The sequence below is a fragment of the Motacilla alba genome, chromosome 6 (assembly GCF_015832195.1).
Source record: "Motacilla alba alba isolate MOTALB_02 chromosome 6, Motacilla_alba_V1.0_pri, whole genome shotgun sequence".
Taxonomy (NCBI): Eukaryota; Metazoa; Chordata; class Aves; order Passeriformes; family Motacillidae; genus Motacilla; species Motacilla alba.
Genome location: NC_052021.1, coordinates 6,439,925 through 6,561,820, shown reverse-complemented (window position 1 = coordinate 6,561,820; position 121,896 = coordinate 6,439,925). Strand labels below are relative to the sequence as shown.

Sequence of the window (121,896 nt, the reverse complement as noted above, 5' to 3'; positions counted from 1 at the left end):
TCATACTAACCCCTACCATTTTGATCTGGCTCCTGAAGCTGTTCAGAAAGGTTTGCAGCCTCTGGGAAGTTGCATTGACTGTGCTGCACACCTCAGCACTTCGGAGGAGTTGAGGTGTGATTTCTGTCTGCAAGCTAAGACATTCCACGCTCAGGTAGCATCTCTGCCCATCTCTTCCAACGGGCAGCTCTGCTGTCAGTTATCCTGCAACACATCACGCAGCAGAGCTTCTGTGATCCATCCTGGGCAAATGGGAGCTTTGCTGCCTACAAAGGTGATCGTGTAAAAGCTGTGCTTTGCAGGGACCTGGATTCTCCTGGCTTTTGCCATCCAGGTTAACTTGGTGTTTAACCCCTTGTGTTAAAGGGAGTTTGGCAATGAAGGGACTGCTTTATGGGGAGTGCAGGGATATTATTCACATCCAGTGTTTAGTATGGAGTCAATTCATTGCAAATGTCTCACAGCTGATCCAGGCACTTCTCTGTTGAGCTCTCTCCAGAGAAAAAGATCTGCTAAGGTCTTCCAGTGATGTCTAATTTCAGGCAGCTTGGAGGCACCCTCAGTGCAGTTTGGCTTGTGCTCACCCCCTGCAGGAGCATAGGAAGACCACCTGTTCCCAACCACAGTGAAAAACCTGATCATTTAATTGATTTTCCCTGAGAGCTGAAAGGAAATGGAAAAGATTTGCCAGGTCTGTATCACTATAGTCCTGAATATCACACTGCTGAATGTGAGCTGGTCAACCTTCCCTGGAAAACTTGGGTTTATCCAATTGCTGAGTTCCTGGAGCTGCAAAAAAACCAGATTTCTTTGTAGTACCCTGGTCCATGTCCCCACTCCCCACCTGTCCCTGCGCTGGGTGGTGCTGCCCTGCACGGTCCCTCCGAGCTGTGCTGCAGGCAGGACCCACCTCTCGCATCCAAAAGCGCTCCAGCTGGTCCCGAGTTACTCAGGCCTGGCTTCCTGGCTTTGTGTTTGCTCCGTACGTGTGTGAACAGGCCTCGCCTGGAGCCTGCGGGCATGGAGGCGATGTAAATGAGAGCGTAAACACGGCCATTCTCATTAAAAGATGTGCCGAGTGAGGTGTGCTGCGGCTTATGCAATCCTGCTTTGAACGGCTGTGAGGAATCCATAGAATTCTCATAAATCTCGATCGTTTCACTTTCATTGAGGGTTTTTATTATCCCTTTTTAAATTTTGTTTGCTTTTTTTTTTTCGTCCCTCCATTAATCATTCTCTTATTCTAAAGTTCCTCTCTCCAGCGAGGGAGAATTAAAAAGCTCTGCTTGGCAGAGCCAGTGAACCACACCAGCTGCATACTAACAAGGAAGAGAATGTCTCTCGAGCAAGATGTAGCCAAAGAAGGGACGCATCCACTTGATCCAGTGTGTAACCTTCCAAGAAAGCTTGGATGCTCTTTGTCAGCAGTGCAGCTATCTGGAGTAACCTGGTCCTAACCTGAGTCTCACTGGCTTGGGGGATATTATCGTGAGCTTTGTGGCATTTGGCCATCTGTGTCATCCTCAGCTGAGCAGTCCTGCAGTCAGCCATGGTTTTGTGTGGATGATCGATCCTCCAACTACCTTTATCACTTCTAAAAGGTCCAGTACCTTGAAACACTCTCTTAAGAAACCATTGTCCTTAGTTATTACAGCAGGAAAAGTGGAGGTGTGGAAGGGAGGCAGAGGGAATAGGAGGAACCTGCTGTGACACTGGGAGCCATCCAAGGGGAAGAAGAGTGTGGGAGTAACTGAAGTAACCCACAAAGGAGATGAACCTGAGGGATGCTGGAGCAATATCATGGGGTAAAGTTGCAACTGTGCCAACACTGAAGCACTGAGGGTTTTGCTTTAAACAGGCAACTTGCTGAGTTGTGTCTAAAATATCGATGGAGCTCAATTTCCATGACAAAATAGTCTTGGTGCAGAGAAGCCTCTGAAGTGTGACCTATTGGACTGATCAGCCAAAATGTCAATACAAATAATATTCTATTACTTTTTTTAAAGCCAGCTGCCTCAGTATTAGGATCTGGGCTTGGCAAAGATCAATTTTCTTAGCAATTTTATTTATGAACCTGCTTTACTAGCACATATATGGTAGCCTGTAGTCCTGGTCAAATGCTCAGCTTGTAAAAACCGTTGAGGAAGGAGCATGAAGCGGGCATCCTGCAGAAGCCCTTGTGGCAAGGGGGCACTCCAAATGGTGGGGCAAGGCTGGGAGGGGTCATGGGGACCACAGCCAGCCCTGGGGCAAGGATCCCTGCCCCACCCCAGGGGCGAGTGTCAGCCCCCTCTACTGCCTTTGGGTACGTGTGCCACAGGGATGTGAGGACTGGCAGTATGCAGGGAGCTTATCCTGGGATGCATCAGAGGAGATGCTGAACACTTAACTTATGAAAGCTTTGCCTCCAGTGCCCTCCAAAAAGTTAACAAAATCCCAGCAGGTTTGGGCTACAAGCAGCAGTGACCCCACAGCCTCTGACTATGCAGCACATCGCTGCTGCGGTGGCCTTCACAGGTCCATTGTCCCAGAATTATGTACCCTGATCATCTTTTAAATAGCAGTTAGGTGGTTGATTTCCTGAAGGTTGCAGGCTGAAGTCTTATTTTTCATAGGTGACTTAGTAATTAAATTACCGCTGTTGCTATTACATAATGTAAGTAACAGCTACTTGATTTTAAAAGAATAGTCAAATTTGGCAGACAGTTCAGAGTAATTTATTTTATATTGGAGTCTAATGCTAAGAGATTGCACAAAAAGCAGAAGGCAGCTGCCTGGAATAGTCTAAAATAAGCGTGTGGTAACCAACAACTATTATTATTGTATTACTGCTTGTAATTCCCAAATGGAGACTTAAATTTCGGTAATAGATACAGCTTTTAACGAAAACAAAAATAAAAGTATTTGCTTTTTCTGTCAAGGAAAACTCTTTTAGGAAATGATACCATTGAATGTACAGTTCCCAAGGGAGGATGGAAGGAAAAACCCCCAGCCTTGCAAGATTCTTTTGCACAGGGCTTCTTCTTTCCACAGATTCCACTGCAGGATTGTCTCAGATTTCTTCTAAAGGGCAGGCAGAAAGAAAGATTTATTATTTAGAGATAAAAATGAGCTAATTAGATTTTTTTAGCTATAATACATACTCTCTGTAACTGCATTTAGGTTGGAATTTAGCATTCACTTGCCAGAAAATGACATTCCCTCTTCCCCACAAGCCTGGGTTCTCCATTTCTGCCTCCAAATGTGTCTGACCAGAAACAGTATGGCAAATTACAGCGCTGGTCAACAGGAACACAGCATCACATTTGAGGCTCTGGGAGCTTAATATTGGCTAGTACATTTTTGACCTTAATTTTAACAGGCTTCTACTTCTGCACGTCAGAAGGCTGGCTCAAGCATGGAGACCTGGGCACTAACCTGGTCTCCTGGCCAGAACTAAAAGTAACTCAAACAATCAATGCATCTTTAATTTGAAATGCTTGATGACTAATCTCTTGTTTTCCTTAATTAATGATCTACAGTTAATCATTGTGAGTAGTAAATTGTCTATTTCAGCATTGATAGGAAGAGTTCCTATGGGAAAATGTTCCCCTATAGCTTTAATTTAAATATGCATTTTCACATCACACTTACCATATCCTTACCTTTATGCTATCGCATGATTACAGGTCCATTAACTAATCACATTTGACAACTTGTTTATTGAGGGGAGCAACTACTTTACATCTCTTGCCTGGGAAAGAAAATGCTCTAACAAACAATTATTCAGCAGCTGCAATCATGGAGTACTGAATTAATTGCTTTGAAGATCTCAGTCAAGAAGATCTTGATAAAAAATCAAAGAAAATGTTGTTTGACAGAATGCATGAATGAGAGTGCCAGGAGGGACTCAGGCTTGGTAAGCTGCAGCCCTGCTCCAGGGAGCACTCCATGAGGAACTTGAAACACTGCACTCAGAGGAGGAGGAGGCTGTAGAAAGCTCATTTTCTTGTTTGTTCTTTTATGTTTAGTTTATCAAAACCAGAACTTATACATATAATTTGATTATAGGATCAAGATGCTGCTAAAATGGGCCAAAAATTAGTTCTATGAAGGTCTATAAAGGCTGACATATGGATATCTCATATGTGTAACCTCTGTGGATGACTTCTCCTGCCATACAAATAATTAACCCAAAGGGTACTGTGAAGTTTAATGATTATAAAGCACTTTGTAACTTTCTCTCAATGGGAGCTGCTGTGATTGTACTGCAGTGGGATAAAAAGCAGAACAAGGCATGTGGGGATCTCAACTCTGGGCCTGGCTGGGTAAAATTGTCTTGGTGCACCTTGATGCTGGGACTGCCATTGGCTCCTGACAAATGCCCAAGAGGCATCAGGACAGTTTGCATCTTGAGTTACAAGATCGGTGCTTTGTTGGGACTAGAGCCCTGTAGAAAATAGTGGGATTGCTAATAAAGCATGATGAAGGCACTGAAGGCAGGAACTGGAAAGGGGTTTCTGACCTTCCAGCTCCTTTGTGACTGCTGCTCCTTTATCAGCATGAGCAGGACCAGAGTGTCTCACATGAGACAATCCCAAACTCTGCTCCATGGACAAGTCACAGCCTGCAATGCACTGGCCAATCTCAGGCCATGCTTCCTTCTCTCAACTGCCGTAACCTTGTGTGCTTTGCAAGTCAGCTGAGATGAAATATGTTTCTGCCAGATAAGATTAATTCCTACAGTGACACTGGAAAGGGAAGGAGAGCTTAAGGATACAAAATTCTCTGTAGTAAAGGGCTTCAAAAGTGAAGTACAAGGACTAAACAATATCTTATTTGAATATTATGTCACTGTAAAAAGCTGAGTAAGTTGTCAGGTGGCTTCTCAGGAAACATCCTGATTGGGCTTTTTGGTCATACCCCATTAGTAACACAGTCAGCTTTTCAAAACTGCCTTGTTCTTACATTAAAAGTTGCTAAGGGTTTGCTAGCATCTTCTCTCTAGAAATGGGGAGAAATAGAATTCTTTTCCTTTTCCTGCATGCCCCAGGTTCAGAGGATCTGCGAGGATGGTGGTACTGAAGTCAGTCATGAACATGGCACTATTTTGCCAAGCCCAACACCCCTAAGGACTGATGCCTCAAAAAGTGTGATGGAAACTTCTGTCACAATGGATCATGTTTAAAAGTGAGGGGCAGAGAAACTGTGGCCCCTCCCTTGACTCTTGTTTAAATTCAGAGAGAGCCCAAATTGAATATATACACTTGTATATACCCTGATTCAAATAATTGTTTCTGCGGCAGTCCCTTGGCTCTCTTTAATGCTTCAATATGAGACAGATAGAGCCTAACTAAATAATTGGCTCTATCTTTTCCTTTTCCCTTTTCTGTTTTTTCTCTTTTTTCTTTTTTTTTTAATTTTTTATTTTTCAGATATGTTGACAGAATTTGCCCTGCCAAAGGAAATGTGGAAAGAAGCAAGTAAACAAGTTGTTGCTGAAGCTTGTATTAATCATTCTAGTAAGCTGTAGAGTAGCTGAAGACTCGTGTGCTCTGGTTTATCCTTACAAAAAATGTAAATAGCAGGTTGCATATTAATGCTTAGAAATCACTAACTTTACTAATGAAGGAATTATACCATTATTCTAAATGAATGAACAGAAAAGTGTACATCAGGCTGTAGGCTCAAGTGGCTATTGCACGAGCTGGGTTAAACCTGAGGTGTTCCCAAGACAGCAGACCTTTATCCTTCTTTAGAATAATGATCAAGAAAATGTTTAAGAATCTTCCTAATGAGGTCATGAGTAAAATGTGATGTATTATTAGACATACAAATGAACTCTTACTAAAATAATAGAAGAATCCTAATATATAAAAGGCATGGTGTATTAAATCCAGTTTGACCTGAAGCCATGTGTTGAATACCATTATTAGGATGTGTCCTTAGTAAAAGGCTTTCCCTTTAGTTAGTAAAATTTGAGACTCTCCTAATTTTGAGCAAAGTTTTTCCATGCTTGAAGGGCTGGTCTGCCCCACGTCAGGCGGCCCATGCTGTGTGGTAAAGCTACAGCGAAGAGAAGAGCATTCTCATCCTCTGCATCCAGTCCCTAGGTCTGGATTCAGAAAATAGAGGCCACAGGCCCGCTGTTTTCTTACAAGCCAAATGTACAGGCTGAGCATCTGTCAACTCAGTGCTTCGGCAGCTGACGCTCCGGCTGATCCATCCACGTCATGGGAAGGTCAGGTAAATTGCTCTCGGTTTATTTCAAAAGCTCTCAACCTTTTTGTACAGGCGTTGGACTGAGGAGTAATGACCACTCAAAACCAAAGGAAGTAAAGCAGCTGCTGCCATCTGAAAAAAAGGATGCTGTGAGGACAAAGCAGCTCACTCGTGCCAGCCACACAGTTATAACAATTTTTCCTGCTATTGAGAAATTTGTGAGATGTTAAAATAAGCTCACTGTAACAGCACTGTCTTCCCTTGCCTGAGTTACATCTTCATTTAGGCACACACCATTCTGGCCACAGAGTGATGGAAATATTTTTATTTGCTCTTTGCTAATGCAGAATGAGTAGCTAAAATGGAGGCAATATTAATGAACATATTCTGTTCTTGTAAATCAAGAGTGCCCCTGAGCGAGTAGTGCGTGTTTAGCTCTGGGCACCCAGCTCAAGAAAGATATCATCAAAATACGTGTGGGATTTTGAAATAGACACTAATCAGAAAATGGAAAATATAATCCAAACAAAGATGGAAAAGACTGGGACCATTTTCCTTTAGGGTGATAAAACAATCAATGATATTTGTATTTGGAACCACTTTTCTAGTCAGTGACAGAAGAAGGAACGTGATGAACACTTGCTGACCCTTCTTAGCAAAAGAAAGTACACAAATTTTAAAGCTTGGAATGAAAACTCTTGTGGCATATCATCACACTGCAAGTGCTACAAGACAGCAGTGATGCCAAAATTTAAGTAAATTAAAGAATACAATTTTTTACTTTTAACTGCCACTCTGAATTCATGTCCAGACAGAGACATAAAGTGAAACTTTGACAGACTAAAAGGATTCCCACGTCTGCATATTAAAAAGCCTGTAATTACTAAGGGCTGGGAAGAGGCTGTGTATGAAACAACTTTCTTCTGCAAACGTTCCTGTATCACTACCAAACACTGGACAAGAGCTGGAAAAAACCCTTCAGGTAAATCGTCATCTATTATAAATAATGTCTTTTTGTAGCTATTTTGCAAGAAGTTTACAGAAATGTGAAGAAATAACACAACAGAATAAAAGACACTTCACTAGTTATTATAAATTTTCTCCCTTTGGGGAGGTACATAAAAAACATCTAGAAGGCTATCTTGATATAAAAATCTTGAAAGATTGTTCTTTCCTCATAAAAAGCAATTTATTTTGATGTCTCACAAACTGGGTTTTTTGTGAGTATATAATACATGTATGGAACAATTACAGTTTAACCATTTGCTAATGGTTATATGAAGAGATCATCATGTCTTATAGTCCCATCATTCCTTAAAGCAAACTGCAGCAGCTTTAGCTGCAGCACAGTTTTCATTAAATCACTCAGCTGCACTGTCTTGCCTTGCGATTGTCAATCCTGCTTTGTTTGTTTCACGGACTCTTACTCCAAAATTAAAATGTCTAGCAATTCCTTTTGCATTTATTACAGTAATTTTATAACGGGGTCAAAAGAACACTTTACTTGAGCAGCGCAGTTAGCTCTAAATTAGCAGTGTCACACGGAGCTCTAGCTGGTGAGGTGGATAAGAGTTCCCCTTCAGCACAATGGTGCCTGTGAAAGGAAAACTATTAATGGATGGATTAATTAATTAATCAATGGATGTCAGCGGCTTATTTATGAAGCCGCCTTACAAAGCAGCGAGTAAGATGTAAATCTGCTTCATGACATCTTTTCCTCCATGACTATGAGAGAAGTAAGATGAAACCTAAAACAGGGTGTTTTGTTTTGGCACACTGGTGGAAAAAGGTGCATCTCATAACGTTTCTGACTTTACCTACTCACTCAGGGGAGTGTCTGTTGGATTCAGGGAATGGCAAGGGAGCATTGATTTAATTGAAAGCCACTTTGGCTTTTCCTCCCTTCCTCCAGGTCATAAAACTGAGGCTGATACTGTTTGCTGTTGTCACCAAGGGAAAAGGAGCCACCCCTGAGCTCTCTCATTTTACAGCAGCCATCACCCATGAATAACACACCGGAGTAAAGCTTAATGCAGTTCCAGAATGAAAGAAATTACACCAAAAACCTTTTATTCTAGAAACATTTTTAATTTCACTTGCATATTTTAACAGAAATACAATATGCTAGCAGCAAAATAAGAAAAACTCTGTCCTAACATTTCACAATACATTAGTGTCCAAATCTCCATTTTTCTGTTAAGGCAGTTTGCATTAATTAGAAATCAACTCTGAATACTATGACAGTATTTCCAAATATGTACAAGCCACCTTAAAATAACTATTAGTATTATTACCACAGGAAAAAAAACCCCACAACACTAGTAAAAATGTAAGCATTTCAAAGTAATGCCTTTAAAACCACAGAAAGTACCGTCTACCATTCCAAAACCAAGTAAACAGCTGAAGACATTAGGTAAATATAAAAAGTTAATAATTTAAGGCTTTGTTCAGTCAGTATTTCAGAAATTCATGTTCTGTGAAATTTATATTCAAGTTTGAACTAGCAATTAATTTCAAGTTGCACTTCCTAAAAGAAGAGTTCAGGCTGACTTCTGTCTCCCTCACTTCAAGGCTGCATCCGATCACTTAATTCTGGTTTTAAGCAGCATTAATTAATCCCAGCAGAGAACAAGCAGGTACAGTTTTCAGATCAGGCCTGACAAGTTCCTCAGAGAAGTCTTCTAATCCCACGTGTAGTTCAGCAGGTGCCACCAACGTCCTCCCTGTGCTACACTGGATCATTGGAGCCATTCATCCTGGGAGAAGTGTTTCTCAATGGCTTCCCAGCCAGGCGACAGCATTCCAACCTGCCTGCACACATGTGAACACGGGGGAATGGGACACAAGGGCTGGGAGAAGCCACAGGCTCTCCAAGCCTCATCCCAGCAGGAAGCTGCCAAATGACTTTTGGGCTTTGGTCCCTGATATTTTGAGTCGTGCAATTAAAGCATCCTCATTGAACACAGCTCCTAAGATGGTGAAACATCACATTCTCCTCTGCTGCCTGGGAGCAGCAGTTCCTCCAGGGGCACTGACTATTCTATAGCTGAGCTCTGTGCTTCCTGGGAGCCTGCAGGTTTTATTGGTTAAACCAGCTTGCCTCACAGAAGATGCAAAGGCACAATGGCAATACAGAGCGGGGAGAGGGGGGAAGAAAGGCAAGGTAACAATAAATACAAAACCTGAATCAACTCTTCATCACAGGGATTATGTAGTTCTGAAGCAGAGGAACAGAATAATGAATGGCCTTGTTTGCTTAGTGGTGGTCACTCCAATGTCATGAACTGGCCCACGTGAGTCTAATTAAAGGATAGATACAAAATATCAACACAGGTTCATGGAGAAGAGGTCTTGAACAACAGGTTGCATTTTACTCTTAGATATGTTAAGCTTGGCTTGCAAAGACACCTGCACTGAGGTGTTACCCACAAGAACCCTGAGTAACTTTCTGAAAACAAGATGAACATGTAATTTTCTTTAAAATCTCATAATAATAATTTCAAGATATGGTATTAATAAGGATTCAGCAAGAAATATAGCTGTTTGCCATCTTACTGAAAGTTCTAAAGGCTCTGGGCTAAAAGGGACAGAAATTCAATGGCCTGCCTGTTTGTTTTTCCCCACCCCCTAACCATGTCACTGATGTAATAAAAACTTATCACCTCTCTCTACAAACCCTACCTTGCATTCAATTTTAAAAATCAATGATCTGGAATAAACTGTAAAAATCACTTGCAATAAATTTGCAAAGGACATGCAGACTGCTGGAGTAGTAAAGAATGAGGACAGGTCACTTAGAGCAATCTGGATCACTTCATGAGCAGTATTTTAATGCTGGTATAATACCATCTGTATTTCCAAGAAAATATAAGGTAAGATTATAAGAGGATGATGTACCACATTCCTGAGAAAGACTCTGAAGATGACTTGGGCCATAACAGTCAGCATCCAAGGCAATGCTTCCACAAAAGAAAAAAAAAAACAAACAATTTTTGAGGAAAGAGAGAGTGAGATAGATATTCATCAGTTCATCAGAGCAAGAGGATCACATTATGGCTCTATACAGTCCTGATGGATCACTATTGACATGAGGCATCTAATTCAGATGTCACCCTTACAAATATTTCTGTACACGAGAAATACAGAGAAGAACGTGAAGATTAATTAGTCTTGGATAACATTCACTGCCATAGGAAAGTTAAGGAATTCAGTACGTCTCATCAGAGAAAAGGTTAAAAGGGACATAATCATGATTTATAACTACACACAGGCAATTAGAAAAGCTGATACTACAGAGATCAATATAAGCAATCAAATGCATAAAAAGACCAAAATAACTTAAGGTGGAGCTAGAAATGCAAATAGAAAATCAAGTGGAAAATGTACCTGGGGTAATTAAGTATTGCAACAGGAGGTATGAGTGAATTCTCATCACTTGAAGACTTCAAATTAATATTAAATGCCTTGCTAAAATACCAATGTTCAGTTCAAAACAGAGCCACTGAATTTAACAGAGAAACTGCTTGTTGTAATTCAATGGTCTGTTGAATTTAAAAATAAATCCTCATTATGGTGCCTTCTTTCCTTATGTATTTATGAGATTTTTAAAAAAATATAACTACAAAATGAAAGGGGGTTACCAAGAAAAGGTGTTTCTTTTCTTTCTGAGCACAGAAACATTTAAGTCTAGATTTAAAGCTAAATAAACTGCAGCTGCCTTTTGGAAAATATTATTCCCCCTCCCCAGTTTTTCCCATTTCTTGTTCAGAGTTGTACAGTCCACTTAGTTGACTGATTTACATAATCATGCAGTTTTTCTTCAGTTTTTCTGTTTCTATTTATAAGCCATTCACAAACCCTCCACTTAAGTAACAGCATGATTTATTGTAAGAATGATTATGGTTGTTTCAGAGGGAAAATGGAACGTGATTAAATGAAGAATGAACAAGGACATTCTAGAACAAAGGGCTCTAATCCTGCAAAAGGATTTGTAAATGAAACCTTCCTCTCAACCCCATCCCAAATGAACTACTGAGGGAATTCAGCAGATACCTTTACAACTGTGGAGCCAAGAGCTTAGCTGAAGACAAAAAATTAAATAAAATAAAACAACCAACCAACCATGCCCACAGTATCTTATGGAGAAATGGTAAAGCTCCCAGAGCCATCCACATTTTGGGAAAAAAATAATATATAATGAACTGTATGTATACAGTTGCTGATATGACCCACAGGTCTGAGCACCAAGTCTCCAGAGGGAGAACTGCAAGCAGACCTTTGCCCTTGGATGAGTTTCAGCATCTGAGACAAATGCATCAACCAAGGAAATGGCTGGGTGTTTAAGCTGTGGATCCAAGAGAACGCAGCTTTTTCTTGCGCAGTAGATGTTTTGCAGGTGCCACAGGAACCCTAACAACCCATACTCCCTGCAGAACTGGGGAACAGTCTGAGGAAAGAATATCAAAGTTCAATGTCTTCACCTGAAGGGCTTATTCTCTGCCATTGCAAAAAGAACAAGTGATGAAAAAACCATTTGCTTACCAGTTACACTGCCTGTTCAACGCCTGTTTGCAAACCAGCTCCCTAGCAGGCGCAGCTGAGAGGCTCCACAAAGGAGGAGCTGTGTTACAGACCCGCATTTGTCAGGAAAAACAACCGTAAGATGAGCACGTGCACATATCCAGGAAACTGTTTTAAATGCTTGTCTTAGCCCAAAATAAAACAGCAGCGATGGATCATATCCTTGCTCAAAGACAGATAAACCTGGTCCATTGCAATTGCACATGAACCAGCAGGAACTTGGGAAATCCCATAGAATTGACAGAACTGTCTCAGAAATTCGTTTGGAGTTACAGAGCCATTCAGAACAGCACAAAAGCTTTTCATACTTGATTACCATATAAGCAGTGTTTCCTAAACAGCAAGGGAGAGAGAGGATGCAGCAAGCATGCAGCCCAAGAAAATCAGCTTTGCAGGATCTGTGCTGAGTATGTGTGGATTCCCACTTTAGTAGTCTGAGGAGCTGTGCATGAGCTAAGCTGAGGGACTGGTAGAAGGCACTGGTAACATCCCTGCTGTGGGGACAGCTGAGGTTACCCTGAACACGGTGGTTTTTTCGAGAGGAAAGTACCGAACTGTTGTTTTCAGAAATAGCACCGTAACTCCAGACAGAAACACCCCCCATTCCAGTGCAATGATTTAGATAGAGCACTAATGAATACAGCTGAGACTGCAGCTAGCAGTAATGCCCTGGCTCACAGGAAACACTTGAGCTAAATGCTGAAATCCACTTTTAATGAAGAGTATTAGCAGAAGGCTGAGAAACTTTAAATTCCAAAGACTCCTCCAAGCTAAATTTGATGCCTATGGATGCAACCAGGACCTAGGGTCTAGTATTTCTGTGATGCCTTTCTGTCTAAGGGTTGGGACTGGTGTGATTTCAGACTTGGTCTTGCTCACCAGAGAAATAGGATTCCCCGAGCCAGCTAAACCACTTTTTCCACAAAGACCAATTTTGCGAGGAGGAGCAATGGGGGTTTGCAGCTGCTGCATTTTCGTAGCTAACACTGACTCACAGGAAGAGCTGCTGGCAGGTGTGTGGTCAGGCTTCCTCCAGTTTTCCTTGCCCAGCTGCTCTGTGATCACCTGTGCTTCTGCACTGTACGGTAACTTGTCAGAGGGTGGAGGCGGAGCTCTTCTTTTCTTTCCTCTGCTGTCATTAGGACTTGTAGGATCTCTTTTTGGGTCCAGATGCATGTTTTTCTGAACAGTCATCTGATGAGATCCATCAAAGAGTGACGCCCATAGGGCAGATGCAGACTCTTTTTGCTGGCCAAGAAGGAACTCACCGTCGCTCTCTTCAATTTTCCTATGTATGATATCAGCTAAGCCCTCAGGTTTCACTGGAGAATCAATGCCTGTAATTTTAAGGGACAGCAATTAACCCAGATTAAAACACCACCAATGATTTTACTTCTATTGCCTTATTACTCAGAATACAAAGCTGTATTAACTGTCTCACCAAGTCTGAATCACTAAGAGTAATAATGGATGAAATGGAAAATATTACATATGCTATCCAAGAGAGAACTGAGGTGACAGGAGGGAATTATTTTTGTGACGGCTGGCATTGAGGCAGCAGGGTAGGCACTGATATTTCTTTCCAAGTTAAAGAAAAAATGAAGTACTACAGGGAAACCTGTATGTATTAGTTATTAAATACACTTTGTTGTATAGTGCTTTGAAAATTTTGTTTCACAGGAGGCCCATGAAAGTCTGACTAAATAGTCCTGTGCTGCGAGCCTGCAGAAAATGGGACATCTTTACATATATAATTCTTCTCTATGTGCCTTAGGACTGCCTTGCTCCATTTCTTATTCTTCTTACTGAGTTTTCCATGTATACTGCAGTAGTACCAGCCTCAAACAGCAGCAGTACCTGATTTTCAGTAGAATCACAGAACAGTTTAGGCTGGAAAAGGCCTTTAAAGGTCATCAAGTCCAACTGTTAACCCTGCCAAGTCCACCACCATTCGATGTCCCTAAGCACAACATCTGCACATCTGTCTTTCAAATACCTCCAAAATGGAGTCCCCACCACTGCAGCCTGTGCCTCTGCTTGATAACCTTTTCTGTGAAGAAATTCCTTCTAATATCCAATCTAAACCTCCCCTGAGGCACCTGGAGGTTGTTTCCTCTTGTTCTATCATTCATTACTTGAGAAAAGGGACTGAATCCCCCCTGGCTACAATCTCCTTCCAGGTACTTGTAGAGAGCCATAAGGTCCCCTCCAGCCTCCTATTCTTCAGGCTAAACACCCCCAGCTCCCTCAGTCACTCCTCATCACGTGTGTGCTCCAGACCCTTTCCCAGCTCCATTGTCCTTCTCTGGACACACTCCATCCAGCCCCTCAACGTCTTTCTAGTGAGGGGCCCAGCACTGAACACAGGGTTTGAGGTGCCTCACCAGTGCTGGCTGCAGGGTACTACAAATACTAGCTATAATCCAGGAAAAAAATGGTGCAGTAAGAGTGAAATGGAGTTTGTGTTCTGCTCCTCACCGAGGTACACGTGTATCAGTGGAATTATGCTACCACGTTACCTTGGTAAAGCTTCTGCGTGGTTCATTGACTGCATTTCTGCTCTGCATTCACAGCTCAGATAAAACCGGACTGTGCGGCGCTCTGATGCATGGTAACTCAGTGCCCACGTGGCATTCTGAGCATCGTCACAGCTCCGTCCCAAGCAGCAAGCAGTCAGGCATTTACACTCGTACAGTGTTTCTCAGTCAATACTGCATGGGATCCAGTAAAACAAAGTGACCTACTTTTTCTAGTCTGCAAATATTATTTCTGTAACAAAACTATTAAAAAAGTCCTGGTGCATACCATTTTTCTCTGCAAAAATACAAGTCCCAGATACACTCTAGCTAGACTTTCCAAGCGTATTTTTCAACATCATTACCAAAGACCAAAAAATTAGATAAGTTATACTAGGTAAGCCTTCAAATAGCTGTAAGAACAGCAGATTAATTTCATGCAACTGGTTTGCAATTTTACCTTTACATTTCCTGAGCTGTATACTACTCTTACCATGAGTGTTTATTTCTAGTGACAGCTGTTTTGAGTGCGTTCAGGGTAGACTGCAGATTTTTGAGCTCAAGGTATAAAAATGTATTCGTTATTTGCACTATTACAAATTCAGATTTAATACGAACTCCTTGGTATGCAGTTATGTTGCTCTTTCATTGTCTGAATTGTCCTTGAAAATCTCAGTGTTTCACCACCAACACCAGAAGCCATCTGAATTCAGACAATGTTGTTTCTGTTACTCTGCAACTTGAAAAGGCAAATCCCACTTACTCATATCATGGTAGACGGAGGTCGCTTCCTTTGTCAAGAACAAAGGTGGTTTCCGTGGTGACATAATCTCAATTTTCATAAGTTCCTCACAACAATGCTTCCACTGGCCTGAGAGAGAAAAGAGAACAATGACTGGAACTTAAACACATCAGCCTGGAAAAAAAAATGGAAGTTATTAGGTTGTGTCAGGAAACTATCTCCAAAGTAATACTAAACAGTGAGAATTTACTTTTGTTTAGCAGCGATGCTCAGGATGCATTTGTATTTTCACCTCTGTATTCGTTCTCTTTGCACAAAGGTCATAAGATCCTAGCTGGAATTTAAGCATTCCAGCATTACTGTTACACTATGATGGCTAAAGATCACAATTTGCCTTCAAATCCCCAAACAGTATAAATCCAAGGAGGAAAAAATAGAAGAAAAAAATTTAAAGTTTGGGGAGCCTCATCAAGTTATCAGGAACAACCTCCAAAATCCTGCAAGCTGGATGTTATACAGCAATGTTACAATGTTATGGCAAAGGAACGTTCTGTTTTTAACGGAGGATAACTTGCCTTTTATCCCTTAGCAGACAAGGAAACCTCTTTTTCTATTAATAGATTTTGACCTTAAGGAAAACAAGACAGTAAAATTACTTTGTTCATACCAATCATTCCAAGTTTTCTGAGCAACATTCATTTTAAGAGAATTTTAGAACCAGGGAAGAAAAAAGGCATTTAAATGCCAAGTGACCCATTTTTTCTGAATCCAAGGAAAATGTCTCAAAAAAATCTGTGGGTAGTATTCTATCTATAATGAATAAGAAGTAGATCTTTTACCCTACTCTACAGATAATTTAAAGAGGATGCCCTAGTTTTTGCTTGGTGTGTTTCTTTAATTGATAGTGCTTTTTCTCATTGTAAATCAAAGTTAGAAATGACTGGAAATACAACTACAACTCTGAGTTTCTACAACCTCAATTCAATTACTTGATTGGTGTTGTCTCTGACTAAGGACTGATATTTCATTAACTGACCTGGTTTTGTTTTCTGACCTGATCAAATGCCTATCAGGAAGCAACTCTACTTTGTCAATGGCAGCATAAAAGCTGACAGTCTCTACTCTCAGTAAATCTGTGAGTCAAGCAGAAAGCAGAGAAAAAAGACACAGGCCAATTAATCTGTGTAGTTTTTATAATAAGGATTTGGTGATAAACAAGGAGCACAGTATACTACTTCAGCAATATTTCACACCAATAAATGAGTTCCCTCTGCCGTGTAAGATCAGGGTTGTGCCAGAGGTTTGCCAAAGGACCAGGGTAACCCTTTGCCACCTGTTACAAAGGCTGAGGCACAGCTTTCACCAGGTCCAGGTAAGCAGCGTGTGTTTGCCCAGCTGGATGGAGTGTGGCTGGGCGAGCATATTCCCATGTGGTGAGGGCTACCAAAACCTTCAAACTACAACAGAATCAAGCAATCCCCGTTATAACAAATTGTAATTTAATTCATCCCTAACACTGCTGAGCAAGGAAACCCCAAGTTTACTTGGACTGCCTCCAAGAGCTGGCTGAATTCCCATCCTAGCCAGGGCCCCACACGATTCCAGCACCCTCACCACTCGTCACTAAGGCTTCCATACAAGGTTTTATACTTGCAGGATCCCACCAAACCAAACACTGCTGGTTGGATGCCCAGGCAGAGGTGGACTCCTCCCACTACAGTGGGAAGGAGGAAGAGACCATGAGAATTTATCAGTCTTTAAAAACATTATCAAGAACACTGCTAAGAGAACAAGTCTTTTGGAGATTGATGGACATACTCTGCCTCTGATTTCCTGCAAGAACACATGGACTTTGGTTTAGTCAAATATTTGCCTTCCAACGACTTAGACCACCACCCAGTATTATCCCAGAGAACATATTTCTTTTCGTTCCTGCAAACAAAGGCTTATGAGGCAATTCCAATTCAAATTGCTCAAAGATCCCTTTGATGTTACATAATGCCCCATTCGGAGGGCACACTGCCAGCGCTGCCTGCTTACTTACTCAGATCATAGAAGTGCTGCCAGAAAGCCTCCATCCACTGATGAAGTTCATCCCTACTGTCAGTGGCAAAACGTTGTGCCACACCCTCTCCAGACACGGGGTTGATAACAGAGAAGTTATTAGCTCTTCTCTTGCAGTCCTTATCCACAGCTCGAATCCTGGTTTCCTAGGAACAACAAACCGTGCTAATGACTTACTGCTTCACACTGGCATCAACTTACGGCCAGTGACAGTGTAAGGAAGGTAGAATTTGGCTTTTTGTCTACTTCAGATTAATACCCAATTGAAAAAAAAAGAACCAATGTCAGGAACTGATTATAAAATTGTTTTCTCATAAAACTATTAAAATTGCATAAAACATGAAAAGTAAGGGAATGAAGCACAATTATCACAGTTCAGTCTGGATTACAGAATGCAGTGCAGTTCTGTGTTCCCCCTCTCTCTACCTTCACCAGCTCATCTCACACTGCTCACTCCTCTCCACAGCAGTTTAGTGGATAATCTACAATAACAGCACGCAGCTCCTTTTCTCCAACGATTCAGATGGACAACCACGTTATTACAGCTACCATTTACACCTCCCCCTGCACTCCTGTGGGCCACTGTTTACCTACTGCATTGTGAACTTGTATCCATTTCATGTTCATCTTCCTGCATCAGGACATTCAGGGTAATACAACAGTGACAGGAAAATTAAAAAGAAACTTACCTAGGCCATCTTTAAAGGGGCATTTGTAGCAATATGCCATGCAGTTCTACTAGAACAAGATTTTGCCCTAATAGAAAAAAAAACCTATTTCCCATTTAAAAATAGACATTTTCGTTTTAACTTAATTAGGAAAAGCTACATAGAAATAATTAAATGTGTATATATATATATATCCAAAAAGTATAACACAAGTCTAAAAAATCTCTTCAGCTGGAGTTAGAAAAGCTCTCAGATTACACAGCAGCACTGTTAAGGTTTTTCCTTCTGTTCAGGGACATATTTTAATTGCTCTAGACTAGATCCAGTGGTATTTTCAGAGTATTTACTTTCTTTCTTATGGCATTACTACAATAAAAAAATTATCCCTAACTCAGTGATTTTTGTGTGCATGTAAAATGCTAAAAGCTTTGAGTTTAGCTAAAACACAGCTAAAAGAATTCCAGAACCCAACTGGTCAACATTGCTGCTCATCACAACACGATGAGCAAATTAAAACAACTAACATCACTTCATTTGTAGAAGTAAAGTAGAAGCCCTGGGAGTATCTTTGCACATGCAGCTTGACCTGACTGAACAGGCAGCAGCCCATCCCGACACCGCTCCTCAGAGGACTTCTGGCACACCCAGGAGAGCGGAGCAGCGAGTTTAGGTGCCAGGGCAGCAGGCAGCCCCTGCAGCTGGCCAGCCCCGGCAGGACGTGGGGACATCTGACACACGGCAAGAGCGTGCGCTGCCCCCCTGCCGCACGGGGCACTCCTGGCATGGGCAGCGCCCAGCATTTGAAGGAAGCCAACAATCACAGCCGGGGCTGAGTTCAAACACCTCCTGTCTGGATGGACAGTGAATCTGACCACAGAGGTGGCTCCTCAAAATACAGTGGGGACAGAACAACCAGTTCCCCTCTACACGACTCAACCAAATGTCAAACGTCTGCTAAAGACATTAAACGTACACCTACAGAAATGAAGTTTACGCATGGGATCCCATGGGGATGAGCCTAGTTCCGATACTCAGAAAAACAAAAGTTACTCTACAGACCATTCCCCAGATTTAAAATGCATTACTGAAGTAACCGTTTGAAATACCAACAACTGCTTGTAGCATATCTGATGGATATGTTCATTTAAATTCTTCTGTCTAAAAATAGGAGATGAAGTAATTCATCCATCAGTGCTCTATATCCCATTAACTCAGGTAACCATAGATACCAGCAAAAAATGAAATCAAATAGATTAACATTTGACAGGTAAGAACTTCGAGCATACCATACACACAAGTTTATTTAATGATGTTTGCTGCAGGTTTTATCCCACAACTGAGGCATTATTCAAAGGAGATAAATCCTCAAGCAACAATCTATATCTGATGCTTGAATATTTCAGCAGTCTTACAAGACGCCATTACAGCAATGGGCTGATGAATTTGTCAGGCTTGGGTGAATTACATGACATGCCCAGTTCCGCTTCATAAAAGCAAAACCCAAACCAACAAAAAGCTATTAAAAGCAAAACAAAAACAAAACAAGCAGAAAAAACACCCCAAAAATGTTTTAATTCACCATGTTGTAATAATATCTTTTCCAGTCTTATAAAAAAAAACTGAACCAACTCTGCTGTAGCAATTGTAAAGACCAAAACAATCAGTGGATGGCAACAGGAAAACAATTGAATCTTGAACTCAAGTGACTCTTCTGGGGAAGCTGAAGCCAGTTTTATATTCTTTATGCAAAAGATGGTTTCTTTGAAGATGGGGAAAGACTAAAAGGGGAAAAATACATGGTATTTGTAAACACCAACCTTACTCTGTATTTCTCCCCACAAATAAAATCTCTTTGTTTGATAATACCTCACTGGAAAGCTTATATTTTAAGCTAGCAAGAAGACACAGAGAAAACTTGTTTTTACTGCTGAAGTACAACATATTCCTGATAAGCCATTCCTGACACACTAAGAAGCACTGGTTATAAAGACCATTTTAAGACATCAGAACAAATTACAGTTCTTAAAAATATTGAATAACCTAGAGACTGAGTTCACTGTATCTATTTTAAGGTTAAACAAATCAAATCACATATAACAAACTCTCTTCATGTTTTTAGTACAAAAAATAAACCAAACTGAAAATCAGCACAACACTGGAAACAAGTATAAGCTGTACACGCATTGGTTTCTGTTGTAATATTAATAATTTCCATGATTTTTTTTTTTGGGCAAGCAGGGAAAAATGGTTAAATTTCAAATTATGGCTTTCAAACACATTAATGCAGAAGACAAAATTCAGTCTATCAGCTAATATTTTGTCCCTTCCTGGTTTTGTGAGCTTGTGCTTATGTGCCATCCTCAAGGCCACTGGCTGGCCAGTACAATGTGTGAGTATGACACGGATGGGCAGCATTAGGAGATCCGTGCCATTGTTCTTGGGAGCAATGCAGCAGCTGAAAACATGCAAAAGGAGATAGCAATGTATGACCAAGCAGCATTTTGTGAAGCAACAGCGAGCCAATAAAGCAGCTTTCACACTGCTCAATTGGAGCATGTGTGGTACCAGGATCTGGGTGTTCTACCTGCTGCCCCTGCCTGCACCCACAGCCTCTCAAGCAACTGCAAAACTGAACTGAGCAATGGGATGTGAGATACCAGACATGTGGAGGTACTTTACTAGTCTGTGCTTTTCCAATACATTTTCACAGCTATGAAGGCTTTTCCTAAGCCAATCAGTGGGACAAAGTCTTTACCACAGAGAATACAGACATTTTCAGGGCTTATCTCATTTCCCTGTGCTGGAGTTGCCCAACACACACAGTGAATATTGCTCATGTTGCTGGCTCCCTAAAAGCTCACATGGTCCAGAACTGATATCCATATTCCTCTGCTCCAGCCCAAGGATGAACTCCCTGCTTCCCTAGCAATCCGGATGGCTCCCTTGAAGTCACGCTGCTGCAACCATCACCACATTTTCCAACAAAGCCCTGTACCTGACCTAGCCAGAACAGCTGTAGCACCAAGGACTGTCATTCCAGGTAACTGATTCTGTCCCTGTGCTGCTGCTGCACGGATCAGCAGGGTTCCCATGAGCCTGTGGCTGCAGACCCTTGCTCCTCACCCTGCTCCCTCAGCGATCAGCACGGGCACAGAGAGCCCCGGGACAAAGCCTGCACGGACAAAACACGCCAGGAAGGAAATCGTGGGACTGCAGCAGTTTGAAGCAAGATCCCAGAATGCCTCAAGCTTCAGGCACCCATGGCACAAATAAAGTTTTATAATCTGTGAACCAAACACAGTAGATTATGTATTCCAAACACTGAGCAACTAACGTGAACTGCTGGAACATGCACCAATTTACTAAGCTATCACGTGTAGGCAAGGCCTTTATTTTTCATTTCAAAATAAAGAAAACTTGAAAAAATAATCAGGAACTGGCCCATAAAGGATATTTCTTCAAATTGGATTCCAGTAAATTTTCTTTGCTACAGAAAATATCATTTCTCTTTTCCTACTTAGTTGTGCAATATAATATGTTATAATCACATTTAGCTGGAACAATAACAGTAGCACTTGCATAATAGGAACTGCAGAACCATTCTTGCTCAACAGCAGTAGCAGTGAAGTCATCTAAAGTTGAAGTAATGACTTTGCTGGTCTTAATGGCTTCTTCAAGTCTCAATTCAAAGGGAATTGGAAATACAGCGATCGGTGTGAACATTTCCCAGAGAATTTCTCATAAATCCAGATGATTTCATTACTTCTCAAAAAGTATCTTTAAATTACATGTAAAGGATCAACTTCACATTACAAATGAAAATGCCACATATGCAACCCAAAGAGATTTTAGTTAGAATGTCTAGAGCTAATGTTCAATCTCAACTTTCCCTCTGAAATTACTGCTTCTTTAACAACATGTAGCAGACAAGCCCATATGATTAGTCGGCTTTCATTTAATCCCTACCAGAAATTTCAGAACAAAGGAATCAAAAAACATCTGCAGGCATTAAGTTATTTTCAAGAGAAACTGTTTAAGTAGTAAAGGATCCAAATATGTTTTCAATAGCATTTTCTTTTTTGTTTTTATTTCCATTGAAGGAGGATTCCCAGTCATTCTCCAGCAGCATGATATTTTTGTAAAATGGTGCAAGATACATAAATCATGCGCCTTTTACATGTTAGCTTTAAGGATACCCTGCAAACATAAGGACGATCTCTCAGCAAAGGCTTATCAAGCTGGATTTTAGGTTCTAAGTGCATTGGTTACTCGAAGGAGCAAAATATCTTAGGACAATATGGTTATTTTAAAAGGAAAAGCAAAATCAGGATTTAGACTAAAACAGAGAATCCCAAGGAAAGATATGAGGCAGCCGGATAGATAATTTTAAAAAATATTCCTGTCATGTTTTAGAATTATTTAGTCATTCTATAATTTACTGAAGTTTACCATTTACTGATACTGTGAACAGCTGGAAAACAGAATTATGGCAGAGGCTGACTAGTGAAATTGAAAGTGACTGAAGAAGTAAACCTACTTAAATATATATCACAGTATAAATATTTATTTAATGTAAATGTATGAACAGCTGGAAGAAAAAACAGCACTAGAAAAACAGGTAACTTTATTTAGGGAATCAATTTAAATCTTAGCAATTAAAATAACATCCCAACACAAACAGGAGTTTGTTATGACCCATAAACAAACACAGGCCATTGTTATGACCCATTCAAATGTTTGGGTTCCACAGCAGTCTGACTGAACAAGAACGCAGTCACCTCTCCCAGGGACACTCCAGCCAGCCACAGCTGATCCTGCTGCAGTAAGAAGCATTCTGTCACGCCGTGCCCCCCGTGTTCCCAGCCCCGTGCTGGCAGCACACAGGCACGTGTGCAGCCATGGAAGCAGCGGGGTAAGAGAAGCGGCTGAAGGCAAACACGGGGGCAGCCAAGGCTGCTGCTGCCCCAGCTGCACGGAGGCCTGTGCTTAACACAGCTCCAAAAGGCTCTGTTCACCTATGGAAGATGAACCCAGCCACAAACACTGCAAACATTGCATTTTTTGCAAACAACATTTACCTCCTCTGCCCATCCTTATGGGATGTTAACCCTTGATGCCTGCACCAAAACCAGTTTCTGAAAGCGTCTGTTCTCTCTAATGCGTGCCATTCTAGGAGGTCCTTCCCGTAACATTACTAATTTAAATATTACTTCAGATTAATTACTGTTGCTTTGGCCAAATAGTAAGCAATGTTTTAAAATTACATTTTAAACTCAGGGTTTTCAATCAGGGCACGAACAACAGCAATAATATCACCCTAGAGAACAGAGCTTCCAAAGTTATTATGCTCTGGACAAAACCAGCATTAAGAAAAGCAGCTTATTTTAAGGCACTAAAATATTTTGAAAAATTTTCCATTTCTCCTTCTAATTAAGACTGTGGCCAAATAACATGTAACAACAAAAAAGCTTTTGTTGGAATTTCACCTTGCTGAGGACAAAAGTCTCCCAAAGCTTTGCTAGGGGACTGTAAGCAACACGTTTCTAAGGGCTGTCTTATAGAAGTGTGATATAAAAGGTTATTACTTTTCCTAGAGGAAAAAACCCCTCCTTTTTGCCTCTATGCTAACCAGCCTAATGCAATAGAAGGAATTTACATCCACAGCTAAGGAATGTTATACTCCTGCTGGGGGACATCCCACCCTCGTTCTGCCTATAAAGCACTCTGCATACCAAAGAGCCCAAGTGACTGCACATATTTCTTAAACTAAAAAGAACACCCCCCAAAATAATAAAATAAATTTTAACCCCCCGCCTCCAAAAAGAAAAAAAAACCAACAAAACAAACAAAAAAATCCCATACAACCAGTTTTACCTTGTTGATGGAAACTGTCAATGCTGGCTCCACTTTAGCCTCAATTTCTTCTGGTGAGTAATAACAAAGGAGTTTGCCACCTCTCAGTACGCAATACAGCCTCCTCCAGCTTGTCAGACCTCCTACCATTTGCTAAGGGGAAGAAGTAGTCAGAAATTGCCAAACATAACCTAAAACAACACCATTGCAAGGTGTACACATATCAGCCTTGAGTGATCAAACCTTAGCCACACCAAATTCATTCCTACAACAAAGACTTTCTGTTACAGAACATTTCAATCGCTGGTTTCTGAAATGTTAGCAGTACTTCAAATGTCTTCTGGTGTTTTACAGTTTTCGCAGACTTGCCACGTGACACTAACTGCTGGTTCACACAGAATGAAATCTAGATCTGGTGTCTAGTGTAAAAAGAAAGCACCTTTATTAGCTACAGCAATTGCATAATAATAGAAGTAAAAAGAGTATTTCACTTTGGAATTACACAGTACATTCAACAAATGTCAAGCAAAGACATTTGTCTAGAATTTCCACTTTCTCAAATGAATTTTCTGAACAGCTTTCATAAAACCAGAACAGTTTCACAACCAGTTTAAAGCCAGTAATTCAGCACTCCTGACAAATGACCCAGACCCTCTGGCCCTCCACTATCACCTTCTCGTTTCCCAATTTTGCAACAAACCAAAACAGAGAAGTAAAGTGAGTTGACATGAATCATTTGTGAAGGGATGAGTTTAACCATGGCTCTGTTCACCAGCCTGATTCACCATGCTGGGACAGAACTCTTGTGGCAGCACAACAAGTGGTTTGTACAAGGATGAGAGCCATGGGATTATTAGGACTGATGCTGTCAAAGCACCACTGCAAACCAACACTGAAATGAGAGTTTTACTTGATCTTTACTAACAGCCTACATCATTCATGCCAAGGAAACATTGATTTCTCCATGCTCAGCCACTGAAGGCACCTTTTGTGAATGTAGCTGTGAGAGAGTTTCCCCCTTGCTCTAGGCAGAACAGGTAAAAACCAAGAGTTCTCCATTCACCACTTCAGGTAAAAGCAAATGTTTCAACAATTCACTCTTAGGGACAGCTATTAGCAGCCCAGGAGGCAAACACAAGCAAGGTCTTCTTACCTGCTGATTTAGAAATCCTGCCATCATATCCCTGACCATGCAGGAGGGCTGGACAACTAAACGGCAACACATGTTTCCATACAGGGGTAGCCAGAAAGAGGATTCCTCTGGGGGAAAGAAAAAGGCAAAAGACAGACAAACACTTAGGTCTGAAAAACTGCCCTAAACATATAGCTTAGCTTTCTACATCTGATTTTACATGAAGATCCTGAGTGTAAATAAGCATATTTTCATATTTTAAGCAATGAGATTTAATCCTGTGGGATTAGATTAAAACTGATTTTTAGTCTTCAGGAAGTGTTTTTTAATTGAAAAAATTAGTAAATTCCAAAATAATTTAAAGTAAAAATAGCAATATCGCTCTGGAAAAAAGAGTTGTTCTTACGTAAAATGTAGCTCATTTCAGAGCCAGAAACTCCTTGAAAGGTAAGTACACTGGCCCTCTCATCTCGTATGATCCCTGAGCCCATCCCATTGTGGCACACAGCTACATTCATACATGAGCACTTTGCTTCAGACTGTTTTAATAAGGCTTGGAATTTGTATCTACTTTTGCCTTCAGCACTAGAGGAGCATTTAGGGTTCCAAGGAGTTCCTAATGAATCGGAATCACTCAGCTCCACTGTGCAATAGGCTCTCTCTTCTGTAATTAGAAGTAGGCAATGCAGTGTTCCACTAACGTGACTCTGTCTTTAGTCAAGGTTTAGAAATGCTTGCAATGAACTAAAATGTCCAGGTATGTCCTTCTTCACCAGACAAAATTATGTAAATTAATGTCAGAAAAAGGAATTTTAAGAAGAAAGATATAAATTACTAATAAAGAAAGGCTTACAAATATCAAAGGTACTCAGAATTATTCATCCAACACTTCAAGAAATAAATGCCCCATAAATCTTCAAGTCTGTACTTATTCAGAATGACTGAAATGTAAAGAAGGAAATTCCCTTTGAGGTCAAGTTTACCCCAGTAAATGATTTAAGTTCCCAGAAGCAACAGTGAGAGTCCCATGCCTTAAGTTAACAATTGGAGGATGGCGTATGGGAGGGACTATCCTTGCAGAAAATAATGGACAAAGTACCAGAAAGTGAAAATAGAACCATCATCTGCAGCATAATCAGTCCCCCACAGTGTCAGCATCCAGGCTGACTGCTCCCAGCTTGTGCTGCCCCCGAGCTGAAGGACAGCAGCCAGCACAGACTGCAAGCACACACACTTACATCCCGTGTTAAATCTGGGCCTCAAACAATTGTGCCAAGCTGAGGCGATTTTTCTTCTTTCCTTCTGACTACAGAGGAACAAGCTGCTCATCATTCTGATACCTTTCCTTGGTTGTGAGGAAGGGGAAATAATTTGTATATACCTACAACTCACATAAGATGGAGATGCAAATGACAGAAGAAACTCCCAAAAGAATTAAATTTTCATCTGGACTTGAAATTTTACTCAACTTATAGTTTATTCAGCTGTGTACAGATGCCTGGTTTAGAGCCGTTAAATATTTTATTAAAGTTGTTCTATATTGAGTATCAAGAAAAATAATCTCTTTAAGCTCTTTAGTTTACAAGACTTTAATGCAAAATGTTCCTGGTTTTTTATTTCCTTAAATTGATACCATATGTACTTACCATTTCCTGTAATGGTAAGGCTGTGGGTCCTGAAATTGTCCTCAGCACTTTCCAGTCCCAGAGTGGTGTATGCTAGCAAACTGTACTTCACTCCACTAAATGTGAAAGAAAAGGCACGCTTAGGACATTTCTGCTTCATGTTGCTCAGGCAGCAATTAAAGGGAGTCTAGACATGCCTGAGAGACCACATTTGGGTACAAGGAAACACCGAGGTGCAGGGCAGGACCTGTCAGTGACCACAGATGGACACCTCCAACCTCTTCCCACACAACTCCCATGTCTCTGGTTCTTCTTGTAAACACTGTTTCACAGTCTGTTCCTGTCCTTCCTAGATCCTTATCTCCTGCCCCCACGTGCGTACCTCCAGTTCCTCCCACACCACAACTTCCAGGCCAATGCCTGGATCATTCATTACAATCATTCATTACAACTCTTTCTGTTGCCTCCTCTCTGGGACCTGCTGGCCAGGAGACTTCTCCTGTGGGCAGTGCCTGTGAGCTGGGCTGTGCTCCCTGGAGAGCCAGCAGCAGGCAAACACAGGCACACAGGCCGTGCTACCCAAACCCTCCGCACCCTCTGGATGCCCAGCGCACCTCTCTCCTCTAGTCACACACCAAGTAACTTACAATCGTTTTAAAGCTCTTATTCCTAAACCTAAAGCAATTAGATTTGGTAATAGGTTCAAAAATTCCTAAAGTTAATAGAACAACTGATGACAAACTTTATCTGAAAATACAGGTTAAAAATTAAAAGGCATTATAATGCCTCTCCATGTTGCTCTGCTCTTTGCTTTGCCTATGCAGACTACACTTTATAAACCAGTTGTTTATATATGTATTTTTAATAGGACCCAATAGATTATTTACAGGCAGAAATCTGTACAGAAATCCTTTGGTCAGTTTTGTAGCAGAAAGGATTTCTTTTCACTTATTGGACTTAGAGTTTTCAGAACCTTTTCTTTTAGTTTTGTATTTTGCCTAGGGGAAAAAAGTATCACTCTTACAATTCAGCACAGTGCAATTGTGGAATGCAGTTCTTGGAATAAACTGGTATAAATTTAGTACGTTTAACCTTTTCTCTAAAATACTCATCGGACCAAGTAACAGATTTATAGTCCAGCAATGCACTAGGAATTCCACCTGGCTAATGGCAGTTAGAACAAAGTTCACAAGAAAACAAATCACTAACTACTCTCCCCAACAGGATCTAGCACAAGATCCTTAAAATATCTTCGCTAGAATGTAAGAAAGCTTAGTGGTGTAAAAGCTGAGAAGACACCACTGAACTAAGATAATCGAGAAGAGTTTTCCATCTTAGTATTTTTCAAATTTTATTTTTCTTACTAGCACAGTGGGAACATAGAGTTTTCAGACCTTTGGCTCTGCAGGTAAATAAGGAGAGTGTCTACCTCCCCCTGACCCTAACAAAAGAGAGGAAAAGTGGGAAGTTTGTTAGAGGGGAGGTCTGTTGCATATCTGCCTCCAGGGAACAAAGAGAAAATTAACTACAATATAACATCCTGGGTGAAAAACCACTGCTATGAAGCATTTCAAGAGGGCAATCTGAACAAATCCCCATCAGCATTTGTATATATTCCCTGCTAAACTGTTCCTTAACAAAAGATTCTCTGCTGATGATGTTTGACCAAGCAGTTGAGCAATGCATTACCATTCTATTTAAACTGTACCAAAAAGTTCAGTTCCTTCTCACAGATAAAACTGCTGCGCTGATTCTAAAGTTACTTTTTTTTTTCTAAAGCATGACTAATTACCACAACAACGTTGCCAAAAAAAATAGCTACTTCACTTTTAAAGTATGCTCCACAGTAACATTTTCATTCTAAAATACAAGTCATTCCTTTCAGGCAGCTGCAATATAATTTAGGAAAGTTTTATCTACAGATATTTTTTCAGACTTAACTGGCTAATCAGGATTGTTGACTGTGTTTTTCCTTAGCATTTCAGAGAATTAGCTAACTGCCTTAAATGGAAGTTTCTTTGTATAACAAAAAAATAATCTGCCTGCTGCATCTCATTCAGTACTTAGCATATCTGTAGTATTTTTCCATGTAACAACTTCATTAAAAAAAAAACCCCAAGCAGCTCATCTCCACAACATGCCTGTGGCAAAGGCGCATTGTTAAATCTGTTTACTGATCAAGAGACAGAGGCACACAGACCCGGGTGTGGGAAGGTGTAACTAGAACACTATCAATGGATGTTAATTAAGACATCTTCAATTCCAGAATCTATTCCCGAATATTAAGCCCAGTGTTAGAAATCCCAATCTTAGTTCATTCATTCAATGCGAGTGAAGGAGTGAGTGAAAGACTTACGAGGTAAAAGAAATTCAATATGCTCAATATTCAATCAGATCTTAAATAATAGAGGGTAAAACCAAATACAACCTTCGGGTGCTAACAAGAACCCAACCATAAAAGTGAGGCCACCAGATTAGACTGTGTACTTCCAGCAAAATATCACTGGGGATTTGCCAAATCAAACACAGGACACGGAAGCTGCTGCACCTTCAGCCCAGTGGAGGACAAAACATCCAACAACAACCAGTGCATGCCCAGGCCAGCGCTGCAAATGAGTAAACAGGCACTTGAGGGAGACTCTCCAGTGATTTATCCAAAGAGCAACCTGGTTACACTGGAATTGAACAGCAAAACTGCACTAAAATTTCTTTCTTCTCTGAAAAATGTAAAAAGAAAAAAAAAGCTAGAATTGAAAAACTAAGCAGGCAAAAGACTGTATAGAAACTAAATGAGGGATAATTAAGAGAGAATTTCAGTATATTTCAAATTAACTATCTTAAGCAACCAATCAAGCCCTTGAGCTTTTTCAATAAGTTCCAAGTCTGACAGTTTCCTCACCAACCAGAGAGATTTCTAAGCCAAGAAGTTTGAAACAGAGGGATCACATAGTTTTTGGGAAATGGAGAATTTCACTCATGTGTGCATTGGAAAGAAAAAGGCTTGTACAAATGAAATCTACAGAGAAAAGGTGTTCGCATAATATAGAAAGTTCACTTTTTTGTTGCAGTTTAATTTCCCCTGCTGGACTGGTAAAACTCTCTGGGAATACTTGAAAGATCTCCTGTAATCTTGCAGTCTCTTCCCTTTTATAAGGGCTACATTCCAAGGTCTAACTAATAGAAATCCTTGGGGGAACCTATAAAAAAATTGACAACTTATTTTCTGCCTATAATAACCCATTTCTTTCCAAACAACAATTTTAATCACCCAGCAATGCCATCATTTAACAGTTCATTGTTCATTTAATTGTGTTAAGAAAGTAATAGCCACTGTGAGATGATTATCTACAGTAGAAATAAACTTCCAAAATGGAGGGAAGGAAAATTCAATTGAGAAACCAAAAGCAAAACCCAGGGGAGGAGGTAGCTGTTTAAATTGCCTACTGGTGCTTCTTCCTTAAAAGACAGGCAATCCATACTGAAGCAGAGAAGCCAGTGGTTATATCTGGCTCAAACTGTGTCTAATGATAGTGTCTCATGGCTCAGCTGAAGCTGGTGGAAAGCACAGCCACCTGACATGATGCAGATTGAAAAATGCATTGCCATTAGGTGGAATCCACTGGAAAGTTAGTGATATAATTTGTTTTGCTCTGTGGATAAGACGTCTTGGATGTCTATTTTTGAGTCAAACAGAACAATCAGTTTACAGTTATATGAGTTCAACAAAGATACAATATGCTTGAATGTGTCCTTTTAAAATCCCAGCAAATAGATACATGAAACTAGACTGAGACCAAACACTCAGCAAGAATTAAGCATTGATTCTTTACTGTCAGCTAAAAAAAAATGAATTCCTTTAAAAAAAGTCTTTCTAAAAAATAAAAATAAATTAAGTAAACCAAATGCTATTAATATCTGCAAATTCAGTATTTGGCGTGCTTAAGTCCCAATGAAATTGAAGTAGCTGGAAAATATTAGTAGGCAGTTAATTTTTAAAAGGAAACAGGTAAATTATTGGGAAAAGCACTTATGCCTATGAACACTGAAAACCAGTAAGTCATTTTAAAATGTCCTGTGCTAAAGTCAATTCAGAAATCTCCTGCTAAGTAGCCTGTAACCATAAAGTGCCTTTGGCAGCGCAGAGTTTTACTGAAAAGCTGGCAAGTGGAATTCGGGAAGAGGGTACAGGAGAGGTTTCTCCTGCCTACATCCACACATTTTCCTATTTCCCACAACTTGTAACTTTTACACATATCTACCTGTCAAGTATGAGCAACGCTGGCTAGGTGCAAAAATAGTATGGGGGAGGAAGTAAACAGGGAAGGGGGTAGGCGAAGAGGTAGATGGACAGAGAGACAGACAGATTGTACAAACTCAACTTCCTCTAGAGATCAAACTAAAAATATTACGGAGTTTGCAAAGAACAGTGGATTTACCAGCTGGCTGGCTGGGGAGCACAAAGATAAAGGCTGCTTGTGTGTTTCAAGATCAGAACCAGGCCCCAAGGCTCAGCGACATGGTTGGAATTCACACCTACTTTCTCATTTCCTATTTAAAATGTAAATTTTTTTTTCACTTGGGCAAGTAGAGAAAAAAACAGTTTCTTGGCAGTTTGCCAAAAATTTACAATTCTGTTTGGCCTATTTCTATTTTAAAAGCTATAAAACCAGAACATCAATACATGTGGCTTACGGGATGACTGGGTCAGCAGGCAGAAGGGGTTCAGTGCTGTCTTCCTCCAGCGCAGCTTTGAGTTTCTTCCCTGTAGCTTTGCTGAGGGATGTTTTAAGTTTCTTTGCCAGTTTCTTGGGAGTGTTTGTTATATATAAAGACTCCTCTGTACAGCAGCTATACACTTCAACCTTCACCTGGAAATCTGGGCTTGCTTCATCACTGAAGTGGGGGAGGAGAAAATTTCAGAGCATTTGTTAACAAACTGTGTATGGAGCCAAGGAATGCTTCTGCTGCTTTATAGATTGATGAAGATCTTTCTAATCAAGGGAAGCAATGCCACAACATTCAGGCTCAGATATACATTGATATGGAATTAAGGACTAGAGCACTCAGTAGTAACTTGGTATTGGGGTCATGAGATGGATAATTGCAGCATCAACAATTACAAACAGGAAATTCAACATTTAGGTTAAAAATGGAAAAAAAACACCCACGTTATGGAAACACACAGGCAGGACATTCAAACACACTTAAATCTGGCCTCTACTGTTACACAAAAATCACATGATTGAAAACCTATCCCTGCCTACGGTTCTAAATCAGATTGTACTGTTTGAAAGGTATCTTAGCTGCACCCATCCCCTTCAAATTACTGAAAAAAATTGCTATCTAATAAAATCTGTCATTTACAGCTTAACTATCTACTGCTGCATCCTCTGGCCCACAACCTTTCTCAGTTTTCAGTTCTACTGATTCTCTTGTTCTCAAGCTTAGTCATCAAGCCAGAAGCCTAACCTCATCTTTCAGATACAAATCATGTCATTACACAGATGCCATAATGAAATAATTCCAAAAGCTTTTATTTTAAGTCTTTTTATGCCTTGTGGGATACAACGCAAGTTAAGGGTGCCTTTTCTGCTTTTGTTGCAGTGCTTCACAGAAAATTATAATGGTTAAGTCTCATAACTTTGAAGAAGCAGATTTAAGTCTTTATCCCCACTCTTAACTTGAATGGGTGTTTAAGAGAGTTTAAAATTTGGTTTAAACTCAGTTTTCAGGATCTTAATTTAAAGTTTTTGGTAGTTCTAGTTTTCCAGTCAGTCCTCCTCAGAAAACAGACTCTAAATTGTCGATACTAAAGTAAGGGCGGGAAGTGGAGTCAAGCACACGCTCAGGTAGGTGTAACAGACATGAGGTGTTACATGAGGAAAGAGGCTGTAACCTGCTGGACAGATAACATCTACACCTATAATGTCATCATGCTTTCAGGTTTTACCATTAATTTAATGTTGTCCTTGAGATGTAACTTTATCTCTTTTATATAAAGAAAAATGCTTCAGCAGGGCAAAAATGACAAGTACAGATCAACTGGCACATCTACAACCAGCATCATTTTGTACACAAAAACCAGCCTTCCAGAGATGGGGATCCTCCACCCGCTAAAATGAACAGAGCCTCTACTGATTCCTTTGCCCATAGCAAAACCTAGTGGACCTCAGCCAATCTTATTCATAATCACATCCACCTGCAAAAGAAAACAGCAATATTTGTACTTCATTCAACAGAAGTAAATTATACTCACAATATGGTTACATTTTCAAAACAGATATCTGTTATTGCTTCATCCACAATAGTCACCTCAGTATCAAAAACCTCCGCTCCCAGGCTGAACAAACAAAACACTGCGTAGCGCTGGGATTCTGGAGAGAGTCACAGAGAACTTCTATCAGCCACAGTGCTAAACAATGCCACTGAACAAAACTATTCAAAATGGTAATTCAGACCTCTAAGGAATGGCCCTCAAATTCTTCCCTCCAGAAATTTTCATCACAGATTTTATGATATTTGACCTATCAAAGCTGCTGTATAGGTAGAACAACATACACAAAGGGGAAAAAATGCCTACCTCTATTAGGAGAAAAAAAAAAAAGTAGAGTAATCAGGTATAGTGTCTGCTAGCAACTTCAAAAACTTAAGTAAAAATATAATTCTGTTTAGTAAAATTGACTTTACACACAAAAAAATAACATTTGATCCAAATTCTGTATCATTTTATAAATATGCTACATAGGATTAGGTTATTTTGCCATGCTTTGCATCTCTGACCCTACTGAAAATCAAAGTGAAATCAATGCCAGGTGACAGCTGGAACAGGTTTAGGATTAATCTCCATGACACAGCAAAATGCATGTACTTGAAGGCTATCCAATAATACCCTCAACACCAACAGTCAACTTTCATTTAAATTTCTCATTGGAAACAGCCTCCAATATACTCTCTCAAGTGCAGACAAGACGTAGAACAGTGTGTTTAATCAGAAGTTTCTCAGTTAACCATTTAATACAACGTTCTTCTGTTGCTTCCTCTGGAATTCTTCCTCAGGTGGACTCTTTAGAGAGTAGGTTTTCAACACAGAACCACAGGGTTTTGAACTAACTCAACTAGCTACAACCAGAAACTTCAAATTACAAGCATTTACACAACAAAGAGTAAAATATAGACATAATGAAAGGTCAGAAAAGGGGTTGAAATGAGTATGAACTTCCTCATTCAGTTTAAATTCACAGGCACAAGCAATTGCTGATCAGAGTAATTAATTACATCTTACATACTTTCTTTTTTGCTGAAGTGGTCAGAGCCTTTCCACATTAATGGTATTCGAATATCTAAAGGGGGGAAAAATGAAGGAAGGGAGATGAAGTTATAGTCAATATTGCAGATCTGTGATCAAAACAAATTACAAAAAGGGTGTTATTTCTTTTTCTGATGTTCTGGTGGTAACATGGCCTTCCACCCAAAGAACAGCATAACTATTCCAAGTTTATTATCCACATCAAAAGCAAATGCAATAATTAGTTCAACTTGAACCATCATTTCTGTTTAGAAATTATGCTAGAATAAAGAATGTTTTAAATCTCATTTGGAAGTACCTGAAATAACATTTCAGAGAAGCTGTGTAACGTGGTTCTGAGAGGTATTCTCTGAGCCCATTATTATGCACAGTTGTAAACCAAAATCCTGCTTGCCTTGTGCTGAAAACCACTCATCCCACTGCAAGAGGAAAACCTTCCTGTTTTAATGAAAAGTCTGGGACACTTATACTGCAAACACTTCAGTCTTGTTTTGCTAACCACAGAGAAAATACCACTTGTAATCACATTCCCAGTGAGAATTGTCTTAGTCAGCATAAAAAGAGTTTAGAAATCTTTTTTCTTTTAACACAAAAATATCCTTCTACTTCAGAACCACAGTAGAGAGGCAATTACAAAGCCATTATTTTAAATCATGCCTGTCATTTTAATATTAGGAAAGTATTTTCTTCACTAAATTTTCCAATTTTTCTCCTAAACTCAACATAGTACTAAGTGACATTTTCCTCCAGCTTAGAGGACTCCGGTGAAGACATAATGGTTTTTATTAGTCCCCTGTTAAAAGACAAATGCTGTGAGGGCTTTATAAATCCAAACCTGATTTCTGAAGTACAAGGGTGCTGTTTAAAAGTAAATGCAATATATTAAGTGACACATGATGGCAGCAGTGAACAGCATGAACTCAGTTGTCTTGTGACAAAAATCTTCAATATTGTTATAAAGAAGCATTGCTGACTCCAGTGTTGTCTTCATATGAGGCTGATGGAAAAATTCACATTCATTCTGCTGATGCAAAATGGTGCCAATATTTTGGCATCAGATTGTCATGTATTCCTACAGGGGTTTACCCACAAAACTTGTTAAGTGACATCACATATAGTCACTCTGTCTCAGAAGTTAACTGAAAAATTCAAATTTCACTTAATTTTTATTATGAGACATCTTATTGTAAAAGCTATTTCAATACTGAAACTTTCAAATTCATCTATTTTAAGTGTTCATGAAAACAAATGAACTTTCAAGAGAACTACCAGCGTACAGCTTTAGACTTCTAACTTCCTAAAAATCAATACATCACCATGTTCTGAAACTGCCTTTCACTTCTAAAGATGCATTTGCATAGCAAGCATTTCTAAAAATAGGGGGCTTTACATAAAGAGAAATAGTTTCATTAAAATCATTACAGAAGTCTCTTTTAAACTTTTAAAAGATACATATATCCATCTTTGTCAGAGACAAAGCACGGAACGTTCTTTTCCTAAAATACAAAGGTCTCAAATCTACATTCATATGTGCAAACAGTTACAAATAAAAGCTTTGTCTATCTTTAACCATAGCAAACTCTGAATGACAATTTTAATGCGCTCGATAGACCTTGTTAGCAATTAGAGCACTAGATTAGAGATTACTTCTGTACGCCACTTTCAATATCTTGCTAGCTGAAAAATTTACACCTTGGTCAGAAAATCATCAGGGTATAGACAATCAATCCTGGAACAAGTTTAGCATGATACTTGTAAATCAGCTTTCAATTCATTCTTGGACTGAAAGAGCTGTCATTTATCAAAAACAAAGATCAATTTTCACACACCTTAATTTCAGTTACCATTAGCTGTAAATCTGTGTGGATGCAAACTGGATACATTCAAATACTACAATTAATCAAATTTAAACCCAATGATTCCTTTGTAAAATTACTTTAAATTATGATCATGCTTTTTCATCAACATTTGATATATTGTTTTCTGACCAAAAAAAAATCGATTGGTACAATAACATAAATTAAATAATTTATTCAAAAATATGGGGGATAAGTAAAAATGATAGAAGTGTGAAAAACTGTGGATTGAGGAATGCACTTCCCACACAGTATCTGACACAGCTGCTTTCTGTAGGAGCATATTCCTCAGTAGTCCTGCACAGTTCTTCCCAAACTTTGCAGTTGGTCACGATTGCCCTACTTTTTTGGTAATCGTCATCTGGCATGCACTAGCTGTATGACTAGCTAATAAATTTATAGGTGGATGGATTGCTGAGGGTAGAAAATCAGGAGGTGACCTATAGAAAGAATAAATCAGCAGAGGCCAAGAACAACATTTAGGCTTTTCTGTTGTAAACCAGACCTGGCCAGGCTTCCTGACACAAGTATCTGAAGAAGGGCGAGGCATGGTGTATTTCACCCACTATGGTCTTATTCCAGCAAGAGAAATTAGCTAAAACCTTCCACATCATGAGCAAGATTTTCATACTAAAAACAGAGTTCTTAAAAAATTCTGATTTTCTAAAGACAGCAGAGGTGTATTACATGACCCTAAAGTCTTCATTGCAGATAGCTCTCCAAATTGGAAGAAAGGTGCAACCGCAGCACAGACAAACAGATGCTTTCATCCAACTACCATAAGGAGGAAAGACAGATACACATTCTGCAAGCAGCTGTGCTGGCAAAAAACATTATTGAACCATGTGCTCATCACTCTTCTTCTACTAGAGGCTACCTTGCTTAAAGATATATCAAAATATGCAGAATTAACTGAAACAGCTTCAGCAGTGAGCTGTTCTACGCTATTTTATTCCTAATGAAGTGGGTCAGGGAGCACAAACAGATCTGCTAGCAAAGCTGGCAGAACAGCCACAGGACTGCTGAATGTTGTAACATCCACTACTGTCACAGGCAGACAAAACAATAAATCCACAGTGCTGAAGTTTGGGAACAGGCTGGAAAACAGCCCACTAGGAATGGTTGTTAAATGTCCTTGTTACTAGCTTGCACTGAAGCCATATCACTACACCTTTGCTGTAGTAATCTGCATTGCCTAAATAACATTTGCATACCAGTTATAATTCTGCTCTCAATTTGTTAGACATGCCCTGTACTATCACTTCAAAGTCTGCTGCTGTGGGGAGAAAAAAAAAATTCAGCTCACTCACACTTATTTAGCTTTGAAATGCATTCAGTGTTTAGTGGCAAACAGAAAAGAAGTATTTCCCTCTGTGGAACGCCCTGTGAGTAAAATGGAAATAGAGGGTGGGATCTTCAAAAGCCCATGTGTAACTTAAGCACAAGTCCCCTTGCAGCATTAGAGGACTGATGACTCTGAACCACATACACACTTTAAAAATACAATCTTTTCTGTATAGTTTGCATTTAAAGACACTGTCCAGCTAATTAGCTTCCATAATTAAGTGACTATGCAGCCTCTTACCTGATATAGCAACCTTTGCTCTGCATGCCATCCGGTCTTTTGTCCCATTTTCCGAAGACCTCCAAAAAAGAAAAGAAAAAAGATATTTGAGATGTGTGCATTTAGGTATCTAAAACTCAACTCTTTAAACACTAAGAAGTGTCAGGACTTTCATATTATAGCTCATTTCAAATGCCTTTCTTTAAAGTTAATTTTGGTATCTCTGGTTTAAGATATGAGTCATTAATTTCTTAAGCACAATCTGGAAGGAAAGTACACCACCATTTTTTAAAATTCCCTAGAAGACTTTACTCCAAACTAAAGTCACGCACACATTTCCTTGTCTTTTCCAGCTGCAACAGCATCAAATACATTATCAATTTTTGCCTTCTGTACATGTCAATGAAGATGCAACTTAATTTATTGGTTCTATTATTGTTTAAAGAATTGCCTCCTCCTCTATTAATATAATGAAAATTTCTAGCTTCTACCAGTATCATGACTTCCAGAGGCAGTTAGAATATCTTCTGTTCTAAAAATGTCCTCTCTTTGCAATGATTAGCCTTAAACAAATTCTAGTTTGAAGCAAATACCAAAAGAAAAAGAATTTCAACTGGACTATCAACTACCAAAGATACAATTTAAATGATAGAGAAATAACTCTGTAGCGTGCATCTCTTCTAATGACCTCCACAGACATCTCAAGTACCCCTGAAGACAGAAATCCAAGCAATGCATGGCAGTCACAAATCAAGTACACAATACAACTGTTCAGATAGATCTCCAAACATCCCTGCCCTGTTCTGGACACGTGCCATCACCATTCTGTGCTCACTGACATCAAAGACAAAGAGTTGAGTAAATCAGCACATATACACACTTGATATTATTCCATCACTAAAAACATAAATAAAAGATGAATCACTGCAAAATTCCTTATTTTATTAGGGAAAAGCAATACAAATGCAATAATTACAGATACCACACGTATTATATGCCAGTTTTCAGAATAGGGGACAGAAAACGCTGCTCTTTCCTCCAATATATTCCTCCTATAAGGGAACATTTCTGAAACCAAAAAGTAGTGGAACTGCTCCTACTGATACAATTAACTGGAGCCAAGCATGTACTCACAGAGTTGCTGCACTAAACTGCAATATAATATCTCAACAAATTACTAACCTGAGAGCAATAGTGTCTCTGCACCACGATTCTCAGCATTGCACCCCAAATAATTTCCATTTAGACCAAAACTTTGTAGCATTACTCAAATAAAACACACATAGTTTAGCTCCTGCAAGAGTTATAATGTGAGAATATTTTCAGCTACTTTTCTTGCCATTGAGTGCTGCAGTGATCACTTCGCTGTAGTTAACACAAGCGGCCAGCAGAGGGTACCAATTAACCGTGCTGGGGCCATTATTAAAGGACCCCCGATAACAGTAGAAAGAATGAAAAACACAAATAGCTGTATTCTGACTAGCATAGCTTTGTTTTGTCCCATCAGACTTGGCTAGGCGCCTTTTTGTATGCTAAAGGTGATCAAGAAAATATGTCCATTGTATTACTTGATACTAAATTAATGTCAAAAATAAAATCTGCCCAGGAAAATACGACTTGTATTTAATTTTCTAAAGCAAAGAGAAGATAATGGAATTATTTTATAACGTAATGCTTTAAGGCAGAAGTAATTTATGTTCAGGAGATAAGGAAGGATTTAAATCCACATTCCCAGACAGACTGCTAAAAATTCATGTAAGTAAATGCCTGCTTCATCCTGCTCCCTGTGAATTTGAGCTGTTACTCACTGCTCTGCAGGGCTGCCCGGGCTGGGCTGCTCCTTTTGGCGCTGCAGCTGTGCCCCGTAGGCCCGGATGCGAGCATTGCAAACCAGCAGGCTCTTGACGGCGCGCAGGAGCTGCTCCTTCTGCGTGCTCACCGCCAGCAGCTTGCAGATGCCTTCTCGCATGCGGACCTCAAAGTTGAGCTTCTCTTGGGTGTCACATTCCTAGATATGCAAAAAAACCCGAAGAATTAAATGAGAAACTAAGAGTATTCTTAATTTTTTACATCCTCTGCAGTTGGGATACAGAACTCTAGGTTTTAATTATGCACAGCTATTGCAACGCAGAATGGTAGTTCTCTCTTCAGGAACAAATGAGTAAAACATGGGACAAAACAGACTTACTATATCCATTATACATGCAAATTCTAATCCAAGATTAACTCACTGTACCATCTGAAAGTTACTAAAATTTTATGTGCCTCCATGTGTCATTCATAGAATAATAACATATGGTTCTAGAGAGGGCTAACTGAACAAAGCTTAGAAATTAACAACCCGCTTTTAACAGTGACCCCCTATTAAAATAGACTTTAAACTGAAGAAAATGTCTGAAATATTTTAAATCAGAAACTCAATCTCATCACTTCTTCGACTGTCTTTAAAGAAGTGAAGAAAATCTGTTTTTTTCAGTTACTGTTGATAAGAAATTCAGGTAACAACAGAAGCAAAAAAAAGGAGACTGATCCCAATACTCAACTGCATTAGGCCATGAACTGAAAAGTCAAACAGCTGTGCTGGCTTCAAGACTATAGAGGCATTGTGTCAGATACACTTTTCATTGAAACGGTGAAGTAAACTAAACATGGCTGGCAAGTCACTGGAATTCACCATCACTGTATTTTGAAGGAATGGTGTTTTTTTAAGGTTTTACAAAAACTGCTGGGAAATCACCTTTTTCCTGCCTGCTTTCACAGAAAACATTTATAAATGTGCATTATTCCTCACTTGTGACATCAAGGAGGTCAACCCACAGCAGGCCAGGAAATAATTAGGGTGAAGGACCACAGACTGCTGTCTCCCAAAGGCCTGCTAGATGCCACTGATGGCTGATACACATTACCTCGTTTTGCAGTCGTCCCTGGCCAAACCAAATATTTCTGAAACGTGAAGAACAGTGAATAACAGAATGTTGTCATGGTATTGCAGGGTTGCATTGCAAGTACTTTGCAGGCCAGTAAAGAGTGACACTTTCTCATTACTAACAAGAGTGCCTCAGCTACCTCTGAAATTAACAAGTTCACGGTTGTCTGGTGTTAAATAGCTCCAAAAGCTCACAACAGAGATATTTTCCATAGAAGTTCTCCTGGTACTCTCTACAGCTGATATATGAAAGCCTAGAACCCTGTATGGCACCATGGACTATGCCATTTTTAACCCTCACATGTTTGCTTTTCAAAGTTTCAATCACAGCCAGAAGAGGATAAAGCAGGGCAACGATACCTCTGCATTCTCAGCACCCGTATCTTTATTCACACTTTTTCTTAGGACTCATCCCATAAAAGAACACAAACAAACAACAACAACAAAAAAAGCAGTAAATAGCTTTCATCCATCTTCTTTTCTTCTGAGTCAAATTTTGCATGGCTATGCAAAACCTAAGCAAGGCCCACACCTGTCCCTAAGAAATAATTACTTATTCTCTGAACCTAAACTAATAAATCAGCTGCTACAAAGCTCCAAAGAATGACGTCCTACTTCCCCCTAGTAATTCCCAAGACAGCAGGCCTCTGCACTGCTCTGGCTCCTCTCTACATCTATCACCTGTTACAGAACTACAGTGAGGAAATAAACACACCTATCTGGGGCATCTGCATGTATCCATACTGGCTTTCAAGAACTGCACAAAGCATTCAGTCCACACTACATCTCAGCCAGGCTCACACAAAATATTCTGGACTAGCAGTGAATGGCTGTTGGGCCATAGCTTAAATACCACACTATATAAATCTCACCACAAGGAAGGATTTAGCAGCCTGATTTGGGAATGTATAAAGTTCTTTGTGCCTACCAAAAGAGATTGGTCAGCTTTTTTCCCCCCACCATTCTTTCTAAAAATACAGGCACACCATCTGGACTCGGAGGAATGACACAGCACTGTATTGCCATATGCTGTCTACTAACACACCGTTTCCCTTGTGAGGGCCATCCTTCCCCCACCAATGGCAGCACAATCCAGACGAGATTATTAACGGCTGCTGGGATTTTCAGCCCCACACTCAGGAGCTAGGTAAACAACACTTCTAAGAAGTGTCTTTGTATTCCCCACCTAAGTAAACTCAGTATAAGAAATTTCTAGCATTGGAAAGGTAATGCAGTCACAAAGCAAACAAAAATAACAACAGCTGAAAAAAATTATAGGGATACTGCTGAAGGTAGGACAGGTAGAAATTTTACTCCATTTAATTGGTAACTTCAACACAGGCTTTCAGAATCTTTTTCCAAGGTACACTTCTGATTTACTGCCACAGTGATTTACATCCAAACCCTACAACTCTACACGCCGTAAGTATAGTATATCTTTTTAAAGTAAGCAGGTAGCCAGTAGTCAAGCTACAGCCTGGACTGAACGGCTGAAAGTTTTCTAAAACAGGGGCTATGAAGTCAAGACACCAGCTTGGGCATTTTACAGTTAGAAATAGAGCACTTGCTGCAATTGACAGCCACAGTTTCACAGACATGCCCGAGCTCAATTTATTTGGGTTTTTAAGCAACTCGAAGCTTAAAAAAACCCCTGATGAATCAGAAAACCAAGAAAGATTAAAGAGGTGCAAGGGAGCAGCTCCGAGAGCCTGCAGAGAGGAGGGTGAGCGGGGGGGGCCCAGCTCGGCCCGGCCCAGAGCAGCCGCTCCGCCCGGGTCCCTCAGGAGCGCGGCGGCACCGCCGCCACGGAGCGCGGCCAGCCCGCGGCCCCACAGAGCCGCCGAGCCGGACACAGCGCAGCTCCCGCCCCCCGGGCCGCCCGCAGCCGGGCACCGCCCGCCACACCGCCCCCGCGGCACCCGAGAGTGCGCACCGGCTCTGCCCTGCCCCGGCACTCACCGGCCCCGCGGCGCCCGGCCCGCCGGGCTGCTGCCGCCTCATCACCCTCACCCGCTTCGGCGCCGCCGCCGTTCAAACCTCCCGCCCCGACAACGGCCGCGGCCGCCCCGCCCCCGGCCCAGCAGCGCCCCGCGGGCCAGCGCCCGGCCCGGCACGGAAAGCCGCAGCTCCGCCTCGGGGGCTGCCCGCTGCTGCTGACGGCAGCGCTAACCCCCTCGTGTTTAGCCACAGCTGCGAGCGGCAGTAATAAAGGCCAGGACAGTACCTGCCTTGGCGTCTTTCTTCCCCGTTAATTTACTTTCCTGGAACAGGCCGCTGCCGCCTCCTTCTGAGGAGTGCCCTTACGGGGAGCGGCTCACGGCAGCAAGCACGGCTGCTCCAAAGCATGCCGTGAATTTTAACCGTGTTCTTGGGTTCCTGCAGTTCATTTAATTATGCATCTTTATTACGATGGTGCTTCAGTAGCTGCCCTAGTAGCACGTATAGTTAAAAGTACACTATTATATACTGAGTAAAAGTGCATTAATTATTCACTAGATTGCCTGGAGAGAAATAGGAGTCATATCTCTCTCTTCTGCTGCCAGTTTTGCAGCTCTGTTTGTCTTTGGCAGATGAAACAAATGAGCCAAATAGTGTCTCCCATCCATTCCTCATCCCTGATTTCTTGGCTTTCCTCTCCGAATTCCTCCTTGACAGGTGATGGTCAGAAGCACAGATCCTCATTGCTTTGCACAGGGTTGTCAACATTTGTGGGAAGTAAAATGTGCTGGAATGAGTGAGATATACAGTGTTGCTAACAGTTTTCTACAGGAGACAGAAGTCTCCAGGCTAACATATGCTTATTTAAAATATAAGAAAATGCAGTTAGAAGGGAAAATTTTTAAAGCATCATTGCTTCATCAGGATTTCACATAGGTGCTTGGCAGCTCAGCTGGACCCCTGACATTTACAATTGGGGCACAAACACAGCGGGCTAGCCTTGAAGGAAAATCATGAACGTCTGGTCCAAAAGTTTGCATTCATTGGTGCAAGGCAGAGGTCAGGGAGCTCTGCTTCCCTCCAGAATGCTCCTCTCACCTGGAGGCAGAGATGGCAGAGGCAGCTGTTCTGGAGTTCCTGTCTGCACCTTGGGCCATGGTTCTTAGGGCAAGGAGAGGCATTCAGATATTCATTAGATACCTTCATGCCATCCTGAAGCCCTCTGCATACCACCGGCAGGGCACCTGCCACAACTGGGAAGCTGTACCCTGTTGCATATAGGTAAAACCTTACAAAATAAGGGCCTTGTTACCCTCGTGAAATCGTGGCTCAGGCCTGTTACTTCAGCTGAATAGAAAAGGACTGTGGGAAAGGGACTCAGCTGAATTAGAGGTAGAAAAACAAATTATATAACCATTAGGTGTTCATATGGTGGTTTATGGTGGTTGGTTGAATTACATTTGTTGTGCTTTATTGGAATGTAACTGATAAAGGCCTAACTGCTTTAAAAGGCCTGGTTTTTGCAATAAAGGGCTCTCTTGCACCTGCCTGGGCAGTCTGCCTTGCTCTGCTTCGTAACACTACCCCCAAGGTTATTTATTTATGCTGCATTTTTTTCCTGTTATTTGGATACTTCCTCCTGTTCTTTAGGTACTGTGACTTTCCCAAAAAGTCTTTGTCCAGTGGAGAAATCCCATCAGGGAGCCAAAAGGCTTTTGCTTAATCAAGGTATGATACTTAGAGCTGGGTATGGACAGCCAATATATCTAAGAGTGAGCTTAAGGGAGGTTTAAAGGGAAGTCTCCACCTAATCCTGGTGCTTCATGCACCCAGGATAAGCCTTGGGCTCTTGTCTCTGCTGCAGAGTTCAGGATTTTGGATACAGCAAAAGCAATCCATCAAATGCAGGGAGAACCATGAGATGACAGATCAGAGTGCCCTTTTGCTTTACAGTATGGCATATCTCTTAAAGTGGGGTCTGGCCTCTCCTGAATCAGTCAGGGATGGGATTTGAGCCTCAAAAATCTACACGTCATTTTTTAGGCTACAGAAGAAAACTAGAAACAGTAACATGTCGTGGAGTGGAATTGAACCAAACAGGCCAAAGTCTCAGGTTGATTCACCCATATTATCATTGAATTGGTGCTTGACCCAAGTTGAGTGAGGCTACAGCCTTGACTAAATGGCTGAAACTCTTTGATGAGATTGATGTCAACTGTGGGAGCAGCTGGAAGTTATAACCTTACTGCAGGTAAGGAATAAAGGAATAAATAAGGGAATAAATTAAGGAACAAATAAGGAATTAATTACTGCAACTCTGCCTTGCTAACATCCCTTTAGCAACTCACCAGTGTCCTACCACAGAAAATTGATACAACCTGTGAAGACACACTGAAACACTTCCTATATGGCATCATCCCAAGCAGTTCAGGTTAGACTCTAGAACAAACCCACCGGTTCAGTCTTTGCAGAAGCCCTGCCTCCAAGACCCCCAAGAACAGCTCTCAGGGTACACACCAACAGAGTTTGTCAAAAGCCAGGATGACTACATGGATACAATAAAAATCACTGCAAAAGTTATGCCCCAAATTATTTCAGGCAATCAGCATCTCTAAAACCATTTTGCTGGTGGTGTAGACAGCTCCCAGGAATCTGTGGCAGTTGTCCAAGAATTTTAGATGCTAATTAGCATGGTTTTGCAGTACAGTCTGTTCAGCAAATCTGAGTCTTAATAAAGTCCCAAAATGTGACTGCTAGCAGCATAAAGAGCCTGTGCCTGCAGCCCTTACACGCTCCTACAGACACTGACTTGAACTGGAGCCCTTAAGAAATCAGTGGCAGTTAAACGTGTAGGACTAAACCCTAAGCAACATGAATAGTATCTTCTCAAGCTCAGTGCACACCTGCTCTTCAGCTGGTTCAAATGTCCAATTTTCCAGTACATTAGGAACATGTTTCTGCAAAGTCTGGCTTCTCACATTCTTGCACCTGCTTCTGCTTTGGTCCTCCGTTACATTCACTTTCTAGAGATGTTGGGTTTTTTCATTATCAAATCAGGCTTCATAATTCAGTAGATCTGTCAAATGCTTAATAAAAAAAACTAAACATTTCACCACACTTCTAGTATTAGCTTTTAAAGGAACATGAGACTGAGGCTTTAAAGAGTATTTCTACAGGCTTTGAGTGAGCTGAGATGTTCTTTCCACACTTATGTCTAGCTCCAACAAAGCTCTTCTGCTGCTGTTACAGCACACAAACTAACTTGAAATGGAGAAGGCTTTATGCCGTCTACATTATCCAGAGATTTGAGATTCAGCTAGTAACTAACTATTCTGCTTGCTCCCCAAGAGCAAGAAGAGTAAATGCAGCAGACAGCAACAAAAAAAGGAAGCATTGTAACCATGTTTTTTCTCCAGATAAACCTGCACTGAATGGCAGAGAAACCCAAAGGCACACCCTACAAAACAAGGAAAATCCTGCACAGTCACTACTGCTAGTGCAGATAAGTCAGAAGGGGGTAGGGTGAATTAAACAGGGGATCTATATCCTGCCTTCTGGGGTTTCTTAAGTGAAACATTTTTTTCAGATGAATCACACCATCCTTTTATTTGGCATTTGATTTGCATTGCAAAGCATTTGGCTTCCTTGTAGTATTAGGGAGACTGGATAGCAGAGAAAAGATCATTGTCTATCTAAATCACTGTTCTGCTCAAGTGTTAGATCAGCATATTATTTTAAATGTTAGGCCCATCATTTTGGTTTAGCAGGTACAAAATGTCTACACCTACTCTTGACAGCACTGCAGTATTTTTCTTAATTTCTTAGTTCCCACAGCTTGCTACACCTACTCCTTGAATATCAGAGTGTGCCAGCAGAAATGCATTCAATTCCTCTTCAGATTTATCCTAAATGGGAATCTATGAAGATTTGTACTGGACACGTGGGAAAGAATTTGCAAAGGCTTTTTATAACTGACTACTTATTTAATTTTAAACTGAAGAGCAAACTGTTCCCATTGATTGCCACGGTATGTGACCACTATAGATTGGTGAAATGGGCAGAGACTGGAATTTAGGGTGTTTACCTGACCACTTACTGCAGCCTCAGTGACTCATCTCTTCATTTCTGCTGAGGTCAGTTGAAAGTCTTTACACTCTCTTAGCTGAGCAGAAAGGCAACATGTAGTCCTAGAAAACAAAATATGGGTAACTACAATATTGTAATGCGCTTCAGGTTCAGTTTTGATTGGATAAGGGGAAAATTAATCATCTGTCTGACAGTGAGGTAAAGCTTAACCCTATACTGATGAAAGTTACGTCAAGAGAAAACTTTATAGGCTCTATCTTAGCTAACTGAGCAGTGTGAAATAGGCTCCTTCTCTAAGGTAGTCATGGAGCCAGTCATTGAAGATGTCATCCTATAGCACACAGGTGCCCAAGTCAGCTAGGATGTATCACCCTTATCTTCCTGCCATAATTAGAGCAGCCAAAATAGCTTAGAATAAACTCTTACTAGTTCAGGTATTCTCAGATTAATTTTACCCTGAGAGCTTGTTCATCTTTTGGCTCAAGTCTTTTTTTTTAATGTTCTGCAGTTCTCCTTCAACTGCTATAGTGCTCCCAATGCCACCATGACCACATCTCTGTATGATGCCATCAACTAAACATTGATACCAAGGTGCTTCAATGAACTATTTTGTTGAGCATTGCATGTTCCTGTAGACTTTCTAAAAGAAACTGCAAAGGTTGAGAATGTACAAGGAATTATTCTTCCTTTTTCCAGAGGCCAGAAACTGACTCCTCACAGTATTCCTGATGTCAATCCTACATTGAAATGCCTTCAGATTAAATTAATGTAGCCTTTTTGAATCACCATATAAGATAAATGCTCTCAAAATACATTTTATAACAGGAATACTAAGTTACATAAAATCCATCCCCATATGAATTTGGAAAACAGTTCCTGAGATCAAACCTGAAAAGCTTACCAATCAAATGAAACATTGCATGACTTTAAACTGCAGTTTGATCATCCTCTACATCCTAAAGTTGCCTATACCCAAGACAGTGGATGAGTGACCAACCAAGGTATACCAGTCACATGTATTCTTCTGCTTGGGAGACCAGGGACATGGGTTTTGAAGCCAATTCACATGTGGTTCCCACACAGGTGCAGAATCAAGCCCATCAGAAATATCCTGTTGGACAAGGATCCTCACAGGTGACTGAGAGCTTCACTAGCAGCCTTTCTGCAGCTGAGAAGACAATGTGGACAGGGTCTAACAAAGCGTAAGTTTTGCAGCCTTTCCCTCAGTTTAGAAATTTATGTGGTCTGTCTTTTCTAGCCCATTTTCTATCTTTACAGCAGTTGAAAGAATGAGGCTATCTTTAATTCCTTTCAAAATCAAAGGTGATTGGATTTGGCTGCTTGGATCTATTGCTTATAGGGGGACATTCATACACACAGATAAATGGTGACACAAAAATAACACTGCTGTTTAAACTCAGAGAGGTCCTTTCAGCTCCATATTATGGGGACACTCCACACAAGGAGGCTTTCCAAGAGATTCTACGCTGCCTTACCATGCCTTTTACCAGGATTCCTCTGTTGGTTAGAGCGTCCTGATGTCATGAGTTCTTGGACATTTACTGCAGGTAGCATTTGGTGTATAAAATATTCATCTGAGACAGCTGCAGACAAATGTTTGCTAGGCAGCGTGCTGGTGAAGTCACTAGTTTGTGTCACAGGAGAATCTAACTGGGCATTCTGCGTTCTGGTTTCAGGGTTAGGCCTGTTAGGATTCTTCTCAATTGATCTTGCACAGGCAAGTGAGAAGTCACTGGATCATTTAATGGATTGCCACTTTGAACCTGAAAGGGGAATAAGTGCACTGAGAACAAAAAATCTAAAGATAAACTCCTATATGAGAAAATAATGTCAGAAAATCATCTTCCTTTTGATAGACAGAGGATTTCCACCTATTGCTGTGAGAGCAGATGTAAGCCCACTTCTGATAGCAGCCACCCAGGTAAAAGGAGCAATTCTCCAGTTAGCTCTTGGGATTGGCTTTTTTTTTCCTGAAGGTAGATCCAGGCTAAGTATTTGCAGATGGCCTCTTAGTTTTTCCCAAACAATGCAGAATATCTCTGCAGAACACAATCCTTGGAAAGAATCTCCATCTGAAGTGAGTTTGTAGTTTGGTCTGATTTTTGCAAGTACTGGAATATAGGTACCTAGGGAGAGAAACCCAACAAAGCAATGTGCTCTGGAGGCCAAACAGCTTTAGCTGCCCTCTGTGCAGCCAGCTGCACTCAAGTTCCCCCTGCACTGCAGCATTGCTAAGGAAGTAAATAGTGACTCACCCTTAGCACTGCACATCGAGGTGACAGCTGGCACAATAACTGAGGCACAGTAGCCCAGTATAAATTAACTTCTTTGCATTTCACACACTATTTGGATTGTTTTGATCCAGTCTCAGGGAGGATATCCAAAGGAGCATGGATAGGGATCTATACTTCACTGCAAACTCACTTTGCTATAAGAAATGTTTCTCATTTGTACAAAATTGGTTTGTCTCAATAGTTTTCCCAGTCACACTTGGGGCTATGACCATCTACAGCTCTTTAGTTTTTCCTGCCTTGCCACAAAGCTGTAGTTTTTCTGCATTTTTCTGTCCTGAGTTGGGTTCCAGCTGCATAAATGGGCATTTGTCATACAGATCAGGCCAAGAAAGAGTGAGCCAAAGCAAGAAGTATTAAGGTAAATGTTATTTCATGAAAATAGCACAGCAAAAAAAAAAAAAAGTCTCATTATGATCAATAAATTTATTGATGTGTGCAACATAATAACTATTTCTGGCTGGAAATTTCTATCAGAGGTTTTAAGCCACTGGTCTTTAAGGAAAATCTGGCTTGCAAATTATGTCCTGTTTTTTACAGAAATAGACCCTGAATAAATATTGAACAGTTCATCCACTCAAGTGCTTAGATTAAAGAAATACATCCATAGGAATAAAAGGATTTAAGTTTTTAGAACTGCCAGATATTTTTTCTATTCTCAGCATCCCTAGTTGCTGTGCTTCCACCAAACTTCTCCCTAAATCCAGTCTCTTCCTCTGCCCCTCAGAATGCAATACCACTGAAATAACTTGCCTCCTTGAAACCTCAAAAGAGCCATAATGAAGCAAAAAGTACTTGTACATTACAGCCAATACTGGGACCCCAAAAAGGATGTAAGGCTGCTCCTAGGGCACAAGCCCAGAGCCAGACTACATCTTTTATACAGGTGATGCTTTTTTGTGGAAACACTGTGGTGTTGGATGGAAATTGTCCATTTATGTGTAGGAGGGACTAGGATATCATTCCTTAGGGTAGAAGGATCCAGGGGAGAAGCTTGCTGCAAAGGACCCTGCAGACACCCCATGGCTGAGGTGATGGGCAGCACCCTCTCTTCAAGCTTACTACAGCTGCACTGAAGGAAACCAGCCCAGCTGCCTTTTCCCCCTACTCCAGTTCCCCTCAAAGTCAAACCATGGGGAGGGGTTGCAACTGGGCTGTGCATGTGTTCTCCTCAATGTGAGATGGAAACATTTCTTGCTAATGTTAATATTTTTTGCCTAATAAGATGACCCATTTTTACTCATCATTACAAAAAAATCAGGGGTTGAGTAGCAAATATGAGTAACTACATTTTACCTGAGGTTGGTTTGTCAGACATTTCTATCATCCTTCTAACCATTTCACAGCCTGTTAAATGAGCTAAGACAACACTTCATGTCACTGAAGTGAATTTTAAATTAAAATTATGGTAACAATAAATAGCACCTCATGTTTTTACAGACAATTTCATCTAGAAGAATAAAAATAACTAGTTCTGCCTGGATGCATGCATGACTTGCACACATGCACATGTTTATTTCTTATCTAAAAAATCAATTTGAGTTCTAGGAAGCTATTTCTAGCACTTGATTCTAACCGTGTGTTTGTACAGTGTCATCAAAAAGCAATCAGGATGTTTAAAGAAAAACCAACAAACAGCAAGTGCATTTTTTATACCAAGTTTTTTAAGATGCGAATGCAGATCCAGAAGGACACCTGCTCAAGACAATCCCCACGTACTTTTTTGCTAACAGTGTTTGTGCACCAAGGCTGTTTTAACCAACAAGTTAAAATCTCTGCTTTCTTTTATTTCTTCTCTGTTCAGGAATGTCTTCCCTATCCATAAACAATCTCTGCAAGACTAAATCACATTGTTTACATACAAAAGGCATTCTATTTTGTGAGAGAAAACATCAGCAAAAGCAAGCCACTACCTAACAGGAAGACCATTTTTTCTTAGTTTAGTTCATCATGTGGACACTCACAACAAAGTCTTACTCTTTTAAAAATACCCCTGCTCTCTCATACCATCCTCTAAAGACATGTATTAACTACCCTCTTTAAAACACCAGCCCAGGAGGGAGCTTTGAAAGATGCAAGAGGGCTGCTGCTCCTCATCTGCCCTTTGCCTAAAGTCTCTCTCCAAAAGTGCTTCTCTCTCATGCTTTTGTGAGGGACAGGTTCTTTCACACACGTGTGTTGCCACACAGACAAGAACACACTCTTGCTGAATGGATTTAAACAGCCACTTGGCACCAGCAGCCCCTGAAGCACCCAGAACTTCATTAGCAGCTTTCATGCAGGCAGTACACACATCACTAATCTGAACAGCTTTTTCACATTACCACCCTAGTCACACAATTTTTTAGGCATTCCTTTCAAATTATCTTATGACATGGCATTGCTAGGTTGGTAGAGAACTTCTTAGACAACTTTAGAGGTAATAAGTTTCATACATATTTGGCACCATAATGGCTTATGTTGTAACCTTACTGTAAAACCTTCATACCTTCTCTGTAAGTCCTCATGAGCAGCTCCTCAAACACTGACTCCTTTTCTCGTTCTTCTTCACAGCCACTCAGCCCTTCCCTCACCCAGCACAACCTCCAACTCTGCTTCTGCCCAGCTGCCCCACTCTTTTATAGCACCCATCCTAATTGGACACAGCTGTGGCCTATTAAGGGCAGGCCTGTTCCTAATTCTTGGTAATTAGTACAGCTGCAACTCCTCAGGGGTGAGATTGCCTTCAGCACTATCTCTTTTTCTTCTACAATCCATCCTCCCACAGGTTTACGTGCCACCAAGAGTACTTTACTGGCAGTCATCTCAACAGCTGGCTAGAAAGCCATCCAAGCAAGCAAACATCCATGAAAGCAAACAAACTTCTCCAGGCTATGCCTCTGAGGGATCAGATTTTTATAAGGAATGGATCATTGTCTCGTTACTAATGGTTTCACCTCTGGGCATTTCTAAACTGAATTTACTGATCTAGCCAAATAGCCTCAGTTTGGGATTAAATGTTTCAAAAGAGAACAGGCAAGGGACTCTAATCACAGGCAGCGCTGCAGCTTTCATTAAGGCCTTGGAGCGAAACTGCATGGGGAATTTCGCATGCTGGGAAGGCTCACCTGAGTTTAGCATAGGCATCAATCAGTTTGGGGATAGAACCAAGCCCCACTTGGATGAGATCAGTTTGGGCTCTGTTCCTGCTCCTTGTGGGAGGATCCTTGGCTGCAAATGATATAAAGTTAGCAGCCATCTGGGGGCAAGAAATTTGAGAAAAAGATAGAAAACACCATGGCCCAATACATTTTTCTCCTTTGGTGAACACATGTTCTTTCAGTTCCCAGCCTCAGATGGAGCTAGAAGTGTCTGGTCATACAGCCTTCAAGACCTACTGCCTGAGAGATAGACATGGATGTTACAACATCTGTTTTAAGGAATTTTTTTACCTATTGACTCTTACCTGTCTTTCAAATTGTAAATATATCTATGTTTCACTGCACATGTGGCAGTGGCAGGAGCACAGTATTTTCCAAGGACTGTGCCTTTTATTTATTCAATTTTTCCAAGGATACTAGAGCACAGCTTGTTTTCTAGGGCACAGCTTGTTTATTTGTTTGCTACCTGCATACATATCTTTAGTTCACTGCACTTTTTAGCTCCTGTGAATAATAACATGTCATTTACTTCAGAGGCTTCCTTTGAGAAGAAGCTCCTTTGTGCATAAAACCATTTGACAAAACCTTCTTACATTCTCACAGGCAGGGCCTTCAAAGTGGTATTAAAGACCAGCACCTTGCTCTGAACATGGCAGAGTTAGCAATTGCAAAGGGTAGCATTCATTATAACAACAGAAATTAAATTGTCCCTCGAAGGACAACAAACTCACCTCATTGCTTTAACATAGACCATTTGGCACAAAGTACCAGATGTAAATAGAGGCCCATTTCTGCAGCAAGACACTGCCTAAGACTTCCATAGTGAGTACCATTTAGAGAAGAGCAGGGCTGCAACAAGAGACAAGCAATTGCCTTGCTTTCATGCTCAGGTGAATTTCACCCCATCTAACAGATTTCTGTCCTTGCCACATGCAACCTGCTGCCGAAGAGGCAAAGGACTCCAGAACAGCTCTGCAGTGTCTGCAGAAAAATATAATTTTTCCTGCCCACTTTGAGCATTGCTTGGCTGCAGTCTGAAAACTGCATGTTACCAGCAAAGCTAAAACACTGGAGAAAACCAGGCTCTTTCATCTCACTACCACATATGAGCTAATGAGTGTTCTGTACTTTTAAGTTTGTCCCTTTCTTGTAGATTGTGTCTTCTCTTTATCCTAGAGGAAGCCTGTTGGCTTAAGTGAGCCCCTCTGCAGTAACTCTGAAAGCCTCATTCATCCCCCATTCAGAGTCCTACCCAGCAGAAGCCTCCAGCCTACTCAGTCATTCTCCCAGGACAGCAAGAGCTGATCCCCCAGACCTTGACATGTAATGCAAACGTGAAAGTGAACTGCTCACATGAATATCAGAAAAAAGAGGAAAGGGCGTGAAGGAATAGAATTGTCCCTAAGCAGCCAATAAAATCAATATACTTTCAGATGACATTAAAGACACAAGTCTGAACTGTCTTCTGTGTGTCCCTATGTGATACTTGGGATGCAGGTACCCTGAGCAGAAGGGAATTTAATCTATGGAATCATTTAATATATTACATCAATGGGAAAAGCTGCAGAGCCAGATTGTCTCAGGGAATAGAAATGACTACACTCAAGCTACAGAAAAGTTTGTAGCATTCTACTAAGTTTTGTCAGTATTCTTCTGAATCCAAGCTAAGGTTTCCCTGTTGGTTTGAATTTATTACCACTGTATAATAGTAAACAGAGAATAAAATACATTTTATTGCCTAAACTGACATTTTATTCCCTCCCTCCTGTTTTGGTTTGGTTTTTCTCCTTTTGAAAGAACTGCTGTGTTCTGTTGCTTCACGGTCTGGGTATTTTTCAGTATACTCTTCCTTTGTGTTCCTTCTGACTTATTGCATTATCATATGTAGAAAAGTGCCCCAAACGTAGTGGTCCTTAAAAATCATGTTAAGATTGTTGATACGTGACAGCAAAGACCAAGCAGCCCATGCCAGGAGGAACCAGAAGCAACATGGCAAATTCTCAGAGGCATTGAAGTCCCTGGCTATAGGAACTGACATGAATTTGAGATTTTACTTAAGAAAATTAAATCAAATAATTCCAAGTCATATTAGTATGGATACTACATAGGGAATGTAACGGTATTTTCTTCATGATTTAAAAATTCTTATCTGAATACAGAAAATGCCTAAAGGACATTTGAAATTGAATTGTAATTTGAAATGAAATTGAATTTGAGTTGAAAGGACCATAAATACCTTCTAAGGTTCTGTCTTCCCTATGCTTCATTCCAACCAGCACTTGGCAATCGTTCTGCTAATTGAAACTTCAGTGGACACATGATTTTGCAAAAATCTATCATCATTCATGTTGATATTTTAATTTCCAGAAAGACCAGTGATGGAAGAAATGTGGGCTTTGTGCAATTGATTTGTTTGTATGGCAGATGTTGTGTGGAAACTTCTTAGCTTGTGCTGTCACTTCCTGCTGATCCCAAATCCATTTCAGATTGTGTGACAGCATTACCTGGCCAGAACATGGGAACAAGCAACATTTTCAAATCAATTAAAACTGAAACAGGATAAGCTCTGGATTTTTCTCTTCCATTATTTGGGCTTTACTATCAGCCATGTTAGAAAGTGCTCCCCCCAAAAATATCTTGGCTTTCATAATGGATTACCATCTGCAATGTATTTTTATCTTAAAGCTACGGAATCCTCATCCTGACAGTCCCAGTGCTGTAGACAGAGGTGCTGCTACACTGTGGCTGCTCACATAAGGAGCAGGAGTGAAATGGCTTTGTTAAAAGGCTCCAGTTTATTCTCATGAATGTTACAACTCAGAGCTTAGACTTCCGACCTCTGAAGAAGAGGCACTGGAAACTTAGTATGTTCCTCTTCCCTTTCAAAATAAGCACAGTAAAGAGTTACTTGGCTGGAAGGGAAATCCCTCCAGCTTTTCCTCTCAAGAGGTGCTGGTTGTATTTTCTTTATCCTCCTAACTAATTGAAGTCACTCTTTTGGAAAAAAAATCAAAATGGTTGAAGTTCCAGCCATATCTCCTGCTGACACTTCTCCCCACAGCCCGTCTTCTGTCTCTTGGAAAATATGTTCACAACCATTTCCCACCTGAGAACTCTCACCATGTATGGGCTAAATGGTGCAAATCAACCCATAAGAGAACCCTTTATTCTCTATTTTCCCATAAGAGCATGCAACAGTATGCATAGAGAAGAGGAAAGCTCAACAACCTTCTGGAGACAGCTCCAGCCAAGGGTTTCCTATCAGGACAACAATGAGTTTGAAGAGCCTGAAGGAAGGCTGGAAGCTGACTGCAAACCAGGCAGGATAAGCTGCTGCAGGACCAAGGGCAGTCCTGCAGCTTGGTGCCTCTCTTAATGCTGTGACAACTCGTTTGAAAACACAGACCTGACTTCATGTATGATTTCAAAAGATGGAAGACTGACATTCAGATTGAAGTGCCCCTCAAAAGGAGGAGAAGGCAACAACTAACCAGCACCAGCACTCACAAACTCAACACATACATTCATGTTCTCCTCCCTCCTGTTCACTCTCCCTGCAAGCAGAGTGCCACCCAATCAGTATGCTAAAATGCCCCTCCAAAAGCCTCTTTCCTACTGCGTGGGTATGAGTGCCAGTGGCAGCAAAATGAACATTGTTGTATCATTGATGATTCCTGAATATATCTGCATGCAAAGGTAATATGAATCCTCATCCAAGGCACCACTGCCACATAAATCACTCAAATACTTCTTTCAAGTTTCTAAGGTCTTTCCCTAGATTTTACTAGGGAAAAGTAAAATACTTACTCACTTACTTCCTCTCAGTAAACAGGAAGATGGCAAGTATTAAATGCAGGTAAGTTTCAGCTGCTCAAGTTATGTGCATCTGTAGCTCACACTCAAACACTGAGAAAAACACAGCCCTTCCCAGCATACAAATTAACTGAGCTGAATAGGCACACCTATTTCGGGCACAGCTTTACAGAACGAGGGGACTGAGCCAGAGCCAAACTCTCAATCCCATCTGTATGCAGTGGTAACGGATGTGCAGCTGTGTGGTTTTGTATAACCATATATAGCTCAGGCAAACTTCCCCAAAAGTAATTCCATGCAAATTCATGTCTCCTATAAACTGGCTAGATCATGCAATGAAGACCTGTGCGGGGAGCGTGGGTGTGAAGAGGAGAGACAAAAATTTCTGACACCCCTCTTCAAAGCAAACCAGTACACAAAGAAGGAAATCAGAGGCTGCTGAATGTAGCCAAAGTGATCATAGTGAATCCAGTTCTACACCACATAAAAAAGGCTCCCACAAACATGTCAGCATTGAGAGCCTGAAGGGCATGTGAAAACAAAACTGACTCACCTGTGTTCCTCATTTAGAGTAAGAAAAATAAAATATCATAAGATAAACAAGTACAATAATATGTAAAAAGAAAACCAGTTTTATAATATCCCCTTTTCTATCTACCTTCAGTAAAGTGGAATCGTCAGCTTTAAGGAAGCTTTAACCTATTTTAAGGTCAGATGGGACCCTGTACAACACCTGCAGACTACTACCTGAAGAAAGGATGAATACTATGAATATTCCACCTTCCTTGCAGCACCAAACAGGTTGGTACATGCTGTTTTCATTTAAGTAACTTTTATCCTTCTGGAAATTATACTGCAAAGTGTTTAAAAAGATCTTGGAAGAGAGAGGTGTATACAAATAAACAGGATAATACCTCCCCAGCAGCTGGCAGAATTTCAGAGTCCTACATTATGGCTGTGTCAATTTGGGCTTTGTCTAAGTGATGGGGGTAGATTCTACTCACTCCAGATTTAAATCAGAGAGGATAAAGCTCAGACATATAATGGCTGATGCACATTCTCTGCTACAAAATGCACAATTACTGGTATATTAAAGGGAGTCTGTTTCTGTCCAAGTGCTAAGAGAATGACTGAACTGGACATCCAAATGGCAGCATCAGGAATTGAAAACTGAAGGCATGAGGAGCTGTGAGGGGATAGAATGGAGATGGTATAGAAAGTAATCTTACCCCTAAGGAGTTGCGGCTGGGCCAATTATCAAAAATGAGGAGAAGGCCTAACTTCAACAGGCCACAGCTGTAACTAATAAGAACAACAGGAGCCATAAAAGAGTAGGTTGGCTTGTTAAGAGAACATGCCCCGAGGCAGGAAGGGAACTGGAGTTAGTTGGTTACCTGGTGAGAGAGGAAGGGTGTACTCGGAGGAGCTGCTCACCAGAATACACTGAATAGGTACGAAACTTTTGTAAGAAAGAGATGATAGTATAAAATTCCTGTTACATATATGCATATATGACAACAAGGAGCTGGATCCTAATCCAGCAAAACAAATACTTGGAGTGCAAGTAAACCCTGAGAAATCTTGAAAGAAGAATTTCTGGAGCTAAATAGTTACCTGACTTCAGATCTAACTGGCCAAAACTATACAGCTTAGGCTGCAGAGCAATAGGCTCCTGCAAAGTCATCAACATTTTCTGTTCTGTAAGACCATGAGGGCTCTCATTACTGTCAGCTGGAGAGGGCAGGTAGATGTCACCTCTTCTAAGTGTGGATGAAGCCTCAGGTAGCATCCCATAATGCTAAGCTCACCACACTTGTATAGCATTTATCTGCACCTTGGAGCACCAGCACCGAGTACCTGTGACATGGAGGAGGTAGGAAGGCAACGGGCACAACAGAGAGAGAATGGACAGTAGAGGACAACAGCCAAGGAAGTGGGAACCAAAACATGGTTACATTCTGTCAGTGTTGGCCTCCTACAAAGAAATAGTCAGGAGTCCCAAATCTGGCAGCAAACATTGTTCAAAGCTATTACCTCCTGACCTTTTTAGGCTTTGGTACTGCTTGATGACAAAAGGGCAAATCACCCCATTTAGGCAAGGTAATAAAGGACAGCTAACTCATGCAAAATGCTGCAGCCTGGATGGTAGCCCACACACTTCAGAGATTAGCTGAAGCTCTGAAAAGCAATTTGAGTAACTTCCTTTGATGTACCATCTGGTGAATAATTTACTGGGAATGTCTTAATCACATCAAAGGTATCTATCAATGTGCTCAGATTTTCTCAGTGTTTAAGACTCTGCCTGTATATTGCGCTCAAGGAACAGACATAATAGTACAGAATTAAACTTTACTGCAGTACTCCCACAGTAATAAAAAAAAATCTGCAACATATTAGCAGTATGGCCTCAAGGACTAGGTTTAGGAAGAGCAATATTTCACTGTTACCTCAAAAAGGCTGCTACTCTACAATCAGCCTTGCTCATGTTTCCCAAAATTTATAAAATAAGACACATATCTGTGGCATAAAAAAATGTTAAGAAGCACATCTCCCTCTTCAGAGGGCTTACTGGCAGGGTTCTCTAACATCAATCACATGGGTTTAGACCCAGAATAGATTTAGACTAGATATAAGGAAGATATTTTGTGCAATGAGAGCAGTGAAACACTGGGACAGGTTTCTAGAGATGTTGTGGATGCCCCATCCTTGGAAGCATTCAAGGTCACACTGGACAGGGCTCTGAGCAGCCTGATCTAGTTGAAGATATTTCTGCTCATTGCAGGAGGATTGGACTAGAAGGCCTTTGAAGGTCAACTCAAACTGTTCTATATGTCTGTGACATCCATTTGTCATACTCTAAATGGGAGTACTATAATTACTGCTTCCCCTCCCTTAAATATTAAGACTAAATTGGGGTTGTGTTAAAAAAAAAAACCAAACCTAAGTGAACAAACAAAAAAACCCAGAAAACTTACTGGCTATTAAATAGCCAGAAAGCCCTGAATACCCCTGAAATCCAAGGCCAGATTATACTTATTTGCATGTGCCAGTCCTGTCTTGCTGCTTAAGTGCTTTAAATTGCGTTATCCTTCAGCATCACCTCAACACACCCCGAGCAGCTCACTCACTGCTTTGCTGTGTTGACAGGACCCCGCAAAGCCCCGCGAACGCCCCCGGCCAGGTGCTCACGGCAGGCGGGTCGGGAGGAGGTCCCTCCGGCGGGGGGAGCGACTCCGGCCCCGAGATCGTGCCCCCGCCGGCTGCCGCCACCCACGCCCGCCCGCAGCACCCCCCGCCGGGCATCCCCGCCCCTCCGCGTCCCCGCCGCTCCCCGCTCCGCATCCCCGCGTCCCCGCCGCTCCCCGCTCCGCATCCTCGCCCCGCCCGCCCCGCCCCGCGGGCTGATTTACGGCTCTGCTGAAAACGCCGCCCCGCTGCCGCCACCAGCAACAAGTCGGGTGAGTGCGGCGACCTTGCGGGCGGCCGAGGCCCGCGCCGAGCCGGGGCCCGGCGCCGCTCCGCTCCGGCAAGGCCCGGGCGGCGGCCGAGGCGAGCGGAGCCGCGCCGAGGCGAGCGGAGCCGGCGGGGCCGTGCGGCTGGAGCGCCGCGCCGCGAGGGCGCGTCCCCGGGCGGAGATGGCGCGGTACCCCTGAGGAATCGCCGGGAAAGTTTCCCAAGTTTCCCGTGGGGCGCGGACGCGGGCTGTTCCCTCCGGCGAGGAATGCAACAGACAGCCCGGGATGAAGGCGGGCACCCCTGGCCGGAGCCGCTCGGCGGCGTCAGCCTCCCCTTCCGCTGCCCGCGATGCGGCGACCACACCAGGTTCCGGAGCCTCTCCTCGCTGCGGGTGCACCTGGAGTACAGCCACAGCTTCCAGGAGAGCAGCCTCCTGGCCAGGAGCAGCCTGTTCTCCCCGCTGAAGGACGCGGAGCTGGTGTCTCCGCCGGAGCCCGCAGCCCAGGGCAGCCCGGGCAGCCCCGGCGGCGTCGCCGCGCAGCCCGCGGGGCCCTACCTGAACTTGGGCGGCGCGTCCTGCGGGAGCGGCAAGGGCGAGCAGCCGCGGGAGCTGGCAGCCGAGCGGCCCGGCTCCTACCTGGCCAACTATGTGTCGGCCGAGTCTCCCAGCGAGGTTTCCAAACCCGGCCTCCCGGCCGCTGATTCCAAAGCCTCCTTCGAGGCACACGTCAGAGAAAAGTTTAACAGGATGGTGGAGGCCGTGGATAAAACGATCGAGAAGCGGATCGACAAGCTTACCAAAGAGCTGTCCCAGAAAACGGCGGAGCTGCTGGAGGTGCGGGCAGCGTTCGTGCAGCTGTCCCAGAAGAAGCAGGAGGTGCAGCGGCGAGAGCGGGCCCTGAGCAGGCAGGTGGATGTGGCGGTGGAGATGATCGCAGCCTTGAAGCAGCGGCTGAGCGAGTCCGAGGAGGAGCTTCACCGGAAAGAGGAGTAAGTGGGGAGGCGAGTGCCGATGGCTTGGCGAGGGCTGGCCAGCTCCTGCGTGAGTGACAGCCTTTGGGAGAGAAGAGAGGGAACGGCTCAGTTGCTGATTATGAAAGGGCCTGGAGCTCGCCGCTTCAGATCACTGTATTGCTAGAGTTATAGCCCATGTGACCGTGTCCCCTGCAAGGCAGTGGACAGCTCCCTGAGCAGGTGGCTTTCACACTTGGCTCCCCAGTGACTAACAGGGCAGGGGACAGCTCCCTCAGCAGGTGGCTTTCACGCTTGGCTCCCCAGTGACCAACTTGTACACTTTCTAATGCCTGTGTTGTGCCTCTGGTTTCATGGGGGTAGGGACAAGCAGAAGCTCTCATCAGCATGTAATGTGATTTACACTGACACCTTTAGTGCATCGTCTTTTTAAGAAGATATGTGTGGATATGTCTGGATAAAGTATGCAAGAATACCTAATAACACCTTTTCCCTTAATCCTTCTCACCATGGTCAGCCTGTGGAGTGCCACAGTCTCCTGTGCATCAACGAAGCTCTACTGGAGACAGTGTTGAAAAGGCCATGTCCAAGTAGTTCATGTCTAGTGTTTTAGATGGACACAGAACTGTGGAACAGGAATCACTTATATGGGATTGGGAAGCAGATGCCAGAGTTCTGACTAACCTAAGCCATCTAAAAATACATTCATGATGCATCCATTAAAAATGTAGTGATAGCTGATATATAATTTATACATGAACTACTTAGTTTATTCAGCACTTGCTGAAACCTTTCAGCTTTTCAGAGCAACACAACTTATTTTAGAGAAATGGAGATAAAGAGCCTTGGTAATGGTGTGCCTCTGAACCAGTGCATCAGCTTACAAAAGGAAGATGAGACGTGGCAGTTGCCATGACGCTGTTCTTACAAGAAATAAGGAAGGTGGTGTAGGAGTTCAGTGTAGGAAGTTTGGAGGGCTTTCGTCATTCTGTTCTGTAGTTTAAGGATAAAGAAAAGACGAGGATGGCTCCCACATCAGTAGGAGCCATCCATCTTGAAGCAGAGCTATAGATTTTCCAGAAGAGGGGATACATAAAGGTGGTGGGATTTGAGCCTCTCAGATCTTCCTTGAAGGGATATTCAGCAGAATCTCTGATTTTTAAGTATGAGGTGATCCTCATGGAAGGGAAGATTGAAATACCGAAGGTGAAGCTGAAGCTGAATAGTGTAACTGAGGCAGATTTGAAGGTGTGCTGGAGGGAAGCCATGAAGATTACATAGTTTCAAGCAGTTTTAGTATTCCCATCTAGCCAGACTGCCCTCCTGGGCTCTTTTGCAGTGTGAGTCCTCCTATTTCCTCGAGAAAAGTATCTTAGAGTGGGAGGGATTGCTCTGTGAAGGTCCTTCTTCCCTCTTCAAACTACCAGGAGACCTCCGGCAAGCAGCTGTCTTAGGCTAGATGAAGAATTTCAGATATCTCAAGTTAAGTGGCATGAATCTTACCCCAAACTAAAGCCAGATTGCGTTTTTAAAAAATCAAGACTAGGATCCCAAAAGGAAAAACATGACTGTTGAGAGAAAGAAACCATTCTGTGGAACGAACCCAAAGTTCTGCAATGCTGTAGAAGAAGAAGAAAAGACCTTGTGGGAAAAGAGGAAAGGGGTAATTGAGTCATCTGGGTAGAAAGAATGGGTATGATATGGCAGGATGGCAAAGGACACTGATCTTTGAAAAGAAAAAGACAGCTGAAGTTGTGATTTTTAACTGTATTAGGAAAAGGAACAAGGAAGAGGCCACGTGCTCTTTGGCAGACTTCTTACCAACAGCACTGTCAGGCTGGTGTTCTGAGGCCAGAAAAGACTGAATACAGAATGAGGAGAAGTGGGAAAACATTGTCCTTCACACTAGGACATTGCCAGGCTCAGGAAAGGGGCAGGAGCTCAGATGATTGCTGTTAGAATTCTTGTCTTGAAAGGAGGAGGGTGAATGCATAAACAAATGATGAGGTAGCTCTGAAGGTGAAGGTTACTTGGCTAGAAACACTAACCAAAAGAGGCAGCTGCACAAGAGACTTCACAGAGTACAGGGTATTGCTTATTAGGGTTTTGCATCCACTTTCAATAAAAAGAGTTGAAAGCAAGTGCAGCAATGAGTGAACATTTGTGTGTGTTCATTTCCAAAGGTAAATGTGTGCAGTGTGTGGTAGTGGGTAGGATGGAAGAATAGCAGCCCTGAGTACCAAGGGGGAAGAGGGCAGTCAGAATATGTTATTGCCTGTGTCTGTGCCCAGCCCCACAGCATTGCCTCTGAAGTTACTCTGAGGACACTGAGAGGGTAGGCAGGGTGAAAGAATAGATTGAATTCACTTAGGCAAAACTGGAAGTGTGTTTGGTCTTTTTTCTCATTTAGATGATTCCTTCATTTCCCATCTTGGGGGATAACAAGGGATAGTGCCATAGAAAAACGCACTGTTTGGCTTTCCAATTGAAAGGTCAGTGTATAATTAGCAAATTGAGAAGGAAGGTAGGTATAAAAATGCTTTGTAAGAACAGGACTGATAGTTCTAGAGCAGTTTTTCAGAGTTGATTCTCTGAAAAAGCCTGGGACAGTTAGCTTTACTCTGGCAGCAGGAAGGCACTGGGTGATGTGCTGTCGTAGAGAAAAAAGTTCATGACTTTGGTAACAACAGTGACACTTGTCTGGCTTTCTCATGGGCTGTTGGTGAACTCTGAGACCTGTCCATATATTCAATCCTTTGTGTGTTCAAAACTGACTTGGTGTGCTAAGAAGACACTGTCCTTCAGAAAAGGGGGATCTCAGCTTTGGCTTTGATTTCTGGAAGAAGTCCAGATGATTAGAAAGCCAAACAAGACTGCATAATGGAAATTGCAGAAGCAGTTCTCACTGCAGATTGTGGAAAGTCAAAGGCATCCCTTAGGGACTGCTTCGATACTTGCTGACCTTCAGAAATAAATGCTTTCATCAGTTTCTTTGGATTTTTTTTTTCCATAAGCAATCTTGTGAATATGGATAACTTTTTCCTAAAATTAGCATTGCTATTGAGCTAGTGTAGCTGCAAATCTTTTCCTCTTAGCAGCAGAAAAAAGAAAACACCTTCCCTGAAACATCTGAGTGTTGGTTTAGAGCATCAGCAGGAACAGGGCTGCCCCTCTGAAGAGCTTGTAGGATCAGTTTCTTTAGACTTGTCAGTTGATTGTTTTTATTTGTTTTAAATAAAGCCTTTAGCAGTCCAACAAAGGCAGCAATGAAGTGAAAATACATTTTTAGTTAAATGTTCTTTGTTTCCTTACAGAAACTGTAGTGCCAATAGCATGCAGGGATGTGCTGATACTGGTGTGAGGCCCTCGTGGAGGTGAACTCTGTTGAGGGGAAGGACAGCTGGAGGTACAACACTGACTACACTAATACATAGTTGAAATAGTATTACTCTAAGCACAGAGCTGCTGAGCAAAGGAATTATTTAATTAGAAAATGTGCCCTGAAAGGGATTGTTCCATGTTTGATGAAGGAGAATGCAACTCAGAGTGAGTGCTGTGATCTTAAAGATGACACAGAAGCATGCCCAAAGGGTGTAAGACTTTGTTGAATAAGATATCAAGAAAACCATTGAAACAAAAGCCAGCTATGAATTTAACTGCTAGAGGACACTGAGAGGCTTGGTTCTGGACGTTATGTAAGAAAATTGAAACTGGTAGAGTTTGATTTTCAGTAAGTTTGAACAGGGTAAGAAGTGATGGTCTTCAGCTGGAGTCTACCTTCAATGGTAACTTAAACAGCTTCACTTTGTTTCCTAATCTTTGAGTAGGATCATTAATGTTGTACCTTGCCATATCTCTGACAGTAATTTCTCTAACCAGTCTAATGCATTTGTTTTGAGACTGGTCATGCCTCTGCTCTGCCATAGCCTGGAATGCAAGGATTAATTCAGAATAGCTGTTGTGGGCAGTAGTTATTCTTGCCAGGGGCTTCACCTTAAGTTTGCAATTAATGAAATTATCTGTGCAGATAACATCTTGACAATGGCATTAAGAGCTGGCTTTTAGAGATCACTGCAATTTGTGCTTTAAAACAGCTTTCCTTTAAAAAGGGATTTCAATTGTACCACAAAACAGTTTTGATTTGCTTTAAGCAGAGTACAACTACAATTACACATTGTTCTTCCACCCTCAGTTTTAGGTAATCCTGCTCCCTCTTTCCTGTTTTCTTTCATCTTCCTACTCAAGAGATTACTCCCCCCCATGCAGCTGCACAGGTTTAAGCCTAGCATGACTGTCCCACAGAATGGCTCTGTGAGATAAAGCTTAAAATCTTTAGTGTCACCCCAGTAAATTCAGGCCTCCGTCTAGAACACAGCCCACTGAATGGGTACAATAACTTTCTGAGGGAGGAGGTGTGAATCTCTTAAATCAAATGTGCTTTTAGTGGTGTGGTAATGTGAAACCGCAACCTAATGAATAACAGCAGCCTTCAGGCAAAAACACCAGTTGGGCGATGGATAAGGTCAGTGGCATTGATACTTAATGAATAGACATATTAAATATTTTGAGAAGTAAATCACTTTACTGTGATAGGAAATTCCTTACTGTGGTAGGAATTTTCCCACCTTCAGGTAAAACAATGCTTTGGTTTTCTATTGATTTTAGACAGAGTTATGCTAAATGTAATTCTCCAAAGTGATTTGAGATTGGATGCAAAACCTGCATGGAGCCTCGTGCTTATCTCCACCTCCAGAGCAGCTGCAGGTGTCAGTGTGGCTGTGCACAGTCCTGGGGCCAGTGCTATGCATCCGTGGGAGGGCTTGGTTGCAATGTGAGAACTCATTAGCCCTTCTTGTCAGGTGTTAAGGAGCTGGAGCTGTCCCACCCTCTGCATCTAGTCAGTGTATCTCACTCTTAGCTGCTGAAAGTCATACAAACACTGAGCATCTCCCAGGATCCCTGTGTTGGCAACTGCTCCAGTAAACAAGAACTGCAGCTCGCTCATCCTAAAGGAGTGCTGAATAATCCACTGGTAAAGGCAGGAGAATAAATGTCACCTAGTCAGCCTGTGATTTATAACTTTATTTTCCACATCTCAAGTTGTTTCATGGTAACAGCCTCCATAAAGAAGTTTTTGGGCTAGGCTGCAGTTGGGATGCAAAATGCCAAACTACTTAAGTCTAGTTAACTGCGACAGGTGAACTGCCTGGCAGAGTCAGATTAAAATAAAAGCTTTGGCAGCAAGTCCTTACTTACAGTGAGTTCTTCCCCATGCACTTGTTTTTTCAGCTGAACATCTCTGAGGTGCGTGCTGTACTGCAGTAAATTTCTCCTGGACTCCTCTGGCTCTCTAAGAACTCCCATCTGACACTCTGGCAGTACAGGCATCTCCTGCTGCTCTTGGACACCTCCCAGGCTGCATCCCCCTTGTCTTTCCCTCTCACTTGCCTCATGCTGCTGCTGGCAGCTCAATACACTCCCTGCTCTCCAGGCAGCAGGAGCAATTCCCTCTTCCTGAAAGGTTTCATCTGACAGAGCACCCCCCAGGACCAAGCAAGAAATCCACTTTTCTCCCTCCTGCCCAGTCACAGCCCTCTAAGCATTTTGCATACAGTATACCTTGGTGTGGGTATAGTAAACTATGAATAGATGAGATAACAGAAATTTAAGAGATCTAGGGTGCACTGAGCATCATCTACACCACTCAGAACATGTAGTGTCAGGATCTGTTGCTTATCTCTATAAGCAAGTGCCAGGGTGCAGAGCTGGGTGGAAGGGGGCAGGAGCCTGCTGGGCAGAGGAGCAGAGCAGTAAAGAGATGATGCTGAGAGCAGAGGAGCTCTAACAACTCCATGTAACCTTTCCTCAATATAACAGAAGTGCTCCAGATGTAGAATAGACAGTGCAGGGTAGCAGAGACCTCTTGTTAGAAAGGGCAACACCTCAGGTCTGAGCCAGGCTTTAACAAAGTTATTCCTGTTTCAGGTGAATGCTGCTCACAAGGCTGTGCTGTCAAGACACAGAGCCCAGTGGGCCCATGCTGCTGTGCTCTGCTTTATGCCTCTGCCAAGTGGGCCCCGCAATATTCATGGCTTCAGCTTCCCCCCGACTTCATGAAGAGCAGTGTCAGACCTCTGTGAACATCCATGTTTCCACAAGCATGAGAATAGAGAGTGAAAGACAGAAATCCTGGCATGTAATCCTCAAAAACTTGACAGAGGTCTGCAGAAGTAAATTGAAAGTAAAATAAAGAACGTAAGCAAAAAATCATCACAGATATCCAGAAATAAAATTGGAGGGAGAGGGTCATCAGTAGGGCTGAGAAAAAGTGTGGGCAAACTACAAGAGACAAGAAGGACAGTTAGACAGATAAACAGCAGCTGCAGGAAGCTACAGGAGTTCTTTGAACCATTTCCCTATTGTTCACTGTGGGAGGAGGGTAAAAATTCTTCTGGGAACTCCCTTCAGGTAACGAAGGCATAGCTGGGCATGGCGTGAGCTCTCTGAGGAAGAAGTGTTGGAGCAAGTCGAGAGACTTATTAGCAGGCACTCCTCAGGGTTTGATCTTGTTCTTCTGAGAGATGAGAATGAAGTGGAAACAATGAAAGTACAGCTGAACTAACAGAAGTGCTGCTTATCAGTGCAAGGTGTGTGACAGAGCCCTAGTGTGTGGGTGTGTTCTGGCTCCTGTCTTTCCAAAGGGAATTTACAGAGTGCATTTCAGCCCAAAGGAAAATTTTCAGATTAAAGTTATTAAAGGTAGGTTCATAGGCTGTACAGAGGCAGCTAAACAGAGAGAAGTTATGGATATGCTACTATTGCTGCTAATAACAGTTCCTACAAATAATGGCATGTAGGATGCCAAGTTATCTTTAGTCTAGAAAGCAAGGACAATACTAGGGAATTTATTGACATCATGAGTCTCTTCTTCTCCTTATAGTCATCTAGATCTACCTGAAAATGACTCTGCTCCCCATGGCCTCCTTATGGTCTATTAATGAGATAATTGTAGGAAAGGAAAATCTGTTGATTATTTGTGCCATAGAACAGAAAATGAATGAATTCTCATTAATTACCTTTGCTGAGATAATTACAAATGTTAGCATTCTTGAAACTATGACCCTTTTAAAAAAACGCCAGTTACTCATGTTTGTGGCCTCCTGCTGCAGCAAAACTCAGAAGCTGACTGGCTCCCTGGAAGGGACATCCTCATGGTGTCCCAGGCTGGCAGCTCCCTGCTCTCCCACCTTCCCACTGGAGGGTCAGCAGCCTGCCAGGCTGTGCACAGCTCTTCCTTACCCAAAAGGAGAGGGATTTGGAGGCAACCTGCTGAGTTGCTGTCCTTTTGAGCTCCCTGTCCCCTGTAAATGAGGACCCTGATGAAATGGCAAGGACTTCAGGTTGCTCCTATGTTAACCCTAAACAGTCATGAAGTCAGAGTTACAGTGTGGTGACAATAAAGCCCTAAAATTGACCTTAATGAGTTTAGATTGGCTTCTCCCTAAGCATTCCTCGGTGGCTCTTCAGTATCAGGTTGCTCTGGGCAAGCTAATAATCACTAAAACTGTTCAGAGCCTTGAAATGGAATGGATTAGCTGAGTTTAACAAACAGGTTACCTCTCTGTTTCTTAAGCCAGATTTTATGTGTGAGTTAATATAAACTAATATTCATCCATGTTCTTCATCCAAACAATACATGCTTGTTTTTACCTCATTCCTACCATTAGATCTGCCATGCAAACAGAACTCTGCTGCAGTATGGAGCAGGCAGGCATAGCCTGAATCCTAGGTGGTGAATTTCCAGGGCTGACCATCCGTGCCTAACTCTTAGCGCAAAGCAGCACACTGTTGAAACAACTACACTCCATTAAACCAATTAACTACAACTATGCTGAGTTAAAACAACCAAATGCAGAGAAACTTTGGATTTGTTATAAACCAGCTAAGCTTTGAAAGATTTTTTTCTGCCACAAACTGGTTCATAGTTTCTACTTAAAATGCTTTTTCCTCAGGCAATGTATTTCTACTGAGCAATCACGCCCTTTCCCATTTGGCAAGTTCCCTCAACTCCCACCCATTTTGTACAAAGCAAAAATTAACATGGCTTCACTGGCAGAGTAAAAAATATTTATTCAGGCATTTATTAACCAGGGAAGTCCTACATGTTCAGATTTGTCTTCTTTTGTAATACGTGCTTCAATCTACAACCAAACTTCTTCCACCCAGATAGTTCTCTGATATTGGAGGCCCAAGTGGTATCCTGATTACTGATAGTAAGTATGCAGAGAATTAGAAATGAGCAGTGGCTCAGCTGGGAGCTTTCACAGTCCCTGGTGCTCTCTGTTTCTTCCACTTGTGTTACCAGACAAAGACACATTCCTAAACTCCTTACCTAAAACTTGTTCTTCCCACACATGTACTCCTTGGTCTGTAATCTGTAGATTATCTGTTCGTTTCCCATGCTCCCTCAGGCTCCAGGTCATAACACCACACTTGGACATACTTGCAGGATTGCAGCCAAAGTGAAGTTTAATGGCCACAGTAGCTCTTTTGAGTTAGGAACCACCCCAGCAGCAACATTAAGCAACCATTGTTAGATTGTGGTAAAATGAAAAGACAAATTTGGGAGTTCATCTGTTTCTCTTCATGTTTCAGAGCTCATATCCTCATGGTTAAGTATAAAAAGAAAAAGCAGATATAGCCGTCTCCAAATACTTTGAGATGCTTAATGATATTTCTACCCTGTGGTCCATTAAAGACTAATTCCAAGACACCAAATGAAGTGAAAAAATCCCATCCCAAACCCACTGACCATAAACCTAAATTCAGTGCTCAGGTTTCCAGATCTTCACTTTGTCCACAAAAAAATTGAAATCTTTTGATAATGGTGGAGGACAGTAATTAGCCACCACAGGCTATCACCATGACATACTGGAGAAGTACCAGTATTTTCTGGCAAGGGTGAGACCATGGAGCCTAAATCTGGCCTCTTTGCAATGTTTCCATCTTGCAGAGAAGTTGTTACTTTCAACCACTTCCTGGAAGAAGCAGCAGAAAAAGAAGTGCGGGGGAAAGCCAGGCTGCAGCACTTCATCGAGAACCTGTTGCAGCGCGTGGATCTGGCAGAAAGGCAGCTAGAATATTACCAAAACCAGCAGATGGTGTGCAACCACACTGACATCAGCGAGCACGTGGTAAGCCAGCAATCCTTCCCTTTGCTGCCACCCTCCCCCTGCAGCCAAAGCTCTGGACTTGGAATATGGGTGGGCTCAGTGGCTCAGGCTAAGCACTGCTGCAGGCAGATGTGCATTTGTGAAATGTTTCTTTAGGTGTGTGTTTTAAAATGCCACTTTACACGAGGGAAAGGAGCAGAGAGCATAAGAGCAACAATAGCCAAAGATGGTAAAGGGAGAGTGGAGAGTAATGAAATGTTTGATGAAATGTATTTTAAAATTTTCCAGCTTTGGCTATTGCTGCTGTTGCCTTTGCCATGAACACTTGTTTAATGTAACTTGGCAGTCTTTTTGGGATGCCTGAAGATTTTCAGGAAAGACATAGATCCCTATAGGTGATGCATCAGCTTGCTGGCAAATCATCTTGCCTCTGGTAGTTACCTATCATGGGACTCTTAGAAATGGTGAATGGATTCCCACAGGCCTGTATCCCATGGATTAGAAATCCAGAAACATTACTTCTTAAAATACATTATTTCTTTAAAAGCCCTCATTTTTAATACCTAAACTCAGTATTTTCTACAATGCATTACATTTATGTGACAAGTTTAGGCACAGGACTTCCAAGGACCATTTCAGTTTAATTGAATACCCTGTGCTGCCTGTGCTAAGTAGTTGCTCACCCTGGGATGTGAGAAGAAGGCATTTGATCATGCACAGCACTGAACAGGTATGCAGTGGAGGAAAGGAAAGGTTCCCAGAGCTGCTTGGAAGACAGCAAGCTTTAGGTAAGACCTGAATAAATGTAGATGAGCTGAAATCCAGTGCAGGCATCTCAGACAGTATCTGTGAGAAGATTATGGGGCACTGTACAGATGGGCCTCAATATTAAATCATCTCTCTTGCTCTGGATGTGTTTGTCATAATGCCAGCTCAGCCATGTCCCTTGGGCAGGGCTCTAAATTTAAGGCACCTGTCCTGCTTTCTGGGTGACTTCAACATTCCTCTAAGGCCATCCATCCAAATATTGACCATCCTGACCTTCAGGAGGTAAAGTACACCATGAGATGGCTCTAGACACCAACCAAGACAGATGACAAGCAAAGTCAGGCTGGGCAAAAATCCATCTGCAAAGTGTGGACAATACCAGGGACAGAAGGAACATTTAGAAGAACATAATAATTTTCATATGCCAAATCTGACTTGCTTGTCTCAGTGACTTCATTAAATGATATTCAAAGGCTTAGTGTAGCAGCTCTGATGAGAGCTCAATACAAAGAACCTATTTAGTACTAAAAAAAAAAAATCTATTTAAGATGAGCTGGCATTAAACACCTCCTTTCCTGACCCCCACCAAAAGAGGGACTAGACAAAGTGTTTCCACACTGTGAACCAAACTGCTGTAAATAATGAAGCCATGCAAATTTGCCTGGCATTGAAGTTATGCTGTCTCTAGCTGGTCTCAGGATTTGCAGGAGGGGGAGAGAAATGCTTGTGTCCTTGCCCTCCACCCTTCAGTACAAGTCTGGCAGAGCCAAGGGCTTGTAGCTGGAGTTTCACAGCCACTTGTGTAAAGGAAATGTATCACTGAAAAATTAAAGGATCTGAGAGAAAGTTAATTCCATACAGCTTATTCAGCCACTGCCCTTTATTAATTATCTTGAACACAATAATTACTTCTCATTGTATCCATAATGTTTAATCTAATGGGAAAGATCTCTGTTCAGCCCACACTTCTTTAGCAATTTAGTTTGATTATAGTTAAAATAAAAATAATGGGAAAAATCCAACCACTAACAACTCACACATTTTGAATTTTAAAAACATGTTCATAAGATGGAAGAGTAATAATCTGTCAAAGAGGTGGCTTTTTTAGTTTGTTTCCTGAATGGTCTAGTTTTAACATGTGAGAATGGAAATACAATTTTAAAGATTGTGTGTATTTTATCCTTGTACTTTAATTACTTGAAAATGTAATACTAATAACCTGGTTTTGTTTTCATTGCAGTTTACAGACATTTCATTAAATAAGAAACCCAGATGCCTGTATGTATATCTCCTTTTTTTAACTTAAATACACTAAGTTGACGTGCTTGCATTTCTGCTATTACATTTTACCTTATAGGTTGGGAGCTGCATGTGGTCTATATTTATGTCATGTAATTGAGGAAAACCAGATTTCTGCTAAAGCTAAACTAAAATCAGATATTCTCTAAAGACATAAAGAATGCTAATTTCCTGTTAAACAAATTACTCCTTCCTGCTGACCATAACAGCCTATTGCACAGCTACAGGAGTTGAATCTCTTTGGCTCACACAGTCAAAGTTTCAGTAGAAAATGTCTTTAGCATTCTATAGGGAGGAGACAGACAGTTGTCATTTCCTAACTAACAGTAGCAATCATATAACCAAACAAGTGCCCTGACAAAGCATGGGCACTAACAATCTCAGGTTACTCAAGCAGCTGTCCTGCGAGCAGCAGAACTAATTGGGGCTGGTCTCCCATGTCTTTGTGACTTGGTCATGAGTCCCAGCAGGTGGTTTGGAGCACCACGTGCTGCTTGGCCAAGTGGCAGTCAGGCACACTTGTGCACCCATCTTCAGGGCAGCCTTTCCTTGTGGGGACACAAGCTTAGGACTTTGTCCCATTGCACCACCACGAGTCATGCTCCACAACACAACAGATTAGGAATATGTGTGAGGAGAAGTTCACACTCTCTTACAGTCACTTATGTTGCAGAGCTGCTGCTTTCAGTGAAAAAGCATTTCCTGCATCTGGAGCTGGCGTCTTTACATTTCACATGCAGTGACCTGCATCTTCCTCAGTCTTGGGTACTTTCTTACCCTGACTGTGACCTGGGGTCAGACATCCATCTTCTCTACCATGAAGTTGTTCAATTTAAGTACAGTTTAGCCCCTTTAGGTAGCCCCTGAGATCATATTGCCCTTGACCTTCTGGTTTTAGTAGCTTCATTCAGTGCAGCAGGGGACTGCCTAACATCACCTGCAATGATGTCTGCATATGCTTTGGGAATAAATGATGCTTCTTCTTCACCGTAACAACATCTGAGAAAAACAGAACACTGCATCTTTAAATGACAACTAAGTAATGGACTATAAAAACAGTACCCAAGAACTGATGGTAAACTGGAGTGGCCAACACTTCTGCATTTACACAGGTCATTCCTAAACTCCAGCAAGTGGTCAGAGCTCAGGCCTGCACCAGGCCAGGATGACACAGTGTCTGCAAGCTCCAGCTTGGACCTGCACAGCATTTCACCCCCCTAAACCTCCCCCTAGTGAAATCTGCTTAGCAAACCTGCCAACCAGGTAATGCTGGTACATAGGTAAGGCTTAGTTCCTACAATGTTAGGTGGCCCTCACTGCCTCCTACCAACAAATACAGACTTCCATGGTACCCTTCTCATCTTCCTAAAGAGCAGGAGAGGGTTTACACTGTACACACGTGAGTAACCACAGCTTTTTCCACAACTGGCTTTGTCAAGCGTGCAATATGATTTAAGTCCTAGAAGTAATACTACAGATACATGGTTTTCAGAAATAACAGCCTATGGAAAATGGCCCTGTGGGATCCCTTAAGAGATCATCTCGTACATCAGCACATCTGCTCTTCACTTCAGTCACAGGAGCTGGGTAAACATGAGCTGGTGCCTTACATTCATAGTTCTGCTGTTACACTAATGTATCTGCTGTAAAACATTTCAAGATTATGTTAAAAGGGACTATAATGATCTTAGCTAAACTGTGGAACTGCAGTTTTGATGTAATATTTCAGCATGCATGGTTTAGCCTTTGCAACACTGGGCACTGAGGTGTCACTCCCCCTGAGCTCACCAATTTCTGCAAATCTTGCTGGGTTTGAACCATCACAGAGAGAACAAAGAATTCAGCTTACTTTGGCCTTTAAGCTTGAGATTCACAAAGAAGTCCCTGCAGTTTCTGCATCTTCTTTCTACTCTTGGTGCTGCTGCTTGGTCTTCCAAATACCAAGGGATGTTCATTCTTTGCAAAATGCTGATGTGAACGTGTGCATCTTTAAAATCCCAGCAGATGACCAAGTACAGACCTCAGTAAGGTCTCAGCACCCCAAAATCAGCAGAATGCTGGTCAGAATAAAAGTGTAGATGAACAGACAGGAAGAGTGCACCAGTAACACACCTAGGGGTTATTTTAATGAGGAATGCTTTCGAACACTAAGGAATGTAATTCATCTTAAAACTCTGTTTTTAACATGCAGCCTCACTCTGTAAAACAAGACTATTTTTGTATTCAAAAATGTAAGGGTTTGGGATATTCTGGGGACCTGTAAGTTTGCAAGACTGAATTATAGTTATTCATAATCATTATTATTAATTTCAGGAGCCGAGGAAGTCAACATGCTTCATACAACATCCCTGATGCAAAGCCTCATTCCTTTCAAAAAGGAAGGATCTTGTTGAAAAAAGCAAAGGATGAGAAAGCCAGCTTGCAGCCAGTGAAGTGCTTCTATGAACCTGTGGATTGCCCAAGAGAAATATGGAGAGCACAAAAGAAGGGTGAACCAGTCTGCTCTGCCAGGAAAGTGAGTGCAAAATCAAAGATGGGTAAGAAGGCCAAAGCGCTATAGGAGCGGTGAGCAGTATACAGCAACACAGGAACTTGGCTTCAACACAACAAATATTGAATGAAGTTACTCATCCTACTTTTTTCCTATCCATCTGGCCATGCCAAAATATAACAGATATAATATATAGAAATATATACATATGGAACTTTTATATTATTTAGTTATGCCATTCCCTCTTTGGGCGCTATAAAAGAAGTGACATTTTATTCAGTTTACATGGAGGTTTTTCTATTTATTCATGTATTTATTTATTTATTTAGTCATTTCTAGAGCTTATTTTAAATTACTCCAGTTACCTTGCTGGGCAGTACTGTGGCTGTATGTTTAATTATTTTAGTGGCAGCATGCTCTAACCAACTGGTAATATATTTTCCATCTGTGTTATTCCTGAAGTTCAGAGGAATCCATTTAATCGGCACCAAAACATTCCATCTTCCAGCTTAGGTAGGTGTAAGATCAGTGACTAACAGACATACTTAGATGCAAAAGGCCTCCTCAGAGTCCCTTGAAGACTGTTCACAGCACTAGATTGCTACCCTGGGGTTTTGGCTATAAGCACATTTCCATCTTTTATTAAATACATCAAACTACTTGATCCTGCCAGCAGCCATGTTGTCTATTTGGGTCAAGTTTGGGCTCCTCTGAGGTGTCCCTTAGCAAGGAGAGCAGAAGCTGCCCTGACACGCACAGGCCAAATTGGGCCACAAGAGGAATTTCAGTGCCAAGTGCCAGCAGCAGGTTATCAGCTGTGGTGCAGCAAGTGACAGGCTAAAGCAGTGTGTTACTGCATGGCATTGTGTTCAATGTCTCTGCTTGGTCTCAGGCATAAGAGGCCCAAATAACCATGATTATAACCCAAATCCTTCACATTTTTATCTCTGAAGAATCTTTACAGGGCTGAGAGATCACGGACTTTGAGCTAAGAACCCAAGTGCAAGGCAGTTAGAGATGACTGCAGAACACGAATGTGTGTGTTTACACTGGTTTGTGCCAATTAAAAGGATCCTTATTTATCAGAGAATTTATTTATCAAGATGACTTTTTTTGTGTGTACAGTATTTTGGTAACATGAATCCTCATGCCATGTTTACAGATAATGAACATCCTGATGATGTTACTGATGAGATTTGTTTTCTCAAGAAAATGAAATGATAGGTGAGACAGGTCTATGTGATTTATTTTTTAAATGCTCATAGCAGATGTAAATTGTTTATGTGGAAGGTGATTTTTACAGTACGTGTACAAAGATTTGTGAAAAATGTTTTTCATTTTTTATAACTATGTCTGTAAGCAGAACTGGGTATTAAAAGACAGTGTATCACTATGATTACTGCTGCAATAAGCACCCGAGTTGCAATATTTTTAAAGCAGAAGATGACCAATCAGTCAGCTAGGATCAGGTAACTACAGATGTCATACATTTGTCAGTGTACAGAGCTCCCAGAAAGTAGCAGAGAGAAGAAAGAGTATTATTCCTCACTTTTATTTTAAATAGTGTATATGGAACAATCAGATATATGTTTAAAAGTTTCTCAGCACTGTTTCAGTAGAAAGTCACAGTGTAAAACCAATTCAGGTATTTAGGTTGTAATGATATTTCAGTATTTATTTAACTATGTCACAAGGCCACACTTGGCCTCATGCTAGGCATTGTGTGTGGTGAAAAGGAGTTGCTCATTGTGTTGCATGGGCTTGGGTCAGATCGTGTGTCACAACAACTTTTATAGGCAAGCTAAAATTGAACCATTCTTGAGTTTTTTTCTATTACTTCCCACATCCTTCCACAAACCTGAAAAAAGGACCTTCTTTGAAGATAACAAAGGTGAACATTAGAAAGATAATAAAATAAAATATATTAATTCATTTCTTTAGCCACTTGACACTGAAAGAATATTTTTATTTTTAAATGCCTACCTACTCTGTTAGTCACCAAAGTTAAGTGCAACTACTAGTTCACAAATGAGATGTTTATTTTATTATTTATCATGCCAAAATCTTGACTGTAAGTTTTCCTTTTGGGAGAGGAAGAGGAAAAGAGTAAGAGAAGTTGCATGTTTTTAAACTTTTCAAAGCCTAATTTACACTTACTTGCTAAACAAATGCCAGTTTAGTTAATTAGAAAGAAATTGGATTGTACTGTAATCCCAGGTAAAAGTTTTTAGAATATAAACATTCTAATAATAAAGATATATTTCTCAGTTACTGTGTCATTTAACTTTGTCAAATACATTGTTTTTTACAAAAGTCTCTAAAGCAGCACAGAAAAAGCTGAGCAGCAGCAGCTGGGACTTTGTTTTATCCCTCAGATAAAGCATGGCAGTGAAGGGGGGTTGCGACCCCTGCCAGCAGTCAACCTGCAGACAGCTGCTCCGTCTTGCCTGCACAGCTCACAGGTGTCACCTGCTGCTCTCCTACCGTAATGCTGCTTGAAAATCATTCTGGAGGTGAGCCACAGTGTCAGATAACCTGCCCAAAGCAGAGGCAGGGGGAGTGGAGGGAAGGGTCAGGCAAATGAAGGGCAGAGGGGCTCCTGGGGAATGTCAGTAATGATGTCTCCTCACACACTGCCAGTTGCAGAGCCATCATTTCATCAGGTTAGACTTGGAAAGAGGGGTTTTCCCACGGGGAACCAGGTTCCTGTCTCATTAACAGAGACAATATTTGAGAATAGGTACCTGCACCAGGCTGGGTTTGACCAGGTTTAGCTTGTGAGGACTTCAGAAGTCAGGAAATGTCAATTTTAAAATATTTTTTAAATCTGAAAGTGTTCTGACAAAGTTGACCATTCACCTTTGAAAATCAATTTGAAGCAGAGTTACCATGTTTTGCCCTTTGAAACACTTTGAAGGCTCCTTGATAGGTTGTATGCTGACATCAAAGTGAATTTCATTAGGGCCTGGATGCCTCATTCCCATATAAATTTTTAAAATCCCACCTCATTTATTACTAAAAATATCTCAGAGCAGTGTATGTACGGGCTGGCCCTTTACAGGTGAACTTTCTGCTTAAAACAAAATGTTCTGACAGACATGTGACATTATAGGCCAGGAAAACAAGAGACTAATTGAAACGCAGACCTTTAATTAGAGCTATACATAGAAAAACCCAATCACTTTGAGATGCTCCTGCCAGTTGAAGAGAGAGCATGTTTTCAGAGCACTTAATGACATCTGATCCCTCCCCCCAGCTCTGACTCAGTAGTAACAACAGCCTCCCCCTGCCCAGAGAAGGTCTGAACACATTTGTTTTGTTTCAAGGAGAGTTACTGCAAATATTCAGTGGGATACTCATATTCAAAGAGCTGGCCACCATTTAGAGCAGGTACCAGGTCAACCAAATCATGACTTCTATCATCCCTAATAATCCTTCCAATGCCACTGCCTCTTTCAAGCTACTTGAGCAAAATCCAGCTCTTCTCTCTCGTTATCCTGCGTCATCAGATAGTTGCCTCTATTTGTTCTTACCTCAGACTAATGCTGATTGTTTCCATACATCCTATCTGAAGTGGCTGGAGTGGATGATTTAGTGCTCTCTGCAGTGAGCCTGGACATTATTTTTTATTGTTTTTTAGAAAAATTAATCCCAGAAGTGATTTTACTACATGAAGCTCTTAAAAATAGATCCTGCTGCAACACAAACAAAATGTCCTTTCCTGTTTTGTTGCTAATGCCACCCTCTAGCTAGCCATGCTTTTTTTATTCTGATCTCTTGAATTTTCATTTGTACATCTCTCTAAGGAGAAGGAGAAACAAGCAGCATAAATTAAATGCAGTCATTGGTCTGACAAGCTTTTCTCTTCTCACTGTCTCGGTCCTAGCATCTCGCACTGAAAGCAGGTAAAAGTTGGCTTGAATTTTTCATAAAATCATGGGAAAAAGTATATACAACAGATTTTGAGTTCATTAGAATGTTATGGAAGAGGCTCTTCTGAGCTGAGAGGGAAAGAGGAAGAGAGATACTCCATTTCCTAGAGAAGTCACTTTCAAAGATAAACGTGACAGCTTGGAGGAATTTAGTGTGTGCTGGTGTGAGACGAGGAAAAGCCAGAGACACGTAAGGCAGCAGTGAAAGGATGGGGGCCTCATTACTGCCTGCTGTTTCTTAGGGGCTTTGACCTACAGAACATCAGCATAGATTCAGCCTGACACATTCAGTCCTTAAATTACGCTTTACACACGTGTTTTGCAGCCCAATTACTAATTTCAAAGTACTAGAGTTTAGCACTAGGGTTTCCAAGAAATTCCCCAAACTCTGTTTGTAGTATTTGTTCAAGCCATACATATTTGCCTTATAGTGGGAACCTGTGCCCGTGGGGGCTTGTCAGCAGTGAGAGATTTCTGTGAGGGATTTCTCCCAGTCCTTGCTGTCTCCTGTCTCTGCTCAGTGCCTGATGGCAGCTGGCTGGGTGCCAGCAGTTCTGCCGGACTCTCACCCCGCTGACTGTCAGCCAGTTCCCCCAGCAGTGCTGTCCTTTACAGAACTTGGCTGATTCTTTTGTCTGCTTCCCTACCCCAGTTCCCTCCTTCTCTCTACCAGCTCATTGCCTTTAACATGAAAGAAGTCTCATGCAGCAGGTGTGTTCCCTGAACTTCAGCTTGCTCATAAGTCACTGCATGGCTCCAGAGACACTTGCAAAATGCTTTCTGTGGCAGCCCGTGGGCAGCTGCTGCACTAAGGTGGCACATTCCCACTTGTTCTGGCTTTGCGCTGCCCGGGGGCCAAGTCTGCCTGTCGCCAGTCGTGCTCCTCATGCCTGTTGGCAAACAGGCCCTGGACTGACTAAAGGTCAGAGGGGACATCTGAGAGGACATCTGCAGCCCATCACCCCTCAGCTGGAGAACAAGGGTAACCGTGGCTGAGTGTCCTACACTTCAGAAGTATTTTCCCAACAAATGTTACACACGTGGTACTTGCCCTTTGTTGAAGTACAGATCAGGCAGGTGCCAGACTCCTGCTCCTGAAGGGACTTATGTCCCACCAGCCAGCACCGAGTGGGGTGCTTTTGTAAGAGAAGGGAGGCTGAATATTGGTCATTTGAACAACACACATGCATGCTCAGGTGTGCACACTAGGAGAGAGTCAAGAAAACAACCAAAAGAAGGCTTTGCTTTGATTTTACTTTACATTCATATTCTATCACTATTAGAGAGAAACTCCAAAACAAACTTTTCAAATTAAAACTACCAACAAGCTAGTCCAGGAATTGCATATATACCTTTCCCTGAAAATCACTTCTGGCATCACAGAACATACTCATCAACAGCAAATTTCCAGAAAATGTTCCTCCTTGCAGAAAATAGTAGGCTCTGAAGATACTTTTAAATTTTTTTTCTCTTGGGGAAGAAAAAAAGCAGGCAGGAAAACTGGAGCATTTTATCATGAACCAGCATCACCCCAAACCCACAAGGTTCACACTAAGAAAGGCACCCAGCAGAGCCTGTAATTGTTTCTCTGTCAGCCTGCCTTGCTTACCAACCCTTCTGAGATCCAGGCTATAGAGGTGACCTCCTAAATATGGCATGGTTTAATTATCCCACCATCTCGAGCTTTGTGCAGGCGCCTGTTTAAGAGGAGCACGTGGAAGTCACTGGTTTTGCAGGCTGCCAGGGCATGCCATGGTGTGGATGCCAAGCCATGCTGGAGCCACCCCCGGGCAGAAGCCCTTGGTGGGGATTAGCCTGAGGAACCAAGGGATGGAGCAGGCATCACCCAAGCCTGGCAATGGCAGGTGAAGCAAATTAGATTTGTGGGAGCTGAACCCATTTCTGTGACAAGGGCCACGACTCTCTTGTGCACGGTGTGGCTGTGCACTTCCCAAGCCAGCCTAGGTTCCCCACCAACCCTGGGAAGATCTGGGGTAATGAACGATATGGGGGTAGGCTGAAAAACCCTTTTGCACGCAGCAGCATTAAAACAGGGTTTAAAAGGCACAGAGGGACCATCTCAAAGGACAGTTTTTGAGCACACAAAAGCTCATCCTACCCTTCTCTGGTCCTCCAGAGGCAGAGGAGTATTTCAGCAATGCTAGGAGCCAACTACTTCAGTGATGGGGCAGAGAAAGACTGCTCTGCCAGCAAACACCTTGCCAACGTACCTCTTAAGGGCATTAGACATTTTATCCATTAGGAAATAATGAAATTGAAAGAATAATTACAACTAAATGAAGGAGCCGTAACTCCATTGTCAGTTATTTAATTGCCACAGTGAGCACACCGAGCTGTCAGTGACTAGCTTTATTGTAGTTCCTTTCTAAAGAAAATGTTGTTTCCAGACATTGTACAGATTTCATCTGTAGACTCCCCTCCAAGGGAGCAGCTGAGTGCAACAAGCAGAAGACAGAATCCTGAGTCCAAGTGAACAAGGAGGAACATTTCCAGGGGAGAGACATAAGTCTAAGATTGCAGAAGCATGGGCGGGGAGAATGAAAATGAAGATGCAACTGAGGCAGTTGGAACGGACATAGCCTGCGCTGAGAAAGGACCAGGACAGCAATATAGTTTCTATTCCCATTTATTCTTACAGTGGCCTTCAGTAAGTTCTTCATTTTGCTAACCACTTTTTAATGAGGAAAGGGAGGTGCCCTTCCCACCTCAATACCACATATTATCACCACCTGCGTTTTCTAGGGTACACCACTAAATAACCAGATTATCTTTTATTTTGGGAACAGGGGTTTCTATTCCTTTGATGTAAGCAGATGAAAACCTACACCACAGATGCCAGTCTCACTGGATTTCAGGATTGGTGCTGTGAATCTGAGGATGTGAGTCTGGGTGATGTCAAAGGTCAGTTCACTTCCTGAGCAAAACATAAATAAAACACTTCCATTTTCACTGTGTGAACACTGTGTACACACTCGAGGTGTCCAGGAGACAACATATATGAGTCAGCTTAGATGTCAGTTTGCAGTGGGCAGAAGTGACTCTCTGCACAGAAGAAAATCTTGCATAGTTATAAAAGCTATAGTTAGAAAAGCTGGTGTGAGTCCAGGATAAGACCGGCAAATGAGTACCCTTTTTGAAAATTCAGGTTTAGGCAAAAACAGCTTTGCAAGAGACACGTAAACTGGCAGATGAATCCAGACTTTTTGCCACTAGGTGGTGATGGCTGACAATGAATGTGAGAAGGATGCTCTCAGCCCCTCTCTCGCCCCACCGGGGCGGCTCACACCCTTCACTGTTCCAGTCCCCCTGGGGGCAGTGTGGATTCCACTGGAACATGCCCTGCTGTTACCAGAGACGGGCCGCCCCATCTAACCTCAGCCTAAGGTGCACGTTAATTAGAAGACTTGACTGAATACGTGGAAGCGTCATTTAATTAACTGGCAATGGTGAACGAAGAGGAGACCAAGGAATGACACGCTACAGGTGGTCACTTGAAATGGGACGCTAGCAACAAACGCAGTATCAGTAGTCAAGGCAACTTCAAAACCACACTAACTGAACATAAATTATCAAAATTTGTTTTTCTGACAGAGCCAAATCCGCACAATATCCACCCCAGTTACCTGGCAAAAGCAGGGTTTTCGGGGCAGCGGCTGAAGGCAGAGGTGCGGGCAGGCTGTAAAGAGCAGGGATTTCAGCACACGGACACAAAAGCCTTGCTGCCACAAGAGGCCAAGCGCACCTCGGCAGCGCTGTCCCAGTGGCAGCGGACAGCAGCTGCCCACCCACAGGCCCCTGGGCTGCGGGGCCATACCCTGCACATGCCACAGCAGCGCCACCGCCCCTGCCACAGCCCATCCCCCTCCCGGGTTTAGCAGCTACTGCCCTTCCTATTAAGCACGTGATGCTCTGCTTCTTCATAACCCTAATTAAGGGGCTTTATTCTTATTATAGAAATTAAGTCTACTTGAAACAAAATAGCAATTTTCTGTTATAAAATGATGACTTTCTGAAAGACATGAGATGACTAATGCACTCAGCAGCAGCTAATGACTGCGTGCCAAAAGGTCCTTTGCTTTCAGTGTGCACCAATCTGCTTCTTGCTGCTCTGCCATGGCCCACGTGTTAGAATCTAGCCAGGACCCCCCCCAGCCAGTCCAGGTACCCCTGAAAAGGGGGGCTCACAAGGACCCACTCCCTCCACACGGAGATGGCTTCATCCCACAGCCTGCCCTGCAGCAAGGGGCTTTGCTGCCAGGGCAGAAAGCCATGGGATCAGAGAGCGTACAGATCACACATGGTGAGAACCACGGCAGGGGATGTTCCCCATGCCTGCTGGGCCCCAGGGGGGATACAAAGTGACCAAATCTAGGGTAAAGCTCACCTAGGAGAGGTATTAACACTGAATTCCGTGTACCCATTGGACCTCTCACTGTTACACTGATCAGTTCAACATGTACAAGCAGACAATCAGCTATCTCCTGCCCTGAGGAAGGTCTTGGGGGCTTTATGGTTGCAAATACATATTATAAAGGGTTTTTCTTTTTTTCCTAAACAACATCAGATGACCTAAAAAATATTTTAGTCCATATAGCATAGCTCCTCTTTCATGCCAGAAATTACTCCAATTCTTTTTTGGATTGTTTCAAGGGCAACCGTGCTTTCTGCACCCTAACCACCAGTGCCCAAGGAGGGAGACAGGCCTGCCTGGCTGAATTCACCAGTCACCCACGAGTAGTGGGTGACACTCTGGTAGAGAAGCAGGATTTGCCACTCTCAGAGCAATCCACAAGCAGAAATTTGTTTTTATGAAACATTAGTCATTTTAGATAACAACAAATTGGTACAAATCCCATATTCACATAAATTACCAGCTTTGAATAGTTGACCCACTTTATAGCTAATGTTGGCACAAAATCTTGACTCTGAAATTTGAGGCAGATTGCTTTCAGTTTGGTCAACTTGGAAAGAAAGAAATGAAAAACATATTAATACAGGGCTCAGAATAAGGGCTTTTCACTTGAACTGAAGCTGTCTCAATCTTGCAGCAATATAGGGACTAAAAATCTTCTGCAAGTGTCCTGTTTAGATTATCTGCATTAGGTTTCCATTGCAGATGAATTTTGGTGACAGACACAGCTCCAACCTGTCATTTGAGTGCTGTATAACGAGTGTGGCAAATACTGCTCCCCCTGTGTATTGGTTTTGCACAGCCTGGTTTTCAGTAGCAGGGGGGCCACAGAGGTGGCTTCTGTGAGAACCTGCTGGAAGCTTCCACCACGTCCAGCAGAGCCAATCCTTGATGGCTCTGAAGATGGACATGCTGCTGGCCAAAGCTGGGCCAATTAGAGATGATGGTAACACCTCTGTGATGACTTATTTAAGAAGAAAATCAAAACAAAGTTTTTCTTTTAGTCAGAGAAGAGGAGATGAGAACATGTGAGGGAAACAACATGGAGACACCAAGGTCAGTGGAGGAGGGCGAGGAGGTGCTTCAGGTGCCAGAGCTGAGATTCCTCTGCAGGCCTTGGTGATGCCCATGGTGAAGCAGCTGTGCCCCTGCAGCCCATGGGGATACACAGGGGATGCAGAGATCCACCCACAGCCCATGAGGGTGGTGCCCACGCCAGAGCGGGTTGATGCCTGGAGGAGGCTGTGATCCAGTGGGAGAGCTGGTGGGGAGAGAGGGCCCTGCTCCCAGGCTGGAGCAGCCTGTCCTTGGAGGAATGCACCCCACAGAAGAGTGACCCATGCCACAGCAGATTTGGGAGGACTGCCTGCCCGTGGGTGGGACACACATTGCAGCAGTTTTGGGAGGATTGCTGCTCGTGAGAGTGGATCCATGCTGGAGAAGTTCACTGAGAACTGTCTCCCATGGGAGGGACCCCACGGGCTCACAGGGGAAGGACTCCTGTCCCTGAGCAGCAGAAGAAAATCTCGGTGATGAACTGACCCAAACCCCACACCCTGCCTCCTGCACTGTCCGTGGGAAGGAGGGAGGGGCTGGGGGAAAAAAGGTGTTTTAAGGACTTATTTTACTTCTCATTATCCTCCTTTGATTCTGTTAGCAATAAAATTCACTTTGCAACTTAAGTTGAGCCTGTTTTGACCTTGAAGTAATTTCTCCTGGTCCTTATCTCACTCATGAAGTGTTTGTTAATTTTTTTTCTCTCCTCTCTCCAGCTGTGGCAGAGGAGGGTGAGTGAGTGACTCCAGTGGGTGCCTGGCATTGGGCCAGTGTCAAACCACAACACCCTGCTACCATACTCCCAATCCAGTGTTTCAGAGCTCCACAGGGGGACTGTATGAGGCAGTGCCCCCATTTCAGAAGACTGCATTTAAGTAGAAAGGGTAACCACTTCATGCCTGGATATACCTACTTATATATTCATGATCTAGTGGGTGTATCCCTGCCTATGGCAGGAGAGTTGCAACTAGATGATCTCTAGGGTCCCTTACAACCAAAACCCTTCTATAACTTACACTTCTTGCACCTAAAACACAAAAGTGTTTCTCATGTGAATTAACCTGCCAAATCTCTAGGACCACGAGCCCTTCTGTTCAACAAGCCTCTGCAGCTGTTGTAGGGTCACGTGGGCTGTCCTTCACCTTCAGGGAGCCACAGCAAACTTGACTATTGCTGACTTCTCCTTGTAGGATTTGAAAATGGAGCCGTAAGTTTTGGATGTAAACCCTGTTTAAAAACATGATTTCTTAATGAAAATATGGGCTAATGGGAAAGTTAAGCCATATTCTAGGGACGTTACAAACTAATCAGAACAGTAGATCTATATCAGAAGTTGGCCAAAAATTCAGCTGAGCATCTGAACATAGTCTACGCCAACACCAGCTTGCACTAGAAAATAAAACTCAGTCTTCTGGAGACCAAACTCTAATCCATCACCCAATCCTTCTCCTAAAGGATACCAAGATCCATCACTGTGTCTTCCCCTCTCACCTCTCAACTTCAATGAAACATGCCATAAAATTGCAAGCTGTCAGCAAACTTTTACCTTCTCTCTTGTGCTGAGGATTCAGTTCAAACCAATGCAAACTTTTAATCAGCAAAAACATTTATGCAGTATGTAGAAAATCGTTTATTTTTAATAACACACAGAAAGAGGGCTGAGAGAAAAGCCATTGATTCACTATAACAGAACAGCATGTCTGTTTCACAAGTGTGAAATTTCTTGTTGGTAAAGATTTGAGGTGATAGAATATAAGCAGACAACTCCCAGGTAACCAGAAAGGAGAACTACACACAAAAGGCAGGTCTAATATTCAGAATACCTGCACACATTAACAATGTAATCCTGCCACTAATCATAGCTTGTAATGAACTGTGGCAATAGGGTTCTTGGAAATTGGATGGACTCACATAGCTTGTTATTTTAAATAAGTACCATAATTGGTATGAAATCCCAGCAACTGAAGTATGAAAAACAGTATGAACTACCAGTCTTTTATGGGACAGAAAGAATTATCCATAGCTATCCAAAGGCTAGTTTGGCTTTCATATGCTTATATTTGAATTTTACATCATCTTGCCCCCAACTCTTTGTAAAATGTAGAGTTTTTGTTAGTAGTGTTTCAGCTAACTGCAGGTATTCTAGGCTTAGCTTGTGTAGAATGGAAAGAAATTCTAGCCTTTGGCTTAAAAGGAGAGAAAAATTATATTAATATTGATAACAGGAGAACAAGGTGAGGAAGCATGTATAAGCAACAGCATTATGAAAATCTATATCAGATTCTAGAGGAGAGAATTGCAGATATTTCTCTTCTTATGATAGACTCAGTCCTGATCCAGCAGGGAAAATTCAGGTGATCTCATCCACAAAGCCCCAAGGAGGCTCTGCAGGAGCTACTCCGGGCATACAGGCAAGCCAATATCCTACAGACTGCTTACAGAGCCACAGTATTTCAAGAGGTACAAGAAGACTCCTGCATTATGGCAGTGTCCCTACTGCATCTCTTGACTTCACAGCTGAAGGAGAAGCAGGGAGCGTCAGGCAACCTGGCTCCTGCCACTTGGCCCCTCTGACAGGTCACCACCATTCTCTGTTTCACTTCCCCCACTCACAAAATCAGAATAACAATTTCTCCTTTGAACACTTTCAGCCCTTTTGATGGCAGCTGCTACAATTACATTTTCATTGCAGGATATTAGATAAGCTTCATTATTCTGTGGTGGAGTGTCCAGATGAGCAATTTGTCCATTTTACAGACAAACTGAGATACTGAGATGCTAGCAGAGTAAATTGCCATAAGAATGGTAAAAATAGATTATTCACTTTTGTTTTCCTCTCTTAGCAGTTACCAAATGCTATTGGGAGTACAGAGGGCCCATCCTAAGAGCTGTCTTAAATGTTAAGTGTGCTCACTCATCTTAAAGAAACTTATGATACTTCTCTGTTGAACACTGTATGCATTTTCAACTTCTAAAACTGACACCAACTCCAGGGCTTCACAGAGACCTGCCAGCAGCTGGCAGCGAGCTGGCTGCTCCCACTGCCAAAGAGGATTAGTGCCGAATAATGCTGACTGGAGGTAGAAAAGCTAATTCCATTTCTAGACATACTAGTATAAAACCAGAGCGAGTAATGTTGTCTACAAAAGACGGGTGCAATGGCATAAAAGGATTGCAGTTGGAGAGTATCAGGCTCAGAGGAACTGATGGCTTTGTTTTTTTTCCAAGGACATACATGTTCAGAAACTAATAAAAATGTTAAATTTGCTATAAAGATTTCCAATGGAAAAGTAACACTACTTCCTATAAGCCTAGCTCATGTAAATAATGTAAGTAGGACACATTTAAATTTGTTTGATAGTTACCCAAAAAGGTTATTTACAATCTGTAAGGTGATATGCCCTTAAGCATTATGGTAGCATGCAATTTCATTAGCAGCAAAACTGGCAAAATACACTGCCAGCCAAAATCTCTTCTTCCCCCCACCAACAAAAGTTATCCTAACTCCTTATACTAGAATAGCTGCAGTAGGAAAAGTCCTCTAAGGGGTTAGTTTGGCTTTTGCTGGTTCTTTTTGTTTTCACAGAACAGGAGACATTTCCCAGTCTACTGTGTATCATTTGTCTTTAGGCAACCAGAATCCAGCTGCACAAAGCCTTCCAAGGAGTGAGGAGAGCCGGCAGGACTCAGAGAGCTGCAGCACTCCCAGGGGTCTGAACAGGTCACCCCAGCTCCTCTGGCAAGTTCAGGCCCCAGAGCATCGTCCTGACCCATGTAAGTAGGGATGAGGCTGAGATGACCATTTCAGAGGCAGAAGCTGATGGGGTCAGCATCTAGAATCATCTGGACCACATTCTCCCTTAGCTTTTTTCTGGAGCTTTTCAAGGAAAACACTGCTTTCTGAATTTTCTGAGATTTAATTGCCTTTCTTTGAACTGCTCCAAGATGAGAACTTGTCTTCAGCATGCCTTGGCCAGATGGGAAATGTTATATCCCTGGTCAAGTTCTTCTCTGGCCTTCTTCCTTCCCTAGGGCAGGACAAGACACCCATGGAGATGCTGACTGTGAGTGAGATGGGACTGCAGACACTGCCACTGGGTTACAAATTCAGGCTGTTTGCCAGACGCAGCTGGGGAGGAGCTGCTGTATGGGCTGAGACTGCAGGGACAGGGACTCCAGTTTTGCCCTTGCTGTGCTTTCTACCAAGGAAGCAGCCATCCCCTGGTAGTCCAGATTCTGGGACACAGCAGAACTGACTGAGTGCCAGTCTGGATCTGAAGAGGCACGCCGACTTGCTTGTAGACCAGCAAATGATTTGGTGGTATTTCACAGTGACCCTTCCCTACTGGTAAACTAAACCTAAATACTTTATTTCTTCAGTTGCTTCCCACTGATCAGTGGTGGACTCAATCAAGGATATGACAGATTCTGTTGCAGAGCAGGGCAGAGTACCTGATGCTGAATCTCATCCAAACCTCACAGTGCAGCCTCACAGGCCTGCCATGAATGTGCTGATCCCAACACCCTGAGCGACTACCATGAGGACAGAGTGTGGGATGTGAAACTTTGTCTTCCTTCCCAGACCCCCCTAAATACTTTCAGTATCAGGAAATTAATAAAAATGAGTAGAATAAAGGAATACACAAAGGACTACAAATATCCCCTTTGTTGTATCTGATTTGGGCCTGGAGTGTTTCCCAGCTTCAGTCTAGCCACTTGATAATCTGAAGTGGGGAACGCTACATAAATTACTCATTATTCCCACCAGATGAGCTGTCAAAGACTGCGGAAACCAGTTCATGTTCACCTCACCTCTCTCTGCTGTTACTTTCCACTCTGCTAAGCTCTGTTGCTAAACAGTTTTCTCTCAAGACGATAAAAAAGACAAAGAAAGAAGGAAAGAAACAAAGAAACCCTCCACAAGCGTCTTGTAACTGTACTTTGAAGAAAAATCCAGAAGGATGCAATGAAACCCAAAGCAATTGTTCTTCCTCCATGAGATCATCATTATGCCCCACAGCTGTCAAGCAGCCTTCACAGCCTCTACCTGCATAGGGTTATCATCAGTGGAGACATCGGTATCCAGCCCAAAGACTCCAGGAAAAACACAGATTAAACTACCCTCTTTTCAGAGGTGATCTCTGAGAAATGTAAAGGCAGCTCTGAGGCACAGTTTGTGCATTTCTTGTGTTGCAGCAACTTGTAGTTATTTTCAAAGCAAATCTCAATGTCATAGTATTGCATAAATACAGAGTCCTACTGCTTTGCTGCAGCTTCTGCTCATCAGATCTAGGAACTCCAGCCTCCTGGCCACTCAGCCCAGAACTTGGCACCACAACTAAAATAACACCTCATCTTGATATTTCTAAATTAGTCATTATTATTAAATGTTTCCAGCCAGTTGCCAGAATCTATGTTTCTGCCTGACCCTCATCCCTAAGGTTTCCTGTTTGTTTTTGCTTCCACACTGCAGACAGCACGAGTGGCAGAGCATTATTACTCTTGAAAAGATGTTTTTACATATGGGTCTACCCCGAACACCTGGAAGTACTTGTAGCCCTGGAAAGGCAAGCCCAGACACTGGGTGGCCTTAGAAAGCCAAAGGTTATTTCAAGTTAACAAATGCTTCCTGTCATTGCTTTTGGGCCAGACCAAAGCCCTGGAGTGAGCCATCCTTAGGGCTAGGAGAGACAAAATTCAAACCCAGGATGAAATCTAGACTCTCAAATCTCTCTTGCAATATCCTGATGTTTCTGGCACACTGCTGGCTGGGACATCTTGCCACAAGCTGCTGCTGGTTTGCTGTGCTGCACAACACCAGGCAACACTTCAATTCCTCTGCAACGGCAGCACAGTGTATTCCTGCCCAGTGCCACGTGTTCCAGGCCCTGCAGCAAAGGGCATTCGGCACAGCCAGGAACCACGGCAGCCCCCTCCAGCTGGGAGGCAATGAGACTCTCAGGACTCAGTGAAAAGCCTGGAGGCTAGGGGTTCAACCCAGCACTAAATCCCTCAGGGCAGTGGCAGTAACACCCAAGCCAGGAGAGAGCCCTGCATCTCCCTGTCTCAGCAGCACAGTTGTTATAAAACCACCGAGTGACGGCTGGAGCTGCTCTACTCTCTTTTTCTCAGCATAGATGTGGCAGCCAAATGACACCATCCATTTGCTTTTACTCCACCTTGACCTGGCTGGATGTATGACAGCTCCAAACTATGCAGGACCAAAGAAAAACAGGGTTGGAAAGGCCTCACAGAGATCATTTATTCCAGTCCTTCTTCCTTAAGGCAGGATCAATTTTCCCCTCATCGTTCTTGGCAGACAGAAAAACAGAGAAAGAAACCAAATTTCAGGGAACTGGGGTTCAGCTATAGCTACAAAAGTATAGTCTGGACAGGAACAAGGCTGAATGCACTTATTCTAGAAAACCATGCCACAAAAATAGTGTCAGGAACTTGACTTTATTCTTTTCTAAAATAAACAAATCTGGAAGCTTTAAAATCCAGGGTATGGGTTGAGAATTATTTTGTAATCTTTAGTCACCTACATAATCAACCAATGGAGAAATGCATCATATCACATCCTAATAAACACTATGCAAATATTTTTGCAATCAAATGCTAATGATATAAAATTTTATTAATATGTCATTTGGAACACTATTGTAAAAATTACATTTAACTATGTATTAACTGGAGTTGTAACAAATGATGTATTTAGCTAATTGTATGCAATTAAATTAGAATTAAAAATGGGATGTTTCATAATCTTCTTTGCTTTTCACTAAAAATCTAAGCAGGGAATTCAATAAATGAAAGCTGCTGGAAAATCACATGAAACATCAAGCACTGGAGATTAATATAACACAAGGCATCATATGTTGCTCATCTAAGTTTATTAAAAACCACACCAAGTCTAAATCTTTGCACACTTCTTCCCGAGCTAAACTTAACTCCTATTTTTTCCTGATTTTTCATTCTATCTATTATATCCCCCAGGCTTAGATCTGTTGCATCATTATATCCAGAAATGAAAATAAAATAATTTTTTTTTTTAAATCTTGCCTCCCTGTAGCATGCACGTGTGCTCCTTGCACTTGTGTCAATAACTGATAACACATATGGGCAAAAATTCAAGAGTTACAAACAGCAGCATGGCTTGTTTTAGGAGTTTGCTCTTTGCTTCCCAGTTAACTGCTTACACATTTGTGTAAATATTAAATGTCTGGATGTGCTCAGGCTTTCAGAGAGAAAGACTGGGAACTCACCCTGTGGCAAATCCTTTCTTGGACGTAGTTATTTCAAGGATTTCTCTGCAGGCATTGATCCAACTTTGGACAGGCAACTGTCCTTGCAGTACTTACAACTCAGTAAAAAGGATTTGTGCATACAAATTTGGCCACTAGTGACATAAATGAACGACTTGCTTGCACATGGAAACAAAAGACAAGAGCAGTTGCTTGTGCAGCACCATTGTAATAATTTTCTCCATTGTTCTGGGCAGCATACAGACCCTTCTGAATGCAGGGGTGTGCACCTGACCCTACTTGTGGAGGTCAGCCTTTGCATTCACCCATCTCTCTCTCTCTCTCACTTGGACAGCCCTGCCCTGGCTCCTGCTGCAGTCACAAGTGCTGTCATGCCCACTATAAAGGAAGCTGGATCAACTCTACCCAGCACGCATTTCAGATTGCATAGTTTCAGCTTAAAGCTTTGGCAACACATCAGGACTTCTCTCCTAATGACTAGCTAACTTTAGCTGCTGCTTCTACTATTTCATGTGGGCATCCATATCAGTGGAAAGCTCTGGACACATTTTAACTTTTGTCCAGGCATCATTCTTTCCATCTGCAGGGATGGAAAGGTCTGCAGAGGTCCACAGTCTGCTGGTGTGTGGCAGCTTACTGCCTGCTCCCAGGGATTTCTCCTCAGACCTAAGGAGCAGCAGAGACAAGTGAGCTGCTTTGTCTGCTCATAAATCCTTATTTGCAGCCCAAACTGATTCCTTTTTCCATATCCGTGCTTGCCACCTGCCAGAGGAAGGGGGAGTTACAGGGAGATGAGAGGGGCAGGCATTGGCACAGCAGGAACTGCAGAGGAGTCCTCTTGCCATCCCTGCCTCTATCCATGTCTGCCACAGGCTCAGGCCTCTGGGCATGGGAACACACAGTGCCAGGAAATGAATAAACACAGAGACCAATGTTCTGACAGGTTTTGTCCCACACTGCAGGGAAAGCTTGAGGACCCCTCATTTGAGCTCCCTGTTAGTTATCTAGACATGAGGGATCTCCACCTGCTTTTAGACGCTCATAGCCAGAGTGTTTTAACTCCTAGCCCAGCGGGCATATCAGATAGTGAAAGCTGTAAGATCAGGTATCCTGTCTAAAGAGAGGAACTGCTTTCATACACCACTGCAGCTATCACCCAGGACCTGCTGGAGCTGGGGAAAGCTTCCATTTGCCCTGCTGGTGTTGGCAGGGGTTCCAGCTCTCAGCACTTCCTGCCATCCCCCGCCTCACTGGCACGCTCTTCAACAGCCTTCCACCCAACAATGGCAACTCAATGAAGCACTGCCACAATTTAAATAGTTATTTGCATTTCATTAACAATGACAACATTTATTTTAATACAGTTAAATCAGAGTAGCATTTAATTTAATTTTAACAAGATAGTTATTAAGCTAACCAAATATCAATTGATTGCTGAAGAGACCACATTGTGAAACAAATAAGCTGAGAAATAAATCTTGTTGCCAGGCCATTAATGTAAAATCACATAAATAATAAACGTCTAATTAGGTTTTCTCTAATGAAGAGCTCCAACTGTTCACTGACATTCTCTGGGATGGCTGGGGCCTTCCCAGGTTGGTTCTTAGGGGAGAGGGGCCTGATCCAAGCACCTGGAGATCTGTACAGACAGACCCAGGTTGGGCAGCTGGGTTTAAGGAGAAGCCCAGCCTCCCCATGTGCTGCCTTGCTCTGCACCCATCCGGGCACTGGCTGCTCAGAGACCTGAAGCACCTCACTCAGGTGTGGGTGGGAATCCAAAAGTCAGGAAGCAAGGATAGCAGGGAACCCAAAAGTCAGGAAGCATCAGGGGCTGCTCCTGACAACACCATGGGGCTGTAGGGTGTGGGGGTCATTCCCCCAACAAGTCATTCCCCACATCTTAACATTGTCCTCAGCATGAACAGTTTACCAGGTTTCCCTGCAAATTATCCTGCATCTGGAACACCAAAAATGGGTCAGTTACAGCAGACACAAACATCTCCTTTTCTAGCATTGCTAAGGACTTCTAATTTTCATCCATCCGTATGTGTGGATATCACTTTCAAGGGGGTTGTTTGTTTGCTTATTTAAACACAGATCTCTTAGGGAGATCTTTTTCTGGCCATCTGCTCTGTCCAGCTGTACAAAACAGACCAAAAGACCTCATTCAGGCAATTGTGAATCAAGTCTGCAAGTTCTGCTTGAAACATATCAAAGTACCTGCAGGCTTGATTTAAAGCCTTGAAGTGACAGAAAATCCACCAAAAATCCACAGAAACTGCTCCGATGGTTCAAATCTACCCACTGTGACAAATGTTCACCTTTATTGAGCCTGAATTTGTCTAGTTTTAATGTTTATTCACTGCCTCTTCCCATGCCTTCTTTTGCCAGCTACAGCAATCCCTCAGCCTCTTCCTCACAGAAGCCGAAGCAGAGCCTGCCATCAAGAGAGGGCAGGGGATCTTCTCTCTAACAGCATGATTTTTGGAGAGAAACCAGAGCAATTTCAAGGAAAAAATGGTCAGAAAGCCAGTTTACTAAAATGCAAATGAGTTACAGTAAAATTTTCTTTTTTAAAAACCACAGCTCACATACCCCTTACCCTTAAAAATTACATGAAAATAAGACTGGCTACACAGAGCCATGCCCCCAGATAACCCACACAAACTGCACTTCACCCAGAATTTCCCATACAGGCACACAACCCCTCTTGCAAGTGGATCGCTGAAGGAGAGGAAGTTGTGCTCTGATTCAGTTTATGGATCACCAATGTGCATATTAAGATCCAGTGAGTGTCCAGTGAGAAGCTGCTGTCTCTGGTAGAGCTGTTGGAGCCTCCTAAGAGCTCCTCTGCCTACATCACATTGGGAAGGTGGCACCAAAGGACCACCACCTCCCATGGATGGGCACTGGCAGCGAGGAATGACAGGTGAGAGGGGACACGGAGAAGCTTGGAACCATGCACACGCATCCCCTTGCTCCCTCCAGCTCCCAGGGGAGCTTTTCTGGGTGAGCTGTGACCCAAAGTAAACCATGCTGGATTAGTCACACCCATTAGATAGCCTGGGCCTGCACAGCTGAGCTCCTGCAGTGAAGGTAGCTGCAGTTCACATTGAGCCACAAGGGCTCAGAGAGCTGAGACCACTCTTCTACTGCTGTGAGACCTGTCCAGGGGCTCAGACACAGAGACAGACCCATTCCGCACTATTCTGAGGCATTGAAGCCACCAGAGTCTATGACAGCAGTGTCCTGTCTCCATGTGACCATTCCACATGGTGTCCAGCTCCAAACCCAACCCTCTCCACTGTCCCTGCCCACCTCACTTGTTCACACACAGGGAGCAGGCCTTGAGCAGAGGCTGCGACAACACAGCACACAGAGCCCTAATTACAATAAAAGCAGCAATGTGGATTTGTCAGTGTTACATTACACAGATCAGAAGCTGTGATTTTTAAGAAGGAAGCAGGTGTGTTGGAATATGATCTATTTTTCCAGGAGGTTAAGATAAGTAGTTTTCAGCTAATTATTTTGTGCCAAACCAAGCAAATCATCTCAAAAGTGAACTAGTCAGCTTGGAAGACTCTCAAGATTTTATACCAAATTTTACACTTGACATTGAACATAGAGCAGGATGAGTGGTGGCAGCAAGGGATCTAACCTGCTTCAGCTGAATGCTAACACCAGGGCTACAGCTTGTAGCCAGGTACAAGGTAACCACACTTAGTCTTGCATCTTTCCATTGTTATTATCCAAACAAGTAACTTTAACACATCTGGGAAGAAAACTGAAAAGTGACCAAAAAAAACCCCAGTAATTGAGCAAAAACCAGAAAATATGGGGGGCCTTGGACTATATAAGCTGTTGGAGACTGACTAAAATAGCCAAAGGGATGCATACGGGCATAGAGGCTACTGCAGGCTGGGAAGAAAAGTTGTCAGCCACAGAGTCAAAGAATACACATCAATCTCTTCACAACCAGAAGATGCTCCTGCCATAAGGCCACGGATACCCATCATCCCTGAAATGATCAGCACACAACAGGTTCAAGCAGTTATGCTGTAAAGGGAGAGAGCCTGCAGTGCAAATACTCTTAGTACATCCTTCACTCACTAAAGAGTCAATTATTAACTCCTAACTGGCTGCCACTCCCATCCCACCTCGGGATTTGAAAGGACTGAGCAACCATACTTGGAGGTATAACAATGCAATCTCTTCCCCACATGACTAAGCAGAACTGTACCAACACCACCCATCCACCAGCTCTTTTGGTCATGGCAGAGGAAAATTCACTTCCTCGGCTTATCATCTTGCAATAAACCTCCAGCAGAAACATTTTCTTCCTGTAAGAAGCAGCATTTTGAGGAAACACCTACAAATCCCTCCCAAGGCCTTTGGGAGAGCCCTGAGAGCTTCCTGCTAATGCCTACCAACCAGGAGCCATCTGTGAAGGGCTCTCACCCTCCTGCGTGCTTGTGGTTATGTGGTGACTACCACATAAGCAAAGAGCCACTACCAGCACACAAAGACCACTTTCTTTCTTGGAAGGGAACAACAAAAAACAAGCTTGAGTTGATGGTAACAGGACTCTTAGTGTAATTTTCGCAGGTTTGACACTGGCTATGCATCAGTGCCCCCACAAAAAAATAATTTACTCATTCTCCTCAGCTATAGTTGAGCAGAGGAGGGGGAAAGAAGAATTAAAAAGGGGTTCATGAGGTGAAGTAAGGATTGGGAAGAAACACTTCAAGGGTAAAACAGGCTCAAAACTTGAAAAGTATAAAAAACCTGTATTAACAGAAGTAAAAGAGGATAATGAGAACTAAAATAAACCTTTAAAACATCTTCCCCCCCACCCCCAGCTCTTTTTTCCTTCCCACTGACAGCACAGGGAGACAAAACATGGGGGTTTTAGTCAGTTTGTCATTTCTAAAAAAAAAAATTTAAATCTTTCTTTAGTTCACTTAGGGGCAGAAGTTTCTTTTGCTATGCCATGGGATCCATTCTACGGGAGACCGTTCTCTGTGAACTTTTCCAACGTGGTTTAAATTTTCATGACTAGCAGTCCTGCCCTAACCTGCTGCAACATATGAGCTCCTCCCACATGCAAAGCAGTCTTCCCACAACTGTTTTTTCATGGACTATTTGGTTCTTTTACAGATGAGCTGTTCCAGTATAAAACCAAGGGTTCTCTTCCTCTATGTCTGGAAGCAAGGGTTCTCTCTGTTCAAGTCTCTCACCAGATCACAACTTCTCAGCATCTACATGCTCCAGCATGAGCACCTTTTTCTCAAGGGCTGCATTCCTCCATGCACTTAATGAATTACAGGGTAACATTTGTTGTATTAGAGTCTTCACCATGGCTTGCAGAAGAATCTCAGCTCCAAGGCCCAGAGAACCTCCTCTGCACAGACCTTAGTGTCGCCATGTTGTTCTCTTCATGTGTTTTCACCTTTTCCTTTTCTCTGACTTGGGAGAGAATTAGTGTCCATAGGTTCATCTGTTCACAAGTTCTATCGATTGAGAAGTTTTTATAGAGTTCTGCAATGTTGAAAGGCTGAGCTCGTCTCATCTCTGCATTGTGGAATTGCTCACTATGCCTTTCATTGGTGATCATGTGGTCCCCACCAGCACTGCCACTGGTAAGTCGTGCCGGCTGCCGCGGTGCCGGCTCCATTTAGCGCCTTTCTTCATGTGGGGTGCTGAAAAAGGGAAGCTGCTGCTGCCACTTTTGCCTTCCTGTTTGTGGTGCAGCAGGCTAGAAGTGGCCAGGCAGGCAAATTCCACTGCTGGCCATGCCAAGACGGCAGTGGCCACACGGCTGCTTCTGTCTCTCAGCCTCGAGGTCACTTCTGGCACCGGCTGAAGAGCCAAGCCCAGCATCAGGATGGCACCCAGGGGCATGGCCAGCAGCCCTGGCAGGAAAGGGCCCGGCGGAACCCTCACCACTCCTTGGACATCAGAAAGGAAGAGTTTTGTCTTTTTTAAATATGTTATCCTAGAGGCGTTATCAGCTTTTCTAATTGGTTAGCATTGTGCCTGTTCTCAGAGCCAGCCAGCGATTGGTTTTGCTAGGCACAGAGGAAGCTTTTAGCAGCTGCTCACAAAAAAAATCACTTTGGGGCTGGCTTCTTCCCTCCTCATCAAAAATCAAGCTATGCAAAAACCACCACAGTAATCCCTTCCTATCTCATCTGCTCCACCTCACTTGCATGTGCTCCTCTGCCACCTGAGCAGCATTATTACCTATTTATTGCCCAGGAGCAATGTGCCAGGTAGGGTCTGGCAGGAAGCACGAGGGCTTGACTGCTCTCCATCCATCTCTGAAGCAGGCCCACCTCATCTCCCAGCCCCTAGGAACACAGCAGCCACCACCAAGGGGAAAGGTAAGATCCTACTCCAGGCACATCCCCTTGGTCTTGGGAGGCAACACACTCTGCCCTGGTACACATCAGGAGGCAAGGACAGCTTTTTGGGAGCAATCCTTGCTTGCTTAGTTCCATAAAATGCTATTAATAACCACAATACCATCTAGTAATTGATTACTAACTCCATCAGCTGAGGGAGCCACATCATGACTTAGGAATTACCTTCTTTCCTGCAAAGTTCTTCCCCCAGACAGAACTTACTAAAACCTGCTCAACCCAGCATATCAGTTTCCAGGTACAATTTGAAAAAAAAATAAGGGGAAAAACTAAAGCAAAGTACAGCAAGCATGCAACAATGGTGTTGTGAGCTCAGATGATGTTAAATGAATTAATTTGATTCATTCTCAAATTTAATTGGCAAGATTTAGTGGTTCACATTAAAAGCATGAATAACTATTTTGTTCTGTGAATGACTATAGTTTAGTGACTCGATGTCAGTGTATTTTGCCCAGGGTAAAACTTGCTATATGAATTATTCACTGCTGGGTGAATGAAATGAACGGGGGTCATGCTCATAGACAGGATACCAGCTGTGGTTATTTGACATGACGGGGCACACTCAATGCTGACAAAGGACAATAGTTAATTTACAATGTGGTACTGGGGCTCAGTCATTCTCCTTAAGATCTTTATAGAAAGCATGGCACTTTTTGTCATGTACTCCACATTAAGATGGATTCCATGTGCCAAAAAACACTGAAGCATAGCTCACTTTTAAAAATGTTCAGTAGTTTAAAGGCAAAAAAAAAATAATCTACCTTCCTGTCTTGTTTGGCTGAAACATTGCTCCAAAGAAAATGTGTTTAAGAGCAACTTAAAAACAAATGAAGGAACACATCTATATATCACTGGAACATCTTGTCATAGATGCAGTAGTTGATAACTCTTAGGAACCTCTCCCTGATAGGAAAGGATCTGGAAGCCTCTCACACAATGAGGTCTCAGACTGGGAATAATAGAGCTTTTACCTAAGCTTTTACTGCCAAAGCCGAGAGAGAGAGAACATACTAGACAAAATTTCTGCACTAAAGCATTTACAGTGAGCAATCAGAGTAGGACATTTTCCCAGTCTTCTTAAAAACCTGTTGCTTTAATATGAGACATTTGTAATCTGGAAAGACAGATTCAGTGCAATTCAGCTTGATCTGACAAATGGGCCACAAAAGTTTACTTATGCATACTAATGATACATTCATCTTCACTTTACACTTCTCAGCTGCGTGCTTATTGCAAACATCTGTGTTGCTGAAATGACTGGCATTACAACTCATTTATATGGTTTAAAACTAGTGATGAAGAGGAGAGGGGCTGGGAATGGGCTGAATCAATGTCCTGGTGTGTATGAAAATAACTTCATTGGTAACTTCCAAACCACCAGCATGGCACAAACCTTGCGTGGACGAGTATTGCATTGATAATACACCTATTTAGTATTTAGAAAAAAGGCTAAAGGAAAGATAACTAAAAGGCAGCTAGCTTTGATTTTCCCTCCATGTCACACACTTCCTACCATCCAGTTGAGGGAGAGGTTGCTGTTTCATGGGCCAGCAGCTCCATGGCCGTTGATCACCAGTAAAGCAGCTCAGTTCTTAATGCCATCCCTAATTCAAGTATTTTCTTGCCTTATGGAAGAAAAATGGTACACTCTCTCAAACTATGGTGTGCTGGAGACTGTGCCTACCTCTGAAATGAACCTGCTTGGATTTGCTTTGTTTTCATCCCTCCTGATGCTAGATGATTTGGCATAAATCCTTCCTGAAACATAGTTCTCACATGTTTGAGAGTAATGGGATATTTCTCCTTCTAATGGAGATAATTATAGTAATGAGATAGTTCTCCTTGGCTCCCAGATCTATCAGGTATTTGCTTTTGGACCAGATGGCACTTCTGCTTTGTAGCTGTATGTGAAGTATTCAATTTCTGCACTCATATTTGTTAGGCATTTGGCTTCCCCATGGAGATCCTGGATACAGGTTAGTATACCAACAAGGCTCTCCAGTGGTCTTCAGAGCCTTTCTGTTCTTGGACATCCAGGTATTGTCATTATTTGACTGCCTCTAATTATGCCATGACATTGTGTACTCTTCATAGTCACATGGAACGTCTCAGAGATCCTCTAGCTAGGCTGCCAGACAACTGGGTGTGAGCAGCTAAAGCCTTTGCCATAAACCACTTCATATCTAAGTTCTTTAAACTGGTTCATGGCTGGCTTGGTTGATTGTTTTGGTGTATCTCAGTATTTACAGTAAAATTAGCAGATCAGTGTATTCATGTATTCATTCAAGCTAGGAGAAGGTGAGAAGTCAATTTTGAACATGGTGTATGATCCATCTCTCAGTGCCCATGTGCTGCTCTGGCACAGCATTCACAGTAACATGTACTGAGAACATGCACCACAAGCAAAGTAGTATAAAATAATCTCCAAAGTCTCACAAAAGCTTCCCACCACCCAATTCACTGTCTCAAAAATCAATGGCCATGAATCCTTCTGCAAAGCATTTCATTTCATCACCCATTTTCTTAATTGTTGCTAAAACTTCAGTACCAAGCTACGGCCCCACGTCTGCACAAAGGAGCAATGGTTTGAGCCCCACAGCCCCATGCTGCTCGCTGCAGAAGCATCTGCCAGCTGACAGAGCTGCTTCATACCTGCCTCCTGCCGATGGAGCCCCACTCCTCTTTGCTGTGTCTCTACTAACACTGCATGATTCACCAAGAAACTTGGATAAACTTGGCAAGTGCAAATCCCAAGAGCTGCCCAACTGAGTTTGTATTTTCACATGGGTCAGCTCATAGACAGGGGAGAGCTGAGTAGCCCACAGTAGCTACTCCAACAATTTCTTCCTCACACTGCTGCTCCAGAGGCACTAGGAGCCTTCTCTCAGGCTGGACCTGTGGCCATCTCAGTTACACACTTGCGTTTGATATGACTGCATTATACTAGCATATTCTATTATTAACTAAAACAATAGATAAACAGATGCATTGTCAGGAAAGGTGAAAAGCAGAAGTTCATTTTGTAGATACTGATTTCAGCAGCCTTAAACATACCTGCTCAACCTAGCACATCAACTGGCACATGGGGCTCACTGGCTCAGATCTGACTTACAGTATTTCACTTGCCATTTCCTCACACACTCTCCTCCCTGGGCACAGGCAGGGAAGAGAGAGGAGCCCATTTCCACATCAGGAATACCATTTCCCACCTTCCGGCTACGGCTCTGGCAAGCTCGGGAGCAGCAGGGTGGGTGCCTGACTTTGTGTGCAGCACACAGGGGGCACAGCAAGGGATGCAGGGCACCTGCCTCTGCCACAGCAGGGGCTCAGCTGCCAGTGAGGCCGGCTCCAGCCTGTGGAAGAGGCACATCGGGTGCTCCCTCCAATACTGATTCCTCTGCAGGGATAAGAAGAGCAAGGGGAAGAAAGAAAAACAGCCGAGAAAGAACGAAGAGTAAAGTAACCGAAACAAATGCAAAGTAAAAAAACCCAGCCCACTTCCCTGACTAATTCTGGTCCCTGCATTCACCAAAAAAAGGCTGGATGGGCCAGCAAAGCAGAGCATGCAACTGTGCTCAGAGGACACATGAATGAAATCCTGTCTCACTGCCACCTTCTTACAGGCATGCTCTGCAGACATGGCCCGCTTCTAAAATAGCTAACAAAGGCTGCACATCGCTGCACTTATGCAATGGCACAACCGGAGGGTGCATTCACTCCTCTTTAGCCCTTTCAAAAAGAGGAGTCTGTGCCACTCTGAAGCCTACAATAGAGAAGTTATTAACTTGAACTATGCTTTCCAGCCCCTGCTATGTTATTTTCAGGGCTGACTGCTGCAACCTGAAGAATAATTCCTAATTTTTCTCTCTTTCTGTGAGCTGTGGATTTTTATTTTTTCTAGACATCTGTCCAATTTCAGGTAATTTCATGTCTGGAATGTCTACATAAGTAGGTGTGTGGGACTATCACAAAGCAAAAAAACCCCATTGTTACAGGAATTGCTTGTTAATGCTGAGGACTTTTCATGGAGAAGATTTGTGCCTTAGTGTACGTGTGCTATTGACAAAGATTTACTGCATTCAACAGATCTGCATTTTGTTAGTTTGTTACAATTTCTATCAGGAGTATAATCTGTCATGCACAGAAAATACCTTTCATGGGGAAAAATGAGGGCTACAAAGCTCTTCACTGCTTTCTTTGTTGTCCTTCTTGTTTCAGGTACATTACCAATGAATGGTATCCTACAAGAAATTACAAAGATTGCAGTAATTGAGCACGTTAAATGTTGGTGATGCAGTGAGCCTCTGGATTGCTAAACAGTAATTCCACAGCAGCGTCCCAAAGCAGAAGCACACTGAACTGTGCCATTCCTTGCTGCTTCCAAGTCCTACTGATGCTGATAACTATCTACCTTCAAGGCTCAGTTGGATGAAATGCAAAGAAAAAGCTAAAATAGTGCAGCTTACCATCCATGCACACTCAAGGGCCAATCAGCTAAAGGCCGTCTGGGAACAGAAAGTCACAGCTATTATCTTCTTTCACAGTCCATACTGCCATTGCTGGGATGGGATTTTTTGAAAACACACATGCAAAGTGCACCCTGTTACTTGGGGGTTTTTTTCAACATATTACCAAGGAACACTGCCCTTCCCATGCCTGGCTTCATCTGGCCTGTGCAGACAGAGAATAACACAAAAAAAATCTTTCCAGAAGTTTGCTGAATTGATGGACAGAACAAGCTCAGAGCAGATGACTGCCTGCTTCCCTCCAAGCACAATGCATGGGGAGGTGACAGCAGCAGCCACTCACCCCTCTGGTGTAGCTACAGTGAGTCATTCCTGGTAGCACTGCCTGGTGCCTCCTTGACTCCAGCTCACAGTTTATCTGTTTGTTGAAAATCCAAGTCCAGCTACAATCCCTGCAAAAGTACCAGGCACCAGTGTGGGGATCAGATGAGATCCTTCCAAGTTTCCAACGGGCTAGGAAGTTCCTCTAAGTAACAAAGGATTGAATATCTGCCATGTCCTGTTTTATTCAACGGAAGGCTCACAGGATGACTGAATTAAAACCACAATACTCTGAGAATTCCTCCTGTTTGGTCCCTGTGTGACATTTACCTGTTAACTATACCAATGCCCACACCCCCAAGGGAAAGCTCCTAGGCTAATTAGCAGACTTATGCCTGGCTTTGGGCAGTGTGTTCCTCAAGCAATCCACAACAGAAGAGTTTGACTTTAGCTGCTAGCAAAGCACTCCAAAACATGCTACTGTACATCCTTATCCCAGCACTGTCTCTGGGTTGGACAAATGGCCCCCAGGGGTCAGGGGTGTGTGTCCTATGCCTGCTTCTTTTTTTACTGTGATTACTGTGAAAGTAATCATTGTGCTGTGCTGCTTAATAACAGAGCAGAAAAGCTTCTGGAGGTGCCAAAGCAAAGGTCCTGGGGCTGAAGTCATGTGGATGCACATAACACACACACATATCTGGTTATTCCTGTCACCCAGATTTGTTGATCCACTTGTCTTTATAAAAGATGAGAGGACTGGGAGAGCAGACTTATCTCACAATTGTCTTGATTTTACTTACTTGTCCCCAAGTGTCACAGGCCCCTTGGACAGCCATCACCCCCTTCTCCTGGGCATCTGCCTAGAGCACAAATGCCAAAACAAACATGGTAGATACAGAGGCACTTCTCGGATTATTATAGAGCCAGTTTTAACAGATGACTTATGTCTATGGAGTAATCTATGTTGGAAACAGAGATATACATCACACTTTTAGGAAGCTCAGAAAACTGTGATACTTCTAGGAATACAAATTACCTAGGTTTAAGTACATTGCAGAATTTCTATTATCACCCTGTTTAGAAAATCCTTGTGCTAAGATTTCAGTTCAGCTTTTCTATTAAGTACCATTTAAATGGTTAACTGAAAAAAAAAGTTCAATTACCTTCATGAATGTGGATATTCCCTGGTATCCATTGTACAGATGCGCAGGATTGCAGAGGATTTTGTTTACATACGCAATGGAAAGTTTGTTGTTGTTCACATACACAGCAAACATTTCAGCAATATTTCAGCTGTAAACACCAGTTGGTGAAGTTGTGCATCAGTCACTCAGTACGGTCTTTGGATGCAATGGTTTTGTTAAAGAAGCAACAATCTCTCTCAGCTAGATTTCCATTATTTTATATTTAACAGTAAGTGATCAGCTGTAGGAGAGACATTTGCAAGTGTGAAAGCAAATGAAAGTGTGGGGGAGGAAGAAGGAGAGAAAATGATGAGTGCTTTACTTGAAAATCTCAGCAAAATATTGTTTGTTACTCAACAGGATTTCTCACAATAAAATTATTCAAAGAGAAGAGACACATCAGGGAGGACATGGACAGAGCTGTGATCACAGGAGCAGAGCTCAAAGATGGTGTGGATTCAGACTAGTCAGAAATATCACAGCATGGGCTCTTCTAAAGATCATGGTCTATTTTTCAACTGACACCCACACATCAAAATACTGCCTGTATTTGGTGAAGTCTAATAATCTAGTTGTTGTCACTTGTAACTGTTGGAGTGCAGGAGCTGAAATAATATTTGGTTAAATTAGCATTGGTTATCTCTATAAAAGTCCTAACCCACTCTTGGCAATTTTAGAGTAAAATTCGAGGTCTGCAACTATGGATGGATGACATTAAACTCTACTGCTCCTTATATCCATAGGTGGAGATCAACTGCACTGAAAAGCTACTGAAATAAAAGAGCAAGTCTCTGGAAAAGCCAGAAAGGGAAAAAACAGCCAGTGATGTTTTCCACTATAAAGGAGGGATGCAACAGAAGAAAAAAGTTTGAATGTCACATGGGTTGAGACTTGCAGAAGGTAGGGAAAAGTATTCTCCTGAGGACATATTTTTGGAACTGCTGTGGGAAATCTCTCTGCAGGCAGATCTTGCTGTGGGGGAAGCTCACACCCTGCCGTGAGGGAGGACTGGCCCATTTGGAGCTTAGGATAAACACTTGGCAGGAAAGCAAGCTCCATCAAGGATCTGTATCAGGACTGGGCATGTCAGTCCTGCAAAGATTAACACATATGCTAAGCTTTCTGCACATGAATGTTCCCACTCTAATTCATGGGTGTAAACATATGCGTGTGCGTAGAATCAGGACCTCAGTGCCTTTCTTCTCTAGATCACATGGAAGTTTTTCTGACTGTAAACGTGCAGGAAGGGGTTTGAGCAGAGCGAAACAGCTTCTGCTACAGGCCAGAGTGTTTTGAGACCAGCACATAGTCAGAAATATGATTGGTCCATATGGCTTATTGTCACAGGATTCCCTCAACAAAAGTGCCCCTGATAACTAGAAATTCTTTCATTTTTTAAATTTAATTTTTTGATTGCTACTAAATTTGTTTCTCATCTGCTTAAACGTACCTTTATATAATGGAGAATTTCCTTCATCTAAATTCAACTACACATTAGCTTGTGGCATATGGGAACCATGTAAAACTAATCTGAATAATTATTTATTTTATGCCAGTTTTTGCCAAATTTCTTAAGATTGTTCACATTTTCAAGGGAATTTTTGCTTACATATTCCTTACTAAGCCCAGTTCACTAAAGATTTTATCAGATTTATATCATTATCAGTGTTCGTGTCAAGGGAATTCAGAACATTTTTTATCAGTGGATAGGGCTTTTTATTAGTATTCTTCTAATTGTGACAATAACTTGCCTGATCACACTTTGTTATAGCCCATTTGATCTGCTGATGAGCTGATAGAACTTGAATTTTGAAGCAAAATTATCAAATCAGATGTGGTCAGAGCAGTCAGTTCTTCAAGTACCGGCAGTCTTGATATTCAGACCAAATAATTTTGTAGTTCATCAACAACTTTCCTTTACAGAAGGATAATTTGTGTGCTATCTGACCAATGTGGTGTTTGCAATCATGAGCAGGAAAGCTGCTCGATGTACAGCAGCAATTAGCCTTTCTGGGTCTTAGCTGACAGCCTTAACCAAGAGCATTTCTCCTACACTGGGAAACTGAGGTCTCTACACCAATTACTGCTGCCTTTTTACAGGCAAGGATTGGCGGGGAAACGACTTTGAGGATTGGATTCTACAGACGATTTGGTTGAATCATGAGTAAATCAAAAGGAAAGATGAAAAGAATTCCTGGGAAAGTATTTATAAACCCATGGGACTGAATGACAAGCATCGGAGATTGCTAACAGAGCTAGCAGAGGGAAGTGCGATACCTTGAGCAGTGATTTTTGAAAGTTCATGGAGAACAGATGAGGTGCCAGAGGATTTCAGAGCCACAAAATACAGCACTCAATTGAGTTATAAAAAGGGGCATCCAGGAATTTACTAAGCAATTCATTTAACTTCAATAGCAAGTAAACTATGTAAGGAGTCATAAAGGAGCCATTATGAAATCTTAGAGCGACCCAGAATAATAAATAATTGGGTGGGAAAGGGCTTTAAGAGTTCATCTAGTAATCTCATCAAAAATCTTGTAAGAGTCAACATTCAGAAAAATACAGTACTTAGATATGCACATTTCAGCTGGCCCTTTCTACACACCCGAGGAGAGGATTCAGCCTTTGCTTGGCGAGGGGAAGCATTCCTTGAGCAGAACCCATTTTAAATGGAGGACTTCCTTGTCTTTTCTGCACAGCTCTTGGTCTCACTATTGAGTGAAAATCCTCAGAGGTGACAGGAGAAATTACAGCGGCTGGCACAGAAAAGGAAAGCTGTTAAAGTTGATGATCCTCTTTTTCAAATTAATGTTCCCTGGACAGAGACCCAAGGAACAGATTAACTGGGGGCGAACTGTGATAACACAAGCAGCTAATGCCACGATGGAGGGCTGTGGGGGAAGGGTGTTCTGGGGAAGGGAGGTTGTAAAAGAAACCCTCTCCTGCCCAAACCCATAGAGCAACAGAGAGGTCAGCCTGCCTTTGGAGAGGAAGAGGCTGCAGCCAGCACCAGGGGAAAGAAGAACCGCAGTGCCTCTGAAATTCCCACCTGAGGTGAGGCAGGTGAGAGGAGCTCACACCCACGCCCATCCAAGCTTGTTACTCCCTTACTTTCCCTGTTCTTCTAACACCTCTGAGTGGCCAAGCAAGGGGAGCTCTGCCATGGCTGGGGACAAGGACAAAAGTGACTTTTTTCCAGCTTGAAAGGCTCTTTAACCTTTAACTGGAAGGGTTTAAAACCTTCCTTTCAACCCATGCTTCTGTGAGCTTTTATATAGTCACTGCAACGTTACATGGTAATATTTGGGCCTCAAGTATTGTACTGAGTAGTTCAGGAGATCAAGGCAAATACTGGGTGGCACATAAGATTACGAGACTGGGATGGGGACTCTAGTGCTCAACCTAAAATGCTGAATTACAGCCTGTCCTTGACAGAAAACCACTAACCCTGAAACACCAAAGTGCCGGTGTGGCACAAGAGATTTACCTCTGAGGTGAAATTCCATGTCTTTCCTTGTGCTCACACACAGCTGCTCACCAAAGCCAACCAGCCAGACAGCATGAATACTGACTGAAGTAGCAACCTGTGACTGCTAAACTTATCTATGACGTTGCCCAGCCAGGTACATGTGTATTTCTCCCCTTAAATGCAGAATGGCACAAGGTCATTTTGAAAGGATTGAGGAAAAAACCCAGAAGTTTACTTGTCATTAGATGTAGATAGTAATAATCAAAAGCAATAATCATACCATGTGAGGAAATTGAATACAGACAAACTGCAATGCTAAATGAGAGAGGAGCACCAATTATGTGCAACAGAGTTCTTATTATATGGCATTCTGATTACCTTAAATTATATTTTTAAATATATCCATTTTTATTTTTTACTTCTAAAACAGGAAGTTCTTGTCAAGTACTGACGTCAGCTAGCTTCATCAATTGTTCCTGTAATAGCTCAACTACCACTACAGCCACAAATGCTATGAAAGAGCTAAGTACTCCCTGCACAAAGGGGATTCGGTTTGGGCATTGCCACAGCGAGTATGCATGCCTAGTCTTTTACAGAGCAGTAATTGATATTGATTTTTTTTGTGCCAGAGGTTCCCTCCTGCTATGCCCTGGTCTTTATTTAAAAAAAAAAAAAAAAAAAAAAAAAAGTTAAAGACATGATGATCCATCTTGAAAATAAATCTAATTTTTTTTTTCTTCTTTAGAAAATGCAGTGAATTCAGTATTCATTAGATGTGCTGGACTGACTCCAGGGCAGACCTCCAGCACGGTCTGCAGGAGAACAAGTCTCCATGTGGAACAGTCTGCACCTCTTGACTGTGCTTTTGGGGTGATCCTTTGGGGCAGCACAGCAGCACCACATGCACTTCTCTTTGGCACAAGGGCCCCCACCACTCCAAGGCCATGCAACAGGAGTACCATGACCCGCCACAACCTGGATCAGAGGCTACCAGCTCTGACAGCCATCAGCTGGCAATGTGGCTGCCAGTTCCATGTCCCAGTCACATCCAACCCCTGCTGTGTCCCGACCTGTACCCCCCATTATTTCCTGTTTGCCTTTCCTTTATGTTCATGACCTTTAGTATTACTGAGTCTGTATCCTTCTCTCTCACAGGAATCCTGGATTGCACTATTTATTTATCATTGCTCTTATTTTGGCTTTAAAAGACATCCACAGCTTGGGGATGGGAGGGAAATGGAGTGGGGAGGAGGGGAGTGGATGCTACCATGAGTGCCTGGTAGTGGTTCAGTGGAAAACTTCAAGCTGTGCCAGGCTAAACAAGGAAGGCCAGGAGAGCTTCAGAGGCCAACCAAGTCCAAGGAAGCACTTAAACTCCCTGGGGAAGACAAGGGGAATCTACTGAAAACACTGAAATGACACGTTTGTTTCCTTCCTGTTTATCACATGAACCCAACTGGGGGTTTACTTCCAGGTGTGAAGGAGGTTTTCACCAGGAGGTTTCACTGGGCACCACAGAAGGGCTGGAGGATACTGGCCATGCTCAGAGTCCCACATGGCATCAGCGTGCCAAGGCTTTGTGGCATCGTGCAGCCCAGCAGCTTCCCAAGCCACACAGAGCCACTTCTGACTGTGCAGCTGAACCCTTGGATTCATTTACTCCTCCTCTGCACATTCACCAAAACATCTTCACTGGCCACAGATTTCAAGTGCCCTTGGATGCAGTTTTAGATTGAGTACCGGGTTCTTTTATGACCAGTACCTTTCACGAACATGAACATACCTGCTTCAGCTAACTGCTGCACCTACACAGAGACTTTAGATGGCAGCTGGCATCTACCCAAGCCTTATGGATAAAAACAAATGTTTTTGAAGGCACATGGAAATGTGCTCTCCCATAAAATGTCCAGCACCTCTTGCTGCAGCTTGAACTAAAAATACAAGTACAGTTCAGGCTTTTGTCATTCCCACTGCCCACGGGAGCAGGATGTGCAGAGGCAGAGGATCAGAGGATATAAAAAGTTCATTCAGGAGTCTGTCTTCTTTACATTCTTAAAGTGACCTCGAACACTGTAAGCTTCCCTTTCAGTTTTGACTGGGAAGTTTGGCTTTCTCCTGACCCTCTACTAGCTGGTGGGAAGCGGCAGACAGAGCCCAGGCCATCACTTTGATGCTGCTTTCCTGTGACACTGACAGCTCCCCCAGTTCCCATGGCCACAAATTGGCCATGTCTCCCCATTCCTGCCCAGCACAGCTAAGCATCCCCACAGTATCCATGTCCCAACCTCAGCAGCAGGACTGCTGCCAGCTGAGGCCAATGTAACGCTTGCCCAACTTTGCCAGAGCAAGGCCAGCACAAAATGGGCTCCCAGCTGCACGCACCTAATATAGGTGGCACCAATATTAATTTTGTCCCACAACAAAGAGCAGAGTTACTGATTAACTAAGTTAAGCTCTTCTAAAAAGTCCATAAAGTAAAATAAAACATTTCTTCTTTCTAACTTTTTCTCAATCTAAGATTAAAAGCATTTCTTTCTGAAACCTGAAATCTTCCTCATAACCCTAAAGTTTTGACCCGAGTGGTGGTGTGATTTGGAATGAGATGGTGACCATGTATATAAGATGAAGTAGATACAGAAGTTTCATTTCCTACAAATTAATTCTCTACAAGCTGTGTAAACTTTCCTTCATGTAAACAAAGTCTTTACAGACAAAGATGTTAGGGCTTTCCCCCTTTCAATTATTTAGAGAAAAAACAGAAATGCAATTTTACTGTCTAGGCACTTCAACCCATACCAGCAGATTGAGAGCTGCTCTGGTTGCCTTCCACAGTGCACTTCCTCATGCTTCTGACTATAAAACAAATGTAAATAAACTTGCAAAGAAACAACCTTGTGCAGCTGGATATTACTAAGTAGTTTCAAGTTTCCACAGTAGATTGACAACAATTTGTATTTACTGCCTCCCCCTGCCAAATACAAATGCCGTGATCTCTCACTACAAAGGGGCAACATATGAGAGATAACACAACTGCCATGGCAATACCACGCTGTCATCTTCACTCCTGTCACTTTTCCATGCCCTAACTTCAGGGAGGCTCCAAAATTCAGCTCTAAAAATGCATTAAACAGTCATTGTGCATAAGAGGGATTAATCCACACGATGAAATTTAGTGGCCCAGCTTTGTCCCTGCTGGATGTAGAGGTAATGGAGGGGGAGATGCCAATTTGCTTTGCCTGAACTCTTGTACTTCAGATCCTCTGTGAGGAGAGGGGAGCTGTCCCACCTCAGAGAGCTCAGGGCCCCCACAATCTGGAGATGGAGCATGACAGAGAACAGAGACAATTCAACTCTCCGAGGGCTTGGCATACCATTCCTTGAAGGAACAGGGAGCACCCTGAACTCTCAGTGGTGATGGAGAGATGGTGGCTTGCCTGAGGATACATAGAAGTGGGCTTGAGGCTGTGATACAGGAGGCACCAGACTCAAAAACAAGACAGGGGAAGGACCCACCCTCCAAGGAGACAAAAGGAGCCTTATTTTTACCTGAGAATTTTTCTTCTTGAAGAAGTCACACTGGTAGAGCTTGTTTTCTGAGAAAACATGGTGCACGGAGTCCCTGGGAGACTCCTCATGTGTGCACTTTCAGGAAACATTGCAGGTCTACCAGAGGGCTTGACTCACAGGCCATTAGACGTGGTTTTGCCAAACAGACAAACAAGTCATTGTGGACAAATATGAAGTACAATCAGAAAACAGCAGCATCATCCTTTAAAAATATTCTAGAGCACTTAATTCCATCTCATATTCAAGTGTCCAGAAGACCAATTAGAAATGCTATGTTCTGTTTTTTTGTTTTCCTTCATGGTATTAATTTAAAGTAGTACATTGCATATCATTTAAGAGGAAGAGTGTTTTCATACATCTGAAAAATATTTTTGTTTCAATAATGCTTCATGTCTAAAAATAAACCCGGCAGATTTAGATTGAATGCTCACGATATTTGCCTATCCTTAAAAAAAAAAAGATCTCCATGCCTGAAGACACAATTTCCTGGAGAAACAAGGGACACCTTCTCTAAATGATGCTGCTTAGGAAATAAAGCAGGAGAACAGAGTCACTTGTGCTCACAGTTCCCCACGTGGGTTTAACCTCTGCCTTCAGGCATTTTGCACCAGCCCATGGGGAGCATTCATGCTGTGCTGCCCAGGGCTGAACGCTTGGGCTCAGGCACCAGGAGCAGCAGGGCTGCCAGGCTGCTGAGAGCCCCAGCTTTGGCTGCAGCACGGGCAAGAGAAGATCACTGGGAGTAGCGACTGCCTCGCTCTGCCTCATTCTGGAGTACTTCAGGATCAATTCTGGAGGGCAAAATTTCAAAGCAGCAACTTCTAGAGGAGCTATTTTGCCTTGAGAATAAAATAACATGGGAATATGTTGTCACTGCAGCCATTTGTACTTCAATTAAACAACTTCATTGGATGGTACTGCGGTAAACCTGTTCTCCATCTATTTATGGTGGGTTCTTTGTCACACATGAGAGGCTCACATGAAGGCAGGACTACACCTCCTTCTATGTCATTTCTGTCACCACTGCTTCTTAGGATGCATACAATCTGCTGCTGAGATAACAGTCCCAAACTCTGTTTTGTTGTTGTTGTTGTTTGGGTTTTTTTTGTTTTTTGCATTATCTCTCCCCAATGACTGTAATATCTATTCTGACAGTACCAGTGGTTTGAGTTTCCAGTGTTGACTGGAAAAAAAAAACTACCAGCAGTGAGAACAGATGCTTTAATTCTGCTGGTCCCTAACTTAATAAAGTCAAATACGTAACAGAATCTGATTTTTCACTTTTCTTTATTAGGTACTTTATTATTTGGGCTTCATTGTCCAACCTGATTTGTTACTAGAAGATAAAGCAATAACATGCTCAAACGTGATTCACTGTAAAACTCCAGCCTGTGAAACCACAGCCCAGCAAAAGAGCTGTGCTGGCAGTACCATGGCTAACAAACATATCTTATGTGTGACACCTGGGGAGAGCAGTGACCACAGGCTGTGCTATCCCTCTCTTCTGCTGCTCCCCAAATCTCCCCGAAGTGGCACAGAACCCAAACTGGGGAGAAACCACCAAGGGGTGTGCCACTGAGGGCAGGGAGGCAGCCAGTGCATGGGGCCAAACAATCCAGACCAAAGGGGAGCCACAGGCAAGAAAAGGAAGAGCATGGTAACCCTTGAGGAAACCAGGAGAGAAAAAGCAAAGAAAGCCTCTCTCAACAGCTGCAGAGAGGCTTTGCCAAAGAGGGAAGCCAGGCAACTGCACAGCTGCTCTCTAAATCACTGCTCAGACATGCTACATGGTCCTGACTGGCTGGGGTGCAGCATCTAGCTGACTCTTTAGCCAGTCCAGCAGGCTCAGGCTGTTTCCAAGTGGGGTGAAGGCCAACAGACCTCCTTGGGACCCCAGTGTCCTGCAGGAGCCCTAGCTGGCAGCCCTGCCAGCACGTGCTTACACCCCAGCATTGTGCCAGCCACCAGCTCCTCAGCACCAGGGCCAGACAGGAGGAAAGGCAGCCACTGGCCACTTGCCAGCACATCTTGCATTGCCTTAAATACTCTGTTCTGACTACATGTCCTGTTTGCTATGAAACAAATCTAATGGAGGAAATGAACAGGATTTTGCTTTTAAAAGTATTGTGTCAGGTACATTAACAGTTCTACCATACGTGCTACTCAGCTCTTCAGAGAGTGCTTGGGTTTCATTTCTGCTGTAATTTTATCAGCATCTTGCTCAAGCCTCTCCTTGGTTTCCTGCTACTTAATTTATTTTCCTTTGCAGTCATATATTGAGCCATCTACAGTGCTCTGCTGGCTGCCAAACCTCTGGAAACACATCACACTGAAGTGTTGTAGTGAATCACCTATGGCTCTTGTTTGCAGTTTTTACTCATGTAGCAAATACTAACTCTGTGTTTAGGACCTATTACTCCAATGATTGCCTTTTTTCAGCTCAGCAGTTGCTGAGCACAGATAGTAAAAATGAAGACTTCTGTGGCAGAGTAGCAGTCATTTGTCAGGTTTTAACAAAATCTCTGACACAGAGGTGGCTTACAGAAAGGAGAGAACTATTGTCTAGTTATTAGTACAATAAAGGTGAATATAAAGCCAGCTGCCATCCTGGAAGCAGCAAGTCATTAAGGGGGTGCTGCAGCAAGCAGGATCAGTTCAGCTTCCCCAGCATCAGCGCTGAGGTGAATGCCATTCACCTTATTTATCTGTGGCATTATTTATTCTGTGTTATTTATTGGTGGAATATGTGAATTTGACAGCTGGCTGTGGATGACAAGGAGCTAACAGATATACCAGGTATCAGGAGCCATACATGCCAAATGTAGATGATTTTAATAACTTGGAGATTTATAAGAACAATGAGACATGAACTTCAGTGAGAGGGGGCAGAAAAGGCAGATGCCAGACTATAGCTGGGGCAGACATTGGCAGAGGATGGATTGTTCAGGCTCACTCCTATGGAGCAGGACTGGAAGGAGGAGGTTGGCCACCCACAAGTGCTGTCACGCTGTTGCAGATACACTAACTTCAAGACCCTGATTCTTCATTGGAGCTGGGGGGTATGCAAAGTCAAGGAAAATGGAATTTTACAGCTTTAGGGAAGAAGTAGTGCAGCCCAAAGCCACGTAGCCTGGCTGGTGCTGCTGCTGCCCCCAGGGAGGAAGGGGTGGTGTATTTTTGGATGATCTGCTCTCTTCCCTTACCCATGGCTACATGTGCCCTGGTTCCATCTCACAAGGCAGCTGCTACTCTGGCTCTCGGCAGCACTAGCACTGGCAAAGTGGGCGGTGAAGTTATTGCTCTTTAGCTTGGGCATTTCTCTGTATTTGCCAGTGTGCAGAAGCAGGTAAAAACACTCTCCTCTTTGGCACAGAGAAAGGCAGCAGGCAGAGAGCTTCCCTCCACCACGGGTGGGCTAGGAAAAATACTCATCCACATGGAAGACTCTCTGCACCTCACTTGTCTTCCCACCTCCAGCCTCAGCACACACTATCTGTGTGAAAGTCCATACACAGCAGGAAAGGCTGCAAGGGGAAGGGAAAGCATTTTGTTTGCTTCAAGACTTTAAACAGCTTTTTCTGGGATAATGCCAGGATCCCTGGAGGATGAACTCCTTTTCACTGAACTCCAAAAATTCAGAACAACTTTTAAACAGCTTAAGTTTGAGGGCCAAAATTGGCTACCCCAAAAATCAATATTCAGCCTTCAAAATACACCTAAAAGGATCTTGGCTTAAGTTGGGGGTTCTGTCACAAATAAATCACAAGCAACTTCTGTTAAAATGCTTTGAGAGTACTGGGTGTTGCAACTGAAATGCAGCTCCCAGGAGCCAGAATTGTGACACAAAACCAGCCATCTTACAGAAACTGGGGAGAGATATTAAAAGTTAACTGCTCCAGGGAGCCAGCAGATGTTAAATCGAGTAATTAGTTTAGTCTGAAATGGGAGAGCCCTGTCATCAAGAGGGCTCCTGTCCTGTGAGGAAAGGACAGACATTGGCCTGATGAGCTGTCTGAAAAAACGCTTTTCATCAGAAGACAACGCATGAGAATTAAAGAACAGTTGACAATACCACTCAGGAAAGAAGGTCATCTCTAACTGGACTCACAACTGCTTACAGGGAAAAAATCACTCCATGGCAAAGAGATAAATGTGGTCTCAGTTGAAACTAATGCCAAAGGCCCAGTCCTGAGGTTTTATACAGGATGTGAACCCAAATAACAAGCAAGGAAAGAGGGTATATGTACAGGAATAGATATACAGACTCGTGGGGCCTGAGGAAGGAAGGTGAACAACCTTGGCAGGTTGGTGGCTGGGACCAGGAGCCACCGCTGCCTCCACACAGTCCTGCCCACAGCGCAGGCAGGCACAGCCCGCTGCTGCCAGAGAGCTGGTGCTGCAAAAAGCTATTGCTGCAAAAAGCTATTGCTGCAACTCAGTCCTGTCCACGAGATGGGATTCACCCCCTGCATTAACCTGTGCCACGGCAGAGACCATGGGGAGGGCGGATGGGAAAACTCCCGGGGGTCTGTTCCAAAAGGCATATGGGAAAACATCTGGGAATAGACTCTCTGTGGGCTCTGGAGGGCGAATTCACAGTAACAAAAGATCTCAAGAGGATCTTGAGGAAAAAAATGAAGAGCCCTTCCCCCCTCAATTCTGGTAGTTTCCAGATGGGAAACCGAAATGAAACTTTTAAAAAATGTTCAGAAACCTTTTGAACCTCATTAGTTTTCATTTCATATGGCTCTGCACAAAGAAGTTTATAAACCTGCAGCTCTTTTAGATGAAATGATGTAACGTTCAGATTATATCAATCAGAGTGGGGAGGGGAGCATTCGTCTCAGTAATATTTTAACAAAAGAAGTCATTTAATGCAGTCTTTACAATGCTTTCTTATTTCAGGGGTCATGGGAGCTGCATAACACCAGGTCTTCACAGTCTCAGAAACCAAATTACCTAATTTTGAGGAAACAATACCTGCATGCAATTAAGCTCTTAACTTTACTCATGTGAGTAGTTTGAACTGGTGCATGGAGAATACTTGCAGGCTTTCAAGTCCACATGTGTAAGTTTTGGCAGGGCTTGGTTTTTAACCATGTTAATTTTGAAGCCTCGCTTTCTTATTTTCAGCAGCTAGAAAAACTACATATATGCTATCAACTTTAAAAATCCTGTAAAATCAGTTTTGGAGACCTCAAGGAAATCAAAGGAAATGTGATAAAATTAAAATGCTCCCACTTAAATAAAATTTTATTTCCCTTCCAGTAACATACAATATTTAACTAAGAATTTTAATATATTCAGTAAAATATGAGCATATTATTAACCTCCTCAGAACGACACCATTTACTGTAAAGTCATTACCATTCTGTTCACTCATGTCTGGCCTCTTTGTTTCAAGTCTGTTTTCCCAGCTTACAGTATCAGGTCAACAGACTCTAACATAAATGAGTAATGCGTCTGGAATTTTTCCTTGCAATACCAAACCTCAGACCAAGCTCAGGCAGAAGGGCCATGCTGTGAAAAGGATGGGAAGCAGCTTCAGCTGTACCTCTTCTCTACATTCTCCACCCTTGTCCCACTTTCCCTTGCAAGAGGCTCCTACCTAGGCTGCTCTCTGTCCCTGACTTCACTTCCTTCTCTCACAGCTCTCAGAGACAGCATCTGGACTTTTGGAAGTCCAAACCCAGCCTTTCTCAGGGTCTAGTAGACCAAAAACAATTCTGTGCTTCCCATGGCTGGTGTTCAAAAGCTGCAACAGGGATCTTAGAAGTCCAGAAATTTTTTTCTGTAAAGTGGGACAGTGAGAGGGGATCTACTCAGCTAATGAAGTATTTGTGGTCATTTCTGAGGTGCTACCCACCGTGAACTCAGTGAAGTGAGGGAGTGTCCTGCTTCTTGCTGTCTGTCCCACAGTCAGCAGGGCCTTATTAACAGTGCTGAAGGTGTCAGCACAAGAGAAGGATGTCAGTCTTTCCTCAGCACTTTAAACTTCTATAGGCTTCAGGTCTGGGGAAAGCTGGATGTCCTTCTGAAACATTCTGTCAGTAAATCTAGTCTTTTATACAGATATTAGCAAATAAAAACCAAGTTGTGTGAAAAATGTCAGTTCTATTTTTGCCAACTAAAATATAACAGGAAATTGTATGCTTAACATATGTGGGGAACTGCAAAACTGAACCACAGATAAGTAACCACTATTATTAAGAATGGTAAACACAGTTGCAGAGGTGAAATGGATTATGCTGCTGGATGTTTCCTTTAATATGAATTCCAGCTACAGACTTACTTTGCATATGAAGGTTAATAGAAGATTCTTACAGCAACTTAAGGAAACAGAATCAAATTCTCACAAAATAGTTGTGTATTTATCCAGTGCCTCAATACAATGATAGGAAAACATATGTATTAAGTACACAAACTAAACAAACTGTTCCTGAATACACTAATTTCAGAAACACACCAATAGCTCCGATAGGAAGAACTTGAATATGACTGTCATACAAACCAAAAAGGAAAAGAAAAAGCAGTCTGAGTGGCTAAGCTGCAAGCTGTTTTGAATGATGTCCAGAATCCAGATGAAGCAAAGCCTGTCACCCCAAATCTGAATCATAAGCGCAGGTCTCCTCTGGGATGCCCTGGAAAACCCCATGCAGAAACCACAGCTCCACCAAGGTTTGAGCCAGTGGAAAGCTCTGAGCAAAGTGTGTTCTGCAAAGTGTGCTCTGCAAAGTGTGCCTGAATGCTGCTGCCCCAGGAAGGTGGGACACGGGGCCCTGAGAATATGGGCCTGGCCCCTTCTGTCAGCAGGGTAACTGCATGAGCAGGGAGTCTGAAAAACACTGCTGCAAATGTTTTTATTTATCAGAACAAGAGGGTGTTGGAAATCTTCTGTTTGTTCTTTGAAAGCACTCGTTTTCCTAAAGAAACAACCAACTTCTTTCCATAGCTCTGAGGCTCAGGGCTAAATATTTTCCATACTATTTTTTTCCCCACCAACTGGTGTAGTTACTCCAGCAGCTAAAGCTCCCCTTTCTAGTCACTAGTACAGCCAGCGTCAAGAGAGGTACTGTATGGAACAAATCATACACCTGAGAGAGGCAAGCCACTCAACCCTTTCATTGTCTCTTTTAAATTAAAAGCAAATACTATTCACACCTATAAGTTCAATCAACCTTATGTTCCAAATGAAAGAGCCCCACTATTGGAGCCTCTGCCAAGAAGGCACAGTATGACATGGACCAGCAGAGATTAATTTTTAAAGACCTTCAATTTTCTATATAAAGAAACGCTAATTTTTAGGAAAAACAGTGTTTCAGGCAGCATCCTTAAGGGTGAATGGAGACAGCATATGCCAAAAGCAATTTATGAGGATTTTTCCTCCAAGTTCTTACTCTGTATCCATCACACAGGGAGGGAGTGATGCTGAGTGCTCATGGTGCACCGGCAATAACCACGAGCAGAAATTGGCTGTGTTTTTCACAGACAGCCCTGAGTATTTTCTGCTTTGGAATGAAACTCATATTCAAAGTGATGATAGGACAAAAGAATTTAACAGGGAGAAATCAGAGCACCCAGCAACCCAGACAGCCCCCAGATCAGGGTGCTGTCAAGTCCACAGGCACTCATATGTGATGAGGACCCTCTCCCCAAAACACATCCTGGGGAAGGCTCCCAACGTACTTAAAGTTCAGGGCTACGAATCTAATTTCTTTTCAGACTGGTAATTTGTGACTCACAGGCAGGTGTCTATTTTTAGGGATGGCTTCAGCAAGCTCCAAATGGAAGCACAACAGACTGTGGCCTCTGGCCACTTTAATAGCCCAGCTCCTGACACGAGTCCAGAAGCTTTGGCCAGTGCAACTCGGGCACAAACTGTAACTGGTCGGTATTGTAATTACGTGTTTTAACCTGTGGGTCCCCCATCACACAGGTTGTTTTGAATTATAGAAGAAATACCATGGCTTTGCACTGTTTTTCTTCTCCCTGCCTGCTCAAACACAAGTTGGAAGCCTTTCCAAAACCACTCCGTCACCGTGTCTTCCAGCACGAACTGTCTGATATGCTCTGAGTCAGCTACATCTGAGGAGCCACAGCTGGCCTGGAAGCAAGCCAAAGACTTTTCCCTTCAGTTCTGTTGCACAATGTGATCTAAATTCCCAGTCCCATCTAATTTGTTTCCTTCTGGGGTTTAAGGAAACTGTCTTTCACTTTGCGAGGTCTCAAGTTAGGGAAACATCATAAGGTCAGTGTCCAAAACCAATTCAGACAGCAATACAAATAAACATCGATTGGAAAAAGAGACACAGTCGGGGGGGGAAAAAGAGTAACAAACTTTTGTGACTAGACTATCACTTTCCTTCACATCATGCTCTGGAATTTAAGTTTCATCTGTTTCTATGAAAAATATGAACGAAGCAATGTATAACCAAGGAATGAATTCCTACTTGATTGTGTGTCCTGGCTAAACCACAGCACTGTGTAACCTTTTCCTTCTTGGGAATTTGTCAAGATAGTATTTGGTATTTGTCAATTTTAGTAAAATTGGGTTTGTTTTTTTTTTTTTTTTCCAGAGGGATGCTGAATCACTAAAACTCTTTAAGGTGAAGATTGCCAAGATGCTTGGAAGTCGCTGTGGCAGAGACTGCATTAAGAAGCAGCCCAATATATATTTTTTCACTATCTTTATTTTTACTTCATCCTCACAGACAACATATCTTTGTAAAAGCCAGCATATTTCACTAATTTCTATTTTACAACTTTAAAAAGCTGTAGTGTGATCTAAAAATGAAATTTGATTATCTAGTACCACAGAATTTTGAAAATAAATCATCTCTACTCAAGAGATACTAAAATATTAAGATGCTAAATTAATTTTCTTCTTGGCTCAAATTTTGAGGCAAAAGGAGTTTTTTAAAGCATGCATGTATACTTTTCTAGTATTCTATCCATACTCTGGCAATGACTTACATTTTGGATGACAATATATATATTATTTTTAGTTTCAAATTATATTAGAAAGAGAGAATCTATAATCTGATTCTCAAAATGGAACAAAAACTGTACATTGTTTTAAATGGGTTCTGTGCTTGCAAACATCCCTGAATTGACACTCAAATAAGGGGTAGAAAACAAAACAAAAAAATGTCTGGCTGTGCCACACACATCCACTAAGGGATAAGTGCACCTCTCCCAAGGGGCAGAAACTCACATACACCTAAACAACCAGCAAAGAAATAGCAGCTTGCTGCCATCACACCTTGTAGCCCAAACACAAGCAAAAGCCAGAGGAGTATGCAAGACTGCTGCACAACATCAGTGTTTCTCAAGATTTTCAGGAATCTCCTGACTCCTTGGGTCTTGCCCAGTCCCCAGGTGCTCCGTGCCTTGGTGGGAGGAGCAGATGCTGGAGTGGCACTCAGGGACGCAGAGGTGCTGCCACCAAAGGCACTGTGCACACTGTCCCTGGGCAGCACCCCGGGACATGGGGCAGCTCCTCTCTGTTCCCCTGTAGAGGAGCTCTAGATGATCACCATCTAAATTACCTCTTTGGGATATTTCGTGCAATTGTTCAAGAGGCCCTTTGGAAATTGTTAATCAATGGACAGATTTTTTTTCCCCTAAAACTGGTGTCAGTGGTGTGAGGAGCATGGCACTACCAAGGAGAGGTGCTCTGATGGCGCTGAGCTCAACTAGCACCCTCTGTAATACACTTCTGATGCAAGATGAAGGACACCACTGGAGCACACCTTCCTCACCTTGAACAGCCTCGTGATGACCATGTGGAGTTGGTGGGAGTCACCGTGACTTTTTAAAGACCACCTTTTGTCATGAGCCTGGTGACAGCCCAGGCTGGTGCAACACAGAGGCTTCCTGCCTGTCCTGCTCTTCCTCTGCTGCCTGAATCAGAAGCTCTCACATTGGCTGCCCTCAGAGAAGCAGGCACGATCCTCTTTCTCCAAGATTATGGCTACACCTCAGCTTCCATCCAAACACAGATCTCCCACTGGTAAGCAGAAAGTTCTGAAGGGCTAACAGAAATTATCTTACCAGCAGTTTCAAAATCCAGCAAATTCCACACCAGGGTGGAGAATTCGTTTCAGTCTGGCTGGTCCCCTTATTTATTTGTTTAAGGACTACTCCAGCAGCAAGCAGGGAAGAATTCCATTCCCATGTAGGAGTGTGATGCCAAGGTCCTCTGACTTGCAGCAAGACTCACCAACATTTCCTGGCACCCTCCATCCTGAAATGCTAGCAAGAAGCCTATTCTATACCTCACAGCAAACAGCAAGATCTTTCATATCGCAAAGGAATAATTTAACTATGGGAAATAAATTCACCTTTTCATTGAAAATTCTACTTTGAGTATAGCCAACTGAACGTATTTCCACATAAACTGGTTATAAAATGGAGAGGAGGAACTTACAAGGAGAAGTGCCAATTTGCCTGTGCCCAAATCAAAGCAGTTGCTACTTGAAAGCATTAGGGCAGCAGCATGCGCAGAAGCACACTGTTCAAATGGAGTTCCTATTGCAAAAATAAAAGCTTGCACGTGGTGAAAATGAGGTAGAAAATCTTACATTCTCTTCCTCATTAACACAGTGGGACAGCAATATCAGAGGTGTTAACTGGCAGGTGTGTTCATACAGAACTGCTCATTCCTGTTGTATGGTGTAGCAGAGAACAGAAATCAGGTTTAAAAGTGAACATGCACCAGGTCTCTTTTCACCCAGGCTGGGCCCTATGGCCATAATTTATCACTGTGGATAATACATATTGTTCAATAGCACAGTATAACCTTTTTTCATGGATTTTAACTCTTGCAGAGGTGCAGGATGGTTTCTAGAGGTCGAGTCCTCAGAATTAGTGTCAGGGCTGAGAAGCAGAATGTTCAGTGTAGGCAGTAGCAGTGAGCACCCACATGCAGCAGCCTGGCTCATGCTCCCAGGGCTCCCTAACATGCTAACATCCCAGGCTGTACCAAAAGGATGTGTAGGTGCTGCCAGACCTTTCCACCCCAACAGCAGAATTAAGGCGAGAAAGAGTTTTTAAGAGGTTGCTGAAGACATCTTCAGGATTGCAGGTGTTTAAACCTTAGCATGCAAAGGCTCCAGCAGATCTAGGAGCACCTGCTGCAATCCATGGAGATGACCCCAGTGATGTCACTGGTCTCAGTAACCTGTCTCAAGGGTTGCCCCATTTGTTTCTCTCTGCATGAATAACTTTTCAGACAGCTCATCCAACACAAATCCGTCCTGTCTATGCATACAAGTCTAGAATTGACCAATTTATAAAAACAGCAAGAAATTAACAAGTCCAGTGATACACTTTAGAAATAATCAACTGCACTGACTGTGGCTTTTCCTTGGTCACCCATTTGTGCCTAAGATGCGACTAATACAGTGAGCAAACACCAACTTTGTAGATGCTGCCATGCCCAGGCTCATTACAAACTATTTTCCTTACAATAAAATCCCTTTCATTCTTTGTTCCATTCTTAAAATATTTATTTTTACTTTACACAGGAAATAAGATACAATATTCTTTGAATGAATCAAAGGATATTGTTTCTATAACCTATGTGCACTCAACATGCAGGGGATGGAGTGCTTCACCTAAGAGCCCTTTTGCTGGTTTTCTTTGAGTTTTTTTGGGTTTTTTTGTAGCTGTTGTTGCAGACCCGTGCCATGAACCAGGTCTTTAAAATTGCATAAAGGAAATTGTTGCCAAATTGGCTAGTCCTTACACCAGCACTAGAAGAGAATCTGATTCCAAAGTTTGAAAGAAAATTCATGGATACAGGAGATATTACCCTTGATTTCTACCTGCCAGGACCGGACTGATTTGATGCAGCAGGATGCTGTCACCCACTGTCAGCCAGCTCCTGCCCTGGCTGAGATCTGTTACAGCTCTCAACAGGAACTGAACTGGACTCTTCACTCTCTTCGTCACATTTTGGCTGAATCAAGAATTTTTCAATCAGGGTGGGATGGGAAAATTAAGAGCCTTTTAGGAATGGCATATCCTGAATTTCCGAAAGCTGTCTAGGTCAGCCCAGAGTCTAGCCAGCTGGTGCACTCATCCCCAGTATTTGCACTGACAGTGGAAACATGCCTGGAACACCTGCAAACAATTACATCTGTGACCCTCGCACAGTGAGGCCCTGTAATGCAGGATACTGCCATTCACACTGCACATTGCAGCATCTACTGCTCCCTTCCCATGGAAAACACACTAAACTTACTTCATTATAGCTAACTGGCACCCAATTGAATTCTTTTAAAAGGTGTGCTTTGCA

At 42.5% G+C, this 121,896-nt stretch overlaps 2 protein-coding genes across 9 annotated transcripts; one reads left to right on the top strand and one right to left on the bottom strand.

The window, feature by feature from the left end:
* Positions 1-11,038: 11,038 nt before the first annotated feature.
* Positions 11,039-59,709, bottom strand: RTKN2 (rhotekin 2). 7 transcript variants are annotated; one of them, XM_038141656.1, is made up of 13 exons: positions 59,577-59,709; positions 46,056-46,158; positions 38,916-39,115; positions 37,129-37,187; positions 33,668-33,721; positions 32,638-32,755; positions 31,074-31,274; positions 26,403-26,497; positions 24,778-24,884; positions 23,646-23,777; positions 17,084-17,249; positions 15,061-15,168; positions 11,039-13,118 (listed from the first exon to the last, which is right to left on the bottom strand). In XM_038141656.1, exons 3-13 carry the CDS (start codon positions 39,074-39,076, stop codon positions 12,565-12,567), a joined length of 1,755 nt encoding a protein of 584 aa, XP_037997584.1. In that variant the 5' UTR covers positions 39,077-39,115; positions 46,056-46,158; positions 59,577-59,709; the 3' UTR covers positions 11,039-12,564. The 7 variants fall into 7 exon arrangements, with proteins under 7 accessions (XP_037997584.1, XP_037997587.1, XP_037997591.1 ...); XM_038141659.1 differs by lacking the exon at positions 59,577-59,709 and adding an exon at positions 47,554-55,091; XM_038141663.1 differs by lacking the exon at positions 46,056-46,158 and having other exon boundaries at positions 59,577-59,697.
* Positions 58,642-75,748, top strand: ZNF365 (zinc finger protein 365). Of its 2 annotated transcripts, XM_038141665.1 has the most exons (5): positions 58,642-59,768; positions 68,764-68,944; positions 69,531-69,711; positions 70,932-70,969; positions 73,304-73,442. In XM_038141665.1, the coding sequence occupies exons 1-4, from the start codon at positions 59,044-59,046 to the stop codon at positions 70,952-70,954; spliced, it is 1,110 nt and encodes a 369-aa protein (XP_037997593.1). In that variant the 5' UTR covers positions 58,642-59,043; the 3' UTR covers positions 70,955-70,969; positions 73,304-73,442. The 2 variants fall into 2 exon arrangements, with proteins under 2 accessions (XP_037997593.1, XP_037997592.1); XM_038141664.1 differs by lacking the exon at positions 69,531-69,711 and having other exon boundaries at positions 58,656-59,768; positions 73,304-75,748.
* The last annotated feature ends 46,148 nt before the right edge of the window (positions 75,749-121,896 follow it).

Coding starts and splice junctions, on each gene's coding strand:
- RTKN2 (XM_038141655.1), bottom strand. CDS start 42,034: ATGAGGCGGCAGCAGCCCGGCGGGCCGGGCGCCGCGGGGCCG. Junction 31,275..32,637: donor TTTGAAAATGTAACCATATT/GTGAGTATAATT, acceptor CCCCCACTTCAG/TGATGAAGCAAGCCCAGATT. Junction 24,885..26,402: donor CCTTACCATTACAGGAAATG/GTAAGTACATAT, acceptor TCTTTCCCCCAG/AGGAATCCTCTTTCTGGCTA.
- ZNF365 (XM_038141664.1), top strand. CDS start 59,044: ATGCAACAGACAGCCCGGGATGAAGGCGGGCACCCCTGGCCGGAGCCG. Junction 59,769..68,763: donor GAGCTTCACCGGAAAGAGGA/GTAAGTGGGGAG, acceptor TCCATCTTGCAG/AGAAGTTGTTACTTTCAACC. Junction 68,945..70,931: donor CTGACATCAGCGAGCACGTG/GTAAGCCAGCAA, acceptor TTTTCATTGCAG/TTTACAGACATTTCATTAAA.